Here is a 101,578-nt window from a genome sequence, read left to right as displayed (position 1 = left end):
ATGACAACTACCGAAACGAAAAAAAAAAAAAAGAATTTGACAAAAGATGTTGAGCATTAAAACATAGTAAAAGAATAATTGGGAAAGGAAAAAATAATATAACTTTAAATAATATATCTGTTATTTTGCAAAGTTTAATTTCATAATATCAATTGAACTTTTTTCTTTAATTTTAATCTGAAGACATTGTTAAACACAATCTATAATGAAATATTTAGATCATAATTTTATTATTAAATAAAATTATTTTTGTAAATATTTTATATTTTTTTATGTCATTAATAATTTTTTAAATTAATAGAGAAATACATAAAACAACACCCAAATATTATAAATTAAGAGAAGCAAATTAAAATAATCCTTTCTACAAGTACTGAAAGTTATATACATACATACACCAAACAATCTAACCAAAAAATAATTGTAACTTTTAATAGATATTATTGATTTTAGACCTAGAATCTAAAAGATCATCACATCCGTTAAAAACGAAACATATTTTATAAAGACATAAATATTTTTCTTTTGTAAATATCTTTTAATGAATGAAATAATTTTCGTCCTCCATCATCAATAACAAAATTATAAGACTTGAAATATCAAAGCTGGCAATATTCTTAAGTGGATGAATTGGACTGTTACATATAAAATCCATATTTACAATTATACTTAATATGAACACATGGCATGTTTTGTGTATATTTGGCGTAGAAACTACATTTTAGTCAAGTGATACCAAAGACCTAAATATGTGGGTGGCTTCTTGAGTCAAAGTCAATCCATATATAATAAAGTCAAGGTATGCGCACACAACACTTTTTTGGCTACTAAATATGAATTTACCAAGTAAACCAAGACCTGAGCCTAGCGCAAACTTAATTAAAATATTGGATTTATAGTAACGTTGTTTAAAAAAAAAAAATTAAGCACGTTGTATTAATAAGTTGATCAAGATCTTAATTTGACATTAGGCTGTTGATTCATCAATAATCGTCTGTAGACATTGACTTTTAAGTTATTATTCTTTCATCGGTCAATTTACTCGTCTGTTTAAGTAAGTATCGATGGGTTTAAATGAAATTTAAATCTATAACAGAATAATTTCTGGTATGTTAAATTGAAAAATATCGTAGGCAATCAAAAAAATTATTCTTCACTCATATATAACATTTTCTGTGCTTTCTTTCATTATCATCGTAATTATTACTATTCATTGGTTTTATTTATTTATTTATTTATGGTTTAATTACTCTGTTAGTCTCTATAGTTTCGTAAAATTTTCAATTTGGTCCCTATACTTTTTTTCTTTTTAATTGAGTTCCTGCACTATTTTTTTTTAATTAAGTCCCTCTTAGTAGTAATTGACTTAATTTTATAGAAATCCAACTAAAAAAAGAATTGGTATAAGGACTTAAATAAAAGAGAAAATAGTGTAGGAACCCAATTAAAAAAAAAATTTGGTGCAAGAACTCAATAAAAAAAATATATAAAGACCTAATTAAAAATTTTGTAAAACTATAGGACCAACAAAATAATTAAACCTTTATTTATTTATTTTGTTGTTGTATGAAATCTAATGACTTTGCGACACAAGAATCAACAAAATGCATGGCCCCATTAAAATCAAGAAAGAAAATCGGACGAATTATTTGACTACTTTGTGAAGCCATGCATACAATCTAGAATGCCAAACTTTGTGGAATTAGAAAATTAAAAGAAAGTCATAACTTTTGACAAGAAAAATAGAAAAAGACTGTAAACTATTAGTCAGAATATAAAATTATATAAATCACTTATTACTTATCAATACACGTAAGGGTTGAAAAACTTACAAAAGATAAGATATCAAACAAGCTAATTAAACATGTATAATGATGATATTTAGGGTCTGCATGCATTTTAATTTTACACGCATATAGATATATATTTAACGCTTTCCTCTTTTGGTCCCATTTTTATTTCAAAAATAAAAAAAAGAATTGACAGATATTACTTGAATAAGTTTGTGAATTATCTTAATTAGTTTTTTTTTTTTCCTAAAAAAGTTTTAAAGAATAGGCAACTATATATTAATTGATCATAAGTTTGTACATATCTTATTAATTTACGTTCACATTTTTTGAATGTCATTTTTCTAGGGGAAGGTCAAATCATCAATCCGGGAAATTTTCAAAATAATAATTGATTATCTTATTCTTAATTGATGTATAGGGTTGCACACGGATCGGATCGGATCGGATATAGCCTAAAATTCTATTCGATTCGCACTGTACTCATCGGATCGGATACGATATCTGCATTTTTTCAGGTCTGATACGCATATTTGCGGATCGGATCGGATATCGGGTATATCACATAATTTAAAAAAAAAAACTATTTTAAGATTCTATTTGGCTATTTTTACAAAAAAATATCCATAAAATTCATTTTTCACCTGTTTGAGCATATTTACTCCCAAAATATTATAAATAAAAGTTCTCTTGAATAACAAAAAAAATAATAACACAAGATTTAAGTTTAATTATTCTAAGTTGAAGTACAACATAAAAAATTAAAAACAAGATATCATAAAATTCATAAAACAACACACTAAAATTCATATCACATTAGGGTTTACTTGCTTAAACTATGCTATTTATATGAGACGTGCGGATATGCGGATTTACAGATCGGATCCGCGGATATCATTGCTAAATCCGCAATCCGATCCGATGGCTCTGCAGATCGGATAATATCCACAAAATTCATATCAGATGTGGATAATTACTGCGGATATACGGATATTATCCGATCCATATGCAGTCCTATTGGTGTACTAAAAGACACAGTAATTAAGTTACTATAAGATGGAAAATTATTACCATATCTATGCATAGGGTTGTTTAATTTATTTGATCACTTGATAAATCAAAAAACAATAAATGTGTTTAATTTTTATAGAGCAGCAATATACTAATAAATTAAATTAGTTGTTTAATTCAACCGTATATTCTTTGTACGTACTACATACATACTTGTAAGGAAGATCAAAAGTAGCAAATGGATATTTATTTTTATGCTTTATTTATTATTAATTACTATACAAATTATTATGGCTTTGGTGCCACCATATTATTCGGTTTGACAGTGCGAATATGAAGGATATCTTGCACTTGCAGGATATAATATTAAATTACTAATTTTATTTATTTATTTATTTATTTTGCGGCTCCAATAATAGTACAAACCATGCATGTATTGAATTATATGCTTTACATTTAATATATAGTTATTAGTTAATTAGTTGGATCACAATAATGTTCTTTCACGAGTGTATATATAAAAAATAGGGCCTGTATATATAGGGTTCCCAGGTAGGCATCAAGCATCACGAGCCTGATGATAAAATAAATAAATAAAATCGAGTTTAATATATATAATGAATGTGTATTTATATAACTCAACAACCTAAACAGTATTTAATTTGATACTTGTATATATGGATTTTTTTTGTTTTTTTTACAATGATATATAATATATGGAACGAAGTTATTAAGCTCAATAATGATGATGATAAAAATAAAAAACAATCATGTCAGGGAGTCAACAACTATAATCAGATAATTTCAATCAATAAACAAACAAATTTATACTATGGGAAACACAAATTAGTGTCAGATTTAACGTTGATATTTTATGTAAATTTAACGAAAAATATCGTTATTGTCGGATCGTATTTGACAAAAAAAATCTTGATGGAAATATATTAACGTCGAATTTATAGGATTTGACGGAAAAAATTTTCAATATTAATGTTGGATTTTCCTGATGCAAAAAGTTTTTATTTTGACAAATTATATTGTCGAAAATAAATTTACTTTATTATCATCGGATAATTAGACGATAATTAAAAAACATTTTAAAAAAATTATATCTATTTAAATATATATATTCATAATTCTGGGTTCAAAATTTATTTTTAAATCACTATTAGACAAATAAAAATTTTAATAGTATTTTATATTAAAATAATAAACTAATTAAAATGTCAACAATACAAATTAGAGTGTACAAAATAAAAAAGACATTAAACAATAGAACAATTAAAGTGTATTATGGATCTATATAATCATTTGTATAGTCTTTTTTCTACAGTCATATATCCTCTTACAGTATCAGTGATTTTAAAATATTAATCAAAACGCCACATTTAAGTTAATAACAGAAATAATCCAACAGTAATTATTTTACCAAATTTTTTAAATATTTTTATTATTAGATTATCGATTGCAAATTCAGACGATAACTCTGGCACTAATTTAAAAACCAATTTACGTCGGATTTAGCGACAGTTTACAAAATTCAATAAAAAAATATTTTTGATTTTACATTTTATCTATTATTATCAGACATTTTTATGATAAATCAGTTATTAACATTTTTCTCTTATTATTTTTCTCAAATTAAATATTATTCTTAGATGTTATAATTAGGTAAAGAGACATATTCTAGATCAAAACAACAAACATTATAAGCAAAATAACTCACATTAATAGACATATATAAATTAGGTGAAAATTCAGGTGAAGTCGATTTCACATGAAGTTGATACCTCAGAGCCGTTAGATAAAAATTTAGTCAAATCAGTTAAATCATCTAATGGCTCTCAAGTCTCAACTTCACGTGAAGTCGACTGCACCTGAATTTTCACCGTATAATTATTGTTGACAAACAATAAAAACTTACTGAAGAAGCTAAGTAGTTATAATAATGTACTCATGAATTAATTAACTATATATATTTTATATATCATTCTGATCCGACCGACCTCACAATGAAATTGTAACAAAATTGCTGAATTTCCAACAATATTTCTAACAAGATAAAAATATTGCAGAAAAAGTAAGCTAAAAGTCTCTGTGACAAGTGGTCCTACCATGTTGAATCATTGATGATTGATTAATATGTTATATTATATGATAAAAAATAATAAAAATTTATCTTCCTCCAAAAATCTAATAACCATCACCAATTATTGTACGTGCATGTAGGGCACATCTATATATGGCGCTTCATTTCAATAATTAATTAATAATGATGCATCTTTTTTTTTTCTTCTATAGTTGATAATTAATGAGTAGTGAAGGAAGTCAATTTCCTAGAGTGAAGGAAATCCTTTCCCTTGGGCTCTCGTGAGGAAACATAAGCAAGAAATGTATGAAAATCAGTGTCTTTGTAACGCTTTGGATTAGCGTCATCAATGAGTTTTAGCGACGGTTTCACAGTGCAATTGAATGGAAGGCTATGCAATGATGCCACTGAAGTTCTACTCTTTATTTCATTCACCAATACCCTATGCAACACGCTCTTGTATCTCCCATTGCTAAATATCTGATAATTAATAAATAAATAGGATCAGCAACCAAATTAAAATATCAATTTAACTCTTAAAATTTTTAAATATTACAATTTTAAATGAATCAATTGATTTTTTAAAAATTACTAAGTTAAATAATTTTATGATTTAAATATTATTATCATTACATATTTTAAGTAAAATCTCTTTTTTCTATATATACCTTAATCGAAATGGTTGTCATTTAAAGAAATGATAAATAAACTTTTTACATTATTATTAATATAATGCATTAAAAAAGATTTAATTATTCTTTTAATTCCTATAATTTTACCGAATTTTTAATTAGGTCCTTATACTATATCAGATTTTGTAAGTAAGTCTTTACCGTGACAAAAACGTTGAAATTAATAGAATATTCTGTTAAACTATATAGAATATTCAATAAAATGTTAGTCATATTCGGTTTGTTTAACGAAATATTCTGTTAATTTCATCATTTTTGTCATAGTAAGGACTCAATTACAAAATCTGATATAGTATAGGGACTCAATCGAAAAGAAAAAAAAAGTATAAAGACTTAATTGAAAATTTAGTGAAACTATAGAGATTAACTTAGTAATTAAACCTTAAAAAAATAAACTCATAAATATTTCTTCTTCTGACAAATAATATATATATTATTTTTTCTTTATCTTTTAGAATTTTCTATTTATTAAAAACTTTATTTATTGAATGAAGTAACGAGTCTTATATTATTATATCCTTATTTTAAATTGTTACTATTATTGTTGATGTAAAATATAAGCTAATAATTAAGGGTGATTATGAAATAGTTAGTTACCTCTAAGTGGTCACCAACATTGACAACAAAGGCATTGGAAATGGGTTTAACAGTGAGCCACTTTCCTTGAAATTGAATTTGCAAACCCTCAACCTCTTCATCTTGAAGTAGCAATGTTAGAAGCCCATAATCTGAGTGAGGTGGCATTCCAAGTGTCAAATCTGGCTCAGGACATGGAGGGTACAAATTTGCCACCATCATTTGACTCCCACCTTCTTCCAACTTCTTCATAATATTATTATTATTATCATCTTCTTCTTCTTCTTCTTTGATCCCTAAGCTCTCCAAAATTGCTTCCATTAACCTTAGAAACAAGTTATTGGTTTCTTCTGCGTAGGTAGCCGCCACTTCCCTTCATTTCATTTAAAAACAACATTAAAAATATACACACACATATTTTATTGAAAATTTTTCAAGTGTACCGTTGTATCGGTGTTTCAGTTATTTTTAACCGTTGATTTTAATTATAAAAAATATATATAATATATATAATTAAGATCAACGATTAAAAATCACTGATACACCGATATGACGATATACTTAAAAATCTTCCTATTTTATTAACTATTGTCTCTTTTGATAAAAAACAGTATGATACGTCAGCAAATTTTATTATTTTTGAGACCAACAATAATATTTATATATATATTATAATAAAAAATATCATACATACTAATTAAAATTGATAAAAAAATATTAATTAATTTTTTTAAAAGAAAAAAATATTTAGTATATTTAATTATGTTACAAATTTTAATTTTATAGAAAATAAATCAATTTTTAAATCAAAATTAGTCAACAAAAAAAAATAAAAATTTACAAAACACGCCATATACCTGTGAACAAAACCCTAGCTAATAAATTATTAAATAACAACCTAAAACAATAGGGTAAAGTACTAGTTAAACTTGTCCTTATTATGCCATAGTAGTGTAGATGCTGCTATATGAATAATTAAATATAGAGGTTATACACTAGAGCAAGAAATGAAATGATGGAGCCATTTATATTGTCGACCATGTATTGAGAAATGTGCGTCCAATCAAATTAGAAAGTAGAAACTAACCAATGGTGGACACCCTCTAATTATACATGGATTTTATATTACTAATATTAGGACCTATTTTGCTTTAAAATATTATTGTGCACGTAGGGAAAAGGAGAAAGAGAGAAAGTGGGAGAGTGCTGGAATTGATTAATCAAAACAAAAGAATAACAGTAGCTTAACTAAGTCTTTTTTTATATATTCACACTACTTAGAATAACTAGCAATGTTAATAAGATGGTGAGAAAAAATTAGTTAGAATACGCTTTAGATATATTTTAATTAGTCAAATCATAAAATTATTTTTTAATTTACTTTTTTAAAAAATTTAATATTTATAGTTTAAATTTTAAATAAAAAATAATTTTCAAAAGTTAGCCGATATTACGTGAAAAAAATAACTCTCTAATTAAATTGTTTATTGTTTTGTAATGTGGTTAGATTGTAACTCAGGTGCAGTCGACTTCACGTGAAGTTGATAGTTGAGAGTCGTTAGATGAAAAATTAGTCAAATCAATCAAACCATTTAACGGCTCTCAACTATCAACTTCACGTGAAGTCGACTGCATCTGAGTTTTTACCATGTGGTTAATAATTAAGTAAGACTTGTTAAGAAATTAATTAAAGTAGCTACTAATTAAGTTTATTTTTAAGTAATTTGTGTAATAATAATTAAATAAAAAGCATATAATAATATAGGGAATAATGAAGAAGAATGAAGTACCTAAGGTCCATAGGGGATTGAGGCCAATGAGGAAGGTAATCAGACAAAGGATGGCAAAGAAGCTTCAAGAAATCTCTCCAACAAAAGACAGAGTCTTTGTTTTGGCTGAAGCTTGTTCCATACCTAACAGCAGCTTTCATGTCACTTGTCATATGCTTTGCTCTTTCCTCATATGCTTGGTTGAAGAATCTTCCCATCACATCCTTCATCCTCCTTATAACTTCCTCTGAGATCCCATGATTCACCAACTGTACCAATTTTGTTCCAACATGCAACCAAATTCAACTTTATTTAATGAATTTCGGTCTAGTCATTATATATTTATGTATATTTCTTGTATTTCGTCTAATAAAAAAATATGTACTTTTTAATGGTCGAAAAAAAGTTTAAATATGCTATTATAATATGTCTTTTTACGTTGATTTTTAGGGTTTGAAACTTAAGATTAACATCGATATATTTAAAATAGCTTATTATCGTAAATTTTTCACTTACCATAAAAATCATAATATATGATATTAATGTGTTGGAAACTAAAAATGTAACCATTAACCCTAATAATAATTTTGTTAAAAAATATTGTATATCAATCATAAATAATTAAACGAAAATGTTTGGTAACCAAAGAAAATTAGCCAAAAACAGCCATAACTTGCCTTATTTAGCATTTATTAATTATGGCGACAATTAATGAATGCTAAATAAGGCAAATTCTGACTGTTTTTTTGCCCATAATTAAAAATAACAGTATCATCTATGTATCAAATTTAAACTCAATTTTCGAATCATACTGACCTGAAAAAATCCGTAATGTTGACAAGCATGAGCTAATGATCGAAGGGCTTGAAGCCTATTTGAACCAATCAATTCGGAGAAATCAATGATTGGCAAATCAATTTTTTTATTTCCAACAAAACTTGAATCATCATCTTGTTCTTCAGTTGTAGTGATGATTGGTCTGTCAGAAGCTGGAAATATGTACCTTTGAGGCAGTGTGTGGATTCTTCCATTCTCAACAAGCTGCTTCACTCCCTTTTGATATTGATGATGATGAACTTCTCTCTCATCATTATCTTCATAACTCTCTTCACTTTTCATCACCATTGCAGGGGACATATGTGCTACTAGTATATAACCTATAAATTGAAGTTAGTTAATTAATTAATTAATTAATTAATTATTAAGAACATAATGCATGTTCATATACATAATTAACAAATGAAAAAAAAAACTCAAATTTATATATATCAATATACAATCATCACATAATAATTAAACAGTAATTTTAAACCGTCGCAAATAGACAGTTTAAACCGTCGCAAATAACTAGTTATATAATTATAACATATTTATGTTATTGAAATTCAAAACTACTAGAATTTTTCACATACCTCAATAAGTAGTTGTAAAGATTAAAATAAAAAACAAAATTTTATGAAATTTTGGAAATTGGATGGTGTGATGAATGTGGTGTTGGTGTTTATGGTATATATAGGGAAGGGAGGAAGAGAATATAAATGATGAACAGTAAGAGGTTTTGACGAAACCAGGTTCAGGGTTTTGTAAACAAGGGAAGACAATTTCTATATTCCGAAATTTCCAATTAACAATTCCGTTGACTAAAAGTTTCAGTCATACCACGAGTACTAATATGAAGTAGTAGGGTCACAGACAGATACTATTGCATGCCTCTTATTGGTAACTCGAAAATTAAGGTGAAGCCGACTTCACATGAAATTGATATCTAAAAATTGTTAGATGATTTAATTAATTTGACTAAATTTTTATCTAATGGCTCTCAAATATCAACTTCACGTGAAGTCGACTTCACCTGAATTTTCACCGTATATTTATTTATAAATTCATTTAATTTAATTAATAATTATATCCATATATATTTGTCCCTTTCCTACCATCTATCTACACCTATTTGTTTTAACAAAAATTAAGGTGGGTTTAGAACTAATCATTTGGAATAATAATAAATTAATAATAATAGAGAATATATATATATATCCCATTTTATGTATAGAGCTATTTATGGATTAATAACTATTAATTAATTTAGAATCTACAATTTTATAGGATATCTATTTAAATATATTTCTCATCATCATGTAAGTTAACTCACATTCAAATATGACTTACACGGATATATTATATATATTTATAGTAATATTTTAATTTATTGATAGTTACATATGATAAAAGTCTAAAACACCAGCGTATATATTAATTAAATGGTATTTGTGTGAATTGCATATAATTATTATCATAATAATAATTGTGACTATTTGTTTATTATTTATCTACCGCTGACTTTATATATGTATCATGTATATATGTTTCAATAGTAGAGATAGAAGCTTGTAGGATCCTTCATAATATTTAATTAATTTTATTTGAATTCATAAATAAATATATATAATGATTTTCACTTTTGATGGCTTTCAACAACTGTATATGTTGTATGTCTGCCATGTTTGAATCCTTTTCAGCTCAAAAAGAAAAACACCCACATTCTTAATTAATCTCATATGTCTTTCAATTTTAGCAGCCCTGAAAGGAAGTTCTTGATGGCTTTTAACCTCCCCCACTTTAATTAGTTTATTTAATATTTTCTTATTAATAATGTGGATGTGAATTAAATTATTTATATCTTTACGAGCATATTCTCCAATAAAACAGACTAATAATTAGTCCGTCATAAATTTGAGTTTTATTTAAAAATATGTTACTGATTAATAAATTACTGTATATTATATATAATAGAATTTAAATTTCTAATATTTTATTAGACAAATTTTGAATGATTTATATTGTTTACATAATAATAATTATGATCAACCCAACCATATTGTTATAAAATTTAAATTTTGATGTGTCACGAACAAATTAGAGCTAACTGTGGTGACCACTTAGACAATAATCTAGTTTAGATTTTGTTATGCCAATATTTTTCATTAATTATGTGATGAAAAAAGTTTTAGGTATCATACTTTTTTAACAAACTTAAGAAAATATTAATCAGTGACAGTGTACTTGAAAAATAAATATTGAGTATATATGAGAACACTATTAATAATTGATAGGTAATTACTTTTTCATTTTTTTTTCTTTATAAATTGTTTATACATAAATCCAACGATTAAGAATTCAAGAAGCGTTTTGTCCCGACCTAAACCTAATATCTTGACCTAAGCCTTAAGACAACACCAATTGGAAGCAGCTGAGGCTTGGCAGAATTTATTGCCTCACAAGGAGCTACACAAGGGTTCAAACTCTGAGTGTGTGTTGTGTAAAAGATAAAATAAAAAATAAAAAGAACATTAATAACCACAAGAATTACGCAATTAACTATAAATCCATCAAATATCAATTGAAGTAATATTTATTATAGAATTAACTAGTGTATATACCCGTGAAATTGCATACAAAATATTTAATTTGTTTTTATATTTGAAATATATTTAACAAAAAATATTATTTGATATATTTAACTTTAAATTAAGTTTATATATTTTTTCTCATTTATGCCAAATTGCCAATACTAAATAAAATAACATAACAAAGAAATTTACAAAAAAAATTATATTAATTAAAAAATATATATAGTATACTATAAATCAATATCTTAATTTTTATGAAAAAATATGCGTACACATTTTTTTTTTGGTAAAAATCTAAAATTTTAGTTTATATCTCCAATATTGATCATTGCATATCTATAGGTCGTATTTCTGATTCTGTATCAAATAAAATTTTAATTTAAACTTTAATTCCTATTAGTATTTTCGTATTTAATCAAGTGATTTTCAAGTCTCTTAAGTTACAGTCGTGTACCATTATATAAGTCATTTGATTGGTTTATATTCTTAAATAGTATTACCGGAACACCAATAATCTTAAGTGTGAGCTTATGAGGTGAAAGACTAGAATAATTAAGAGCATTTAATACTTCTATACCAAAAAATTTCATGTGACTTTTCATATTATCTTTTTTAACACAAAAATTGTCTGAACCAACATATACCTTTTCATCACCAAGAACAATTGACAGTAATTGACAATTTTTCTTGTCAACAACGTCTAGGGTCGGTGTTAGTATTGTTCGATCATTAAAGTAATTACTCGACAAATGGCCATGCACTAAGTCTAGGAAGACAAAATCGATTAACTCATCAAATGCCTATTCAGAATCTAAAACTATCATATCCATAGGAATCAATATCTAACTCTCCATCTAGGCTATCTCCTAGTAGGCCATCACTAATTTTTAAGAATCATTCACTAAATTTCTTGAATTTCTATTAGTTTCTATTTTCGCATCTCATAGTTAATTTCATGTTTCTCAACAATCGTAAAACTTCAGCGAACTCCCAAAGATACAAAAAATTTATGATTGCATGCACTGTATTTTCTCGAGATCCTCTTGCAATTACAGATAACATTTGTCTAAAGTTTCTACCAAATACAACTATCATTCTTTCAAATAGACACTCACAATTAGCAATTAATGCGTCATTCATAACAATACCTACTATGTATAGGTACTTCATCTCATATTAAACATGTCCTTTTCATTTTTTTAACGAGTGAAAACCCAACCCGATTTCTATCCTTTTTCTCGAAGGACATCGCGACCCTTGTCCAAAAAAAGGGGACAAAATTGGTCCCTATCTCATACTTCTGTGAGACGTTGCGGTCCTTCCGTTATCTCTCTTGACCAAAATAGACGAAAATATCACACGTGTCAGCTAATGTTGATGATGTGGAGGTTAACGCTCTGTTAAGTTTCACGTTGGCCATTAGAAAATGGACAGAGATCGATCTATCGCGCGTTAAAAGTCAAAAACAACGTTAAAGTAACTGGTTTTAAAGTTATATAGGATAATTTTACCTCCTCTGATTGTAGGGCATTCTGTGATAAAGGAATCTCTTGAGGTTGACCTTCTAAATCTACACCATTTATTTTTTTTCTCTCCTCTTGATAGTTTCTTCTTATTTTTCTTAGCCTTTGCCTAACAATGATCACAATAGAACCACCAAGAGTTAAATACATATAACAAATACTATTCAGTTAGGACAAAAATAACAAAACAACCTTAGGGCCAGTTGTAGCTCCAGCCACATTAGTGCTCTCATTGCAGTTTTTCTCTCCTCCTTCCTGCTATTATATGCAACAAATTAACATTACCATCATTTTTAAAGACAACTAAACCCTTGACCAAAATAAGTTAGAATATTTAAACTCCTGACCACTTAATGCTAAAGACAAATCGATCCCTATATAACTCCAGGACAATGTACTTGTACATTGGTGGTGTTTTCAGAGACATCAACCCAATCGTTTCAACTTTCTTCTTCACTCCATTTGCCATTCTCTCTTTTTTGTCATTGGTTTTCAGTTTGGATTAGTTGGAGGATTGGTGCATGTTTTGTAATAGTGACCTTTCTGGCTATACATCTATTGCAATTGACTTCGAATGTTTTCTTTGCCTTGTTTGGGTTCATCTCAGTTTCTGTTGGATCAATTCTTCTCTTTAGCTTTGGTCGATGTGCTGGTCTTTTAATTAGTGGAGGCAATGGCTTTGGTGCATCAGTGGGCTTCTAGTACTTCTCACTATTTACTGGCTTCATTGTGTGGGCGTAAGTAGCTCTGGTTGCATTCATTGTTAGCCATGTGTGAACAAAGTCTTCAGGTTTCACACCAATTTTGTACATTGCTGCTACTGCATGTCTACAAGGCATGTCTGGAAATTTGATGACGAACAATGCTCTTCACTATCAATCATGATCTTCTAGGGTTTGTATTTGGGTTGGGAGAAGAGTGAGAGATTAGTTGCGTGGAATCACTTTCAAACTATTTTGTTTCAATGAAGACAAAAAAATGACGTCGTTTTTAACTTTTAACGTGGGACAGATCGACTCCGATCCATTTTTTAATGGCCGACGTGAAACTTAACAGAGTGTTAACTTTCACATCATCAACGTTAACTGACACGTAAGACAGTTTCATCTGTTTTAATAAAAAAAGATAACGGAATGACCACAACGTCTCACGGAAGAGGTCTTTCATAAAAAAAGACAGAAATCGAGTTGAGTGTTCACTCTTTTTTTAACTTTACAAATTATTCCTGCATAAACCCAACAAATAAGAATTCAAGAAGCATATTGACCCAACCTAGACCCAATATGTTAGCCCAGGCCTTAAGACAACACCAATCTAATTCTAGGACGAATTACTAGGACCTAACTCATCTTAGAAAGCATATTAATTATTAATCACGCAATGAACATCTATCAAATCGATTGAAGTAATATTCATCATAGAATTAATTAGTTAAAAAGGATAGTAGGAGAAAAATGTAGTTCCACGTGAAATGTGTATGTTTATGTGATGTCATAAAAGATAAGAGTAGCAACAGCTCAGCAATTTTAGATTATGTAGTTGGCCCTTTTCATTCGGATTGATGATTAATTAATGTAAATAATTATGACTATTGCACAAGAGAGGATTGGGCTTTTCATAATTAACATTTGAACATTGATACAACGTACCACCAAGTTGCTTAAATATACAAATTTAATCAAATACATATTAATATATTATAAAGCCATGAATGGAGAGTCAAATGCTATTTATAACACGCAATTAGCAACTTTTCTATTCGGAAAAAAAATTTTGGTCAACTATTATCTTATATAATGTCAAAACTACTTTGTTGATATAGTAACAAGTGTAATTAGTTCTTTAAAAAAAAAAAAAAAAAAAAAAAAAAACTCTTTTGACAAAACCCAAATTGGCATATAAGAAATTAATTCATCCAATACGATATCAATAGAGATTTTAGAGAGGCTTTAGGTCTCTTATTAAAAAAATAAAAATATTTTATTAAAATTTTGACTAATTATTTATCATCATATATATATATTAATTTTGATACACTGTCAATATAAAGTAGTTTTACACGTGCATCTAATTACATAACGTCATATCAATAAAAATAACTACTTTTTACATTGACTGCGTAAATGATCAACGGATATGATTGCACGATTGTGTAAAATGCTTCACCTCACAGTTCTGGAGAGCTTTTCAGCGAGTTTTTGACACTCAATTAAGCCTAAGTACTGCATATCATCCTCAGACGGATGACCAATATGCTAAGGGCTTGTGTTTTGGACCAGCCGGTAAGCTGGAATCGATATATGCCTCTGATGAAGATTGCTTACAACAACAGCGCAGCTATTATGCGAGCATTGGAATGGCTCCATATGAAACTTTGTACGGAAGGAAATGCCAATCTTCATTATGTTAGTATGAAACAGGAGAAAAGAGCTTGTTAGGGCCTAAATGATGATAAGTGAAACCACTGAACAAATAAAGAAAATTCGTAGTCAAATGGTTGTGGCTCAGAGTCGCCAAAAAAGCTAAAAATTATTTTTAACTCTATTTTTTAAAAGATTTATAATTTATAATTTAAAATAAAAATATAATTTTAAGAAATTAACTAATATTAACTAAAAAAATTAATTCCCTGGTTAAACTTCAAAAGAATTATTCTAGCTCAAAATATATATAATTAAAGGAATTAATAGAAATGCGTATGAAATACATTGACCAATTTGATGTTCAATTTGATGTTCACACACACAGACACACACATATATATATCATTATAAGTGGACATATATATTACATTGCATATACAATAATTATTAATTGCTCAAAATTACTCATAGTATTTGGCTATTTGCAAAGGATTCATTGCACGGAGCTTATACACACAACTTCCATCCCCATCAAGCAACTTGATTTGGTGAAAACCATCATAGACATATATATAAAGAGGTTCATTCTATCTACTATATACAACTATACAAATAAAAATCTATGTACTGGTTTTGGCTGACATGTTCATATAGCTAGTAACTACTAAGCTATTAGTATTTGCAACTTGCAAATTATTTATGTCCACATTAAGACACGACAACCATTACTAATTGTTTCATAGTCATATGATTACCCATAATTGCCTAAAGCTGCTCATCAACATTCATAAAAAAGGACTATACCATAATTGCATTTATCATTTAGAAAAAAAATATAAAAATTTAAAAACAAAAATTTTCTGAATTTCTGGGATCTTTCTGATTTTAATTTTCTACGGCTCTAAATGACTCAACAAGAATAAACTAATAGGTACAAATTAAAAAATATTATTTTTCAACAGTTCCTTATGAGACAAAAACTATGTCCCGGTTTTGCATTTTTCGCACTTGTGCAAATGGACTTGTACTTGTCAAATAATTAATATAGTATATAATTTCTTATATATTAATTAGTTGTCTTTTCATTACCTAATTAAGCCAATTGCATTGGCTAAGTGGTCAAGTTATAAGTGTGCTTCACAGTTTATAGGGTGCTACCATGCTTTATATTTTCTGTGAATTAATGTCGGTGGAAATTTACCAATTTTACCAATTTAAAATGCTAATGAATTTGTTTATAAATAAACAAAATGATATAGTATTTACGAAAGATAATTTTTATATAATAAAAGTATCTAAACAATATTTTATTTATAAATATATTTATTAATATTTTAAATTTTAATAGTATTGTTCTGTTCTAGTTAGGCCGAGGTGTTCGTCTCTCAACGAGGCTGCTTGGCTATTGACAGAGTTATACGTCGTCCGGGAGGTTGCCTTTGAGATTAACCTCGGCGCAATAAAACACGACGACGGGAACACTTGCAAAAAGCACTCCGACGCTCAAGTAAGTATGTGGGTGATAAGAAGTGAAAGTAATAAATTAGAGTGAGCTCTGTAACCTGTGTATTCATGGACTATTTGGTCTGGCTTTATAAGCGAATGGTGTGCTAGTTTTGGTCCGATATTTCTGGTGAGTGCCGTTGTTGGTATCTTTGACTTGCACAGAATTGTAGTTTGTACCGTTTAAATCCGGATTATTAGGTCAGTTATGATAATGGGATAATTCCCGAGTTTGTTGGGTACACGTCAAATATAAATAATACTTTATTCATCTTTTGTAAGTACACAAATTAATTTCATTCATTATTTCTAGATAAATTCATTAGCATTCTATTTTTTTATATATAAATTTTATATATAGTTTACTCCATCTTTTGTATATTCTTTTGTTTAAGTACACTAACTTTTTAATAGATTAGAAATAGTAAAAAAGACAATATTAATAATTTTAAAAAGGAGAAAATACAGTTATAGCGAACAAGTAATTAATAATAAAAGTTTTGGAAAGCTAACAATAGAAAGCAGAAAAGTTAACTTATAAAGCAAGTCACATATCTAACAAAAATAACAACTTTTCCTTTTTTTTTTTTTTTATTTAGAGAGACATCAATTCTTACATTGCTTAAAATTAAAGGTCTTATAATCTTTATAAGTGTAAAATAATAATTATTTTTTAAATTAGTTTTTAGTCTAAATTAGATCAGACTCACTCAATTTCTAATTAGAGAAAATGGTATTGTAGTCAATACTCATTTTTTTTCTCAATAATATTATTAGACAAAAAATTTGGATATTAATAAAACCTATAAAATGGAACATTATTGCTGGCTTTATTCTATTGGGTTTATAATTTTTGTTGTATTTTGTAATAATTTTTTTTAATTAATTCTTCAATTTCTGTTGATCAGTCTTTTCTATATGTATGTACTATAATTTTCATATGATAAATATTAATAATATATATGTATGAAGCTAGCTACTAAAAACTAAAATTTATTCCGACCAAAACATTTCTTGGATCCATCTAAATTAAGAAAAGAGAAAACTACAAAGAGTTTGGTTGAAAATGCATGCATAGCTAAGCTTATCCATGCATTACAGCTGTTGACTATTAATTCATGAACTTATGCACTTGTACTTATATATTTGTAGCACTTGTTAATTTAATTTATTAACAACAACAATATATCATATATAATAATAATAATAAGGTGAATATGCGCGTCAACCAATTATAATATTAATTAATAAGCTGAAGCCACAAATAATGAAGTCATGCTGAAGCTAAGTAGTAGGTGATCATGAATTATAATTAATTAAGTAAATTATTATTATTATTATTATTGATAGGGGATAATTATTTATAATTAATTTATAATTTGCTGCTGAAACCCCTCTCTTATGTATAGGTGCATGATACCAGGGGATAATTAATTATTATTATTATTATTGATAGGGGATAATTAATTTATAATTAATTCATAATTTGAGTTCAGTAATTTTAAACAAATTAAAGAAAATTAAAAATTAAATACAATATAAATAAAACTTTATCTAATAATAATAATAATAATAATAATAATAATAATAATGAAGATGCATGGTGCACGTGTGAAGTGTGTGAGTTTAGAGAGAGAGAGAGCACTAATCTAAGCTAATACTAATTAATTAAGGTAAGATTATTTTAAGTATCACTATAAACAAAGGTTAATTATATCTTGGAGTGTGTATAACTAAGTACTGCTTATTAGGATTGGGGGATGCTAATTGGTCACAATTAAGTTCCAGGTTTGGTCAAGGGTCATATAAATATTGGTCCCTAAAAATATTTAATTAGTGTAAAATCAATATGATTAATTAACTATAAATGTAGGTTTATTGGTTGTCCTATGTCCCTGATTCTTTGCATGGTGTTGTTGAATTAGGGTTTGGCCCACATCACCTTATAATATATTGTATGTGAATAATTAAAACTACAGGTAGTAGCTTATTCATCTCATTTTATTTATCTATTATTAATTTAATTTCTTCATTAATACCATCGCCTTATTAAGACCTTTTGAGTTTTGGTGAGAGTTTTTTTAGTTTGCAGAGAAATAAGAATGTTTGAAAGAGAATAAAAATTAGTTTATTAAATTTTAAAACGGCTTAAAATTAATTATTTTATATTATTTAATTATAATTTATCTTATTTTGTATTATTTATTTATTGTTAAAATAATTGAGTAATATTAGATGTAATAACTGTATAATTATAAATATTATAAATATAAAATTATGAATATTAAGTTAAATAAAGTAACTTGAATTATTGTCTCTTTAGTATTGCTGTACAAAAATATTTATGAAAGAATAGCAAATGAAGTTAATATTTAATTTGGTCAAAAAATTTGCACGTCTTAATTTAGTTTTAAAAGTTTTAATTGCCTCTTTTTAATCTCAAAACTTGCAAATGTGTTTTACTGTTTTACATTGGTCCTTGGACAATTTTCAGTATTAAAATGTTAATAGAGCCCTGATATTGAGAGTCAAATGTCACGATAAAACTTGTAAAATGATGCAGTTTTAATTTTGGTGTTCAAATAGCTAGCCAAAAAATCGCCGTATCATTTGCCTTCTGAGAAAAATTTTCAATAAATATCACTTATTATATTTTTAAGCTATTTGAGTACCAAAATCAAAACAACGTTATTTTATAGCGTCTAGCATAGCATCCAACTGTCCACGTCAATATTTTATTAACATTTGTACTTCGAAAATTGGTTCAAGGACTAACATGAGTCATGTTCGCAAAATTTATGAACTAAATAGAAGCAATTGAAATTTTAGTGACTAAATTAAAACTTATGTACAAGTTCAGGGATCAAATTGACTATTATCTCTAAGAAATCATTACAAATCATCCAAAGTTTTTTTTATTTATTTTGTATTTTTTAATTATTATTATTATTTTGTATTCGTTAATTACTACTTAAATAATTGAATCATATTAGATATAAATGTGTAATTATGAACATTACATGTATAAAATTATAGATATTAAATTAAATAAGATAACTTTAAATTATTGTCTTATTATCTTTCTAGTATTACCAAATTTAGGATTGCACTGTGAAATATCAATTATAAATATGGTGAAAAATATCAATTATCATATACCAACGTTCACTTGTAACTTGGAAAAGTCAATAACAAAATGCCAGTTCGTAGATACATTTGTAGCTGATTTAGAATTAGATTGTGAGACAAGAATAAATCAAACAGCAAAATTTTCACAAGGTTACAGTGTACATAAGTTATCTATCAAGTTAATATCAGAGCAGATAAAATTGCAAAGCAAAGCATCTAACCCAGAGAATTCAGATTAATTGGAAACTAAATATATTTATCTAACCAATTCAGACTATCTAAACAGCAGCAATTAACCCTAATTAATAGAAAATATAGACAAATTCCTTTTCAGAATCCTTGAACCAAGAATTAAAACAAGAAGGAAAGATGAGTGTGGAAGAACGAACCAGTGACAGGGGAGAGGCTACGATAGCTCGGACTGGCTCACGGTGAAGGAGGGTGTAATGGTGTCGCGCACGATTGAGGTTATAGGAAACTGCGATGCGGGTGAGAGAAGCACGGATGGGGGCTCTGCGACTCGAAAACCCACAAAGAGACGCAGGGTGGAGCTGAGGAGACGGATTTCGCACACTGTGTTTGAAGGGGTAGGGTTTCAGGAACTGGGGACGGATCGACAACAATGGCCCACAGTAGAGGAGCACAGGCAGTGTTTGGCGCGCTACGAAACTCAACTCGCGGGTTTCTTCAAAATTGGGGGAAATCAATTAGTGGTTAGAATATAAGAAGGGGAATTGAAAGATGATTTAAGATAAGAACGTCACCTAGCGGTGTTTCTTGCAGCGGTCGCCGGAGATTTTGCGGCACAGGGAAGGTGGGTTGTTTCACGCCCCTGCTCCCTCTCTTCTTCGCGCCAAATAAGTAGGGTTATACAAAGAAGCGCGAAGATATGTATGCAGATTTGACAGTGTTTTTCACTGTCCAGCCGCAATCCAGGATTGTTTTGCGGCTTCTACCAGACCACCGCTCAACTCTGCCTCGATCTTCTCAGTCTGTGGCGTTTATAGAAGCGGCCACTACTCATCCACCGCTACTCTCCGCTTCTACCGTAGTGAGAGCACATAAATAATTTTATCTCTGTCACACTCTCTTAAATAAGAATCTTTTCTGGGCTTATTTATATGTTTTATTTTTCTTTTTATTTGTTTTATATTATTTTTATCTTTTGAAATTAAGCAAAAATTAAACTCTAAATTTTTTGTCAATAAAAATTTTAATACTATATCATTAAATTATTTTTTCAAAAATTTAAACTAACAAAAAAATATATATAAATAATTATATCTCTAACCATCATTTTTTCTAAAATATAGGAGTTGTGTTATTTACATATATTGAGATATTCATGTCTTATTGAAGTTTTGAATTGTAATCGGTTTAATTTTCCTGTATATTTAGTTGAATATTAATGTTAAGATTAGACATACACTTAGCTTACATTTATAACTTCATTTCATACGTAGTGGAGACTAACATAAAGTTCAAAGTCTTTGAATTGCGTTGACCAGAAATAAGTTGCTAGCTAGGAATCAACAAATAGTGACAATGAAATTTAAAGGATATAATTAGGGTTTCATATCTACCTATTTTGATTTTTATATTCTTTTTTCACAAAACCCTCTTACAAATTAAAAATATCCAAACCTTAAATCTCAATATCTCATATAAATAGATTGATTTGGCAGCAATTTCTACATAAAACCGTCGCAAAATCGCATCTATATTATTGTTCTGTCTATAAGTTGTCAAACTACTCTTAAATCGAAAGATATAGTGGCAATTTAAAGAAAACATCGGTGAAGATCATTCACAGTACAGTTAATTTGATAAACTTTTTACTCTATGAAAATAGCTTATTAAATTTGACTTTGAATGATAACTTTTTAAAAATATAATATTTATATATTTTTAATAAATTAAATTAAAATTAATTTTCAGTAAAAAATATAAATAACAATAATTATATTTAACTTTGATCTCACAATGGGACTACATTAAAGTTAAATGAATTTTTTTTTATTTAAATAAAACACTTTAAATCTTAAGGACCAAAACAGAATTACGCCCAAACGTAGGAGACCAATTTAATACTTTACCCTTTTAATAAATTAAATTAAAAATAATTTTTAATAAAAAATATAAATAACAATAATTATATTTAATAAAATAATTTAAAAATTTAAAAAATATCAGACAATATTAGATATAAATATAATAATAAATTTAAATATTTATTAATATATAAAATTATATTAAACTTTTTAATATTTAATAAGTATAAATTTATTTATTTATTTATTTATTTTAATTTTAATTATGTGTGTGTAACCTAACCTATATGAATACCTAGGTATCTAATAAGTGGCCAAAATTCATAAGCTATATAGATAGCTTATTGCTTTCTAAAGACAAAGCATTTAACTTCACAGCCAAGCATATGAGTTCGTGATTACTGACAATATTACTATAAAAGCTCAATAAAAAAGAACATAATGGTCGATGAGCATATTCTTTAATTTCCATAAAACAACTAAATTCAGATTCTAAGTATCTATGCTATTTTAGATTTGTGGTATACATTAAGCCTCGATCTTTGAAAAAGAAAATAAAATCAAAGCAGAGAATCGGATCGAAGAGTGTACTTTAAATTAATTAATTAATTAATATAATAAACATAGTTGAATAATCCACTGCAAACAAAAACAACTTTTCCCTTTTTTATTTATTTATTTATTTATTTATTTATTTACTTATTTAGGTGAAGAAGAATATATATAATAATGCAATAAATTCAAGTAAATATGAAATCTTGAAAAGAAGTGTGTGAAAGAGTTGGAAGTGACTTAAACTAGTTTACGAGTCTGTTTAAACTTAATTTGTTAACAATTCGTCGATAAGCTAAGTTTATGAGCTTGTAAGCTAAGTTTGAATTTAAATTTGAATTCGTATATTAAATAAAACGAGTTTAAATTTAGATAAACTCAATTTATTGACTCATGAGTTGACTCAATTATATATATATATATATTATAACTATTTATATTAATATATATTTCATATTTTATACATATATATAATTTTTTATATGTAATTATGACAGAGGACATAAACGATAAGTGATAGAGATATAAGCTTTTATATAAAATTATACATTATATTAATATTATTTGAGCCAACTCATGAACTCGAATTAATTTGTGAGTTTTTTGTGAGTCAAATTTAAATTTTACAAATAGGTTCAATGATTAATAACTTGAGCCGCGAGTCAAACTCAATTTTCGTGAGTCAAATTCGAACTTGACCTAACTCGACTCAACTCAGCTAATTTCCAACCCTATATAAAAGTGATAAATTTAATCTTTTTGTTCCAAAGAGCATTTATTACAAACCTAAATAGTATGAAAATTGATATAATAAATATTTAAAAGATAATAGATATAGTAAAAAAATTCAAAATTAATTTATTTTGTATTCATTAATTACTGTTAAAATAATTAGATAAAATAATTATATAATTATAAATATTATGACAAATTATAAATATTAAATTAAATAGAATAATTTTAAATAACTGTCTTTGTAATGTTACTGCGCGTATATATATATATATATATATATATATATATATATATATTCCTTAAACAAATATTAAGAGGTTGCGGGTTCAATCTCTTATCTTTGGTAAAAAAAAAAAAAAAAGAAGATAGAAGTCACCAAAAAAAAATTATGAAGATAGAAAATTCAAAATTGCTCTCTTTTATTTTATTTTTTTAGGTAATAGCTCTCATTTATTTTCGATAAGAGAAAATGGCCTCTTTTACAAAATAAAAACTGGGCCTAGGCCCAAATATTGCAAACAAATCCAAAAATGAGAGATGAAAGCGTAGCCCAATATGTATAAAAAAAGAACTTAATCCAAAACAAAACCCAAGACCCAAAAATTTCCAAAACAAAACCCAACAAGTTCTTTATTATCTAAGTTGATGGCATGGCATCTAGATAGTAACATAAGCTCTCTGCATAATTGATTAATGTCATATTACATAATCAATCATAAACAATATGAAATCTCTTTCACTTAAAAGAAAATTGTTCTGAACATTTTTAACTACCAATGTGCTATATGTATATACAAACATTGAAGAAAAATTATGTCCTAAGAGAAACATGCATAATTATACTATTCAGATAAGTCAAATTTCTGCTGATAAGATTTGAATACCGGCCACCTAAAAAAAAGAATTATTTACTTTAACGATGACAAAAGAGATTCTCCTCCGACATCATATTTATCCGGTTTACTTCTGAAACTTGACAACATCCAATGTAAGAATCCTGCAAAAAAGAAGCTAATAAACCAAGCATTGTTGTAAATCACAACAAAAACATTAGGAACAGAACTTGCAATTCCAACTTTCCACAAGAAACCAGGAAGCACAGGCAAAATCCCAAGAAGTAGAGCCAAAATTGCAGCCACATTAAACCCCTTATAATAATAATATGCACCATAAACACTCCTTGAATACAAATCATTAACACTCAAATGTGTCCTCTTTATAAGATAGTAATCTGCTAGAACAACTCCTCCAATTGGACCCATAATTGCAGAATAACCAACTAGCCAAGTGTAAACAAAACTCTCACTTGATCTCAAAAGCCTCCATGGTTGAAATGCAATGCCAAGTAGTGCTGTTAAAATTGCACCTCTTCTAAATGTGAAAATCTTAGGACTAAGATTAACAAGTGCATTAGCAGGTGCAACAACATTAGCAGCAATGTTGGTAGTTATGGTTGCTAGGCTTATACCAAAGATTGCAAGAAAACAAGTTGTTAATCCTCCAATTTGACCAAGAAGCTGAATTGGGTTTGAAATTATTCTACCAAAAATGACCTTAGTAGATGATGTAACAGCTAAACCAACAAATGTGAATAGTCCCATGAAAATTGGTAACCCCATTTGACCAATGATTTGATCATGTTGACTTTTTGAATACCTAGTGAAATCAGGTATGTTAATTGCAACTGTGGCCCAAAAGCTTATATTAGCAGTGATTGAAGGGAAAAAAACAGACCAAAATTGTGAACTTGTAAGCCTAGAAGACAAAGACAACATGTGACCAAATCCACCAGCATTAACATAAGACCAAACAAGTAAACATGTTGTAAGAAGAATTAGTATTGGTGCTGAGTACTTCTCAAGAATTCTAATTCCATCAATTCCTCTCCAAACAAAACCCAATTGGGCCACCCAAAAGCCCAAAAAGCAGAAGAATTCAAGTGGGGAAGTTCCAAGCCAAGGTAGGTAGTTTGAGAGTGATGAATTGTTTTTCAATGATTGTGGCAAGAGAAGGAAGATTGCTTCACCACCAATCCATGATTCAATTCCATACCAACCACAACCAATTAAAGCTCTTAAGAGTGTTGGAATGTGAGCACCATTGATTCCAAATGAGGATCTTGCAAGAACTGGGAATGATATGCCATAAAGTGTGCCAGGGTGGCCAGTTAGAACAAGTGGAACCAATAGAATCATGTTTGCCACAACAACTGTTCCAATACCTGTAACATGTTTTGGCCCAAATAGCCAAATTAGTGTTTTTCAACTTAATATTTAGTATTTTGTTTAGTAGCAATTACAACTACAATATATATATATATACCTTGCCACCATGCCATGCCAAGATCAACAAGGGAACCAGCAAGGTAGTATGAAGGGACACCAACAACAAGACCAACCCAAAGGCTTGCCATTTCAAAACCTGTGAGTGTTCTTTGGCTTGGTGAAGTTGGCTTGAGATCTTCATTGGTGAGAGATGGATCAGGCTCAAACAATTCTGAACCATCATCATTTGATGATGATGATGATGATGGTATTGAGATAGAAGAATTGGAGCATTTCATTGACAAGTACTTGAACTTATAATAAGATGATGGGGTAGCATGAAATTGATGAAAGGCCTTGTTGTTCAAAACTAGTGAGAAAGAAGAGCTTGGAATTTTTGGATTGGAATAATGAGGAACATGGAATTTAGATCCTGATAACATGTTCATGGTTGTAAATATCTAAGTAGTACTATCTAGTTGTTGTAACTGATTAATGCAATGCAATGCAATGAAATGGGGTGTGTGATAGTGATAGAGATTATGAATGAGTGGTGGATATTTGGTAACGTCACTCTATAGATTAATATAGATTATAGATTATATATAGATAATATAAAATACAACTATGTAAAATTAAAATATATTATTTTAATATATATTTTGCATCTTTCTTGTCAAAGTTTTATTTTATTTTTTGTGATTTTTTATTTAAATTTTGTAGGGGAAAAAAAATCATCCGTCCTCTGTTTCCTAAAAAGAAATTACTTGTGACAAAAAGAAATATATATATACTTAGCTGATGATAAATGTTACTTGTAGTAATATGTTGGTAAAAGAAGATAATAAAATTAGGAAAATTATAGGTAAACAATGAAAATACTAAACAATGTGAATAATGGATATATCGGATGTTCAATTTACTAGGTGTGCGGATGGTTATCCTAATATTAAAATTTAGGTGGATCGTTTTTACTTTATTGGGCCAATTTTAGAGTCCATTGTTCACAAAAATCATTGTCTGCCTAGCAAAGTCCATAAAATTAATATATTTGAAATTTTTTTATATGGCATTAAACTCTTTCATTATAATAAATCAATAATTAATTTTTGTGGTGATGATGTTTTTTTGAATTTTATAATTCACTACATATATAGTAACTTGACTATCAATTAGTTTCGATATAATCCCAGTCTTTTCTTATTCTTGGTGAAAATTTTGTACTCTAGTTTAAATTGTAATGCAACTTGAATTATTTTTCCCTACTCTCTTTAGGTTGAGTACTAATAAAACTCTAAAAAATACCATGTGTACAAAAAAATTACTATTAAATCAATTATTATATATTTATGTATAAATATATGTATTAATTTATTTATTTTTAATATATATTTTATACAAATAATTAATTTAATAACTATTTTTTGTGTGAATATATTGGTTGTAAAACACTAAAACTATATATAAAGAAACAGAATGGTTAAAAGTATCCTGCATAAACAATTATTGCTTTCGGTAGTTATCCAAATATTATTTATATATATATAAACGAAAAGAATAAATTATAACTAGGGTGTTCCCGGTATAGTTTAATTCGGTTTTAAGGGAAAACATCCGATTCGAACGCTTAATTTATGTGCGGTGCGATTTGGATTAGATGATTTTTTTTTTGGAAATCCGATCCGATCCGATTACAAGCGGTTTGAATCGGTTTGGATTTGCGATTTTTTAAATAAAAAAATTAAATACATGTAACAAGTCTCAACATCAAATTTTAAATAATCAACAATGACATAACAAGTCTTAACAATATCTTAAAAAACTAACGATAACATAACAATAGAAATAAAATTATAGGTTAGTTAAAATAAATAAATAAATAACATTTTTAACATAAAATATTTATTAAATAATAATAATACATGAATAATAGAAAAATATATAACAAATTGAACATGTTATAAGTATAATTGTAAATATAATAATAAAATAATAATATTATAGCACATTGTGCGGTTTGGATTGGATTGGATCGGTTATGAAAAGTAGATCCAAAATCCGATCAAATCCAGCGGTTTACAAAAAATTGAATCCAATCAAATCCGAATTAGTGCAGTTTTAATCAGTTTTCGATTTGAATCAGATTGAATGAGCGGTTTAATTTGGATCGGTTTGGATTTGAACACCCCTAATTATAACAACAAATTCTAACTAATTAGACAGTAGTGGTATGTAATTTGTAAATCTAAATAAAGCTACTAGAAAATGCTGCATCATGATGCAACTACCTTTTTTTTTTTTTTTTTAAATTTGTTTTTAAAGAGGATGTACCTACTACTCCTTGGTTAAATGTGGATGAAGCACATTTTTTGAAAATTGAAAACTTTGAGTAGCCATCAATTCATATCTGCTCTACCTAATTGCATTGGCTTATTACTTTATTTTAATTAAGTAGAAAAATAACATTTCGTAAAAGGTAATTAATCCTTCATATTTTTTTTGTGTGTTACTCTCCTCATTTTCAAATTCTCTTCTCTTTGACTAAAAAAGCACCGGAATAAAAGAAATTAATGAAAGTAGTTTATAAATAAGCTCCTTTTTTAGAAAATAACTTAAACAATAAATAATTATATTAAAAGTAGTTTATAAATAAGCTTCTTTTAAGAAAATAACTTATAAGTTATTTTATATTTGAATTTTTAGTTCTAAAAGTACTTATTTTATAAAAATATGATAAAAAGTAGTAGTATTATGAGAGAAATCATTTTTTAAAACTTCTCTATAAGCTCCTAAATAACTTCTTAGAAAGTCGCAATTTGGTTTTAAAAATTACTTCAAACATTAATACTACTACTTTTCATAAATCAAAAGCTCAAAAAAATTATTCTTAAAGCTTCTCAAACACGAGCCCTAAGCAAAGAAAGTTTTGACTTTTGACGGAAGCGTTGAAGTTCTGAATACTAGTATATGTAATTTGATCACAAATAAAAAAAATAATTACAATATATGTAGACACAAATTTTACTTTTTTTTTTAGGGGAAAGATTTACTTAAGAAACAAGGGAATAATATAATGCCCATAATATAACTTGAATTTTAAAATAACTAAAAAAGAATAAAAGAAACATCCTATTCATTGAAGTTGTCCCCCAAATATTAGTCCCAATAGCTATTTAACATTTACATGCACATATTATATGGAATGCAATAATGCATATGAATGATATAAAACAATGCTCAAAGGTGGTGTTATATTCATGTGAAATGGCCCATGTGGATGGTGGGCCATTGAAAACTAAAAAAATGGACACCTCAAACAAAGTCTTGCTTTTTAATTTGTTAATGACATCTACACTAGAAATTATCAAGGATATATGTTTAAACAATTTTGCATTATTGGTTCTTCACAAGGGATAATTTGTTGTTTTGGGGACCCATAATCAAAAGGAAGGAACTTTCCTATACCCTTTTATGTTCTTTTCTTTTGCATTTGTGGACAAATGAAACCCTCTAACCAAACCTACTACTATTCCCTTTTCTTTTTTCCTTTTACTAAAAAAATAAATTATACTAACAAGATTCCCCAAAGAAGGGTTGTTTGTTTGTTTCAAAAGGAAGGGAAGAACAATAGTAATATTATTATCTATAATAAAATTTCTAAATTGGTATACCTAAAAATTACTTATATCTATAAAAAATAGTTCTTGAATGCTATATAAAATGAGATTTTGAGTTAGAAAATTGTTAACTTTTGACAATTCCACAAAATTATATCAAGACTCCAATGTTATTTCAATAATTAAAAGTGGACATTAACAATGGATACCATATAGAAAAAGACATGTATGTATTATGCCTTTAATCTTATCTAACATAATCAAATTCTTTGTTTTTTGCATTTATGCTTTTTATTCTTAATATTCACTTTTAATATACAAATAATTAACATGAAGAAGAAAAATAATTGATGGGGTGTTGAATATTGAATTATGTACCAATTTTTGAAGATTAAAAAAAAGGGAGAAGAATAATGACTAGGAACCAAAAGGAGCCCTATGAGGAATGCCTTTTCTTCTTCTTGTGTTTGAAGGAGGTGGAGGAGTGTAAATGTTTTGTGGTGATCCTTCACCCAATTCTTCTTCTTCTTGATGATGATTCCTTGAAGACATTGATGATCTTCTTGATGATATTCCCTCCATTGCTAATGCTTCATTGATCTTATCATCCAAAACAAAGCTTGCATCCCCATTCCTCTTTATTCCCACAAGCTAGTAATTCAATCACATTCCCAACAAAATAACAATTAATAACCCTATCAAAATGGACCAATTATATATATGCATCATGCCATGTGCCAATCAATTATTCAATACCTAACCCAAAATATAAATAAAGGGTAAAAATTATAATGTTCTTTTTATTCCTAAAAACTAAAAAGTAAACTTTGTTTTAAAGAAAAAAAAAATTGAAGTAATATGACAATGGATACTTTTTTGTACTTCATAAAATGTAACATTAACTTCTCTTTTAAGAAACTATTTTATGTGATATTTACTTGATTTCAAAAAAGTAAAACCTAATTTACCCAAAAGTATATCTCAATGCTTTTAACTATTATTATATTATTGGAAGATTTTCAAATGTACCGTCATACCGGTGTATCAGTAATTTTTAACCGTTGATCTTAATTATATTATATATATATATATTATAATTAAGATCAACGGTTAAAAATCACTGAAATACTGGTATAATGACATACTTGTTCCTACATTATTACATATGTATGTATATATAGGCTAGTTATACCTATGATTAATATAGTTAGGGGAATTATAATGATGATGGTGATGGGCTTTCAAAGGTTGGTGATGATGTATGGGTGGTTGGGTGTATTACCCATATGATGAGAGGGAGATTTGAGTTATGAAATGATGCTCATTTTGACAATGATATATGAAATAAATTAAAGTGAAAAAAATAAAAATAAAAGCAAAATAGTAACTTAATTAATTAATTAATTAATTACCTTACATCCCAAAGAACAGAAACGAAAAGGGTCCAAAAGGCTTCTTCCACAAATCTCACAAATGTGAGGAACCCCTTTTCCAGATTTGGGTTGTGGCCTCTCATTCAAGAACAGAACTCTAGCACTGTTGATTACATATGTTTGAACTCCACTTATGTCCAACACTTTCTGAATTTCAACCACTCTTACAACATCATGGTATGAAGATCTTCTTATCTAAATAAAAAACCCAGCAACAATAATGAATTTCATAATGTATATATAATATTATAATGTGCATAGCATATAAATGCTACATTAGTATATATTATATAGTTTTTTTTTTTATTTATATATATGTACCTGAATTACTTGATGATCCTTGTGCCTTGAAGAGCGGCAATAGAAGCAAAAAGCATCACCATTGTTGTTGTTGTTATTATTATTGCAGTCAAGGCAGAACATGTTACACTCACTCCTAGCTGCATCTCCATGAATCCTACATACATTGAAAAATGGTGTTTGTAGCAATCTCTCTAGCCATGGAGGAACCAACATTGAGTCCTGCTCAGACCCCAAATATTTTGGGGGACCAAAGAAAAAAAAAAAATTGAATTAATCTAAATCATTATTATGAGAATTGAAAAAGAAAATAAATATATAATGGTACATTATATACATATTACATAATACATACCATAATAATGTAATAATAATAACAATGTGCTTCAATGGTTGAGTGAAGAATGATATTGGGATTTCCAATGAGAAAGAAAGATAGAGAGAGAGAGGGAGAGAAAGAAATAGAGAGAGAAAGGAAAGAGAGAAGTAAACGGGGTTGAACTAAGAATTCAACAATACACAAGAAGCTAAGACTATAGGGACAAAGGTGGGGAGTGATTAAATTAATTAATTAATTTAATTGTTAATTAATGAATGAATTAATTTAATGAAAGAAATGAAATAGTGGTATGTGGATGGAGGGGTGAGATTGAGTGAGGTGGCTGAGGAGGAATGAGAGGCGTTGGATTTGTTTGCTTACGATTTCATAGTTTGGATCTTGTTAGCGTCTTTATATGATGTTTGAGTCGGCTAAGGCATCAATATCACACCTCACTCAATAGCTGTATCTCCCAAATTCATCCACGATCAAGAAGCTAGCTACCTGACACGTGGCATTGTATCTACCGTCCATCTAAGATTGGTGGCCCCCACTACTCCTAATTCATGTCATCACACATTATATTGTACTTCCTAGAACTCAAAGACATGCCATCCCATTTATTTCTTAATTTACTAATTATTAATTGAGATAGTTTTTAGGTGTTTTATAGTGTTTATCAATTAAATGATTTGTTTTTTAGATGTTTTGCAAGTAGTAAATACAAGAAGAGTAAATAGTTAAATTTATTTTTAAAATATTATTTAAATTAAAGGGTAAAGTATATTTTTTATCTCTTAACTTTGTCAAAAATTTTAAAAATACTCCTAAGTTTTATTTTGCTTCAATTTTGTCTCAAAAGTTTTCGATTTGCATCAAATATACTCTTGACGGCTAAATTTTCAAAAAATTTAAGACCAATTTAACAATAATGCATGAAAAATTATGCTTGAATTGTTTGTGTTGAAAGGTTGATTTTATGAAATTATTGTTAAATTGGTCTTAAAGTTTTTATAAAATTAGCTGTCAGCGGTATATTTAATGCAAATAGAAAACTTCTTGGACAAAATTGAAACAAAATAAAATTTAAAGGTATTTTTAAAATTTTTATCAAACTTTAAGGACAAAAAGTATACTTTACCCTAAATTCAATTTATCTTTTAAATATTTTAAGTTATCACATTAGTATTTTTATCACTTTTTTTACTCATGAAGTTAGAGTTTATTGATATTGTACGTTAAGTGACATCACAATAATATACAATTGATAATTCTAATTGGCTACTATCATAATAAATTTATGAAATTAGATCAAATTAATTCTAAATTGATAAATTTCAATCCATTGAGATCCTCCTTAATTTAGGATTGATCGCGCTATGTTAGCAAATTTTAATGCTATTAGCTACGAAATAGATAAAAAAATCAATGTGACTAACTTAAAATTTTTGAAAAATAAATTTGATTAAATATTTTTTAAAAATCAATGTGAAGAACGAGTGATATTTCAGAAACAATTTTAATTATTTAATCAAAAAATTATTCTCGTATTGTATATAGATAAAAAGTTAATCATGGAATAAGTAAAAAATATTAACTATCACAAAATTATTTAATTATTGAAAATGTGAATAAAAATGAGTTTAAGAAATCTTTAAAGTGAGTAGAATAAGACAAAAAGTTTATCTTTGGATAATTAAAATAAAATTTATTTTTAAAGTGAAAGCCTCACTTTAGAAGATATAGACCTATAATGTTGAGATGAATAATAATAATAATAATAATAATAATAATAATAATAATAATAATAATAATAATAATAATTGGGAGGCTAATGGCTTATATATATTGAAAAGGAAAGTATAAATAATTGATTATGTGAAAAGGAATGGGAATTATGCGGTGAAATGTGTGGCTGCGAAGCTTGGTATCCAAACAAAGTGTGGCTTCTTATATTTTTCATCAAAATTCAATAACCTTGCTATCAAGCAAGACATGCTTTACTTGCTATTCTTACTATCATGGCCTTTAATTAGTTTCATGAAATAAATTAAAGCTCGAAAAACACAAAAGGTAAACATAGATCGCACATTTCGCATTTGCAAATTCAAGAAACATGATTGAATCACTAAAAGGTCAATATACAAAAGAGAGACCTTAAAGCATGAACTTCCTAATGGAAACAAATATATAGAGAAAAAAAATGTCAGCACTGTTTGATTTGCAAAAATGATATATTTTTTTTTAACTTTTTGAATCATTTTTCATAAATTTACAAAAAAAAAAAAAATAGATTTAATATTCAATTTGACCCGTGAAATTTAATGACGAACTCAAATTGATCCCTAAAATTACAACTGACTCAATTCAGCCCCTAAAATTTATAATAGTAATTCATGTTAGCTTATGAACTGATTTCCGTAAATGGTGATTTTATACGTTAATTTGTCAATATTTAGATTCTTGGCCTAAATTTTATATGACTAAGATCTATTATACCTCATAGAAGTTTGATTGTCCCCAACATCCTCACGAAGATGATAATAATAAGAAGTTCAATTTGAAAATTTTGCGATTTTTGGGAGCAAGAGTCAAACTTTTGGAGCTCTAATAAATCTTGATCACATGGAAATTAGGTAAGGAATCCAAATTGCAACAGATTAATGTGCTAAATTAACACATCATTAACGGAGACTAGCTCAAAAGTTAATGTGAGTTGCGATTGTAAAATTCGGAGTCCAATTTAAGTCTATTAAAAAGTTAAAGGTCAAATTGCACCATACTTCAAATTTTAAGGGTCAAATTGAATATTAACTCAAAAAAAGTAAAACAAACCCTTAGAATTAAAAATTTTTTTTTAATGCAATATTGATGTAACAAATTAAATTTAGTTGTTAATGAAATCTCATTAAAAAATTATCAAAATAGTGATTGATTTTAGCTGCTAACAAAATTAATTGTTAATAGAGATTGATCGATTTTTTTATACTAAAAAAGGTTGATCTTAGCGATTGAAATTAGTTGTTATTTCTAACTTAACGACTAATTTAAAAAAAATCAGTTGCTAAATTGATCGCTATTTTTATAATTTCTTGTAGTGAGATGTTGTCGTATCATTATATTTATTGAGTATTGTATTTTACATAATTTTTCAATTTGTTGATGAATATAACAATGATATAGTAACACACATAAAATTAAAATTTGAGATAAATTATGTTAAAAGTTATTCCAATCATTGGAGTTTAAGTATAACCAACAATATTGCGTGCAGCTTTTGTCAAAGTACTTTTAAGTACAATTATTCATTAAAACAATTTGTTCATATTTTTTGTTTGATCTATTTGTACTTCAAATTATACTACTGACCTAATTTGGCAGGTGCTATATTTTCCCTCTCCGGAAATTCTTACCAAGGAATATATATGTGACCTAAAAAAGTTAAACATGAAAAGTACCTGTATTGGGTGAAGTTTAAAATAAAGGGAAAAGTTGGAATAATGTTAAAAAAGTTGAACTAGTGTTTTCACAGTTTATTTTCATTTCAATTTCATTTTCTAATTAAATATAGGGGGCTCATTTTATAATCAACGTAATGCAAGTTTAATATGAGCAATTGATATGGACCTTGACCAATAGTTTCATGTTGCAATCATAGGTCGGATATATAATAAGAGTAATCAGTGCTAGAAAGAATTATGTCTTTTATAAAATTTTTAATTAAATATAATTGTGTTTAGTAGACATTTACATATGCTTTTGGCTTTCGATTTGAAAAATAAATTCTCAAACTGGTTTTAAAAATTTTATATTAAACATTTTGATTTTTTTTTCGATTCTAGATGTTTTAGAGAAAGGTTAACCCCTCTATAAAAGAAGTTATTTCTTTTATATTAATATTTTTTTAAAGGTTTAATTATTCTATTGGTCTTTATAGTTTTGCAAAATTTTCAATTAGGTCTTTATATTTTTTTTTCTTTTAATTAGGTTTCTGCACCAATTTTTTTTTCAATTAGGTCCCTCTTGACAGTAATTGGCTTAATTTTATAAAGATCTAACTAAAAAAAATTTGGTGCAGGAACCCAAATAAAAAGAAAAAAAAGTGTAGGGACCCAATAAAAAAAATAGTGCAAAGACTCAGTTAAAAGGAAAAAAAGTACAGAGATCTAATTAAAAATTTTGCAAAATTATAGGGACCAACAGGATAATTAAATCTTTTTTAAACTTAATATTTTGTAATAAAATTTGCAAAAGATATATTTGTTTAACACACATAATAGAAATATTAATTTGTCGACAAAAATAATTTTCTGAGACTTTTAAATAATAAAAATATATTAAAAATCAGAGTGTCCAACCTGAATATTTGTTAGAAATTAATTTAGATGTTTACTCTAAAAAAACTTAAATATTTATTTTAGTATTTACGTTTAGATTCTAATTTTAATTTTTTTTAAAGCAAGCTAAGTAATTGCCTAATCTTTCTTAAATGTAAGTACACATCCACATCAACCATGTTAGTAATTTTTTTGTGTGATTGTTTTAAAAAATTACAACACAAACTTAACAAAATGTAAGGTATTAAAGTTACACGATAAAACAACCAATTTAGATTGGTCGCGTGGTCAACTTACTCATCCGCTTAAGTAAAGTATCGGGGGTTCTAATATCACTTTGTGCATGCAACTACCCATTAGTCCAACGACAGACTCTTAAATAGAGTTTAGATCTGCGACAGATCCGTGGACAACAAAAAAAAAAGTTATACGATAAAAAAGGTTAAAAAAAGTAAATGAGGTACATATAACATTAATTCAAAGTTTAAGAAAGTAAAGTGTACTTTATTATTATTATTATTACTATTAAAATGCATATTTGAAAAATAAAAAAAAGACTCAGATTATAAATTTGTACATTTTAAGACTATCAAAGGCTACAATAGGCACAGGAATGTTAAAAGGATAAAGTGTAATTAACCCTACTAATTATATGCTAATTTGAATATAATTACTAAAAGGCCAAAGCATTTATGTAGTGATGAAATGAACAAAGCTAGGCTGGCAAACAAGTTGGCTAACATGGGAATGTAGAAAAAGGAAAAATACCAATTCATATGCAAATGCATCATCCTCTTTATTATTTATGCTTCTGGCCCTCATGACCTGAAATTCTGTTTCCTTATAATTCAAGCTTTGATTAATTATCTCTTAATTAACCAATTTAAATGTATGTGTGGATTTATTGATACATACATGTTCATATGGCGCATCATATGCTGCCACAAAATCACACTTTTGAAGCCTAAGATCAAGAACAACCTGTCATATTAATTGTAAATAGCTAAAATTCATTGTCCCTTTTCCTTCAAATAAAGCAAATTTCTATCCCTTAGTAGTGGATCTAATGCATTGGTGTCTCTTTTATTTATTTTTTTGTTTCCCACGGTATCCCCAGTACGACAGGTCAAGGACTAATCCGTCGTAGATCGGAGCTCCATCTAAGAGTCTGTCGTTGGCCAATAGGTTGCTGCATGCACAAGGCAGGATTCGAACCCCTGACACTTGCTTAAGCGGACGAGTGAGCTGACCACTCGACCAACCCAAGTTGGTTATTGGTGTCTCTTTTATGTTTATTCATGTTTTAGTTATTTTTCCCTTGTAACTGCATAATTTAATTCTTCTTGCATGTTATTCGTAACATTAACAATGAGCACTCTGGGAAAATGACAGTAATTTGGTAAATGAGGATTTAAAAAATGGAAAATAAAGGGAAAAATTTTAAGATTAGAATTGAACCCGAGTCTCTTAGGTAAAAGCTAGATATCCTTACCGCTGGACAACAATGGAATCATGTTTGTCTTTTACCATCAAATTTAAATATGATATATTAGATAAATTGATAAAAGGAAAACCATATATGTTTTTGAAAGTGCCAAAGTGTTTAAAAAAGAGGATATGTTGTTAGGAAATTATTTTAATTTTTTAATTTGTTTGTGGGTAATACATATATTAATTGTAATCACAAATTATGCTATTTTAAATTAAATAACTTAAAAAATGTTGATCTCATTTATTTTTATAAATGTTAAATTAAATAAGTCATTATTACTTTTGATTTGGAATTAAATGAGAATAAAATCAGATATTATCTTTTGTTCTTTAGATAATTATCTTTTGGATTTTAGATATATTATCTTTTGCACTTTACATACTATTTTATTTGGGTTTTAGGGTTTAATGGGTGCCATGCTCAAATATAAATAGGCCTTCAGGGTTTCGGTTCCCAATATACCAAAGCCACCTTTGTTGCTCTTTCCCTATCAAAAGAGTTGCAGTTCAGCCACCTAGAAATACAGAAGGCTTTGGTTGAGGAGGATCGAAATAATTACAAAATCCAGACTCTTCCAATCATGATTCATGTTTATGAATTCAGTACGCTTCCGCATTCAAGTATTTCCTTTTTTAATGATTTAACATAGATAATCTTTGGGTTGAGAAAATTCCAACATATGTATATAGAAAATTTTGTTAAGTGTACCAATTCACTGGTGTTTTAGTTTTTTTAATTGTTAATCTTAATTATAAAATTTATATATAAGATATATAATTAAAATTAACGATTAAAATTTATTGAAATCTTTATCTTTATTCTAATACAAATGGGGAGTTCATTTGCTGACGTGGCACTCATACGTTGAGTCTGGGAGTTTATTTGCTTAGGTGGTTATTTTCAAATTTTAAATTATATATTTGGATTGTTATACTTAGGTTGTTATTTTTTAAATTTTAAATTATTTTATTTAGATTTTTTTTAAATCTTAGATTGTTGTAGTTAGGTTGTTATTTTTTAAATTATAAATTATTTTATTTAGGTTGTTATTTTTAAATTTTAACACTATTTTTTAAAAATTTGTTGATTTTGTTTAGTATTATTTTTTAAATTTTTGTAGATTTTTTTCAAAAAATAGAGCTACATACGTATATTTAGAATTTTAAAAATTGTTAATATATTTATTTACTTTATCTGTAAATTTAATTTAAATTTAAATTAAAGTCAATCAAATTAAAAAAAATTTAGCTAAGAGTCCATTATAAAAGTATAAGTTATGAGATATGTGTAGCACTATAATTTAAAGTACATCAAACTCTTTCTTTACATACATCCAAAATCTAAAATTTCTCTACTTATTCCAATGGCTAGTATTCACAAAATCGCAGAAATCAAACATACAATCGACAATTTGTGTGTACGTATACGAGTGATACGGTTATGAACGGAAATTCTTCATTGCCATACTCAATTGAGATGGTTTGGCCCGACGAAGACGTGGTTTTCTATTAATATTTTTTTATTTTATTTTAAATTTATATTATTTATATTTTAAATTTGTTTGTTTATCCTCATCTAATTGTTCTTTGATTTTTGTTTATCAATTCTAGGGAAGGAAAAATACACGCCTCGATCAAGAGGGCTCTTGTGTCTCGATTAGTAAATCTGCTAAAGGAAGGAATATCTTATCAAATAAGATATTTTAGTGTTGGACTCAATAAGGGTAACTTCAATACTACACATCATGGGTACATAGTTAATTTAAACTAACGTACTGATGTGCATAAACTTTTAGAATTGTCAAGTATCCCACGATATGAATTTAATTTTGTGATTTTTGACACTCTCTATGCTCTTGGGTACCATTACACCTACTTAGTTAGTAAGTTTATTATTTTAGAAAAAATATAATTTATTTATAAATTTATTTATTTTATTGATAAATTCGGCTGTATTTTGTTTTTAACAAACTTATTGATAACAATTTTTTTTTTAATTTTAAATCATTCCAGGTGTTATTGAATATCTTGATGGAATTGGGAGTGAGAAGTCTCTTGAAAAGAATGACAAATCTATCCAATACTCTGTTATTGAATTAGAGATTGATGATAGATAATCATATATTTATTTTACAATTTAAAATATATAATTTAAAATTTAAAATTTGAAATTTAAAATAATTTAAAATTTGAAAAATAACAACCTAAGTATAACAATTCAAATATATAATTTAAAATTTGAAAATAACAACCTAAGTAAATAATAATTTATAATTTATAAATATAAATTTAAAAAATTTTAGTGACGATACTTAAACAAATAAACTCTCAGACTCAATGTATGAGTGTCATGTTAATAGATGAGCTCTCCATTTATATTACTATAAATATAAATATAAAAATAAAGATAAAGATAAAGATAAAGACAAAAATAAAAATTACAAAACTACTAAGATAAAAGAGACAAAACATACTAAGTATGACATACATGTTGTTGTATATTTTAGTGATCAATTTGATAGTTTAGAAAATAATATTAAAAATTAAAGTAAAGAGCTGAAGAAATATTAGATTGAATTATTTTAATTCATTTGAAAGTTTCATTCATAGATTAGATTAAAAGTGTTTTGATTTTTAAGTTGATTCTCACAATTTATACATGACATTTAAAATGTCAAACACAGAAATTAGATTAAAAGTGATTCCAAATAAAAAAAATAAATTTTAAATACAGATTTTTTTTCTCAATAAAATGGATTTTTTTTAAATCTCATATTAAAAAACTTTCTATTATGTAAGCAATAAATTTCAGTTGCAGGCCAAGAAATAATAGCTCAAATGACATGGTCTTCCCATACTCAATTAAGAGGTTGCAGTTTCGACTCTTCCTATCTTCAGTAAAAAAATAAATAAATAAATAAATTTCAGTTGCGGTGGGAAGATTTCTTAATGTTAAGAAGAAAGAGAAAGGTAGACGGAGTCATAGATTCACATTCACACACGCGTTCTACATTCATTCGGTTCCTCAAATTCAGATACGTTTCTATTCATCAATGTCTTCAATCTTCACTAGATTTTGGTAACTAACTCTTCATTCTCATCCTTTTCATTTTCATTTATATATTTTTTCATTTTCAGTTATATATATTTTCAGCTAAGATTCAGATAGTGATTTTTTTTTTCTATTCTTATTGTTATAGCTTGAATTTTAATTTTAGTTATCATGAATTGCAAATTAGTTATTAAGTAGAAATTTTGAATTTTTGGTTAGGTTTGTTTTTAGGGTTTGATAATTTTTTTTGCAGATTAGTGTTGCCTTCTATGGAGTAGGGCTTAATTTTACTTCTTTTTATTATTATTGTCATCATTATTTTTTTAATTCTTAGGGGATCACAAGAACAAGAACAAGAACCATCTCACCAACATTTGCATCAGTCATCTTCAATGAGCTACACAAGTTCTTCTTCTTCTTCTTCTAGGCCTTCACATGTTCCACCTGCTGAAGCTGCTGGAGTTATTGCTGCTTTGAAGGACAAAAGGTTCACCTTAAAACTACACCTTTTGAAATCAGTGTTTGATTGATTCCGGTTTCGGTTTGAATCCTACTGGATTTGTTAATTATTGTGTAGTTGGGAAGCATAATTTTGAAATAGTATCACATGAAAGAGGGTTGGTTTTAGCTACAATATTCTTGTGCTTAAAGCTTTCAATCATGTTAAAGAAATCTTAAATTGCTTGGATGGTAATATAGCTAGTTCTTTAGATGGTTGCTCTTGAGCTCTTGAGAGGGTTCTATCAGTTAGCATTCTCTGATCAATCTGAAATTATGGTAGAAAGTGAGAAAGGGAGAAAGTGAGTCTAATCACCATTGAGTTAAGGTAGTGGGATTCAGACAAAATAGGGAGTGGATCCTCTGCGGTGAAGAAAAAACTGAATGGTGTCAATTGTGATCTCTCACTCTTCATTATACTCTCTCTCATTTAATTTTGGCCCCACTTATAAAGTTAATGGTGAGAGATCATACTGCATTTCCTCAAGTGTTGAAAAAACTGGAGAGGATCCATTTCCCACAAAATAGAAGTTACGAATTCAATGGTGATTAATCTCTTACTTTGTTACTTTGTAAATCTTCTCACATTACACGTTAGAGGATCTTTTTCCGAAATTATGAACCATTTAATTCCTTGAATGATAATGATTTTAGTGCTTTCCCCTTCTTTACAAATTTGCCAGTGTTGATGAGTTGCGAAAAATTTCGTCCGAGAAAGATGCTTATCAACGGTTTTTACAGTCGCTTGAACAGGTCAAGATTCAAAATAATGTAAGTTGCATGTTATTGCTTCACCTTCAGTGCTTGATGTAGAAATAGTTGTGTTTTTTACATTTGATCCTGCAATGACTATACTTATTTATGTTCTTAACCCCTTTTTTGCTGAATGATATGATCAGCTGAAAGATGAACTATGCAAGGAGAATATGCTGCTTGTTGGTGAGATTTTTTATATTTTATTTTATTTCTTTTATTATCTGATAAAAATACGTTTCTTGAACATAGTAATCATTTGTTGTATTATGAGCTGACAAACAACTTGTGTTTTTGTTAACTCAGATGAAAATCTACAAAAGGAACCTCGTGTTTTGGAACTAAAAAATCAGGTAAGAAGAAACTGAAGGAAGTAATTCTTATGATTTGTGTAATTCTTATGCCAAGTGTGGAATATTCAACATTCTATGTAAACAGTGTAGAATCATTCGGACAAGTGAACTAGCTGCTGCACAAGAGAAACTAAAGGAGCTTGAGAAACAGAAAGAAGAAATGTTGAAGTTGAGTTCCCTACCATTCCTTCTTCATAGGATTCAAGGTATGCTCTGAATAATGATAATCAGTCATTATAATACAAAGTTTTATCCTGATCAAAAGTTAAAACCTTCCTTATCATACGATACAAAAAATTCGCAGGGGCTATGAACAAGACTGAAGAAGAATCAGAAAATCTGCACCAACAATTACTTGATAAAGAGATTGATCTTGGAGCTTTTCTGCAGAAATACAAGAAGCTACGTATTGCTTATCACAGTAAAAATCTGATACATCTTGCAGCTAGAACATCAAATATTTGAGAACCAAATTATGAAATATAGAACTTGAGAATGTAACTCCTTGTTTGTCAAAAGTACAGAAATCAATAATCTCTGGTTACATACGTCTATGTTCTTTCTTTAATCTTATTCTCCATTATCTTTATCATATCATCAAGTGACAAAATTGTCTTTGCAAATATAATATTTTCCCCTACACTAAGACTGAATAATACTATCACAATATACTTTATCTTTAGAAAACCCTGTTCACATAAGGGATTACTAAAGTTCATATCCTATGCTTATAAGGCATAAATTAAAGTAAATTTTTTATGACAACTTGCTTGATTACTACATTCTCGTTGTATATATCTTGATCTTCTTCCATTTCCCTTGGTTGAAGAACCTCTACAACGGTAACCAACTGGCTCCAAAGATAAATACTAGTAGTAGCAAATAGCAACACCGAATCTCAGTCTTGTTCTTGTAAATAACCTAACTCTTTCTCCCACTTGAGACCAAACATTTGCCTACCAAAAGGCACAATGAGATTATACCGGAAAACCTACAAAATAAGTATAGATTTATTCGTTATTACACATCATAAATATCAAAGAGTGCACATTTCCCTATTCCTAAGTCCTAACAATTAGCAAACAATAACAACCAAGTCTTGTCCAAATTGATGGGCTCAGCCATAATCCTATAGTGTCCAATCATAAATCACATTAACATCTAACCTTATCCCAGTAAGTGAAGTTGGCTATAACATTGTAGTGTCCAATCATAAATCATATTAACATCTAACCATATATCCATCAGAACTCCTCTCCCCATTGCTAGAAACAAAACCCGATTTTCATAAATAAATGACTTAACTCACCATGTTGTTAATGTCTCTTAGCTGCAATTTCAGAGCCTCTGAACATTCATACCACTTAGAGTGATCTCCACTGCATTTACTTGCCCAAGCTTTCTTCAAGGCTGTCCTGAATTCGGACACCTTAGATCTTATCTCTTTGTTAAGCTCAACCCACTCTGGTGCACAACCATTTTTGGACAAAATCCTGTATAGAGTGTCTTCAGCTGGATCAGCATGAGGGTTTATGTCGAGCTTAAGCGGCTTCCCCTTCCCGGGCAAGTTCTCAAAATGGCCTTCTTCCATGGAATGCCATATCCTTTGCTCAACCACATTGATGATGTCAGTTTCAGACCTGTCCAACATCCAACAGGTATTGTCAAATAACAAATACTAGAGAATGGGGGAACCAATTCATCAATTCCTTAACATGCTGGCAATTTTTTGGACATTTAGGGAGTGTTTGCGAGTTTTGATTTTGGAGGGAAAGAGAGAAAAGCAAAAAGCGAAGGCTTGAAGTGTTCTCTCTCTTTCCTTCCGAAACACCAACTGGCAAACACATCCTTAGTGGATGTGAAATTAAATGATCAATAGACTCCCAGCAAAGAGTACTAGTATGGTGCACGTTTCATCCACTAGTATATATCTGATTTCAATTTTCAAATCCATCTTCTTCATTTTCACACTAAAATCACCTAGTTATCTACTTCTCAAATTGTTTCATATTGAGAATCGATTGGTTCGTATTTCTTAACGTATTAATACAAATTATAACACTGTAGTTCTAATATAAACCTAATTTTGATGAGCCGTATCAAACTTTATAGTTTCTATAATCACACTGTACCTTATTTGATCAGAATCTTCTCATACTCCTCTATTCTAACATAACACTCATATTCAGTGAAGAACAAGAAATATCATATATACATAGATATATACATCAGATAATGAATTATCAACAATTAAAATAATGGAAGCTGAAAGTTGCAGAAGCCAATAATGAAGTAATTAAGTAAAATTCTGTTGTGACCTGACGTTGTTGCGCTGGCCACGTAGCTCCGGAGGGAGTTTACGGTCGTGTACGGCGTCGATGACGGTGGAGAGACGATCCACCAGCTTCTTCCCAGCCTTTGGAGATTTACCTGAAGACGAAGAAGAAGAAGAGAAGGAAGAGTGCTGTGTGGTTGTGGTTGTGGTGGTGGTGGTGGTGGAAACAGCAGGAGAGAGCGGCGGAGATCGGTGGAGATAGAAGACAAAACGCGATTTGATTGGTTCCCGAAGCAACGTGGCCATTTATGAATAATCGTTCTGTTCTCTTCTCTTCCTATTCCATCTTCTTTCTTCTTAGTTCTTACTACTTCCTGTCTTATAGGGTTATGTCTACTTAATATAGCTGTTCAAATTTCAAGGGACTATGAGAATTGAGAAATAAATAAACAAACCATTTATGATAGTGCAATATTCAACTAAATAGCAGGAAGAGTTTTAAGTATACCGAAAATATCGATGTTCTAACGGTTTTAACCATTGATCTAAATTATAAAATATATATAATATATATTAATTAAAATTAACGGTTGAAACAATTAGAACATCAGTTTTTTTGGTACACTTAAAATTTTTTCTAATATATATATATTGGTATTGAGTATGGACCATAGCGCAAAAGAAAATTATACTGAAATTAAACGTTCGTTGTTCATCATTTACTAATAACCTAAAAAACTATCTAAGAGGGGTATCGCAAAAGTGAAATCCTGGGTCTAGGTTTAAATTTTTGCGCACTATATTTAACCTATGAGTGATTCAAATTTTATTTAATCATAAAAAAAATTGTACAATTTAAATATAAGCAAAGACAAGTAATAGGAGGTAAAAATTATAGAACACCATATCTTACTTAATTAGTCCAACAAATATAAATTAAATTGAAAGTGATTTTTATTTCCAAGGTATGGAATCCTGATTTTTGAAAATGCTCATTTAGAGGGAGAAAGAGAGAAATCTTATTTACTACTTTAGCTCTTTAAAATTTAAATAGAATATCGCTACCTCAATATTACTTTTACTTTCAAGATACACTATGGTCTATGATAAATAATTTGTTACTCACCATAATGCTAGGACTTAAATAATGAGCTACTAATATAATACATGAAGTTGTACTTTGTCAATTGTATTTACCTTAACTAATACTACTACAATATTTGCGCGTTGTATATATGTGCTATTACCTAGAGAATATTACTTATAACTAAATTTCATAGACCACTCAATTATGTCATAACATTGTTTTGATGCTTAATATAAATATAAATTTCACCAGAAAACATATGAACTCTCAACTTACTTATATTACCAACAATGTTTATATACACTTAGAACTACTTAAACCATCCAACCAATTTTAGCTCACTTGACAGTTGGATTATTAACTGAGAAGCCTGGTTGACCAACTATTGACTAACAGATAAAGACACACATACGTGCTTCATTCACATAAATGTAAACCCTTGAATAATTTGCTAGCAGGATTGAACTAATGAATATAGCGACATATTGTTTCCCTTTAAATCAAATTCCTCTTGGTATCTTTTAGTACAAAAATGGCATCAAATAACCTGTCACCAATATTAAATACAACCTCATACTTAATTTTCATGTATAATTAAAAATAGAACACCCTATGTAACTATTTCAGAACCTACGCCATCTATAATTAAATACAACCTCATACTTAATCATGATTGTTTTTTCCTTTTCTTTTTTTTTTTTTCCCAAAAAAAGGACAGAAAATTTAGAAGACGACTTCAAGTTGTATGCAGTTTGGCTCATTGTAATAAACCGGCTTCCTTAAGAGCAGCTTTATAGTCTTCAACACTTTTTTCTCGTACCTGCATTTCATTGACATGAAACACGAGTTATTGAAGATGGGTATTATGTTCAATGACTCTTTCCACAAGCATATAAGCCATAATCAAATTCTGCAGATTCAAGTATGTTCCATCGTACTCTATCGAGCATCATAGCCCAAAAACCATCATGATATAACATACCTCTGATACACGGGTGCCAAAATGGTTCTCGATCTTTGACATCAGCCTTTCATCTTTTTCATCATATATTAGGTTAAACACAGCCCCTGTAGGATCAAATGAAACAAGTTACTATTTTGCATTATCACTGAAAATATCGTACAAAATATGAAGAACAAAATCTGGAATTAGTTTCCTTTGGAATGAAAGCATAAAAACTAAAAGTTGTATGTTAAGAAATTCTGTGGCCTAACAAAGTTCATAACAAGTTACAAGTCCAATTAAGAGTCTATATGTTTAGGAGTGGAAAGTAAAGATGTATTAGTACATTACACTGAACAAGAACTTACCCTTACGGCCAAATCGACCAGCCCTACCAACTCTGTGCAAGTACACCTCATAATCAGGCTCAAATTCCCGTGTATACTCCGCAGTATGTTTTATTGGGAGATCATAGTTGATAACCAAATTGACCTAAATAAAATTGTAGGATGTCATCACTTTGAAAAGAAAATACACACAAAAGAAAGGAAAAGGAGGAGAGAAAATTGAACAAATTCAGCACCTGTTGCTGATCAAAGCCTCGAGCAAGAACATCCGTGGATATAAGAACTTGAGTCAAACCATCTCTGAACTCTTTGACAATTTTGTCTCTCTCTTCATGGTCAAGAGCACCTTGTATCGAGGTAACCTCATAACCCATATCGACAAGTGACTTGTGCAGCATTTTTGCACTCTGTCTCGTGCGCACGAATATGATGGTTTGGCCCACATTTTCTCCTAATTCGAATATGTAATCTTTTATCACCTCAATCTTCGACAACTCATCAGGGCAGCGCACTTTATACTGTTTCACAGCATCTAAAGAAAGCTCTTCTTTCTTAACAAAAAGTTTATTATGGTCCTTTTTAACTGTCCTCTCAACAAAGTTCTTGACAATGTCATTGAATGTGGCAGAAAATAGAAGAACCTGGAGATTAAAAGAAACAAAAATATATATATCAACACCTCACACAAGCATACCCAAATATTTGAACTAAATGCATAGAAATTACATCTAGGCCAATAAATCAATTCAAGTAATGATGCAAGGATTCAGATCATTAAGGTGAAGTGGTGAAGATGCAATGACACAGTACATTTAAGTAGATGCAATTGTTCGGCTGCACAAATAAGAAGTTTCTCAAATATCAAGGAACAATTATATTTTCCTTCAACACAACTTGCAACCTAATTAAAGCAATCAATTAGGATATACGTTTCATCTTTATATCTAGAGAAGAATTCTCGAATGAATTGAACTTTGCATACATGCATGCAGACTATAAGAGAGGCAGTTCAACAAACCTGGCAGCTAGAATTGAATTTTTCTATTTCTTTCATTATCCTCAAGGAATCATCCTTAAAACCATCCTGCAACAACACAGTTCATAGTTGTTTAGGAAATTCACAGTTCATAGAGTCAAGTGATTTACTAGTGCTCTCACCCTCTATATCCTCCACATAAGCGGAGAAGCATCACAACTTCAAGTTACAATTCTAAACTACAATGAAACTTTAAATCCTAACTAAAAGCAATCGCATTACATTTCATCAGAATGCAAAACTTACCTCAGCAAGCATTTGATCAGCCTCATCAAAGACAAGAATCTTCAATCTGGTCACACCCAATTTCTTGAAAGAAATCCACTTCTTTATGGTGCCAGGAGTCCCAATAACCACCTGAGCCTTAATTGGCTCCCGTTTTTGAATTGGAAGTGAATCCCTGCTATCTGTCGGAACGGCACACTCCGAGCTAATCCCTGTGTGCTTCCCCATCTTCCGGAGAACTTCAGTGTTCTAAGACACACAGAAAAAACCAATCACTTCACACTTCAAGTAGATACACTTTTTTGTTAAGTCTATTACTAACATGTCTGGATAAACTTCTCTGAAAAAAATACATCCTCAGGGTTGAGAGGAATTAATTTTCTACCCTTTTTTAGAAAGTGACATTTTTCTTATCTGTATCAAAAAGTATACCTGAATAGCAAGCTCCCTCGTTGGACAAATGCAGAGAGCTTGAGGAGCTTGCACCGAAGGATCCACACGACTAAGCATCCCTAAAACAAAGCACGTGGTCTTGCCGGAACCGTTGTGAGCCTGAGCGATCAAATCACGATGCGGCGGATTCAAGATCATCGGCAAGCTTATAGCTTGGATCTTGCTCGGTTTCTGGAACCTCATCTCAACGTAGAGTCCTCTCAAAAGCTCCGGCGACAAGTTCAGGTCCTCGAACGTCGCCGCCGAGGTGTACGGCGTGTCGCCAGAAGTAACCTGCACCGAATCAACAAAAGTTAAGAAAGTGTAAACCCTAGCTGATGAGAAATTGAGGAGTTGCGAAATCGCGAGATGGAGAAGTCGCGATTGGAGAGAAAGAGATCGAACCGCTTGGATATTGGAGTCTTCCGGATCGTCTAATAGCTTCGGAGGTTTCTTGTTTTCGTCGATCGATAATTCGTCGACGTTGAGCGACGGCGATGAGCTAGATGGAACCGCTGTGTTGGGGGCGGTTGTTTCATTGGCGGCTTCAGCATCGTCGTCGGCTTCGTCGGCCCAGCTCTTGTGTTGAGCTGGTGGCGGTGGCGGAGAGGATGTTTTATCGTCGGTGGCGGCGGGTTCAGACATGGTTGTGTGCGGAGAGAGAATAGAGAAAGTGGACTGAGAGTGGAAGAGTGAGAGAGAACAAAAAAGAGACTGAGAAAGAAACCTTGATAAAAAACTTCATAAAATAGGGGCTAATTCTTCTTAAAATAAAATCATAAAATTTATAGATTAATTAAAGATATGGTTTTAAATTAATTTTAATTAAATTTGATCTTAATAAATTAGATAAGATTTTATTTAAATTTTTAATACTTAAAGATATAATAACTAATTTAAATTAAAATTAATCTTTTTTTTTTACTAAAGATAGGAGACTCGAACCCGCAACCTCTTAATTGAGTATGGAGAGACTATGTCATTTGAGTTATAACTCATTGGCAAATTAAAATTAAAATTAATCTTTATACATTATATTAGATTTAATTAAAATTTTAAAGTTTTTAAAAATATAATTAAACAAATTAAAATCGAATCTAAATTTACTTGAAAATAGAAAAAAGAAAAGAATCTCATTAGAATTAAAATTGAATTTAATTCCGATGTATTCTAACAATATTTTTTTTTTTCACTTGATTACTTAATCTTCAAGTAATTTTTAAATCTGAATTAAATTTAATTAATTTAGTTACATACGGTCTAAATTTAGTGAATTTTTCAATATTTCATGATTATTTACACGCCAAATAATTTGAAGAAACTCTTGTTCTTTGTTCTCCAAGTCAATACAATTGCACTTGAATAAATTCTGAGTCTGCGTAATTTCTAAGATTGGCGTAATATAATTTTTTGAATAATAAAATCTTTAATCTTGATAAAATTTTACTATTTTGCGTCTTTTGTTGTTATAATAACGAGAATACCTTTTTCGGGATACTGATAATGGAAGCGTGAGACGGTGAGAGAGAAGAAAGAAGAGAGTGATGGAAGCTGCTTCTATAACATTGTTATTGGGCTTACATTGCAATAATGGGCCTATATTTGTTTGTATAAGTTATAGGCCATAAAGCCCATATTATTTATTCTGACAAAAGAAGTCATTTTTCGTATTTTATTTTATTTCATGCATGGTTCATGCACATTAACACGTTAACGTTAACGAGAAAACGAGATGCAATCTTCACTATAGCTTAAGAAAAAGACCTAGGAAATGAAATTAAAGTGTGTGTATTTCTCGTAAAAGTATTTTTCTGACTAGCAATATGTTTATGAATTTAATTTTAATGTAGTGCCAACATAAAGTAATTTTATAAATATATTAAATTACGTAATGTTAGGTTAATAAAAATAATTTTTTTATATTAATCACATAAATAGTTATAAAAATTAAAGAGTTATGTTACATGTATAAATTTTTTGGCTTATAAGTCTTATAAGTTGGGCCAAGTCTAATAAAAATTACATTCACCAACTGGAGCGTGATAATACGCGCGTTACTCAACCGTTTTCAAAGCACGCTCTCACCCATCATTATGAAAGATGCTTCTTCTTTTTCGCGTTCCTCCTCTTATCTTCCTTCTTTTTTTCCTTTTTCTTTGCGTTTCTCCTCCTTTTTCTTCGCGTGTTTCATCTTCATCGTTGTTTTTTTTATTACTGTTGTTGTTGCTGCATTTTTTTCCTCCTCCTCTTTCTATTGATTTTGCAACATTATACATTTTTTTTCTTCTTTTGTTTGATTTTTTCTCCTAAGAAGAATTATAAGAAAATGAAATAAGAATATGAGGAAGAAGAAACAGTAGCAGATGATGAGAAGAAAGAGGAAGAGTTTTGAATTATACAGAACTTATCAGAAAAAAATACACCCAAAAATTCTTAAAATACATCCAAATATATTCGTGTTACACCCAAATTTGCTGTAAATACAGAAAAATATTTTCTCTAATGCTGCATTTTTTCTTTTTCTTTTTTTCCTTATTTCTTTCTTTCTTTTAGTTAAATGAATGTAAGTTTATTATCTTCTAAGTAATTTTGCAGCATTATGTGTTTCTTCTTCTTCTTTGTTTGATTTTGTTTGTTTGTTTGCTAGGCATACTTGGGAATGCCTAATTGAGTATATATTATGCTAACTGTTATATTTGCTACTTACACTACCTGCCTTCTACTTGTGCTTGAAATTGTTTGTTTGTCTGTCTCTGCTAAATCATTGGTGATAGAGGAGCGGAAGAAAGGTGGATATGTTTGGTGTTAAGTTAAGATGAAGCTGAGTTTAGAATTCCCTAGATACGTACCCTTTTTTATGGTTTCTGTTTAATAATTTAAGCTTTATAATCTGAGTGTCGGCGTTCTAGGATTGCCTCTAGCATTCACAAGACCTTATACCTTATATGCGTGGCACCTTTACCATGTTGAGAACCTTTGGTTCTCATCCCATACTGTGTTGTTGTTTTCAGATGCAGGTCGAGAGGCACTTCACTAGGCGTCTGGACTTCTGAAGCGGAGTGGTTCTTGGGTTCTTTTGTTACTCAGTTTATGTATATATGTACTTAGCTTTCTCTCCAAGAAACTCGTTTATTTTTTCCCTCTTAGAGGTTTAAGGAGAGTTAAGGTTTTATCTCTGTATTTTGGATATTTTGGGATACATATATGTGTATGTAAATATTCTCTAGCTAGCCTTAGTTTCGCAAGCTGAGTTAGGAGTTAGTTATTCTGTATCATTGACTCTTTATTCTCTCTTTTCGTTTATTTGCACCTATGATCTTTAATGTTATTTGAGATATGAGTTCCCTAGGTACAGAACCGTGGCTTGCCACCACGTGTTCCAGGTTGAGACTCTAAATACTAAGCTTACTAATAAGATCTAGGGTTAAAAGGATAAAAATAGAGGTTTAGAGGTTCGAAACCATGTTTGAATCACAAAAATACAAGTGCTAAAAAATAGAGTGTGTGCGTGCGCACACCAGCCAGAAACTACTTAGTGTGCATGCGCTTCACATATGCAAGTGCTACCAGCAGTAAGCATACCCCTGTGTGTGCCACACCTCTTTTCAGGTAACTGAATCTGAATTTTGAGGACAGAATTCTTAATTAGATGGGTAGGATGTAAACCCCGCTAAATTAATAAATATTTAGTCAATAAATTAAATTTTAATAAGAAAAAATTAAAAATATAAATTTTATATTAAAATAGGATATAGCTCATTAAAACGAGAATTTTGACACCAATTTTAGAAAATTTAGCCCAAAATTGAGCCAAAGGGGCCGAACCAGTTGAATCGGGCCCAAAATGAGCCCAAAGCCCAACTAGTCAGCCCAAGTAATTAAAGAAGAGGCACTCTTCTTCCCTTCATTCAGCAAACACGGTGAAGCAACATCCATGGTGAAAGGAAAGAAGACATAAACCTAACACCACCTTCAAACCACCACAACTTCCTACTCCGAGTTTCGATCGCCGCACCGTTTGTGGCCACGCCTCCAGCACGTCGAGCTCTACAAATTTATCGGAACAATTTTGTGGGTAAGTCTCGTTTCTCATCTCAGCCTCTCAATTCCTAAGAATTTCGAAAATTAGTAAGTACCCATATTAAAATTTTGTTGATTTTGGTACTCTAGGTTCAATCTAGCTTGGGAAACTTGTTAAACTTGGTTCGTTTGGTCCGTGGTTATGGTAAGGATTACTAATCCTAGTTAATTCATTGAATTAGTGTATGAGTATTGAATTTTATATATGGACATGTGAAATTAGATGTGTATACATATATTGGAGTTTGATTTTGGGCATTGAAAGGCTTGGTAGAGGATTAGTGTTGATGCTTTGGTGATTTTTGGACCTTGGACCTGTGTTTGGCTTAGTGGGTTGCCTTGGATAATACGTGAAAATCGGTCAAGGTATGGTTTAGGTTTCTTGAATTTAATATATAATGTTTTGTGAAAACTTAGGCTAGATGACCATATGATAGGTTGAAAAATATGTGTATATTTATTGCTTAGTGTCCTTGATAAGAAGTATGTTTTGGTTTGGTGCTTGTTGACTAATTGGTGATTTGATGAATTGATAACTAATGACTTGAGTACATGAGCACATGAGCCTAGAATTGGTGAGTTATAATTTTAGTTGATGCATTTGGAAAGTGTATGTATGTTATTGTTGATTTGAAGTATGGTTTATTATGGTGGTTGTTGTGGTATTGATATAGATAGGTTGTGTTGATGGATATAAAGATGGTAAGTTGAATTTTAAAGAAAATGGAGGTTTGAGATTTTGAACAAAAACTTGATTTTTATGAAATTTGGCAGTCCATAACTCGAGTCTCAAATTTTGGGTGAAGATGAAATTTGTTTCAAATCAAAGAGGGTTTTATAAGCTTGAGAACGGTATAAATTTTGCCGAAAACCGAATTCTGTAGAGAAAGTTATGGACACCGGAAATCTTATACAAAAACTAAATTTTTTTAAGTACAGCAGTATCAGAATTTTTTGTCTGTGTGCATACGCACACTGATGTGCGCTCGCACCCAGCAGTAACAACAATTTCATTTGTGCGTATGCACGCTTTTGTGCGCACATACACCTTGTGTTTTACAGAAAACGTGCGTACGCACGCCATGGTGTGCACGCACACACAGGGGTATGTTTACTGCTGGTAGCGCTCGCATATGTGAGGCGCATGCACACTAAGTAGTTTCTGGCTGGTATGCGCACGCACACTTGTGTGCGTCCGCACACACTCTATTTTTTCAGCACTTGTATTTTTGTGATTCAAACATGATTTCAAACTTCTAAACCTCTATTTTTATCCTTTTAACCATAGATCTTATTAGTAAGCTTAGTAATTAGTTGAAGTTAGAAAATTGAGGTAACTTGGGGATGAAGAAAACGGTAAACATGATGATTTATAGGAGAATGATGTGAATGATTATGGAATGGATATGAATGTTATAAATTTTATGTGACTTATGAATTTAATGTTATCTGAGATACGAGTTTTCTGGGTATAGAACCGTGATTTGCCACCACGTGTTCCAAGTTGAGACTCAATACTCTATTGACCCTACGTCGTAAGGGTGACCGGGCACGTATAAATTTCCGAGAATGGATATCTCCCATTGAGTAAGTTATATATGAATGTATGAATATATGAATGAAATGAGAAAAAGTTATGCATAGACTCATGGGGATGCGCGACAAGGGACAATCCAATGGTTTCGGATTTGTTGGGTTGACTTGATAACCGACAGATGAGTCTCATCAGTCATAGGACAGACATACATCATGTGCATTTTGTTTATTTGTCTTCTATGCATACTTAGAAATGCCTAACTGAATATATATTATGCTAACTGTTATATTTGCTACTTGCACTACCTGCCTTCTACTTGTGCTTGAAATTGTTTGTTTGTATGTTTCTGCTAAATCATTGGTGATAGAGGAGTGGAGGAAAGGTGGACAGGTTTGCTGTTAAGTTAAGTTTAAGCTGAGTTTAGAATTTCCTAGATACCTATCCCTTTTTATGGTTTCTGTTTAATAATTTAAGCTTTATAATTTGAGTGTCGGCGTTCTAAGATTGCCTCTGGCATTCCCATGACCTTATATCTTATATGCGTGGCACCTTTACCATGTTAAGAACCTCCGGTTCTCACCCCATACTGTGTTGTTGTTTTCAGATTCAGGTCGAGAAGCACCTCGCTAGGCGTCTGGACTTCTGAAGCGGAGTGGTTCCTGGGTTCTTTTGTTACTTAGTTTATGTATATATGTACTTAGTTTTCTCTCCAAAAAACTCGTTTATTTTGTCCCTCTTAGAGGTTTAAGGAGAGTTAAGGTTTTATCTCTGTATTTTAGATATTTTGGAATACATATATGTGTATGTAAATATTATCTGGTCAGCATTGGCTTCGCAGGCTGAGTTAGGAGCTAGTTATTCTGTATTCTCGACTCTTTATTCTCTCTTTTCGTTTATTTGCACCTATAATCTTTAGATTTCTTAGCACGCAAGTAATATCGTTTCCTAAGCGTTGCGCTTTTTATTTTTCGATTTTGTTTTACCTGTTTTTCAAGGCTCCTCGTATATTACTCTCTTTCAGATACAATTATGTATAAAAAGAAGAAGCAGTAGAAGATGAGGAGGAGGAAGAGGAGGAGTTTTGAAATATGCAAAACTTATCAGAATAAAAATACACCAAAAAATTCTTAAAATACACCCAAATATCTTCGTATTATACCCAAATATCTTCGTATTACACCTAAATTTGCTGCAAATATAGAAAAATATTTTCTCTAATGCTACATTTTTTTCTTCTTTTTTCTTTATTTCTTTCTTTCTTTTAGTTAAATGAATGTAAGTTCATTATCTTCCAAGTAATTTTGCAGCATTATGTGTTTCTTCTTTCTCTTTGTTTGATTTTTTTGTTTTTATTTTTGTTAAAAGAGTAAAACAAGAAGAAATTTGAAAAGGTAAAACAAAAAGAAAAAGATGAATAAGAAAAAAAAGAAGAAGAAGACGGTGATGATGATGAAAAAAAAAGAAGAAGCAATAGAAGATGAGGAGGAGAAAGAGGAAGAATTTTGAATTATGCAAAACTTATCAGAATAAAAATACACTCAAATATTTTCGTATTACACCCAAATATCTTCGTGCTACACCCAAATTTGCTGTAAATATAGAAAAATGTTTCCTCTAATGTTATATTTTTTCTTTTGAATTAAACCACACCCGACCCACTTGATTGAATTCAAAATAATAATCAATTTCATTCTGCTTCAATTGACAATCTAAACCTAAATTATTTATTATCTTCAATAACGAGATAACCGATGATAAAAAAAAAAAGAAAAAAAAGAAAAAAAAGAAAAAAAAAAAGAAAAAGAAGCACAAAAAAAAGTATGAAAACGCATAAATATAAATAAGTTGTATGACTTATATAAAAAAAAATGTTTGTACGAAAATAATTCAAAATTTAAACAGATGTGATTAAATAACCATGACAGTCAAACAATTAACACTTATTAAAACTAAACTAATTATATATGCAATTTCGGAATCTGTCATATGTTTAATTAAAATTACCATTACTACCGTACCAATCAATTTTAATTGAACATTTCACTTGCCTTGATGGGGATTAATTACTGTCTAGCTCAACTTTAAGCCAAATCAAATGAACACTTCTATTACAAATGATGAAGACTAGAGTAGATGGTTTCAGCATCAATTAATCCACGTTTTTCCTATTCACTTAGTACTATATAATAATAACAAATGTCCATTATTATAAGTAAATGAAAATATGATCAATGCCACGTGTTTCATTTAAACAAATATAATTTGAAAAAATCTAATAAATGTCGTAAACCAGTGTCTTAACCAGATTAGTAAGCGAAATGTAAGGGAAAGAAAAATCAAATATTGTTCTTTATAGAAACTTATTTACACTATATATGTATACATGGTTTTATGTGAATAATTAATTAATATATATGAACTTCAAACTTCAAAGCACCTTCCTGAAAAATTGCAAAGTACGTAGTATTATTACTATATTTTTTGGGAGACTATTTCTTTAATATATATATGAACAGCTACAACAAGTGATAGCCAGCTTTGCATGTGTGGGACATGGGACATCCCTTTCATTTTACTTTTTATAAAACTTATTTTGCTGATTATTCTTTTAAAAAATACTATTTGACATGCAAAATATAAAACGAGCAATAAATAAATACACCATAAAAGGAGGGGAAAAAAATGATAACCTACTTAATATGTGTAAGTATAATACCCACAACTAATTGGCCCTTGGTCCTAGGATTACTCACTCATATAAATGACACTATCATATTTTTTATCTCTCAAACTCACTAACACTTATAAAATAAAGGAGAGAATTTTTACATTTCAAAACATACACATTTCATTATGGAACACACAAAATACATAAGGCATATGTGCCTTTATATAGGCAAAGTTTCCTACTAAAATAATAATTTATGAATCACAACTCAATTTTGTAATGACCACTATTTTATGAGTTGGCTTCATGAATCTTCTTTCAACTTGTATTCATGTAGTTTCCATAATCTTCTAATTTCAATTCAATTTGATTTTGAATTTCTTCAATGTTGTAGAATGTTGTAGTTGTGCTATTCTCTTGAATGTTCTTCAAAGATCTTCAAGTTTCCAATATGTTAGCTTCTAGCAATATCTAGCCAATTGATGATTATTGTATTCAACTCAAACTTTGCTTCTTTAATTCCTTAACCATGCTTCATGAAAATTCTAATCCATGCAAGTTGATAGATAGCACAAGAAGTTTGTAGAATCTTGGTGATGAACCATGAACTTGTAACCACTCAAAATTCAAATTGAATTTTGCCTTTGACTTTTCTAAACTTTTGTTACTTGCATACCTCTTGATTTAATTTTCTAACATTGCCTCCCTTAAATCAAGCTTGTAGAATTAATCATTCCAAGCATCCTTTTCAACTTGTAAAATAACTCTGTTTTCAGCGGTTTTGTAAATATATCTGTAACTTGTTCTTCAGTTGGACAGTACTCGATCACAACTTCTTTCTCATTTACCAACTCTCTGATTTTGTGAACCCGAATATCAATATGCTTCGATCTTCCATGAAATACTAGATTTTTGCAAAGTGCAATAGCTGACTTGTTATCACAAAATATTGTTGTTGGAGTACTTTGTTTCTCGTTCAATTCCTCAAGAATTCTTCTTAGCCAAACTGCTTGTGTTGCACAACTTGCTGCTGCTATATATTCTACTTCTGCTATAGATAATGCTACTACTGGTTGTTTCTTTGATGACCATGAAATTGTACCAGAACCAAGATGAAATACAAACCCTGAAGTAATTTTTCTTGTTTCTATATCTCCGGCCCAATCACTATCAGTGTAGCCAACAAGGTTTACTTCATTAGTATTCTCATAATAAATTCTATCATTTAAAGTACCTTTGATATATCGAAGAATTCTCTTTGCCGCTTGCAAATGGTTGGTACAAGACTCCTTCATAAATCTGCTAAGCAAACCAACTCTAAATACAATATCTGGTCTAGTCGCAGTCAAGTACCTTAGACTTCCAATCAAGCTTTTGTAGTATGTGGGATTTACTGCTCTTCCTTTATCTTCTCTCAACAATTTGAACTTCTCTTCGACTGGAGTAGAAACTGGTTTTGAGTGCTCCATCTAAAATTTCTTTAAAATATCATTTGCATATTTCTTCTGATAAATGAAAATTCCATCATCTTTTTGAACTACTTCAATGCCAAGAAAGTAAGACATCAAGCCCATATCTGTCATTTCAAAGTGCTTTATCATAGCCTCCCTGAATTCTGTAATTATCTTCAAATTGTTCCCAGTGAAGACAAATCATCAACATAAAGACACACGATCAAGATATCTCCAGGTTCAACGAACTTGATATAAAGAGTATGCTCAAACAGACATCTTCTAAAACTATTCTCAATGAAATAAGAATCAATCTTCTTGTACCATGCTCTTGGTGCTTGCTTTAACCCGTACAAAGCTTTCTTCAATTTATAAACTTTATCTTCTTTTCCAAGAACTTCATATCCTGCAGGTTGCTCAACATACACTTCTTCTTCTAAAGTGCCATTTAGAAATGTAGACTTAACATCCATTTGATGTATCTTCCACTTATTTTGAGTCGAGAGTGAAATAATCATACGAATAGTGTCTAATCTAGCAACAGGAGCAAATACTTTAAAGTAGTCGATACCTGGTTTTTGTTTGTATCCCTTTGCAACTAATCTTGCTTTGAAACGATCAACTTCACCATTGGGTTTGTACTTAGTCTTGTAAACCCACTTTACTCCAATCAGCTTCTTATCTGTTGGTAAATCTGTCAGCTCCTATGTGTCATTCTTCTCAATGGCATGAATCTCCTCACCCATTGCTTTCTTCCAATTGTTGTCTTTAAAGGCTTCTTCAAAGTTCAATGGCTCACAATTTGAAAATAGAGCAAAATTTATGATTTTTCATCGGACGGATCATTGTCATTGCCAACTTCATAATCTGCTAATCTAGCAGGTAGTCTCCGCTCTCTTTGAGGTCTTCTAGATGATTCTGGTTGTTCGGTTGCTTCCGGTTGTCTTTCTTCTTCATCATCACATGTATTTGAAATCACAATCGGATGCTTTTCTGTCTTTGTGTCCCAGTCCCACATGGCTTTCTCGTCAAACATCACGTCTCTGTTGATGATTACTTTCTTTGTTTCTGGATTGTACAACTTGTATGCTTTTGAGTCTGTGCTATAGCCAATAAAGATACACTTCTCGCCTTTGTCATCTAACTTCTTCTTAATTGATCTGGTACATGGGCATAAGCAATACACCCAAAGACTCTGAAATGATGGATGGAAGGCCGCTTTTCACTCCAAGCTTCCTCTGGAGTTTTATCACGAACACTTTTTGTTGGACACCTGTTTAAAATATGAACTGCTGTGGCGACTGCTTCTGCCCAAAATTCTTTAGGCATTTGTTTTGACTTGAGCATGCATCTTACCATATCCATGATGGTTCTATTCTTTCTTTCAGCAACTCCATTTTGTTGAGGAGTATATCTAGTTGTTAGTTGGTATTGAATTCTGTGTTGCTTAAAGTATTCTGAACACGCAAGATATTCTGTTCCTCTGTCTGTTCTGAGAATTTTGATTTTATAGCCACTTTGTTTTTCGACAAATGCCTTGAATGTCTTAAAGACATCACATGCTTCTGATTTCTGCTTCAGAAAGTATACCCATGTATATCTACTAAAATCATCAATAAAAGTGATAAAGTACCTGCTACCACCATTACTTAGAACTTCTACAGAACAGAGATCTGAATGCACAATTTCAAGTAATCTTCTGGCTCTCCATGACTTTTCTGTAGGGAATGAATCTCTGTGCTTCTTTTCCAGTTGACAAATCTCACAAACACAATTAGGAATATGAATCCGTGGTAGGCCAGAAACAAGTCCTTTCCTTGACAGGTAGTTTAGACCAGAAAAATAAAAATGTCCGAACCGCATGTGCCACAGCCAGTTATCATTAAGTATCACAGAGCTCATGCAAGAGGGATTAACATGTTGAATTTTTAATGGAAATATTCTGTTTGAAGTCATCTTTACTTTATCAATGAACCTTCCATTGTTGTCAAATACAGTGCAATATCCATGATAAGTTATCATCTTATATCCCTTCTCAGATAATTGCCCCATACTCAGTAAATTGTAATCAAGTTCAGGAGCATAGAAAACATCAGAAATATAACTCAGAGAACCATCCTTCAATCTAATTGGTATGTGCCCTTTTCCTTCAATAGGAATCTTTGTACTATTACCAAACTTCAATAATAGTTTAACTGAATCATCTAATGAAGAAAATAACTCCTTTCTACCAGACATATGATTACTGCAAGCATTATCCAAGTACCATATATTTTCATCTTCAGCACATGAATTACTTGTAAAAAATAAAGTCTGAGTACCCGATTTTTCATCAGTATTTTGATGTTGATTTTCTGCAACGTGTGCTTGATTGTTATCCACCATTTTGAATCTGCAATCTGCTGCTTTGTGTCCATACTTTCCACAATGAAAGCAGTTGAAATTAGTTCTTTCTTGATGAAAATTTTCTCGACCTCTTCCTCGGTTGACAGGCCTGAAATTCGTTCCACCTCTTCCTTGATTAGGTGGTGTAAAATTATTATAATTTCCTTGGTTGTAATTGCCACGACCTCTACTTTGAAAATTAAAACCACGACCTCGTCCTTCTTGTGTACGGCTTGATTCTACAACGTTGTTGAAATTCACTCGGCTTTTCAGAGCTTCCTCAGTTGATTTTTCTGACTTCTCCAATATTCTGCTGATGTGGCTTTCCATAGTTCCTTGCAACTCTGCAATCGTCATAGTATCCATATCATGGGACTCTAGTATCGTAGTCACCACATGGTCATACTTCATTGGCATGGTGCGAAGAATTTTCTCCACCACTTTGCTATCGGGCATATCTTCTCCATAGACTCTCATCTTATTGACAAGGTTTGTAACACGAGTAAAATATTGCTCAACGGTTTCTGAGCTAGACATCTCGTACCTTTCATATTCTCTTCTTAAAGACTGTAGCTTTGCTTTCTGAGCTTTATCTACGCCTTTGTATGATAGCTTCAACGTGTTCCATGCTTCCTTTACACTTTTGGCATTTGCTATTTTACCAAACACCGTATAATCTACTCCTTGATGAATTTGAGATAGCGCCAATTGATCTCTCCTCTATTGAGCAGCATCTGCTCCTTCTTGCAAACCTGGTTCAATGAAATTCCACAGGTTCTGGGCCTTCAAATGGGTAGACATCAAAGTCTCCCAATAACTATAATCAAGTTTTCCATCTAACTTGGGACCGGACCACACAATATTAAAAGTGTTTACCATACCGGCTCTATGAATAAACAACTATGTGAGAACTCTCCCACACCTCACAAACTCTAATCTCAAATACCAGGCGCTGGATTAACCAGCTCTAATACCAAATGTAAGTATAATACCCACAACTAATTGGCCCTTGGCCCTAGGATCACTCACTCATATAAATGACACTATCATATTTTTTATCTCTCAAACTCACTAACACTTATAAAACAAAGGAGAGAATTTTTACATTTCAAAACATACACATTTCATTATGGAACACACAAAATACATAAGGAATATGTGCCTTTATATAGGCAAAGTTTCCTACTAAAATAATAATTTATGAATCACAACTCAATTTTGTAATGACCACTATTTTATGAGTTGGCTTCATGAATCTTCTTTCAACTTGTATTCATGTAGTTTCCATAATCTTCTAATTTCAATTCAATTTAATTTTGAATTTCTTCAATGTTTTAGAATGTTGTAGTTGTGCTATTCTCTTGAATGTTCTTCAAAGATCTTCAAGTTTCCAATATGTTAGCTTCTAGCAATATCTAGCCAATTGATGATTATTGTATTCAACTCAAACTTTGCTTCTTTAATTCCTTAACCATGCTTCATGAAAATTCTAATCCATGCAAGTTGATAGATAGCACAAGAAGTTTGTAGAATCTTGGTGATGAACCATGAACTTGTAACCACTCAAAATTCAAATTGAATTTTGCCTTTGACTTTTCTAAACTTTTGTTACTTGCATACCTCTTGATTTAATTTTCTAACAATATGGATGATTTTATAAAATAAAAAAATATAACTGCATTTTTTTTATTATAAAAGTGTTTTCTTCATTTTTGTTTATTTTTCTACTCCTTTAGCTTCCTGTATTGACTAAAAATTTTAAATATAAAAGTGGAATGAATGATATATTTTAATATTATAATTTTTAGTATTTTTTAAAATTATGAGAGGTACATAAATTAGAGTATCCAAGTACAAAAATCAGAGAGTCTGATTTTTATACCCAAAAATCGGATAATCTGATTTTTATACTTCTCAAAACTCAAACGGTCTGATTTTTACTCTTTAAATTAAATCATCTCATATTTCAAAAAAATACCACAAATTCAGAATTAAAAAAAAATACTATTATTAATCCAATATTAAAAATAAAAAAATGCCCTATATTCATATAAGTGTTCACATCACACATGTCTTGTTCTATCATTTTCAATCTTGGTATGCTCAACTCACATAGTAGTATGTGATTTTCAATCCAAGATAGTGTAAGAAGGTCACATATATATACATATAAAATATTAATATTATTATTAATAATAATTGTATATTATAACAAAAATGTGAAATATTCTAAAAATATCAGTATTTTAGTAATTTTAACTATTAATGTTAATTAAAAAATATATCATATATATTAATTGAAATAAATAATTTAAGTTATTGAAATATTAATATTTTTGGTATATTTAAAAATTTATCAATTTTATATAGTTATATTGTCTCTGACAAGTATACTGTTATATTCATCTGTGATCCACAAAACAAATACATTTGAATTTAGATGAATTTTGTTGGTAGATAAAGTATAAAAAGCACTAAGTGTTAAAGGGTCTCTTTCATGTGGATGTGGGGGATATCAAACATATCTATCTTGTTATTTTCATTATAATCCATTCCTATTTTACTAAATCCAAATCTAAGTCTATTATATTAAAGGTTATACAAATTAACAAGTATAAGATTTTTAAGGCAAAAGGATCTACCGAGTTACAAGACCAAAGCAAAAAGGAAAAACCAACCTAAAAAAAATTGAAACACTTTTTTTTCTAACAAGAAAAAGGAAAAAAGAAATAGAGAACGAAAGAGAAAAAAAAAGGGGGAAAAGTATGTTAAATAAATGTTTATTAGAAATAAAATTCAGTTTTCAAATGAAAGTAAGAAAAATATATAATTTTTTTTAGGTGGAAACTCAAGTAAAGTCGACTTCATTTGAGGTTGATATCTGAGAGCTGTTGGATGAAAATTTAGTCAAATATGACTTCACGTGAAGTTGATATCTGAGAGTCGTTAGATGATTTGACTAAATTTTCATCCAACAGCTCTCAGATATCAACCTCACGTAAAGTCGAGTTCACATGAGTTTTCTCCTTTGCTATTGAATAATAAATAGTTGGGATGATAATGTCATTATTATTTTAGTGTTAATCTCTTTAATCCAAACACAGCAAGTAGCAACCAAACTAGCAAAAGCAACTAATTCATGTAATTAAGCACTAATCAGTAATTAATCACACTCTATTAAAGTGTCTGTGTCTCTCACACTCTTCATTCTCTCTCTGTCTAGCTTCACAAGTTTCAAAAAGAACATTTCAATGCACCGACTCCATTAGACAAAAAAAGAAAACAAAATACACAACACCAAAACGAAGAATCGTAACAATGCGGTGTTCTCTTACAGCGCGGGTTTTCGTTCTGGCCACCGTGGTGGCGGCGGTGGTGGATGCCGGCGTATTGCTTCCCTTGGAACGCGCGGTTCCAACTACTGGCAGCAGGCGCGTGGATGTGGAGTATCTGAGGGCGCGTGACAGAGCGCGTCATGCTCGAATCCTGCGTGGTTCTGGTGGTGGCGGTTATGGTGGTGGTGGCGTAGTTGATTTCTCAGTACAAGGAACCTCCGATCTTAGCTCAGCTGGGTACGGGTAATCCTCTCTCTCTCTCTCTCTCTCTCTATATATATATATATATATATATATTTTTTTTTTTTTTTTCTGAATTTTAATACAAGAATTCGTAAATTCTGCTTAGGAAATGAGAACTTGATACATAGTGTAGGATGTAGAACCATTTTAGCTAGCTAAAGTAGTTGTTAGTTTGTTACTGTGATTTTTGGTGCACATTGATGTATTTAGAGTAATTTTGGTGCACACTCACTCACACTTGAAAGGTTCTCAAAGTGACAAATATGGTGGAACAGAGTGAGTATTAATAAACTAATCTTCATTGATATGTCCTCTTTTCTTTATTTTGTAGCAAGCATTTATTGCAATTTGTGTATTATTTAGAAAAATCTGCATTAGATTGTGTATTTTCTACTGAATTTCGTTTTGTTGTTAATGGATAATTGAAAATGAGATGGTTATTGAGTGTTTATTTATTTATTTGTGTTCATTTTGTTTAGTTTAGACTAATGTTTTTCGTGCTTGCTATTGCTAGTGTACCGTGAATTTTCCTCTCCTCAGTCGCTAAATCTTTGATATTGGAAAGTTACTCTTTATTCTTCACTGACTTGTTTTTAACTAACAAATACCATGTAATAATGGTTTGAACCTGGAGGATAATCTTTTTCTTTTTCTCTTTTCTTTTTCCCCCCTCTGAAGGTTGTATTTTACCAAGGTGAAGATGGGAACACCTCCAAAAGAATTTAATGTGCAGATTGATACCGGAAGTGACATCTTGTGGGTTAGCTGCAATACTTGCAGCAATTGCCCTCAATCTAGTGGACTTGGGGTGAGGATTTTGGCACTTGTTGTCTAATCATGCATGCTCGTGGTACCTTGGGAAAAAGGTTCTAATTTCGAGAAGAATTTATTGTTTTTCTTGTTGCCTGTATTTGCAGATTGAGCTCAATTACTTTGACACGGTTGGCTCATCCACGGCTGCGCTGGTTCCATGCTCAGACTCGATATGTGCTTCTGAGGTTCAAGGTGCAGCTGCTGAATGTTCTCAGGCTAACCAGTGCAGCTATACATTTCAGTATGGAGATGGAAGTGGAACGACAGGATACTATGTTTCTGATACAATGTATTTTGATATGATCCTGGGACAGTCTTCACTTGCTAACTCTTCAGCGACTGTTGTTTTTGGGTGAGTATGTGTGCTTTTACTGTGAATAAGGTTTATGTGTCATCTTACTCATCTATTGATTTTGCTATTACTTCCATGTTCATTTTGATGCTTATATGGTCCGGTTGATGATTATTTTGTTAATAGGTGTAGCAACTATTTGTCTGGAGAATTGACTAAATCAGATAAAGCAGTTGATGGAATTATTGGGTTTGGCCCTGGTCCTCTATCTGTTGTATCACAATTGTCTTCGCGTGGTATAACACCCAAAGTTTTCTCTCATTGTTTAAAAGGAGATGGCAATGGAGGAGGCATACTGGTTCTTGGTCATATTTTGGATCCAAATATAGTTTATACCCCACTGCTTCCATCACAGTAAGTTCTTCTGCACTTTGTCTACTTTAGCCCCTTGCTAGTGACCCCCTTTTTTTAATTTTTTCAAAAGCAATATTAAAAAGAAATTTATGGATATAAAATATGAAGTTGCTCAAGAATTGGGTTCTTAAAATGTTTGTTATCCTATTATGCTTGCTGTACAACTAATTGATAGTTTTATGAGATATATTACGTAGGTTTGACTAGTTCTTGGTTAAATTTCAGACCTCATTACAACGTAAACCTCCAGGGCATTTCTGTCAATGGACAACCCCTCTCAATTAATGCAGATGTATTTGCAACATCTGCCAATCGAGGAACTATAGTGGACTCCGGTACAACATTGGCATATCTTATTCAAGAGGCTTATGATCCTCTTGTCAATGCAGTAAGTTCTCTTGTTACTTAGCTGAAAATTTGAGTATTCCACTTTTTCAGGACAATATTCTCTCTTTGCTTCGTCCTTGATGAGGTATTTTGTATTGTAAATAAATAATGAGGACATTTCATTGACATGTCTATCCATTGAATTCATTTGGATTCTTATATTCATATCTTATTTGTCTGGTATATTTTATGATTTTAGTTAAAAGTTGAGTTTGATCCTTAAGAAGTTTTCAAAAGGGGAACAGAAAGGAGGCAAATAAAATCCTCACCTTGTCTATCTTGTAATATAAGAGATAATATTCTCCCTGGCTATAACATAGTCATGATAAATTTCTGAATGAATTTCCAGATTACTACAGCAGTGTCACAGTCTACAAATCCTTTTATTTCAAAAGGACTTCAGTGTTATCTTCTCTCAACCAGGTTATTATCAATATCTATAAATCCTTATTCATCATGAAAGGAGAGCTTTCCCATATCTCATTAGAATTTATGCTTGTTATGTATTCAGTATAAGTGATATATTTCCTCAAGTCAGCTTAAACTTTGAGGGTGGAGCATCAATGGTTTTAAAACCAGAACAGTACCTTATGCATAATGGTGTCATGGTAAGTATGTCTATTAAATGTTGATCATATTATTTTCGTAAGTATTCTTCAGGATTTATGCTACTAATACTACTCTTACATGCCACTTTGCTTTAACAGGATGGTCAGTCATTGTGGTGCATCGGTTTCGAGAAAGTGCAGGAGGGAGTCTCAATTTTAGGAGGTCGGTTTCTGTACAAATGATTTAAATACACCAAAATCTGCAAGGACTTGAAGGAAATTAGAAATTTCTTGTCTGTCAATTGTGATGGTGAAAACTCTGAAGATATGCCAGCACACTGCTACCCTTATCTTCATAAAGCTGTGTATTTTGATAATTAAAATTTGATTTTGTTTTACTTGATAACATCCTAAATAAGCATGCTATTAATGAAGTAGTACCTTTTTACCTGTTTGTATTACATAAATTATGCATGAAACTTTTGGATCAGCAAGTGAACACAACTATGTTATTTTTAGTTTATCAGCATTCATTCCCCTTCTCCTTGCAGATCTGGTTTTAAAAGATAAGGTAATCATCTATGACTTAGCACATCAACAAATTGGATGGGCCAACTATGACTGTAAGTTCACCACAGGAACTCTTTTACTTTCTTGCAAGGAGTCAAATATGATCCTTTGCCTTGTCTTAAATGTTGAATTGCTACTCAGGTTCCTCCCCTGTAAACGTTTCTGTGGCTACAAGCAAGGATGAGTACATCAATGCCAGACAAACGAGTGTCAGCGGTGCAGATATAGGCATCCTCTCCAAGTTACTACCTGTAAGCATTGTGGCTCTCTCTGTGCACATAGCAATTTTCGCTCCATTTTTGTAATTTAAATCCAAAGGCTCAAGTTTTATTTTTCAACCACACTTCGAAAGCTACCTTAGATGGCCGATGTTTTATTTGTTCTCGGAAAACCCCTCTCATGTTTGGATCATGAGTGGTAGCTGTTTCTATTCATATTTATTCTGATTGGGCATGCTCACAAGAAAAAACAAAAAGAAGAACAAGAAGCGGGTGTCTTCCATTCACCTGATGAATTTGTAAAGGAAGCATTCTCTTGATAACGTGTAGAAATATACATTAGTGTCTGTATCTATGTAGTAGATAATGGTGTATTTTTTATACAGTGCTGTGAGGGATTTGTGTTTTTCAGCCCTATCAAGTTTAGCTAAGTGTATAGGAATTTCATATGGTTATGGCACCATGGTTGGTGTTCAGGCATTTTATGATATTAACTGATTAGAATTGTCACCTTTTTTTCTCAATAGTGAATACTTGTTATTTTTTCGGTGCAATATGTTATATGTTACTATGTCATTTTCAGATTGTATGAGAAAAATTTGTTGATCATGATATGATACCCCATGCAATGACTTCCATTAGAAAACAGAGTTGTATAACCTCTGTTCCTGGTGAAATTGATTGGATGAGTGAATTTGAATGGGATTAGTCAGTTATCACCAACAAAATTTTGTAACAACTTGTTATTTCTATCTAATCCTACTTTTGTTGATGAATGATTGTCAGAATGCTATTAATCTCTGATAAATTATGGGTTAGCTGGTGATGCTTTCTTTCATTTTGATATGAGATAAAAAGAAATGTGATTTGGTGATACCTGCCGACATTGTTGTGCTGAATATTCATCAATAATGTTACACACATTAGTTAGCACGTATTATTTTTTTATATTACATATTTACATCTTTTATTGGTTATTGTTGAGTTGTTTTATTTGCATGGTTATCCTTCCTCTCTTAATTTTTAGTTTTAATTGTATTTTTTACCCCCCTGAATTTTACCTGATGTGCATTTTAATTTCTAAACTTTAAAAATATGTAACATGATTTTTGAACCTTTCTAAATGTATATTTTACTCAAAATAAGCGCATTATATTCTTTTTTGAATTCTGGATTATGTGCAAACTGCAAACTACTTTCTGAATATCTTTTAAATATGCAATTTTCTTGCCTCCAAAGTTTGCAAAATATGTGCTACTTTTGTTCATAATTGATAAGGAAAAAAAAATTCGCTAATATGGTTAATTTGCACTGTTGCGCATATGGCAAAAGTTGGTCAAATGAGGAGGTTGGTAAAGTCATCAAACAATATTTTAATCACATTTAAATTATGAGAATGGAGTTTACAAATAATAAAAGTTATAAATTTAAAAATGATTAAAATATTATCTGATTATTTTATCAATTTCTGTATTTTAGAATCTTGTTTTAGAGGTTGTTTGCATTATTTTTTAAAGATAAACTAAATTGTATTGTACTTAAAATGTTTATAAGGAGGAATGTGGAATTAGTCCTAGTCCATTTTAGGAATTGTTTGATTTAGAGGAAGTTGAAGGAAAAGGTAGTAGGGAGTAGGGACTAGGAAGGGAGAAAGAAAATTCTTATGTGGAAACTTGAAAGCATTTTAATTTGGGAAATGCTACTTTTACAGAAGATTTTTTTTTTTACTATGACAAAAAAAATTGTCAGACACCACACCATAAACAGAAAATGTTAATAAAATGAGAAATATGTAAAATAAAAAAGAGAAAAGTACAAATAGAGGTCCTTGATCATGCGTAGATACATAATTTTTTAACCAAAATGAAATATTTTTAGGTCTTTAATTATTGAAAAATGAGACATACAGTTCTCTTGTTAAAACACACAAATTTCTTAATTAGTTAACTTTGATTAATGGTTTATGTATGTTCACAAAAATAGTAAATGATTTATTTGTCTTTTTTTTAAATTAAAAATAATTTTTTTTGTTTATTTAATTTTAACAAAATGCATGTATAGCTCAAATGATATAATCTCTTTATACTCACTTAAGATGTCGCGAATTCGAGACTCTCCATCTATAGTTAAAAAAAAAAAAAAATGCATGTATTGTTGGTACCCCTCATGTACTAAAGAGTGTCTTTTTCTCCTTTTCTCTCTTCACTATTAATATGCAAGTTGCAAGTTGTTAAGTATGAACTCTCTCTTTTTTGTCTTATTGAAAAAGAAACTTCAGTCATACAAAATTATTAAAAACATTTATGCCACATATTCACGCTTTTCAGGAATTCTTGCATAAATTACATTAAAGATCTATCCATGTACAAAACAAATAAATGCATCAAAATCTAGAATTTATCATACAAAATCGTTTGCATTGACTAAAGCAAGCATGTTTGATTAAAAATATTATTTATATACTAAAATTAACTATTCAAATTAGTTATATATATATATATATAATTTAATTTATTTTTAATGTATATTTTATATTTTAATATATATTTTATATTAATAATTAATTTTAATAGTTAATTTTAGTGTATATTTAATATAGATTTTGATTATTTGCATTTCTAAGATTAAAAAATCAAAGAGAAAAAGATCTTGACTATATACGAAAATAAATTTTAAATAAAATATTGACTAATGAACTATTTTCAACTTTGATTTATTATTCACCCTATAAAAATTTGAGGTAAATTTTGCTATATTCAACTCAATAGTTCACCTGCAATATGATGTTAAAAACACCATGTATTTTATCTCATTTTTAAGACTATTTTTAGTTATGTAATGTCATAATTTAGATTTTATTACTAATTAAACAATTGGAAAGTTATTTACAGTATTCATGAAAAATATTTAATGAATTTAATAGTTTTAACTTTAAATTATTGTCGATCATCGAGAGTTAACTTCGTCTAATGAGATTAGTAATTTATCAAAAGATCATTTCTCTTAAAAAAAATAGAAAAAGAAAAAGAAATACTATTGTGCATTGGGCAATCCGTGAAAGTAACGCGCCATATTCGCGCGTGAAAGTGATGAGACGCTTACTACAACCCTCTAATACTGAACGGCCAAACCTTCCTTTGCGTCCATTACTCCATGCAATGCAAAAAATCCTCTCACTAATTCATCGCACACACTCTCTCTCTCTTTCTCTCTCATAATTTCTCTCTCTTCATCTTCATTCTTCTTCTTCTTCTTCTTCTTCTCCTCTTGAAACTAATCGTTTTCTACGTTCTCCGTCGTTGTTCTTCTTCTTTTTTGCTGTTACCGTGAAATTGAGAGGATCGTGTTGAAATGGCGGCGGCGACGGTGGTTCCGGCGACGACAGTGGTTCCGGCGACGGCGTCGCTCTACGTTGGAGACCTGCACCCTGATGTGGTAGACAGCGAGCTGTTCGAGGCGTTCTCGGAGTTCAAGAGCATCGCCTCCGTTCGAATCTGCAAAGACTCTGCCACAGGGAGGTCACTCTGTTACGGTTACGTCAACTTCATTTCTCACCAAGACGGTATAAACGTGATTTCTCTCTCATGAATGAATACAATTGAGTCGCATTGATTCTTTATGTTTTTTATTTTCGTTTAGTGATATTTGGAAATGTTTTGAGCTGAAACTGTTACACGTAATGTTAACGATTTCTAAAATGAGCAATAATTGCGTTCATGCTTTCGTTCTTTTGCGTTTTCGATTTGTTGTTTTCTCTACGTGGTTCTGCTTTGTAAAGATATGTAGATTTATTTTCTTTTGTTAATTATTATTATCGGAATAAAAAAAAATGTTGAGCTGAATGGAGTACTAGCGCGAGCTGAATAGATCTTGTGTTTGTCGGTCTTCTTCCTTTTCTGTTTTCTTCTTTTTTTTCTTTTCATTTTTTCGTTGAGGAAGAACTTGATTTCCAAAGAGTGAAGGATCTTTAGCTGGTAGCGTTAACATTCTTTCCCTGCTGGCTGCTGCATTGGATTGCTATTCTTTTTGCTTTTTCTGCGTTGAGCTGAATGGTGAACTTGAATTGCTTGGATCTTTGTGTGTCGTTTTTTTTTTCTGTATTATTATTGAAGCGCAGCATCTTGAGAAAAATCTGAGTCAGGTTTTGTTTTGAAAATTAGAGTTATATGATTGCCTAAGTTTCCACTAACTGAAAAGGATTGAAAAATAAAATCATAGCATATTAAGAATGTTATCTTGTTAATTAATGTAGTCTAATTACTGTTAATTTAATTTGTTGTCTTTGATTTTCATGAATAGCAAGTCGTGCAATTGAGTTGAAGAATCATTCTTTACTACATGGAAAAGTGATAAGGGTCATGTGGTCTCGTCGCGATCCTGATGTGAGAAAAAGTGGCAGAGGGAATGTTTTTGTTAAGGTATATGTCTATTTGTTTGCAGCTTTGATACACCATACTTAATCATATGCCAGGATCAATATCATTTCTAAAGTGAATTCTTTTTTTTTTTGTACTGCGGCAGAACTTAGCTGAATCCATAGATAATGCGGAATTACATGATTTATTTCAAAAGTTTGGAAATATCTTGTCCAGCAAAGTTGTGATGTCGGAGGATGGGAAGAGCAAAGGGTATGGCTTTGTTCAATTTGAGTCAGAGGAATCTGCAAATGCTGCCATCGAGAAGTTGAATGGCATTACTGTTAAAGATAAGCAGATGTATGTGAAGCCCTGAATATTGCATAATATGCAAAAGTTTATCATCGTCCGTATATTCTTATGATTTGAAATCTTTTTCTTTTCCCTCTGCTCTTTATGTGCCCTTGGGTTATTTGATATTCTCAATTTAATATGATTCTGATTCCTGCTATAGATATGTTGGGAATTTTGTGAAAAAGAGTGAACGCATACTGCCTGATCCTGAAGCCAAATATACAAATATATACATCAAGAATTTGGACCCAGATATTACGGAAGAACTCCTTCAGAAGAAGTTTTCTTCTTTTGGAAAAATTATGAGCCTGGCTATAGCAAAAGATGCCAATGGGATGTCAAAGGGTTTTGCATTTGTGAACTATGATAACCCAGAGGAAGCTAAACAGGCAATGGAAACAATGAATGGATCACAATTTGGTACTTTTTTCTTACTGCATAGATTTCTGCCCTTCAAAATGCAATTTCATGGTGTTGATTCTGTATATATTTTCTTGTTTTGATTTCTCATAAGCAGGTTCAAAGATTCTATATGTAGCCAGGGCACAAAAGAAGGCTGAGCGTGAGCAGATCTTAAATCATCTGTTTGAAGAGAAACGTAAGGAACACATCTTGAAATACAAGGTAACTTCATGCCCTTTCTCCCACATTTATCTTACAAGTAAGCTTTCTTAGTACATATTTATTTACCTTTCAGGGATCAAACATTTATGTGAAGAACATTAATGATAGTGTCACTGATGACCAACTACGAGAGCACTTCAGTGCATGTGGCACAATTACATCTGCTAAAGTCATGCAAGATGAGAAAGGTGTAAGCAAGGGGTTTGGCTTTGTCTGCTTCTCTACCCCTGAGGAGGCCCATAAAGCAGTGAACACTTTTCATGGTGAGTCAAGCTAAGATTTGTATTTGTCGATACTATGAAATGGGAATACAATGCAAGACTTTTGATATGTATTGTATTACAATTACAATTTGGATATCAGTTTATAAATTTTGATTGAGAGCTCGAATATAATTGGTATTCTTTATATGCTGATTTTATTTTTCTATGATCTCTCGAAAATTCATGATCTCCTCTCCTTTAAAGCATTTTCTTTACCAATTGTAAAATAGTTATGCTTCACTTAAGCTTTTACCATTGCCACAGGATGCATGTTCCATGGTAAACCACTATATGTTGCTCTTGCCCAGAGGAAAGAGGATAGGCAAACACAGTTGCAGCTCTACTTTTCTCAGCAATTACCAGGGCTAGGTGCACCTTCAAATGCAGTTATTCCTGGTGGATATCCTCGTTTCTACTATACTGGTGGAGTTCTTTCACATGTCCCTTCTCAACCTGGGATGATGTATCAACAACATCTTGGATTGAGGTCAGGTTGGAGGGCTAATAATGCTTTTGCACCTCCCACTAGATCATTTCAGCAGTCTGCAGCTCCTAACGTGAGTAACAATTTTCTATACTACCTAAAAATATACTTGTATCTCATTATGAATAAGCAGTCATTTTGTTCCCAACTATTTCCCCTTCATTTCATCATGATTCTCTTTTGTATACACATACTTATTTACTTCTTTCATGCACAGGTTTCAAACAATACTAGGCAGCATAGGCAAAACAGAGGTAGGATGAACGGACACACAAATTCACATGGAAAAGCATACTCTTCTCAGTCAGCAGCCTCTTCTAAAGACTCAAGTGCCCAGCAGGTTTAACTTAGTGAACATGATTCCAAAGACATCTTATTTCTATTTGCACTGTTAGATGCTAAAACCGAAATAAGAAATAAAGACAACCGGGAAGGTAGCAAATGCATATATATATATATATATATATGCAACATGAGGCATATAAAAACTGCCTTCTCAAAATTTGAAGTTTCAACTGAGATAATTGTGTTTTTTAGTGCTCTCATTCATAGCCTTTATAAAATTTGATCAGTCCCAATATACTTAGATGATGGAAGGGTACTAGATTTTGTTTATAATTTGTGCTTCCTAGTTCCTACCTCTGATTTCTTAAGTAGTATGCTTCATTGCAGTCTGGACAGGCTATTTTTGTTCTCGGTGGACACCGGAATGTGATGGAAAAAGGATCTGGAATTTCATCCTCTGGAGGGTCTCAGGGATCAGAAATGCTGCATAGTATGCTTGCTACTGCTGTCCCCGAGCAACAGAAACAGATACTTGGCGAGCGTCTTTTCCCACTTATCAAGAAACTCAAGGTTCAATGCATTTTTCTCTTTCTGTTCTTCTGTTATTCGATATTTTAAATTCTTAACTGATGATTTGTTTTGTTATCTTGTACAGCCTAACTTGGCATCAAAGATTACAGGAATGCTTTTGGAGATGGACAATGCAGAATTGCTGCTGCTCCTGGAATCACCGGAATCACTTTCTGCAAAGGTGGAAGAAGCTGTGCAAGTGCTTAAGAATTCCACCACCAAGGTTTCTGGCCAGGAAGCATTTCATCCGAACTTGCTTTCGGCTGAAGTTACCGTTAACTGAAGATTTTAGCCGGAGATGAATACCTGTTTGAAGCTTTGATCACGATGTTGTTAAAGCTTCCAAAAAACTCTTACATCTAATCCTGTGATACAAGATTTTTTACTTCTATGATCCTTAAGAGCTTAGAACTTCTATGTTTTCTTGCCATTTTACCATAGCGTTTGAAACTTTTATAGTATTGATAGTGAATAGAGATGATGATAAATTTGCCTTGGATTTTGCTTCAATTAAATTGGTGCCTTGGATGAAAACGGTTTTAATATGTTTTTATAATGTCCAGTAGATATACTGAAATAGCAAAATTCGTTTTGACGGTGTATATTAGAATTTTTCATTGTTTTCACGATATTAATGGCTTAAGCAAAATTTAATTCCTCTTTCAAGAACTCTACATTTTTTCAAGGCAATAATAATTACAGGACTAAATATTACTTAAGTTTAATTTTGGTGCATTAATAAATATAAATTATTTTTATAAATACTAATATTACAGGATTAAATATTTTATGTAATTGAATATATGTATAAAAAATTAGATTTAATATTTTTAATTACATGCCCAAATTTTAACAATATTTATACATGCTTAATAAAATAGAATGCCGAATTGCCTATTATAACTTTTTATAGTATCACATATATTAATACTAATAAAATAAAGTGGAATGACAATTATACAAAATGGAAATTTTACACAAATAGATTAAAATACATAGAATATTAACAGATTTCTTAAAAAGAAAATGGTTACATTTTTTACTATAGATATATGTAGCCATTTTTTTAACTGTATATAAATTTAAAAAATATATATAAACCACGATTATGTATGAATTTACTCCAAAAATTTGTTAAAAAAAATATATTTATTTTTAATATTTTAGTCGCATGGTTTTGTTAATCTTCTCCCTTTTACGCTCCGGACTCTGAATCTCGTTCCCCAATTCATCCATTCGCTAACCCCAGAGCCCGTCATCTTCAACCTCCACAACCGCCGCCGCCGCCGCCAAAAACCGCCGACGTCTGATCTTAGTTGGCCCATTTTCCCCCTCACCCCTGCTCCTCTCGCCCAGGTATTTCTATCAATTTTTTATTATTATTAATTATTGAAAATAATAATGGTTGCTTCTTCGTTCTTCCTGAAACAACGATGCCCTAATTAACTCTACAACCCTAGGTAGTTACAAGTTAGTTGTAACAGATTTTCTCTCATTTAGTTCTGAAACTTGTTTCCTTTGCATGATTATGCTTATTGTTGCATGCCCTATTATTTTAAGTTCTTCTTTCTTCTGCAGCTATACTATTCAGAATTTGCTTTTTAAATTGTTCCCTGTCATCATGCATATTCCTGTTATTTCAGTAATTTAGTTGTGAACAACTTGTTTCTCCATGTTGAATCAGTTATTACATACCTTTGATTACACAGAAACCACTTTGTGCTCTTTGTAGTTTAGGTTAGTGGTAATCGGAGCTGAAAAGTATAATTTAATCGGGATTCTGTAGTAAGAGTATGAAAGAAAGAAGTTTAAGCAAATCATGATGTGTTTTTCCATAAATGATGCCCATTATTGCATACCCTACTTTAGGAACAAAGAATTTTAAGCAAATCATTTAAGTTGTTTCAAATTTTTGTGTTTTATTTTGGGTTAGGTTGAATTATCTGAACAGGAAGTAGAATAAAATGGGTAGTAAGAGTAGGAAAGAAAGGAGGTCTAGAAGATCAGATGATTCTGAATCAGAGTCGCCTTCTTCACGCTCAGATGATGCAGACAGCCGTGATTCATCCCCTGAGAGGGGTTCCAAGAGGCGGCAGAGAAGCAGTCGTCGCAGCAGTCACGTAAGCAGCAGTAGTCGATCACGGAGGCAGAGCAGGCGTGACTCAGATAGTTCCTATGAAGATGACAGTGACGATAGTGCTGATAGGGGTGGTAGCAGGAATAAGAAAAAATCCTCCAGGAACATCACTGAAGAGGAAATAGCACAGTACCTGGCTAAAAAGGCCCAGAGAAAGGTTTTGTCTTGGTTTTCCATGCCTATTTTATTTCTTTATTTTATTCGGAAACAGAATTTGGCTGTTGATGTTGCAATTTCCTCTTGAATATGTTCTTAGGCTTTGAAAGTTGCTAAGAAATTAAAGACTAATACTGTATCTGGGTATTCAAATGACTCGAATCCATTTGGTGACTCTAATCTTAATGAGAAGTAAGTTCCCTCTATTCCTATTCCTCCTGTTTTAAGCAGTTTCTTTATATATATATATGGTTGGAGAGGGGACTGGGTTGCTCTGTTGGTAGTTCCGTGCTTAAAAATGTCCTAGAGGTGGTTATTTAATTTCTCACTAGCAAATATTGGATTAGTGCTGAGTGATGCATATATTTGTCAAATTGACAAAATTGCTATTTGTAGGTTTGTATGGCGTAAGAAGATTGAGCGTGATGTTTCTCATGGGGTGCCTATTGATTCATTTTCAGTTAAAGCTGAGAAAAAGAGACAGAGAGAAAGGATGGTATGGTTTTTTTCTTCCCTGCCCACTACAAAAAAAATTCTGATTCTGTGACTGTGATGTATTTGGATATATAGTTGACGGTGAGTAATGATGTTTGCATCTGCTTTCCCATAAACTTTACTACATGATGAATTTGTTCTACATTTTATTTACATGGCACACAAGTTGGCATATGTTGATATTTTGTTTTTAATATGTTTGGACGAAGGCACATAACATTGTTATATATTGCCTTTTTCTCTTTTTTACTTTTAACAAAAACAAAATTGTTACAGTTTTATTTAATGAGGGGAATAATGGATCCAGGCCGAGATTTAAACGAGTTAAACTTCTTATATAAAAAGGTTACGGATGTCTTAGTGATATTTTCTTGTCCTAGGAATGCTATCTTTTTAGGGAAGTTTTCTGGTTAAGTGTGGCACTTATTGTAAGAGTTTACTTATGTAGTATGCATCTCTACACATGTCCTGTAGAAGGACTGCTAGTCTGATCTTATAATCTATTAATAGTCTATTATCTTTATAGGCATCTCGTAAGTTGGAATATGATATACTTATGTTTTCTCTGTAGGAAATGAATTTTGCTTGAATTTGTTCTGCTACATACATGATTATTTGCTTCCTTTTCAAGAAAATTGAATGATGTTTCCTGGCATGTATATAAAAGATATATCTGCTTTTGTGTTTATGATATCTGGGGTTGGGGTTCTGATTTTGAAAATCGTTCCAATGGTAAATGATATTTTATATGCTTCTTAAAGTTACTTTGTTCTTTGTTGCTAGGCTTATTAATTTGTTATATAATGACATGGCCACTATCTATCATTAGCATTACTAAACTCTTGTTAAAAATTATAACGCAGGCTGAAATTGAAAAAGTGAAAAAAAGAAGAGAGGAAAGGGCACTTGAGAAAGCACAACATGAGGAAGAGATGGTAAATATATCCTCACAATATGTTATTGGTTGTCTTTTACTTTTGTATCTTTTAGTGGCAAAATCCATAACGTATGTTGTTTTTCTCGGCATCTACTTACATTCCGTCTCAAACAGGCTTTGTTAGCTAGAGAACGTGCTAGAGCTGAGTTCCAGGACTGGGAAAAAAGAGAAGAGGAGGTATGGGTCCTTGAGTTCCTTTTATTTTTTTCATTTTGTTGTTATTTGATAATTTGATAAAATATTGGCAATCTGATAATTAATATAATTGCATTTGCAGTTTCATTTTGATCAAAGCAAGGTTAGGTCAGAGATTAGATTGCGTGAAGGGCGTGCCAAGCCAATTGATGTTCTAACCAAGCAGCTGAATGGCTCTGATGATTTGGATATAGAAATAAATGAACCATACATGGTCTTCAAGGTTAATATTTAGCTTCATAGAATCACATGTTTCCTTATCCTTTAAATGTTATAAACTTGCTATGTATCGCATGTCTCAAACTTTTAAATTCTCTGCTGAAGGCTTCCAGCTTTAAATATCAATAGTACTACATAACGACTTCACATATATGCTGCAGGGTTTGACGGTGAAAGAAATGGAAGAGCTTCGTGATGACATCAAAATGCATCTGGACCTTGACAGGGCCACCCCCACCCATGAACAATATTGGGAGGTATCAGTACCATTGATTTTCAAATGATCCGCTTGTTTATTTTGCAGTTCAAAGAGTAGTTGTTATGCAATAAATTCTTCCTAATTCATGTTCCTTTTATTCCCCCCCCAAAATTGTAATATATTATCTTCAAGTTGAAGACTTACTGGTTTAGCGTATACAGGCACTTCTTCTGGTGTGTGATTGGGAGCTAGCTGAAGCACGAAGAAAGGATGCACTTGATCGAGCTAGGGTGCGAGGAGAAGAACCTCCAGCCGAGCTGCTTGCAGAAGAAAGGGGTCTGCATGCTAGTGTTGAGGAGGACGTGAAGAAGCTTTTGGAGGGGAAGACACATGCAGAGTTGGAAGCTTTACAAGCTCATATTGAGTCAGAGATGCGTACTGGTACTGCAAAGGTGGTTGAGTATTGGGAGGCTGTTTTAAAACGTCTCCATATATACAAGGCCAAGGTAGTGTTCATCATATTGTTGTCCTATGTTTATCTTGTGTGCCTTTGATTAATGGTTTGCTTAACACCATTATTAATTGCTGCAAATACAGGCTTGTTTGAAAGAAATTCATGCCAAAATGTTGCGCAAGCATTTGCAACTCCTTGAACAACCATTGGATGGTGAGGATAAAGTGGAAGATGCTCATGCTTTCAAATCTGAGGAAGAAACTGAGGATCTCAAGGGTATAAACTTTTTGCCAATGTTTTAATTGTTTGTAGAACATATCCCCTATTTATAGGCTTCCTTTGTCCCAAATTTCTGTTGATATTTACTTGATACTCTTTTGTAGACCGATCCGCAGATGAATCATTTTCACCAGAGCCCATTAGAGCAAAGGAACATGAAGTTGAAGATGAGCCCGGGTCATTTTCACCAGAACTATTGCACGGTGATGAAGATGAGGAAGCCATTGATCCTGAAGAGGATAGGGCACTATTGGTAATCATTTTAAGCGTTGTTTTAAGTGATGATCTCGTATCTGTGTATGGGATAGAGTAACTAAATCATGCTTGTACTTTCACAGGAGCGGAAACGTATGGCTGTATTGGAAGAGCAGCAAAGACGTATTCAGGAAGCGATGGCGTCAAAGCCTGCTCCATCTGAAGATAACTTCGAGATGAAAGCCATGAAAGCTATGGGAGCTATGGAAGATGGAGACGCAGTGTTTGGCTCTGGTGCTGAAGTGAATCTAGATTCACAGGTAACTTGTTAACTATTAATTATATACTTATTCATGTTCTCATATTTTTATGTTTCTGACTTGATTGATAAATGTTGGAGCAGGTTTATTGGTGGCACGACAAGTACCGGCCAAGGAAACCGAAATATTTCAATCGCGTTCACACTGGATACGAGTGGAACAAATATAATCAGACTCACTATGATCATGACAATCCACCTCCAAAGATTGTGCAAGGGTATAAATTCAATATTTTCTACCCTGATCTTGTAGACAAGACAAAAGCCCCAACCTACACTATTGAGAAGGATGGCAGCAATGGTGAGACTTGCATCATAAGATTCCATGCAGGGCCGCCATACGAAGATATCGTAAGTCTTTCCTATTACTTCCATAGTAGCTAAAGTTTTGATTGAACTCTTGAATCTTTCGATATTACGATTTTGAATAACTCAATCGATTCTAAAAAATTTCTACTAGGTCAGACGATTGTTATGATTTCATATTTTACGTATTTAATTTACTTTCTGATTTTACGCAAAATTTCGATTCTCTCTACCTTGCTTACTGTTCTTAGTGTTGTTAAGGCTTTCTGTACAATTTTACACCTTTGTCTTCCTTGGCAGGCTTTCCGCATTGTTAACAAGGAATGGGAGTATTCTCATAAGAAGGGATTCAAGTGCACCTTTGAGCGTGGAATTCTACACGTTTACTTCAATTTCAAACGCTACCGTTACCGCCGATAATCTCAGTTGCCGATTCACTTTCCGGAGAGGTTTCCATTTTACATGTGTATTTGGATGTTATGAGAGACATGGGAGGATCTTTCCATAGCAGCAAGAGATTGCAATTACGCTTGGTTTATCTGTCATGGCTTTCACATTTGTTGGAAGGAACTGTGTGAATGTTACTTGAAGCAAAATTTTGATTGGTGTATGATATGATATATATTTGACATGAAATTTTGAAGTAGAAAGCAATAGTGAAAAACAAAGTAACTTGACATAAGGTTAAACAGTGTAATACCTTCAATTTCAAATCATTAACCATTAGTTTTTGGTTTCATGTACCAATTATTTGAAAAAAATGTAAATCTATACAAGAAGGTTTCCATTTCTTTTGCAAATTCAGAAAGAAAAAAAAAGGTGAAATTCTCTGTTCATCATATAATTATCTAACTTATACTTTGATAATTACTCATGGCATTAACCTTCAACGATCTTTACCGCAGTCCTGCTCAAAATAAAATCACCGAAATTAACAAGAATAATGGAGTACAAATAATATAAGTAGAGAATATTTTTAGCACTGTTATTTACCCGAATGGACTTTGTTTGATTGAAAGCAGTTCAACATCCAACTGAAATTAGAAATTAGCAAACAATAAAATTGGATAGTGAGATAAATCCACCTTAATAAGAGCATATAGAAAAAAGATAACAAACAAATAAATAAAAAAAAAACAGAAGCAATGTTTTCTTGACCATTTCGGAATCAAGATATCAGAATGATTCACCTCTATTGTTGCATTTGGAGGTATTTCTTGGACTCCCTTCTTTCCATAGGCAAGTTCTGGAGGAACAATTAGTAATCTCTGCAGGGGAAAAATAAATACTATCTTAATTATTGCTTCATGCAGATTATAATTCAACCCAAAATGTGTTCTCACCTGGCCTCCCACTCTCATGCCTTGTACACCTAAATCCAACCCTTTGAGAACATTTCCCCTCTCGGATTCTCCTACATCAAATCCATAGGGCTGCAATATTTAACCATAAATGTGATTATATCTTCAAATATAATCTTTTCCCACATAATTATTTGAAATTTGGCTAAGTTAACTTTGGATCATACCGTTCCTCCTCCAACTCCCATTCCTTGTCTACTAGTCATAAATGTGATACCTCTCCACTTAGCAACATAGTGAACCTACAAAAACATTACAATCTCATTATTTCTGAATTCTTAGTAATAGTTAATTTAATTGACTTCAAAAAATTTGGAAATGAAAATCAGGGTATGTATGCATTATAGATTCAATCATTCTCAGGAATGTGAAAACATTCTGCAAACCACACACCCCCTAAAAAGTTAATAATATGAAAGGTGTTCTAGCAGACCGTACCGCGACACGAGATCCTTTTACAGCCTCGGCTCCTTGCCCAACCTTCAAATCATAGTACCTGAAGATGTTAGAGTTCATCACTCAGTGCTATAAACTAGCTTTGAAGATCATATAAAACTCTTCACTAAATCAGACATAAATCTTTGACACAATGCAGCAGCATTTCAAAATTTCCATGTCCATATTAATTTCTATTCTTCTTGGAGTATAATGAAAGCCAAAATTCTGTGGAATGTTTACTAGCAAAGAAAATAAGAGTGCCTCTCCTTTGCATTTTTATTCTCAGTGTCTTCTTTTTTTAGTATTCTGTGAAGGAAAAATAACAGTTTATATTGTTTTTTCTTTTTCCTTCGCAAAATCCTGAAAGAGAATACACGGAAATAAAAACACAAACCAAAAGCACTCCGACAGTTTCATATTTAATAAGATAAACATATACTGCATTTCATACTTTGAAAATTGAAATTGTGATACAAGTTATTATTGTTGCAATTAATAAATAGTACTTACTTCAAGCCATTAGGTAGGGTTGTAAAATCACTTTCTGGAATTTTTGCTCCTCTTAGCTGAAAAAAACAATTTCAATCAGTAATTGGATTATTACTTAGCTTGTTCAACTTTAAATACATAATTAAGATGGTAAACAAACAATTAAGTGAAAGATTAACACATACAGCTCTTCTACTTGTGCTAACAGCTTCAGCATCATCACATGCATACACTCCACTAACTGAAACTATTATTAATTATTATTATAATACATAATTAAAGATGGAACATGAATGCATGCAGATTAGGAATTTCTGAACTAACAAGTGGTGATGAGGAGACAACTGAGCAATGCCCTTCTTCCTTCATCAATCTTTGAAGTAAAACTATCAGCTTTGTTGGAAGAAGAAGAAGAATATGAACAATTGCATGGTAGTACCTTATATGAATTCCTATTGTAAAGTCTTGTTTGTGTCCCTATGTATGGATTCAACAAATATTATTAATTAACTGATTAGCAAAAACAAAATAGAATTAGAGAGAGAGAGATTAGTTTAGTTTACTTGTGAAGTGAAGAGAGTTAAGAGGGCAATAATTATGGAGGAGCATAGGGTGGTGGTGATGATGGAGGAACAAAGAGAGTTGCATGATCCAATTGATGATGTTTTTCAGTTTAGTTGAAACTTTTTCAAAATGAAATGTGAGACCAGAATCTCTTGCTTGAGTTGCTTCTTTTGTTTAGTTTGGTTAGAGAAAAAAAAAATATAGAGACAGTGGATAATGTGGCTAATTCCAACCACAATTTTGGAACACTTGGAAATCATAGAACATGACTAAATACAATAGTGACACTTTTTTTTCTTTATTTATTTAAAAAAATGTAAGCCTTTTTTTTTAACTAATTGATTTTTTTTTTAAATGATACTAAATGGAGTATGCGGACACACTTGCATGTATATAAAATATAAAATATTTTTTAGATACATTATTATAATAATAATAATAATAATACCTTATTATTTAATTAATATTAAAATACATATGAAATTTTTAAGTGTTTTTAATATTTTTTATTATATAAAATATTTAAAAGAATATTTTGATTTTAATAAATAATAATATATTATTTTTAAATTCATTTTAAGAATATTAGTTAAAAATAAAATTAAATATACTAACACGAAATAGTATATAAATGTATTTAAGTATATTTAAAAAAATATTTTTTATTTTTTAGATACAATTTAATACAAAAGACACACGTATGAAATAATATTAGACAAATATTATTTAAAAAATGTGTCCTACATGACAATTTAGCAAAATTTTTGTGCTTCATAGTTATTAATGATATAATGAAGCAATTCATTTTCTCCTCTACTATGAGATATAAGATATAATATAAAACATAAATTATTTGTTTGTCATAAAAAAAAATACAATAATCCAAATGTGAAACTATAAATGAAAACACAAGAGAATTTGATACAATAATATTTAAAACTAGATTGAGGAGCAAGACTTCCTTGAATTAGGAACATGATGAGGATCAGAATTCATAGGTTTCACTCTAACAACCTTTTCATCACTTCCTTCCACCCACCTTCTAAGCCTTCTTATCAATCTTTTCCTTCTTGAGAAACCATGATCATGATGATGATGATTATCACTTTGTGTTGAACCAAAGCAAGAAGGGATATTATTGTTACAATGCTCCATAAAAGAATGATGCAATTCATGGTCTGATTCATAATGCATGATTGCACTCTTTTCTTCAAATTCTAGCACCTTATAATGATCATGTTCTTGTTCTTGTTCTTGTTCATGGTTTAATAAGCAAGAATTATTAGACAAACGCAATTGATTAAGTTCTTCAATTTCAGCTGCACGTTCCTTCTTGATTTGCTCCAATTCATTGAGAATCTTGTTGTAATCTTCCTTGCTTACAAATCCTTCTTTAATCTGCAAATAAAAATAATAACCTTGTACTTATTTTATTTTATTTGTATAGTGCACATTTTCTAGCAAATAGTTTTTTAAAAGGTGAAAAGAATTTACAAGTGGATTTTCTTTTAGAAATTGAGAGATAAAATATAAGAACCCACATTTAATTTCTCACAAAGCAAAATCCCTTGACAATGTTAGTATTTTGATGTTAAACTTCTTTTAAAAAAAAATTATTTTCTAACATCAATGACAATAAAATTTGAATCTAATACCTTACACTTTGCTATTAACTCATGAGTCTAATTAGGAAGTTAATTTTTTTCAGTTAATTTTTTATTTTTAAATTATTTTTTATCTTAAATTTAAATTCTAAAATCCAAAATTTCTAAAATATGAAGTTAAAAAAAATTACAATAAAAAATTAATTAATATTAATTAATTTAAAATTAGTTCCTTATATTTATTCTTACCTTACCATAGTTGGTGAAAAATCTTGCTAATATTTAAGTGAATTCAATTTTATATTCAACATTTCAACTTATATTATATATGTACCTTAGTTGCATATGCTTTTTCTTGTGAATGAAGCTTCTTTAGAAGTTCATTCTTCTCAAATTGCAACTCATCCAAAACCCTTTGCATCTCTCTCATTTCATCCTCCAACTTATTCATCACACAAACACTTCTTTGCAATGTCTCATGGCTCCTCAGAATCTCTGTTTCCTCTGCTCTTATCTTCACACTTTGCTCCTTAATTAGTCTTCGTTGCGAATTTGATCTCTTCTTCAACTTTTCAACTTTTTCTTTTAGTATTCTGTTCTCTGATCTCCATTTCTCAATTTGCTCAAGAATTTTAAGGTATTGATCCATAAAATTCTCCAATCTCATGTTCTCTGCCTCCAGAAATGAAATCTCCTTGTCTAAGAACTCGACTCGCGCGCTCTCTAACCATAACAAGTTCTTGATTTCTACCAACAAAGATTCTTGCTCTTTCATGTCACAATACCTGTCACAAATACCAATATTAAATAATTAAAAAAATATAAATTGAGAATAGAGTATAATATATTACATAAATAATATTATGATTTGGACAAATTTAAAAATTAGTTACAAGTTAAAAAAAAAAAGAAGTATTTTTAGATTGTAAAATACCTATCAAATTGCAAACTCAATGCCAATTCTCTCATTTGCAAACCTTCAATCCTGCTTCTTAAACCACTAATAATATCTTGTTCAAAACAATGATTTTCATGGATCACCAATTTCTCAGAAGGAACACTAATATGGCTACCAATTGTGGTACCATGTTGTTTTTCTTCTTCTTCATCTTCCATAGAAGAAAAGCTATGAGAACATTCCTCATGCATACCGGAATCTTCTTCGGATTCCGTGATTCCGGCTTTGTTGTTGATTTTCTTTGCCATGATCCATGCATAGATGACACCAGCCATGGACACAGCTAAAGGAACACCAGCTTTGAGAAGAACAGGTTTAAGATTCTCTGCTTTCAATGTTGTGTTTTCCATAATAATCTATGAACAAATGATGTAGGAGATTTAGTAGTTCTTGGGTTAGATGTTTTTTTTTCCTATGATGAAAACTATATTGGAAACAAGACTTAGCAAATAGTTGAATTAACCTTGATCTTGATCCTTCTTATGCTACTATCAAAGGGTATTAAAATAATAATACTAAAAAAAAGTTGCACATTAATTTGGTTTAATTTTTATATAGTTTTGCTTTCTTTGTAGGAACATTGTTGTGTGTAGCTTTTTGAGCAATCCAAGAGGCCTTCTAAGGAACCATCATCAATAACCTTTCTTTGTAACCTTTGGAATCTGATTCCTTTCTAGATTAATCTATTATCATTTTGGAATATATATATTCATATTGGTTGTTTATTTATATAAGGCTTCTTTTCTTCCATAGGGTGCATGTGATGATATTAACATATTATAGGAAAGTTTTAAGTATACCGAGAATACCGGTATTCCAGTTGTTTTAACTATTGATCTAAATTATAAAAAATATATATAATATATATTAATTAAAATCAACAGTTAAAACAACTGGAACACCAGTGTTCCTCGATACACTTGAAATTTTTCCCATATTATATATATTGTTTAGTGTTTACTACATGAGGGTATGTATGGCCTATTCAATTAGGAATGAAAGTAAGCACTTTAGAATAATATATATAGAGGGAAAGATTGTGACTTTAGATACCTTTATCCTTTTCACACAACATTATTTATTTTGGATATAAATTTTTTTTTTTTTTACTTTGGTGTTTTAGATTATTACTATTGAGAAGTGTTAAGAGTGGCTTGCTGTATTTGAGTGAGGTTGATGTGTTTTTATTGTGTGGTTTTATATTGTCAATGGTTACACGTGGATCATATGGTCTAATTATGCGTTGACTTTTTTATGGGGAAGAGAGTGGATTGTATACTTTGACTCAGGCAAGCATTATGGAGGATTCAAGTTATTGTTGAATTTGATTCAATTATTTCACTAAAAAGTTAACAGGGCTTTTCTGTTTTAAATTTTAATTGTATCTCTTAATTTGATTGAATAATGATTAATCTGTTATAAATTTTAGTTTTATTTAAAGATTTATTATAACTAATAAATTACTGTATATATAAAATAAAATTTAAATTAATGACATTTATTCAAGTTGATCAAGGAGTGAATCACTTGATAGACCCACATTAGTTGTTTAATAGGCTTTTTTTTTTTCCTTCTGGTATATGGTTTTTTTCTTTTTATTTTATTTGGTATACATAGGTTTTCTTTTTTGGTATAGGTTATTTAATAGGCTTTTACCAACTCAAAATGTTACAAATACTTTTTTTGGAGGAACAGGAAACTAAAGCCTATATCTTCCCTCCTCAAGACCCAAAAAAAAAATGCTGTTACTGGCCCAAATATTACTCAAGTAGTTCTAAGTGGTTGATGACCAATTACAAATTTTAGGAGTAAGCCAACTTAGATTGGTCTAATTATTTTAATGGTTAGTTCACTAGTCTATTTAAATAAATATTGATATTTAAATTTTTTTTGTGTATGTAATAATTTATTTTCAAATACATGATAAATTAATTCTTGATCTGTTGGATTGAAAAATAGTTAGGACCAATTCAAATTCTAACTAATAACATGCATTCAAATTTTAACTTGCAGCTGAGGTCTAAAGATCAGATGGCACATTAGGTTGCTTTTTAGAAAACTATACCAGATTTAAATTTCAGTTAAGATTGAAATGAGATTTAAGAATTGGTTTAATTACTCTGTTGATTTTTATAATTTTATAAAATTTTAATTAAATCTTTATATTTTTTTTTTCAATTGAATTTTTAGACTATTTTTAATTTTATAATTAGATATTTTTTAGTGTAAAAAATGATAGGATTAATTGAATATTTTTTTGCAAATTGAAGGTATTCATAATTAAAAGAATAAATGAATAAATCTCTAAGTACAAGAACCAAGTCATTTAAACTCACGTGCGCACGTTTTCCGTCACTCTTGATATTTCGTCTTCTTTTTTTTCTCCTTCCTTTTAGTTATTTTTCTCTTTCATTATCGTTGTCACCATCACCACCTCCTCCTCCTCCTTTTCTCATTGAAAATTCTTCTCCTCTTTCATTTTCCTCCTTCTCCTCCATCGTCTTCATCATCATGATCATTATCGTTATAGTCATCGTCGTCTTCTTTTTATACGTATCGTCATTATCGTTATCATCGTTATTGTTATCGTAGAATTTTTATCACATTGGTAACGTTGCCTAATCCAAAATTGATTTGGATGTGTATTTGTTGATAATTTTTATCATTTTTATGTGTTTTTGTTTTCAAACTAAATTTATGTGCTGTAATCATTAAAATAATATTTATTTATTAATAACTAATTTCTAGAACAAACTTAAACCATGTAAGTTGTTGATAGCAATAATTTTGGAACAACTAGCAGACTTTAAAGTCATATAAAATTATAAATAAAGTGGATGAGTCAACACAACTTTCGGTTCTTCCATTTGCAAAACCATTATTTAATATTTATTGAATACTTAAAAGACCACAAATTGCTGTGAGTTTACTAAAGTAGCCGAAGCACTTGTCCTATCTGCTAGATACCTTAATCATTGTCTTATTCGTATTACATAATTATATTATTATTATCCATCTACCACTAATATTTTCTAAATAGAGCATTATACCAAGAGAAAAATAATAATCATATATATATATATATATATATATATATATATATAATCCTTTTAAATTTGTTGAAAAATTCAAGTTAATTAATTTTCTTTCTATTCTAAAACTATAGGTGGAAACTCAGGTGCAGTCGACTTCACGTAAAGTTGATAGCCGATAGCTGTTAGATGAAAATTTAGTCAAATCAGTCAAACCATATCGACTCGACTGTACCTAAATTTTCACCAAAACTATATATGTTGATATTTAAATAGTTTTATATCTTTCAAGATTTACATAAATAAAGAGTGTAATTCTAAAAAAGAGAATCGAAGTCCTTTTCTTAAATATAAATTAGTTTATTTGATAAATCACCTTTCTCTTTAATAAATATCTCTAAACATATAAACACTAAGTTCTCACAACAAAATCATCAAACAGAAAAATAATTATTTTTTTTAAATAAATGTAATATTATTTGGATAAATAAAAGGATAATATTCCACAAAAATCAGAGTAAATATTATTATTGCAATTTTTTCGTATATTTAGTATTAAATTTATGTATAAATAATATTTCAAGATCTCTTCAACTTCATAACTATGTATGTAATTTGGCACGAGGTTCTGATGAAACTGAAGTCTTCTTTATTAAATGATAATTTGATTTGATTTTTCCCCACCTTCACTTTTTGTTACAACACATAGTCACACGTACAAAGAAGCATCCCTTAGAGATAATGACATTTTCACTATTTTTAAAAATATCAAGCACATACATAGTCAAGTTTAATTTATTTATAATAATACTCCTTTTCAAAATATATCTAGGGTTATATATTATATATTATATACTATACGAATAAAAAAAATTGATATTCAATCTTTTTTAAAATGCCTTTTATTATTATATATATTTTTTAGATAAAAAGACAAATAGATCCCTGACCATTGAAAAATACTTTTAAATCCCTGACCTTCACAAAACTTAGACGGATCAGTCCCTGACGGAGGCATTTGGACGGAGGGACTGATCCGTCCAAGTTTTGTGAATGTCAGGGACTTAAAAGTATTTTTCAATGGTTAGGAACAAAAATGTCTGCAGGACAAAAGATCAGGGACCTATTTGTCCTTTTCTCTATTTTTTATTATTATTTTCATAATTAAAATTCAAAACTTCCTAATTAATTTATAAACTATTTACCATCTCAATTAATTCTATTTTTGTTATATTTACATAAGTGTAATGAATAAAGGATTGATTCAATTTACAACAAATATACTAGTACGTATATATAATATTTTTAACACATTATCACACATGAAATGTAAGTATGAATAAGCTTTTTTTTTTTTCCCCATTAGGGTAGGGACCCCATTATTTATGCACAAAATTCCAATGGCTCAACAAATTGTTCCTTGTAACTTAGTCATTTTTTTTAGGAAGATGCTATTTATGTTGGACCCACAAAATATGGAATCACTAGAATCAGTCACGAGGCAATATCTTAGGTTTTATTGTTAGTTACACATATTAAAGAAATACATTATTATTGTTATTATTTTGAATTAATTCAGAGTTTTGGTACTTTCATTATTTTAAATAGATTCGCATGAATAATGGTTTAAAACTAAAATTTTATATATCTATCGTGTTGTTGCATGTGCCAATGGTTAGAAAATTATTAATTTATTTATGGGTAATACTATTAATAATTGTAAATTAAATTATTTTATATTAAATGACTTATATAACATATTGTCATAAATGTTAAATAATTAAATAAATCGTTATTACTTTTAATTTAAATTTATATGAGAATAAAACTAAAAATATTATTTTATTAATAATATTAAAAAAAATAAAATTTGTCCTATTTAATATTTATTAATTATTATAATAATTAATAAATATTAAATAAAAAATTTTTGACTATTTTTTATTAATTTTTTTAATTACTAAACATTTTTGCTATTTTATTTAAATTTTAAAGTTTAATAAGATCACATTTAAATATAAATAATAATTTAAAATTTTACTCTCCAACATATTAGAATCATCACCGCAATCTTTTTCAGATACGCTTTTGTTGTCGTATATCTTTGTTAATGATTTTTTCAGCACCAAATATTTTAGACTATGATGGAGGCTTATATATTATATCAGCTCAGAAAATTTATACAAGGTGTTAATTTACATACATTTTTTTTATATTAAAGATAGGAGACTCGAATTCGTAACCTCCTAATAAAAGAAGAAGATATATATACATTTTTCTTTATACAATTATGAGTGTCATTTTGATAGATGTGATGATCAATAATATATTGCTAATAAAAAATAAATATATAGCCACAAAATATTCGTAGAAGAGTTGCAAAATACTCGATCCTTATGTTAATTTGTGTGTAAAATTTTAACTATGTTACATGTATATAAAATTTTATTTATTGATTTAGTTATTCATATAGAATATATATTAAAATATAAAATATATACTAAAAGAGTATAAAATAACATATGTCTTTACATATAAATATATAATATTTAATTTTGTGATTAAATTTTTGTGTGAATATAATATTTTTTTTTTAAAAATAAATTTTGTGTAATATAAGTAGAAATTATAGTGATTGATATGTATAAGTGTACAAAAACTAATAAAATATCAAAAGATTAATCCGTTAGAATTAATTGTTAGTAAAAAATTATTGTTCTTGTCAATAAGTTATAGTTCAAATGGTATATTATTATTATTATTATTATTATCAAAAATAAAAAGACTCAAACCCGCGACCTCTAAATGAATATGAGAAGACTATGTCATTTGAGTTATAACTCTTATTATACTCACTTAAAGATTGCGAATTCGAATCTTACTTCTAAGTTTAGAAAAAAAAATATTGTTCTTTTAATTTTTTATGTACAATATAATCACTACCCTAATTTTCCAAAAGAAGAATTATTCAATCTCCTTGATGAACAACTTAAGAGGATCTATCCATCGTCATAAATTCATAATTCCTAACCTGCCATAGCTACAAGCATAGGGTTTACCCATTCAATATTTTCTTAGAGGAAATTCTCTTCTCTTACTTGGCTAAATTTATTATGATTGAAAAACCGTAAAAAAAATAAATGCATCAATTAATTTAATTAAATTTTAACCACAAGTAAAATTGATTGAGTTACTTGTTATCATACCTTAACTTATGTCACAAGTGTTGAAGATTTTAGAAAATGCAAGCTAAGACATAATATAGTAAGTCAATGGAATGAATAATGATATGAACATTACCAACGTTATTACTAAGTTATATTTTTTATTATTGTGTTGGAGAAGTATAATCAAACTTATTTTATAACAATTATTGTTTTTAATTTTTTTTTTTGTAAAAAAAATTTAAATTCTATCAATCAATTATCAATGTTCTAGAATTAAAGAAAAATTATTTATAATAGTAATTATTGATGGATTAATTTTTTGTACATATTAAAATCAAACGTTATTGACTTTTAAATATACTAATTGTTCGTGTTAAATTTAACAGTGATACAATATTAAATATTTTTAAATTTTTTAAAATTTAAATAGGATATCTAAAATTTTTTAGGATTAAAATAAAATATTTAAAATATTAAAAATTAAATTAAAATTTATCCATACATTAACAACCAAAATAATATTTTATCAAAACAAGCCTTTAACCCTACACCTTTTTAATTTGCAACGGCTATATCTTTATCTATTATTAAGGAAAAATTAGTCATAATAAGTTAATAGTGTCATATACTCATATATGTCTTAAATCTTATGGATCAAATAAAGTACATACAATGCATCTATTCATTTTCTTTTGACATATTTCATAAAACGGTTTTGAGGGTTTTCCAGTCAAATAATGCATTTCCCATTTGATGATTACCTAGCAAAATATTCATATATATTTTTCTAGTCTCATTAATTAACTCAAGACTAAACTAATCTTTCAAAAACTTGGGGTTTATGTTTGTGAGACCACGGTGTTATTTTAATTAGTAAGAACTAAGGAGAATAAATTACTAGAAAAAATGCTAGATCATCATTAAAAATTATTGTTTTTAATTATCAGTTTGTTATTAATATTTAAAAATATAGACTAAAGTATCTTATTAAATTATTAGACTAAAAAAATTAAATTAATAACTAAAAATAATGACAAAAATTAATAAATTTTAATAATTTTTTAATATTTTTTAATTACTAAAATAGTATCTAATAAAAGATATTAATATTAATAAAGTGAGATTAAAAAAAAAAAGTCTTTCAATTTGTAACTCCTAAAAAGTCATAAACATTTAGACTGTATTTAAAAGAGAAATCAAAATTGAGTTGAGAAATAAAAATTAAATTAAGTTTCTGTATTATATTTAATATAAAATATACAAAATTAAGTTATGTCTTAATATTATATTTAATTTAAGATAAATATAAAGATTGATAAATAAATTTAGAAATTAAAAATTAAATAAAAAATTTTTAAAAAAAATATTATTAAAATTTCAATATCTATTTTTTAAAATTTCAGTCTCAAACAGACATTTTCCTTTGATTTATTTTGTCAAAAATGATGTTTTTTGAAGCATTTTTTATTTGGAGAAGTAACCAATCTTGATATTGAACACCTCACATGGACATGGTAGAGCAGACACACAACCTCACCCCTTTGGTCTCTTTTTCCTTTCCATTCATTGTTTATACGAGAAGAATTAGCAACTTTTACTATTTTGACCGATATAAACATTAAATTATCATTAATAAATAAATTTAATAAATTTATATCTATAAATTCTAAAAAATATAAATATAAATTATATTAATTTATATATATAAAATTTTAATATAAATATAAATTATTATTGATAAAAAAAATAATATTTATTAATCATATAGTATTAAGGGCAATTTACGCAACTAAATTGTTTGACCCTCAATATTACGCAAATACATTGTTTCAGTTTTTAATACGCAAATGCATTGTTTCTATATTTTATGTAAACCGCTACTGCCAGTAGCGGTTTACGTGTGAGTGTGTGTGTGTGTAAACCGCTACTGGCAGTAGCGGTTTACGTGTAAGTGCGTGTGTGTAAACCGCTGCTGGCAGCAGCGGTTTACGTGAGTGTGTGTGTGTGTAAACCGCTACTGGCAGTAGCGGTTTACGTGTGTGTGTGCGTGTGTGTAAACCGCTACTGCCAGTAGCGGTTTACGTGTGTGTGTCTGAATGGGGCTGCCTATATAAACCATAGAGGGACCAAATGTGAAGAAGTAGAGTGTTATTCACAAATGGAGAGAGAGGAAAGTTTTGTGGCTCTGGTTCACTGCTCTGGAAAAATTCAAAAGAGCAAAAGGCATGGTGTAAAATTCACAGATAGAGAACCACTTAGTGTTTTTATCCGATCTTCGAATACGTTGGCGGAGATTAAGCAAAACATATTACGGAAGCTCGGTGTGTGTGGGACGAAGTGGGTAAAAAAATTATTTTACAAGATTCCCATTGATGTGGTCTCAACTGGTGTGAGATATGAGAAGACCTTCGTGATCGGGTCGGATGAAGACTTGCATGTCTTGTTTCACTGCAGGCGTAGTTTTCCAGAGGTGAGGGTAACTGAGCTGTTTGCAAAGTTGGAAGATGGTGTGGATAGCTCAGGGGCATCGGCCCCTAATCCTCAGTCGATCCCAGCCGGTGGTGCCTCAACATCGATGCCTGTGGTAGCAGTGGCAGTTCCGAATCCGGAGCCCGAACGTGCTGGGGCTGTTCATGCATATGTTGGTCCTGTTGTTCCTGATTTTGAATGCGATGTCGGACCGGATCGGGTTGAGAATGCACTGTTTGACGATGATTTGGATGAGGAGCCTGTCGATATTGGTGGGGACAGTGATGATGATATTCCAAGAGGCGGACGTTCAGCCCATGGATGTTCCGGTTCTGCAACACAGGAGTACCCTCCCCACCTCTCTTCTTTGAACTTGGAAGCCATCGGTCAACAGCAGAATGCTGATGCAACATTCGAGGGGCAGGGGATGCATGATGGGACAAATATGTCTGAATTTCAGATTGGCCAATCCTTCCAGAGTAAAGAGGAAGCCGTGTTGAGTGTGAAGGATTACAGTATTCGGCGTGGAGTTGAGTACAAGGTTATGGAGTCTGACAACCTGAAATACCAAGGGAGATGCAAGGAGTTTGGTAACGGGTGCACGTGGTTGATTCGGATAGTCATGCGGAAAAGGAAGGGCACATGGGAGGTTAGGAGGTACAACGGTCCGCACACGTGTATGGCCACATCGATATCAAGCGACCACAAGCAGCTTGATTATCATGTCATCTGTGCGAGAATCTATCCATTGGTTCGAGCTGATGCGTCGGTGTCTATTAAGGTGTTGCAAGAGGCCACGGAGGCGACTTATGGATTCATGCCTAGTTATCGGAAGGTGTGGTTGGCGAAGCAGAAGGCAGTAGCGCAAATATATGGTGATTGGGAGGAGTCATATGCAGATCTGCCTCGGTGGATCCTTGGAGTCACATGCACGATGGAAGGTTCGATTGCTCTATTGAAGACGTCCCCGGTTAGGGTGGGTGACCAAGTTGACGAGGATAGAGTTTTCTTTCATCGGATGTTCTGGACGTTTCCTCCGTGTATTGAGGCTTTTCGCCACTGTAAGCCGCTGATAAGCATCGACGGCACACACCTGTATGGCAAATATGGCGGGACGTTGTTGTTGGCGATCGCACAGGATGGTAACTCGAACATTTTGCCTGTTGGGTTTGCACTCGTGGAGGGAGAGAACGTAGATTCTTGGTCGTACTTTCTATCGAACCTTAGAAGGCATGTCACTCCACAGCAGGGTATTCTCGTGATCTCTGACAGACACAACGGCATCAAGGTTGCATTAGAGAGCCCCGATAGTGGTTGGCAACCCCCCCATGCTTATCGGGCATTTTGTATTCGGCATGTTGCTGCAAATTTTGCCCTCACTTTCAAGGGGTAGGATGCGCGGAGGTGGTTGGTAAATGCCGCGTATGCGAAGACGGAAGCAGAATTTGACTATTGGTTTGATATAATGAGGACGGAGAACCCGGCCATGTGCGAATGGGCAAACAGAATGCCTTATGAGAGGTGGACACAGCATAAGGATGGTGGGAGAAGATACGGTCACATGACCACCAACATCTCTGAGTGTGTGAACTCTGTCTTGAAGGGCACAAGAAACCTCCCGGTGACGTCTCTGGTTAAGTCGACATATCTCCGGCTGGCCGAGTTGTTTGTTGTCCGTGGGCAGACGGCAGAGGCACAGTTAGGGTCCGGGCACCGGTTTTCACAGGCAGTAGTTAAGGCCATTGAGCGTAATCTGAAGGAATCGAGGTGCTTCACGGTGACAGTGTTTGATAGGCATCAGCTTGACTATACTGTGGCTGAGACGACTCCCACCGGGAAATTCTCTTTGGGTAGCTATCGGGTTTCTCTGAGGGATCGCACCTGCGATTGTGGATACTTCCAGGCGCTGCACTACCCCTGCTGCCATGCCCTCGCATGCTGTGCGCAGTCACGCCTAGATTGGGCAACTTATGTTGATGAGGTGTACACCATGTCTGAGGTCTTTAAGGTGTATGAGATGTCCTTTTCACCATGTATTCCAGAGGGGCTTTGGCCACCATATGACGGGCCGACGGTTATACCCGATCCGGGCATGAGAAGGGCTAGAGAAGGACGACCACGGTCCACCCGCATCCGCAACAACATGGACGAAGCCGACACCAGCCGACCTAAGAGGTGTGGTCTGTGCAGGCAGCCCGGTCATACCCGACGGGTTTGCCCTCGGCGAGGATCTACTAGTGGGATGTAGATTTATCTTTACTTATTTCGTTTGTCGTAGTTTCCGTGATAACAAACGTGTCTGCTTGTTATGAGTTTTAAGTTATTTGTTTTTAGTCTTTTCGTCTATCAGTTATGAGTTTTTAGTCTTTTTGTTTTGTCTTGTTAATGATAATATCGGTAGTTGTGTTTCACTTTTCTAGAGATATTGTCCTTAATTTCCATCTTAGCTAATAGATCGATAAAGAATAGACTGTCTCAACATAATCATAAAGTAAAAACTGAACAATATAAAAGTCCTTCCAACAAGGCTAAACATAAGGTCCAACGGGCATAAAACATAAAGTAACAAGTACCCAAAATAACAGTCATCCAAAAATAAAAAATACATAAAAGTCCTAAATCAGAAAATAAACTACATAGCGAGAAATAAAAAACAACAACACATGGTGCTAACCATCGCGATCATCCCTCGCAACATCATGAAAGTCACCAAGGAGATGAGATCCTGTCCCACATCGAGCTGGACGTCTGACTCGAGTCGGTCGGGCTGCCTCCTGTCCAACATCATCACGTGGAGGGTCTAACCCGAACGCGGACTGGGGGGTGCCCCCCATAGTGAACCAAGTATCCAACGGACTACCTGCAGGCACGTTCAGATCTACCCCATACTGACCCTGATAATCATGTGGCTGGGAATGCATCTCTGTCAACTGTGGCTAGTAAGCTCCGGTCTCCATCTGCACATCCGGCATCTGCTGCTGGTAAGACTGGCCACCAAACTGCACATTCGACGTGCCAGCATCATCCCTAATCAACTCAGCAAAGTCTGCATAAAACCGTGGACTGACCAGCTGATCATCTAAATCCATAGTCATGGTCGGTGTGAACTCCGGCATCTGAGAATAAGCTCTGCTAGTGAATGTATCCCCTACAGCCTCAGTCGTTGCAAACCCACTAACTCCGCCTGCGTGCTGTGTATCATCCGGAGTTCTCCCACGTCTGGCATTAGCCCGACGAACACGGTGATGGACCTCAGCTCTAGCATCTCCGCCTGCGTCATCCTCCTGCATCGCATCATGTAACCACCTCCACTCTCGACCGGTGTCCCTAGTACCAACACGACGGCGTCTCTCAACACGACGGTTGTCCGGCATATCAGGTAGCTGTGATCTGCGTGGAACCTGGGAGGATCCTCTCTGATATGCCTCCGGAGGTATCTGGGTGCCTCTAGGATCGGCAAATGCAGCCCCAGGGCTAAGGAACCGCTGAGCCTCTCGGTACCACCAATCTAGGTAATCTGCAGATGGGCCAGGATCTGCCACTCGCTCAATGGAAATGACGGCATTAAGTCGGTTCTCCCAATGCTCATGCCATTTCTGATAGTAGTGGGGAAACCACCTATCGCCACCCCTACCGTCCTTAGCATGCAGCCAGTCTACGTTCAAAGCATCCTCGGGGATATGTTGTACTCCACCTAGCTGTGGAACAACCCTGTCAACCTGATGCCACTCGATGACCGCAAAGTATATCAAGGCAGTCACGGCTCGCCACATGCGACTGTGCTCCTCTGTAAGTATCTCTGGATGGACCACGGCAAGTACATCAAGCGCGGAGTAGGGCTCCCACACAATCTGAAATTTAAGAACTCATCAAGGACTACAATAACTAGTATATATCTAGTCACGAATAGAGATCAAACAAAAAGTAAAACTCTTGCTGCTATAAAACTTACATCACGAGCGGTCAGTCGATCCAATGCAAGCCGATACCTAATGACCCTCTGCTCCTTTCCATCATTAGGAGGTAAGTAGGCAGACCACCTAAATTTAAGTCATATGAGACACGAAATTTAAAATATGCCCAATAAATTTGTTAAACTTAAAAAAGCATAACCCATACCTTGATGCCAGCGGGAAAGAGAAAACCTCAAACCCGGCCGGCCTAAGAGACGGAAACCGCCAGAATATCCAACTCTGAAGTAACTGGAGCGGGCCCGCAAGATTAGTCACATTTCTGTTCGCTACCCGACACATACATCGGTACAGCCACGCCAAAGCGGCCGAACCCCAGCTATACCTCCCCATGCCATCAAGGTTTGCCACAAATGGCAACCATCGTATATGAACCCGGTTCGCACTCTTGTCCCCAAATAACTGAGTCGATAACAACATCATGATGTAGGCCCGTGCGTAGATGCGGACAGTCTCCTCACTCGCATCTGCTGGTAGCACCCTAAACCTCTCGTGGAACCATGTAAAGTGTACTGTCATCTGCTTGACCTTATTCGGTGGGGGCCACTCACCGAATAGGTCCTCAAACCACTCCCAAGCTGGTCGGCCACCCTCCATGTATGTCTCAAACTCACCAAGGCAACCACTCACAGCCTCCCCATCCACAGGAAGCCCTAGCTGAAATGCCACATCCTGCAATGTCACTGTGCATTCTCCGAAAGGCATGTGGAACGTATGCGTCTCAGGACGCCACCTCTCAACGAACGCACTAACGAGTGGCTCATCCAACCAGAACCATTGGCTATTTAGCCTAGCCAAATGGTACAATCCAGCCCGCTCTAAATACGGGATGATCCTTTCATGCATGGGCATATTCTGTTGCCGCCTCACACTGTATATACACCTATTGGGCTGCACAGAACAACAAACGAAAACAGAGTCCAATTAAATTCTCCTATCCTTAAACAGATTTCCATATCTAACCGAATACAAATACCTTAAACCATCAGCAAATTCTCCTATATAATATTTAAAAAATATTTCCTACTCACGATAGGGAAAATAACAACACAAATAATTTACTTATTAACATCCAGAAATTTTAAAATATTGTAAAGATCTAAAATTTAAAACTTCATATCATACAAATATCCTAAACAAACTATAATAATTCACTAATGTCAACTATCCCGTTCCATAAACTAAACCAACATTAATTAGCGGGCATAACATTCATTGAATGGAATTAAATTTCAGGTAACTAGGCATATCTATAACTCACCAACAAAAACTAAAAACACTAAACCAAGATTAGTGAACTAACATCCTAGCATGCGAACCATAAATTCAGGATACAACGACTAATCTATAAATTCTAATTCGTCTACCTAACCTACCGTTTTTCTGACTAAGATATGCAAAGACTAGAAAAAAAATAAATATTAACTAACCTGGTCACCAATAGAACCGGCAATATGCGCAACGCCGTTCAGTCGGTACAGGTTCCCGCCTGCCATGATAACTCGCCAGAAGTCGCCGCTGAGGAACCTCGGGCCCGCTCACAACTTGCTCTGACTTCTCTCTACAATTTCCTCTCTCTAGAAAACACCTCAAACCTTCTAAACACATAATCCGCGGCTGCAACCACGGTTTATATAGGCAAACCATCACACGTAAACTGCTACTGGCAGTAGCGGTTTACACACACGCACACACACACGTAAACCGCTGCTGGCAGTAGCGGTTTACACACACGCACTTACACGTAAACCGCTACTGCCAGTAGCGGTTTACACACACACACACTCACATGTAAATCGCTACTGGCAGTAGCGGTTTACATAAAATATAGAAACAATGCATTTGCGTATTAAAAACTGAAACAATGTATTTGCGTAATATTGGGGATCAAACAATTTAGATGCGTAAATTTAATGTATTTATATAAAAAGTAGTGAATTTTTGAATTAACTTTTAATAATTTACATAATTAAAGAATTAAATTATTTAATATTTTTTAAAATATAGATTAATTTGTATGATACTACAAAAAAATATATTTATTTAATATATTTATTTTTCCGTTGAGATATAATACCACAAAAAATAATCTCGAATTATTTAGTTATTGACAAAAACATTTTTTATTTATGATAAAAGATAAAAATATGCTTAAAAATAATAAAGCTCTACGTTCAAGTAAAATCTTTTTTTAAGTCTATCCAAATTATTTTTTTTTTTAAAGGAAGAGCTCAACACAACAAGTGGAGCATAGAAATAACAAACAAAACACAACTATAAAAGAGTACGTTATAAAAATACTAAATGATGTCTACTGTCATTTTCGGCATTGTCATCAACAACAGAAGGGATCCACACCTATCCACTCCTTATAGTGCATGGAGGACTGGTAGATGATATCTTCAACCCCTTTTCCTTTATTCTGAAAAATCCGCCTATTCCTTTCTAGCCAAATATTTCAGATAATGGTACAGAAACATACCATCTATCTCTTGCGCTCCTGTTTACTAGTTGATAACTCAGTCCAACTTTGAAAATGCTCCTTTAGCGTTCCCGGGCATGACCATGGCCTTCCAACAAAAATTAGTCATGCACACCACACCTGCCAGAAAAATCCACAACCAAGAAACAAGTGGTATCCAGATTCAATACTTTCATTACACAACACACAGACAACATCCTCCTGGTTAACCACTCATAGCCGACTCAGCCTCTCCTTCGTATTAACCCTTCCAGTCAAGACAAATGTAAACCCCGGTTAAATTAGTAGATAATTAGTTAATAAATTATTTTTTAATAAGGAGGATTAGAAATGCGAATATTATATCAAAATAGGGTAGAGCTCATCGAAACGAGAATTTTGACACTAATTTTGAAGAAAATGGTCCAAGAATGGACCGAAAGGACCGAACCGGTTGAACCGGACCCGAACCGGGCTATCGGTCCAACCGGACCAGCCCATTAAAAAGAGCCACGGGCTCTTTTTCCCTCATTTCCTCAAGGACGCAGCTGAGCTCCAGGGAGAGGAAAGGAACGCCTAACCTTTACGGCAAAGTTCCAAATCCCGTAATTCCTCCGTTCGAGCTCCGATCGCCGCACCGTTTGCGGCCACGCGTTCACCGCGTCGAGCTCTACATTTCTACCGGAACAATTTCATAGGTAACTTGCTATTTCACTCTCAGCTTCATCTTCCCCCAATTTTCGAATTTTAAGTGGGAATATTGAATTTCTTTGATTTCTGATGTTTTAGGATCCAATTAGCTTGAGAGAAACGTTCACTCTTGCTTATGTGAAGCTTGGGTAAGGTGAGGATACGATAATTCTATTTTAATTTCATTAAATTTGAGCTTTGAGTATTAAATTGGGTATATATGTATTATGAATGTGTATTAGGTTGAAAATAAATAATTGGAGCTTGAAATTGTGAATACTGGAACTTGGAGGAAGCGGATTAGTTGAGTTTTGAGGGGCTGTTTTGGTTTTGAATAAATAGCTTTGGTCGTTACGTGGAAATCGGCTAAGGTATGGTTTAGGTTTCTTGCATTTAATATATAATGTTCTGTGAAAACTTAGGGTAGATGACCATTGGATAAGTTGGAATGCAGGTGTATGTTTAATGTTTAGTAATTTATCGATGAATATATTTGGTTGAAGTTTATTGGATAATTAGTTTTTAATTTTGGATGGTGAATGTTGTTATGTTAATTTGGAGAGAATTATGGTTGAATGTTATTGTTGATTAACTAATGATTTGGTGAATTATTGATTTGAGGTATAACTATTGTGGAGGTTGTTGTGATAAT

General features: G+C 31.1%; 12 protein-coding genes and 1 pseudogene across 21 annotated transcripts; 4 read left to right on the top strand and 9 right to left on the bottom strand.

Moving 5' to 3' along the window:
- Positions 1-4,917: 4,917 nt before the first annotated feature.
- Positions 4,918-9,468, bottom strand: LOC107626443 (2-oxoglutarate (2OG) and Fe(II)-dependent oxygenase superfamily protein). 2 transcript variants are annotated; one of them, XM_088505145.1, is made up of 6 exons: positions 9,340-9,468; positions 8,931-9,084; positions 8,744-8,798; positions 7,949-8,196; positions 6,180-6,531; positions 4,918-5,370 (listed from the first exon to the last, which is right to left on the bottom strand). In XM_088505145.1, the coding sequence occupies exons 2-6, from the start codon at positions 9,062-9,064 to the stop codon at positions 5,110-5,112; spliced, it is 1,050 nt and encodes a 349-aa protein (XP_088361271.1). In that variant the 5' UTR covers positions 9,065-9,084; positions 9,340-9,468; the 3' UTR covers positions 4,918-5,109. The 2 variants fall into 2 exon arrangements, with proteins under 2 accessions (XP_088361271.1, XP_016184809.1); XM_016329323.3 differs by having other exon boundaries at positions 8,744-9,084.
- A 14,387-nt stretch (positions 9,469-23,855) lies between these two features.
- Positions 23,856-26,015, bottom strand: NCS1 (permease, cytosine/purines, uracil, thiamine, allantoin family protein). Its single transcript, XM_016329322.2, has 2 exons — positions 25,516-26,015; positions 23,856-25,414 (listed from the first exon to the last, which is right to left on the bottom strand). The coding sequence occupies exons 1-2, from the start codon at positions 25,904-25,906 to the stop codon at positions 24,102-24,104; spliced, it is 1,704 nt and encodes a 567-aa protein (XP_016184808.1). The 5' UTR covers positions 25,907-26,015; the 3' UTR covers positions 23,856-24,101.
- Positions 26,016-29,228: 3,213 nt separating this feature from the next.
- Positions 29,229-31,317, bottom strand: LOC107628626 (protein RGF1 INDUCIBLE TRANSCRIPTION FACTOR 1). The gene is made up of 4 exons (XM_016331258.3): positions 31,163-31,317; positions 30,829-31,029; positions 30,487-30,702; positions 29,229-29,725 (listed from the first exon to the last, which is right to left on the bottom strand). The coding sequence occupies exons 1-4, from the start codon at positions 31,163-31,165 to the stop codon at positions 29,492-29,494; spliced, it is 654 nt and encodes a 217-aa protein (XP_016186744.1). The 5' UTR covers positions 31,166-31,317; the 3' UTR covers positions 29,229-29,491.
- An 8,570-nt stretch (positions 31,318-39,887) lies between these two features.
- LOC107626441 (vacuolar protein-sorting-associated protein 37 homolog 2) lies at positions 39,888-42,202 on the top strand. Its single transcript, XM_016329321.3, has 7 exons — positions 39,888-40,033; positions 40,341-40,493; positions 41,188-41,275; positions 41,404-41,443; positions 41,564-41,610; positions 41,696-41,816; positions 41,915-42,202. Exons 1-7 carry the CDS (start codon positions 40,008-40,010, stop codon positions 42,073-42,075), a joined length of 636 nt encoding a protein of 211 aa, XP_016184807.2. The 5' UTR covers positions 39,888-40,007; the 3' UTR covers positions 42,076-42,202.
- On the bottom strand, positions 42,071-44,314 carry LOC107626440 (Tetratricopeptide repeat (TPR)-like superfamily protein). The gene is made up of 3 exons (XM_016329320.3): positions 43,929-44,314; positions 42,920-43,250; positions 42,071-42,601 (listed from the first exon to the last, which is right to left on the bottom strand). The coding sequence occupies exons 1-3, from the start codon at positions 44,189-44,191 to the stop codon at positions 42,509-42,511; spliced, it is 687 nt and encodes a 228-aa protein (XP_016184806.1). The 5' UTR covers positions 44,192-44,314; the 3' UTR covers positions 42,071-42,508.
- Positions 44,315-45,432: 1,118 nt separating this feature from the next.
- Positions 45,433-48,735, bottom strand: LOS4 (P-loop containing nucleoside triphosphate hydrolases superfamily protein). 3 transcript variants are annotated; one of them, XM_088504326.1, is made up of 9 exons: positions 48,361-48,735; positions 47,956-48,249; positions 47,545-47,772; positions 47,281-47,346; positions 46,499-46,903; positions 46,284-46,407; positions 45,955-46,040; positions 45,722-45,792; positions 45,433-45,611 (listed from the first exon to the last, which is right to left on the bottom strand). In XM_088504326.1, exons 1-8 carry the CDS (start codon positions 48,598-48,600, stop codon positions 45,730-45,732), a joined length of 1,506 nt encoding a protein of 501 aa, XP_088360452.1. In that variant the 5' UTR covers positions 48,601-48,735; the 3' UTR covers positions 45,433-45,611; positions 45,722-45,729. The 3 variants fall into 3 exon arrangements, with proteins under 3 accessions (XP_088360452.1, XP_088360453.1, XP_088360451.1); XM_088504327.1 differs by having other exon boundaries at positions 45,433-45,602; positions 48,361-48,690; XM_088504325.1 differs by having other exon boundaries at positions 45,433-45,792; positions 48,361-48,712.
- An 8,212-nt stretch (positions 48,736-56,947) lies between these two features.
- On the bottom strand, positions 56,948-57,709 carry LOC148575505 (secreted RxLR effector protein 161 pseudogene; annotated as a pseudogene).
- Positions 57,710-63,147: 5,438 nt separating this feature from the next.
- Positions 63,148-67,450, top strand: LOC107626438 (aspartic proteinase 36). Of its 2 annotated transcripts, none has more exons than XM_088504323.1 (10): positions 63,148-63,654; positions 64,333-64,462; positions 64,572-64,819; positions 64,946-65,173; positions 65,399-65,561; positions 65,910-65,983; positions 66,072-66,168; positions 66,268-66,331; positions 66,660-66,731; positions 66,820-67,450. In XM_088504323.1, the coding sequence occupies exons 1-10, from the start codon at positions 63,395-63,397 to the stop codon at positions 66,981-66,983; spliced, it is 1,500 nt and encodes a 499-aa protein (XP_088360449.1). In that variant the 5' UTR covers positions 63,148-63,394; the 3' UTR covers positions 66,984-67,450. The 2 variants fall into 2 exon arrangements, with proteins under 2 accessions (XP_088360449.1, XP_088360450.1); XM_088504324.1 differs by having other exon boundaries at positions 63,173-63,648.
- Positions 67,451-70,037: 2,587 nt separating this feature from the next.
- PAB7 (poly(A) binding protein 7) lies at positions 70,038-74,327 on the top strand. Its single transcript, XM_016331256.3, has 10 exons — positions 70,038-70,458; positions 71,196-71,314; positions 71,418-71,611; positions 71,766-72,025; positions 72,123-72,229; positions 72,303-72,492; positions 72,757-73,049; positions 73,194-73,316; positions 73,649-73,831; positions 73,917-74,327. Exons 1-10 carry the CDS (start codon positions 70,248-70,250, stop codon positions 74,112-74,114), a joined length of 1,878 nt encoding a protein of 625 aa, XP_016186742.2. The 5' UTR covers positions 70,038-70,247; the 3' UTR covers positions 74,115-74,327.
- A 669-nt stretch (positions 74,328-74,996) lies between these two features.
- On the top strand, positions 74,997-80,469 carry LOC107626435 (cactus-binding carboxy-terminal, cactin). 2 transcript variants are annotated; one of them, XM_088504321.1, is made up of 14 exons: positions 74,997-75,187; positions 75,783-76,125; positions 76,225-76,316; positions 76,521-76,620; positions 77,483-77,554; positions 77,671-77,733; positions 77,834-77,974; positions 78,132-78,227; positions 78,391-78,675; positions 78,767-78,899; positions 79,007-79,155; positions 79,241-79,417; positions 79,501-79,767; positions 80,023-80,469. In XM_088504321.1, exons 2-14 carry the CDS (start codon positions 75,796-75,798, stop codon positions 80,140-80,142), a joined length of 2,025 nt encoding a protein of 674 aa, XP_088360447.1. In that variant the 5' UTR covers positions 74,997-75,187; positions 75,783-75,795; the 3' UTR covers positions 80,143-80,469. The 2 variants fall into 2 exon arrangements, with proteins under 2 accessions (XP_088360447.1, XP_088360446.1); XM_088504320.1 differs by having other exon boundaries at positions 75,765-76,125.
- LOC107626436 (peptidyl-prolyl cis-trans isomerase FKBP16-4, chloroplastic) lies at positions 80,396-82,792 on the bottom strand. 5 transcript variants are annotated; one of them, XM_016329316.3, is made up of 11 exons: positions 82,574-82,792; positions 82,450-82,487; positions 82,335-82,383; positions 82,196-82,257; positions 82,032-82,087; positions 81,522-81,579; positions 81,251-81,325; positions 81,066-81,155; positions 80,913-80,990; positions 80,716-80,756; positions 80,396-80,629 (listed from the first exon to the last, which is right to left on the bottom strand). In XM_016329316.3, exons 1-11 carry the CDS (start codon positions 82,656-82,658, stop codon positions 80,602-80,604), a joined length of 660 nt encoding a protein of 219 aa, XP_016184802.1. In that variant the 5' UTR covers positions 82,659-82,792; the 3' UTR covers positions 80,396-80,601. The 5 variants fall into 5 exon arrangements, with proteins under 5 accessions (XP_016184802.1, XP_016184803.1, XP_016184800.1 ...); XM_016329317.3 differs by having other exon boundaries at positions 82,196-82,251; XM_016329314.3 differs by having other exon boundaries at positions 82,335-82,487; positions 82,574-82,788.
- Positions 82,793-83,409: 617 nt separating this feature from the next.
- On the bottom strand, positions 83,410-85,723 carry LOC107628624 (CHUP1-like protein). Its single transcript, XM_016331255.3, has 3 exons — positions 85,113-85,723; positions 84,513-84,963; positions 83,410-83,972 (listed from the first exon to the last, which is right to left on the bottom strand). The coding sequence occupies exons 1-3, from the start codon at positions 85,484-85,486 to the stop codon at positions 83,514-83,516; spliced, it is 1,284 nt and encodes a 427-aa protein (XP_016186741.1). The 5' UTR covers positions 85,487-85,723; the 3' UTR covers positions 83,410-83,513.
- A 7,906-nt stretch (positions 85,724-93,629) lies between these two features.
- Positions 93,630-99,271, bottom strand: LOC148575504 (serine/threonine-protein phosphatase 7 long form homolog). Its single transcript, XM_088504347.1, has 5 exons — positions 99,206-99,271; positions 97,924-98,666; positions 97,757-97,844; positions 97,243-97,655; positions 93,630-93,855 (listed from the first exon to the last, which is right to left on the bottom strand). Exons 1-5 carry the CDS (start codon positions 99,269-99,271, stop codon positions 93,630-93,632), a joined length of 1,536 nt encoding a protein of 511 aa, XP_088360473.1.
- Positions 99,272-101,578: the final 2,307 nt, after the last annotated feature.

This window comes from Arachis ipaensis, chromosome B2 (genome assembly GCF_059453495.1).
Source record: "Arachis ipaensis isolate K30076 ecotype BB chromosome B2, ASM5945349v1, whole genome shotgun sequence".
Taxonomy (NCBI): domain Eukaryota; kingdom Viridiplantae; phylum Streptophyta; class Magnoliopsida; order Fabales; family Fabaceae; genus Arachis; species Arachis ipaensis.
This window is presented reverse-complemented; position numbering and strand designations above follow the sequence as displayed.

What these genes read in the sequence shown, in the direction of transcription:
- LOC107626443 (XM_016329323.3), bottom strand. Translation starts at nt 9,064, where the DNA reads ATGTCCCCTGCAATGGTGATGAAAAGTGAAGAGAGTTATGAAGATAAT. An exon ending in AACATTACGGATTTTTTCAG is followed by an intron (nt 8,197 to 8,743) that starts GTCAGTATGATT and finishes AAATTGGTACAG; the next exon opens with TTGGTGAATCATGGGATCTC. An exon ending in ATGTTGGTGACCACTTAGAG is followed by an intron (nt 5,371 to 6,179) that starts GTAACTAACTAT and finishes ATTAATTATCAG; the next exon opens with ATATTTAGCAATGGGAGATA.
- NCS1 (XM_016329322.2), bottom strand. Translation starts at nt 25,906, where the DNA reads ATGAACATGTTATCAGGATCTAAATTCCATGTTCCTCATTATTCCAAT. An exon ending in TGGCATGGCATGGTGGCAAG is followed by an intron (nt 25,415 to 25,515) that starts GTATATATATAT and finishes AACATGTTACAG; the next exon opens with GTATTGGAACAGTTGTTGTG.
- LOC107628626 (XM_016331258.3), bottom strand. An exon ending in AGGATCATCAAGTAATTCAG is followed by an intron (nt 30,703 to 30,828) that starts GTACATATATAT and finishes TTTTTTATTTAG; the next exon opens with ATAAGAAGATCTTCATACCA. An exon ending in TCTGTTCTTTGGGATGTAAG is followed by an intron (nt 29,726 to 30,486) that starts GTAATTAATTAA and finishes TTGAATTACTAG; the next exon opens with CTTGTGGGAATAAAGAGGAA.
- LOC107626441 (XM_016329321.3), top strand. Translation starts at nt 40,008, where the DNA reads ATGTCTTCAATCTTCACTAGATTTTG. An exon ending in GGAGAATATGCTGCTTGTTG is followed by an intron (nt 41,444 to 41,563) that starts GTGAGATTTTTT and finishes TTGTTAACTCAG; the next exon opens with ATGAAAATCTACAAAAGGAA. An exon ending in TTTTGGAACTAAAAAATCAG is followed by an intron (nt 41,611 to 41,695) that starts GTAAGAAGAAAC and finishes CTATGTAAACAG; the next exon opens with TGTAGAATCATTCGGACAAG.
- LOC107626440 (XM_016329320.3), bottom strand. Translation starts at nt 44,191, where the DNA reads ATGGCCACGTTGCTTCGGGAACCAATCAAATCGCGTTTTGTCTTCTAT. An exon ending in GGCCAGCGCAACAACGTCAG is followed by an intron (nt 43,251 to 43,928) that starts GTCACAACAGAA and finishes GATGTTGGACAG; the next exon opens with GTCTGAAACTGACATCATCA. An exon ending in TAAGAGACATTAACAACATG is followed by an intron (nt 42,602 to 42,919) that starts GTGAGTTAAGTC and finishes CTTATTTTGTAG; the next exon opens with GTTTTCCGGTATAATCTCAT.
- LOS4 (XM_088504326.1), bottom strand. Translation starts at nt 48,600, where the DNA reads ATGTCTGAACCCGCCGCCACCGACGATAAAACATCCTCTCCGCCACCG. An exon ending in CGAGGGAGCTTGCTATTCAG is followed by an intron (nt 47,773 to 47,955) that starts GTATACTTTTTG and finishes TGTGTGTCTTAG; the next exon opens with AACACTGAAGTTCTCCGGAA. An exon ending in TTGGCACCCGTGTATCAGAG is followed by an intron (nt 45,793 to 45,954) that starts GTATGTTATATC and finishes AATGAAATGCAG; the next exon opens with GTACGAGAAAAAAGTGTTGA.
- LOC107626438 (XM_088504323.1), top strand. Translation starts at nt 63,395, where the DNA reads ATGCGGTGTTCTCTTACAGCGCGGGTTTTCGTTCTGGCCACCGTGGTG. An exon ending in ATGATCCTCTTGTCAATGCA is followed by an intron (nt 65,562 to 65,909) that starts GTAAGTTCTCTT and finishes ATGAATTTCCAG; the next exon opens with ATTACTACAGCAGTGTCACA. An exon ending in TGGATGGGCCAACTATGACT is followed by an intron (nt 66,732 to 66,819) that starts GTAAGTTCACCA and finishes ATTGCTACTCAG; the next exon opens with GTTCCTCCCCTGTAAACGTT.
- PAB7 (XM_016331256.3), top strand. Translation starts at nt 70,248, where the DNA reads ATGGCGGCGGCGACGGTGGTTCCGGCGACGACAGTGGTTCCGGCGACG. An exon ending in AAGACTCAAGTGCCCAGCAG is followed by an intron (nt 73,317 to 73,648) that starts GTTTAACTTAGT and finishes GCTTCATTGCAG; the next exon opens with TCTGGACAGGCTATTTTTGT. An exon ending in CACTTATCAAGAAACTCAAG is followed by an intron (nt 73,832 to 73,916) that starts GTTCAATGCATT and finishes TATCTTGTACAG; the next exon opens with CCTAACTTGGCATCAAAGAT.
- LOC107626435 (XM_088504321.1), top strand. Translation starts at nt 75,796, where the DNA reads ATGGGTAGTAAGAGTAGGAAAGAAAGGAGGTCTAGAAGATCAGATGAT. An exon ending in GACTCTAATCTTAATGAGAA is followed by an intron (nt 76,317 to 76,520) that starts GTAAGTTCCCTC and finishes TGCTATTTGTAG; the next exon opens with GTTTGTATGGCGTAAGAAGA. An exon ending in GGCCGCCATACGAAGATATC is followed by an intron (nt 79,768 to 80,022) that starts GTAAGTCTTTCC and finishes CTTCCTTGGCAG; the next exon opens with GCTTTCCGCATTGTTAACAA.
- LOC107626436 (XM_016329314.3), bottom strand. Translation starts at nt 82,658, where the DNA reads ATGCAACTCTCTTTGTTCCTCCATCATCACCACCACCCTATGCTCCTC. An exon ending in TAACTCTCTTCACTTCACAA is followed by an intron (nt 82,488 to 82,573) that starts GTAAACTAAACT and finishes ATCCATACATAG; the next exon opens with GGACACAAACAAGACTTTAC. An exon ending in ATCAAACAAAGTCCATTCGG is followed by an intron (nt 80,630 to 80,715) that starts GTAAATAACAGT and finishes TATTTTGAGCAG; the next exon opens with GACTGCGGTAAAGATCGTTG.
- LOC107628624 (XM_016331255.3), bottom strand. Translation starts at nt 85,486, where the DNA reads ATGGAAAACACAACATTGAAAGCAGAGAATCTTAAACCTGTTCTTCTC. An exon ending in TTGAGTTTGCAATTTGATAG is followed by an intron (nt 84,964 to 85,112) that starts GTATTTTACAAT and finishes TATTTGTGACAG; the next exon opens with GTATTGTGACATGAAAGAGC. An exon ending in AAAAAGCATATGCAACTAAG is followed by an intron (nt 83,973 to 84,512) that starts GTACATATATAA and finishes TTTTATTTGCAG; the next exon opens with ATTAAAGAAGGATTTGTAAG.
- LOC148575504 (XM_088504347.1), bottom strand. Translation starts at nt 99,271, where the DNA reads ATGGCAGGCGGGAACCTGTACCGACTGAACGGCGTTGCGCATATTGCC. An exon ending in CCGGTTCTATTGGTGACCAG is followed by an intron (nt 98,667 to 99,205) that starts GTTAGTTAATAT and finishes TGTTCTGTGCAG; the next exon opens with CCCAATAGGTGTATATACAG. An exon ending in GCCGATCCTAGAGGCACCCA is followed by an intron (nt 93,856 to 97,242) that starts GATACCTCCGGA and finishes GCCGATGCCCCT; the next exon opens with GAGCTATCCACACCATCTTC.